Consider the following 144179-nt stretch of genomic DNA (forward strand, 5'->3'; position numbering starts at 1 on the left):
CTCGCCAGCACAGAAAAGACTGGAAGGTGTGGATAGGTGCAGTGGGCAGCATGGATGTGGGGTGGGCCGAGTCACTTGCTTGACTTTACCCCTAGGACGTGCAACATTGGTGACCTGCTGAATTTTTCCAACACACTTGTCTTGCTTTGTGTGACTTTCTGTTAGGGAGGAAGAGTGGCAAGAGAATCTATGGTGTGTTGTGGCGGGTGGGTGGGGGACCTTTCAAAGCATCTAGGGAACACTCCAAATGGCCTTAACCTTTGGTAAATTGAGTTCATCTGGGAAGAGATACATTAGTCTGCAGAAAGACAGGTTCCATGGACAATTGAGCCTCAAGGGCCTGATTACAGAAGAGCTATAATTAATGACAAAAACAGTGGGCAAGAGATTTGAGCTCAATCGGGTTTGTGACCACTCTCCAAAGCGTTCCAAGGGCATGGTGTATGAGATATATTTTACAGACCAGATTTGAGTTCTCATCAAAACCAAAGGAGGAGTTATCAAGTGCAGCAAGAATTACTCTATGGCTGCACAATGTCCCGAGGCAGAATCACAGGAAAGTAATTGGACAAAAGTAAGCACCAAATCACAGGAAGAGAGATTGGCTTAAGGAGCATCCTAAAGAATACCATGTAAACTTGTGTAATCGTCAATTCTGTGTAATAGCCAACCCCCACTTCTTTGGTCCAAAAATCGTGTTTTTTTTTAATGATCTGTTTAAAAGTTGAAACCCACTTTTTTGTCCCAGACTGCCTGCCCATTCAAGCTCTCGACGCCTGACCATGGACCCCATCTGAGCTCTTGACCACCGTCTCTCACCTAGTCCCTGGCTGCCTGCCCACCAGAGCTCCCGAGATCCCGACAGCGGACTCTCTCTCTGGCCACCTGCCCACCCGAGCTCCTGTTGCTTCAGCCACCTGCCCATCCCATCTCCCCACATTGTGATTGCCTGCCCACCAGAGCACCCAATGCCCTGGTTGTGGATCCTTGCCATGGCCACCTGCCCATCCAAGCTCCCAACTGCCTGATTGCCAGCCCACCGGAGCTCCTGAATTCCTGACCGCGGATCCTCACCCTGGCCGACTGCCCATCTGAACTCCTGATGCCCCGAACGCGGACTTAGCACCCGGTACCACCCTTCTGAGCTCCCAAAGCCTTATCATGACACAGGTACTTACTGCGGTCAGTACCTGTGTAAAAGTTGACCCCCAAATTTGACCCAAAAAATTGTCCAAAATGCTCAACGATTACATGATATACGGTAATTACAGGCCTGTCCCGCATCGGACTTGTTAGCCACAAACGAGCCTGCAGCTGACGTGGACATTATCCCTCCATAAATCTTCACCCGCAAAGCCAAGCCAAAGGAAAAAAAGACCATTGCTGGAGGAGGAGCTTCGCCAGCTTTAGTGGATGTATTTAAAAAGGGAGCGGAGGGCTAAAGATTGAATAGAATGGTGATTTTGTGGGAGGGAGTACTGCAGATAAGGGGCAGAGACAAATAAAAAGTGGGGAAGCTTAAACAGGGCAGCCAGTGTAAAATAGCCAGTGTGTGAGTAGCTCAGGTTAGGAGTGGGACTTTGGGGCTTTGGCTCAATGAGGCTTCAGCAGGCAGAGGCTGATGACGAGTTTGTTTCCAGTAAGGCAAGGCCAGGTAAGACCTTTATATTTAAACTAGAATCAGATAATGGAGACAGTGGCTAAGGCAGTGGAATGCTCCGAATGCAGGATATGGGAAATCTGGGACAGCACAATTGTCCTGGATGACTACACCTGCAAGAGGTACATGCAGCTCCTGGAAGACTCCAAGGAACTGGAGCTGGATCTGGATGAACTCTGGATCATTCAGGAGGTAGAGGTAGTGATAGAGAAGAGCTTCAGGGAGACAGTCACCCCCAAAATGCAGGAGGCAGGTGACCTTTAGGAGAGGGAAATGGCATGGGCAGACAATGAAGAGTATGCCTGTGGCCATTCCCCTCAACATTAAGTATACTGTTTTGGATACAATCTACCAGGGACAAGTTGTGATGATCACATCTCTGGTGCAGAGGCTGGCCCCTCAACTCAGAAGGGGAGGAGAAGAGGAGAGCTATGGTGATTAGGGATAGTTAGGCAAACACACAGGAGGTTCTGTGAAAAAGATCAAGGCTCTCAGATGGTATGTTTCCTCCCAAGTACCAGGGTCAGGAATGTCTCAGATCGAGTTCACAGCATTCCAGAGGAGGAGGGTGAGCGACCAGATGTCTTGGTCCACGTTGGTACCAATGACCTAGATAGGAGTAGGGATGACTTCCTGAAGAAGGAGTGTGGGAGTTTGGTAAGAAGTTACAAAGCAGGACCTCAAGGGTGGTAATCTTGGGATTGCTGCCTGTGCCACGTACTACAGAGAGTTTGAATAGGAAGTTCTAGCAGATGAATGGTGCAGGGGGCAAGGGTTCAGATTTGTGGATCATTGGTATCTCTTCTGGGGAAGGTCTGATCTGTACAAAAAGGACTGTTGGGGATGGTTAAAACTAATTTAGCGGGGAGGGGGAGTGTACAGAGAACAGGGCAGAAGGTCAAAAGTATGATGCTATGTGTTCTGGGTTTTTGAGGAAGGACTGGCAGGGGACGAACCATAAATGTAGCCAGTTAGAGGGTTTGAAATGTGTCTATTTCAACGATAGGCGTATTAGGAATAAAGGGGATGAACTTATAACATGGATCAGTACGTGGAACTACAACATTGTGGCCATTACAGAGACTTGGCTGGAGGAAGGGTAAGATGGCTGATTCAAGAACCAGGGTTTAGGTGTTTTAAAAGGAATAGGATGAGAGGTAAGTGAAGAGAGAGGGGAGTAGCATTACTGGACAGGGATACTATCACAGCTATAGAAAGGGAGGACGCTGCTGAGGGAATGTTTACTGAGTCGGTGTGGGTGGGAGTCAGAAATAGGAAGGGAGCTATCACTGTACTGGGAATAATCTATAGCCTTTGGGACACCGAGGTGCAGATAAAACAGGCAGATTTTGGAATGGTGCAGGAAATACAGGGTTGTAGTTATGGGAGACTTCAACTTCCCTAATATTGATTGGCACTTCCTGACTTCAAGAGGGCTAGATGGGGCTGAATTTATTGGGTGTGTTCCAGAAGGATTCCTGACACAGTATTTGGACCAGCTGACGAGAGGAGAGGCCATACTGGATCCAATTCTGGGAAATGAACCTGGTCATGAGGCGGACATCTTGGTGGATGAGAGTAGAGAGAAACACAAAAGTCTGCAGATACTGTGATTGCAGTAGAAACACCAAAATTCTGGAGGAACACACCCGGTCTTTTCAGCATCTATGAAAAAACAAAAGATTTATTACTGATGTCTCAGCCCTGAGCCCTTCTTCAAGGAATAAGCATAATATGCCAGAAACAGGAAATCTCAGTCTTAAAATTCAGACAATGCTGGCTGGGGAAGGAATCCAGAGAAACAAAATTCCCAGGTATGTCTGTCTTTTTGTTGGCTACGTGGAACAATCCATGCTACTAGAGGCAGGGTTCCTCAACTCTTCCTCTGCAACATCGATGATTACTTTGGTGCTGCCTCATGTACCCATTATGAGCTTGTTGATTTCATCCACTTTGCTGCCAACTTCGACCCTGACCTTAAATTCTCTTGGTCCATCTCTAGCGACACTCTGCCTTTCCTTGATCTCTCTGCCTCCATCTCTTGAGACAAACTATCAACGGACATTACAAAACCTCCAACTCCCACAGCTACGTTGGCTACACTTCTTCCCATCCTGTCCCCTGTAAGGATTCCATTCCATTCTCTCAACTCTTCTATCTTCGTTGCAGGACAAGGTTTTCCATGTCAGATCTTCAGAGATGGCCTCCTTCTTCAAACAATGTGGTTTTCTCTCTACCACCATCAACTCAGTGCTCACCCACATATCTTCCATTACCTGCACACCTGTCTAAGCCCCATTTGCTCTGACGCACAGGTCAAGATTCCTCTCGTCCTCACCTACCACCCCATCAGCCTTCGCATCCTACACATCCTCATCCATCATTTCTGCCACCTAATAAGTGATCCTGTCACTAGACACCCATTCCCCTCTCCTTCCATCTCTGTCTGCTGCAGGGACTGCTCCCTCCATGACTCCCTTGTCCACTCCTCCCTCCCCAGCAATCGCCCCTTGGGACCTACCCTGTGTCCGCAGGAGATGGTCCACACACCCACATCACCTCCCTCACCACCATTTGGGGCTCCAAACAAGCCTTCCAAGTGAAGCAACATTTCACTTGTGAATTTGCAGGGGTCATCTACTGTATCTGGTGCTCCTGTTGTGGTCTCCTCTACAATCGCAGAGACTGGATGCAGACTGGGAGACCAATTTGTGGAGCACCTCAGCTCTGCCACAAAAGTGTGGCTCATCCAAAGGCCATCCATTCCAATTCCCCATCCCATTCCCTTGCTGATAGGTCTGTCCATGGTCTCATACACTGCTAGACTGAGACCACCTGCAAATTGGTAAGAACTTCTCATCTTCTCTCTGGGCTCCTTCCAACTAAATGGCATTAACATCGACTTCTCTGGATATTGTTATACCTTTCCTCCCACCCACACTTCTACCCCCATCACCTTCCCCAACCTCTGTCTCTCCTTTCCCCGTCTCCTTTCGCATAAACATGATCAATTCTTACCTTGTCCCTTAACATTTTTGTTGGTCTGGATTTCTCCCCCAGCTGGAGAATCTTAAAATTCTGAGACTTCTGGAATTTTCTGCTTCTGACTTCATTCTCCTTGAAGAGGGGCTCAGGCCTGAAACGCCACCAATATATTTTTGCTTTTTATTGATGCTGAAAAGACCGGCTAAGAATCTCCAGGGTTTTGTTAATGATTTTACTATTTTGGTGAGAGTGACCACAATTCCCTGAGCTTGAGCATAGCTCAGAGTAAGGATAAAAACAGACAAAATGTGGAAGTGGTTAATTGGGGAAGGGTTAATTATGATGGATGAGGCAGGAATTAGCGAGAATAAATTGGAAACAAATGTTCGAAAGTGCAGAACTAGAGCCATGGAACCACAGAACACTACAGCACAGAAAAGGACCCTTCGGCCCTTCTACTCTGTGCTGAACCATTTTTTTTCTTTTTCCTATTCCCACTGACCTGCACCCAATCCATAGCCCTCCATACCTCCCCACACATGTACCTGCCCAAATTCTTCTTAAATGTTAAAACTGAGCCCACATTCATCGCCTCAGCTGGAAGCTCGTTCCACACTCCCACCACTTTCTGTGTGAAGAAGTTCCCCCTCACTCTTAACCCATTTCCTCTGGTTTGTATCTCACCTACCCTCAGTGAAAAAACATTTACTCTGTCCATATCCTTCATAATTTTAAATACCTCTATCAAATCTCCTCTCATTCTTCTATGCTCCAGGGAATAGTCCTAACCTGTTTAACCTTTCCTTGTAACTCAGCTCCTAAAGTCCAGGCAACATCCTAGTAAATCTTCTCCACGCTATTTCTATCTTATTGATATCTTTCCTGCAGTTAAGTGACCAAAACTGCACACAATACTCCAACTTTTGCCTCACCAATGTCTTATACAACTTTACCATAACATCCCATCTCCTATACTCAATACTTTGATTTATGAAGGCCAATGTGCCAAAAGCTCTCTTTACAACCCTATCCACCTGTGACACCACTTTCAGGGAAATATATATCTGTATTCCTAGGTCCCTCTGCTCTACCACACTTCTCAGTGCCCTACCATTTACCATGCATGTTCTTTCTTGGTTTGTCCTTCCAAAATGCAACACCTCACACTTGTCTGCATTAAATCCATCTGCCATTTTTCAGCCCATTTTTTCAGCTGGTCCAGATCCCTATATAAGCTTTGAAAATATTCTTCGCTGTCCACAATGTCTCCAATCTTGGTTTTATCTGCAACTTGCTGATCCAATTTACTACATTATCATCCAGATCACTGTAGATGACAAACAACAATGGTCCCAGCACTGATCCCTGAGGCACACCACTAGTCATAGGCCTCCAGTCTGAGAAGCAATCATCCACCATTACTCTCTGACTTTTCGTGTCCAGCCATTGTCAAATTCATTTCATTTCTTCACCATGAATACCTAGCATCTGAACCTTCCTGACTAATGTCCCATGTGGGACCTTGTCAAAGGCCTTACTAAAATCCACATAGACAACATTCACAGCCTTTCCTTCATCAATGCTCCTGGTAACCTCCTTGAAAAACTATATGACGGTGTGGATAAAAAATTGTCTTGCATGTAGAAAGGAGAGAGTAGTAGTATTCTGCCTGGAACTCAATGACTAGTGGAGCGTTGCAAGGATGTGTTCTGGAATGTGTTATGATGTGTTATGATCTTTATAAATGACCTGGTTGAAGAGGCAGAAGGATGGGTCATTAAGTTTGCCGATGATACGAAGGTTGGAGGAGTTGGGGATAGTATTATAGGTTGTCGAAGTTTACAAAAGGATATAGACAGGATGCAGAATTGGGCAGAAAAGTGGTAGATGGAGTTCAATCTGGATAAGTGTAAGGGGAAACATTTTGGAAGGACAAACCAGAAGACTGAGTTAATGGCCGGTTACTTAGAGGAACCTTGGGGTCCAAATCCATACATCCCTCAAGGTCACTGCACCAGTTGATAGAATCGTTAAGAAGGCCTATGGGATGCTGGGATTCATTAATGGGGGATTGTTCAGGAGAGGTCATGCTGCAACTCTACAAATCTATGGTGAGACCACACTTGGAGTATTTTGTTCAGTTTTGGTCATCTCATTATAGGAAGGATGTGGAAGCTATGGAAAGATTGCAGAGGAAATTTATCAGGATGTTGCCTGGATTGGAAAATAAGTCTTATGAGGCAAGGTTAGCAGAACTGGGAATTTTCTCTTTGGAGTGTAGAAGGATGAGAAGAGACTCAGTGGAGGTCTACACAATTATGAGAGGCAACAATAGGGTAGACAGCCAGCACCTTTTTCCATGGGCAGGAATAGAAAACACTAGAGGACACACGTACAAGGCAAAGGGAGGAAAGTTTAGGGGAGGCATCAGGGTTAAATCTTTTTACACAGTTGTGGGCGCCTGGAATGCCTTGCCAGGGCGGTGGTACAGGCTTGAACAATAGGGGCATTTAAGAAACTCTTGGATTGGCACACAGATGAAAGAAAAATAGAGGGTTATGGGGTATTGAGTGTTTGAATTTTTTTTAAGTATATGGGTTGGCGGGGGGGCGTGGCAAGATGGCGTAGAGTGGCCGGACTTTTAAGTACCCGTTTTTTAACCCTTTGTTTTCAAGTTTAAACTTCTTAAATTTTAGTTTAAAGTATTAAGGAATTATTATGGCCATTAATGGTAAAAAGATTAAACCTCAAGTGCAGAAGAAGTTACAATTTCGAAGTACTGAAGATTTGGGGCCTAAACAACTTGCTACAGCCTCAGGTTTAATTTATTCAGTGCCTAAACTACAAAGCCTGCCTGTGGGAGCTGAAAAAAAAATGTCTACTACTCAGCAAATGAAGGATAGCGCTGGAATTACCCGTTCTCTGGAAGAAGGTGCGTGTTCCCATGTAGTGGATCCCGATTCTGGCAGCCTGCTGATTTTAACAGAGGGAGCACACAGGAAGACAATTCCATTGTCTGAAACGTTTCTGGCAATGCTCCAACCTGAAGATTTCGACCTCTTCCCGTGATTTTTTGAAAAAAACGAGCTGCGGGGGGAGGCCAGCATTGACCCCCTGAGGAAGTCGGGGTGCCGTCGCTGGGAGTCCAGACCCGCAGTAAGACCGTTAAAATGCCTTTTGCTGAGTTACAGCAGAGCTGCCACTACGTTAGAGAAAGCAGGGCTGAGCTTTTCTGAATTCCAATGTAACCAGTTAAATGCTGTAATTCAGCCTATAATGAATGAGTTGGCTCAAAGGATAAGCTCAGAATTGAATAGTTAAAACACATGTAGAGAAGATTTTTAAAAATTTCAGTCTGCTTTTTTGGAATGTCAACAACAAGTGGCTTCTAATACAGAAAAAGTGTTGAAGGTTGAAAAATCTGTTATAGAATTGCGAGAACATGAGAAGGAGTTAGAGAGGAAAATAGACTATTTGGAGAATCAAAGTAGAAGGAATAATGTGAAAATTGTCAGTTTGCCAGAAGGTATGGAAGGACAAGATCCTCGTTTTTTTATGGATTGGATTCCACAAGTATTAAGGCAAGAATTTTTTTTTGAAGGCTTGCTATTGGAAAGAGCTCACAGAACTTTAAGAAGATCACCTTTACCTGGTCAGCCACCGAGACCTGTAATAATTCGATGTTTGAATTATTTGGATAGAGAAGCAATACTTCGACTGGCGGTGCAAAATGCGAGAAAACGACAAACTCCGTTATTGATTCAGAATAGCAGAGCTTTTTTCTATCCTGATTTGAGTCAAGAGGTCATTCAACTTCGACGTTGATTTAATCCAGTTAAAGAAGTTTTGTGGCGTAAAGGTTATAAATCTACTTTTCGCTATCCGGCAGTGTTGAAGGTGTTTCATGGAGACTATCAATCTTGTTTTTTTGAGGATGATCATGAAGCAATGATTTTCGCTGATTCATTGCCTGATATAAGAGAACAAAGACATAGTCCACCATTGTCTCCTAAAGAAAAATCTGGTTGTTCTGGAAATGGAAGAAATGGTAGAAATGGGAAAAACAGGAATGGAAAGAGTCCAACTTCTTTTGAAATAGGATCTTCGAGTTTGGAACCTCTTGGATGAATAGCAGAATCTTCTTATTCTTATTTTACTTTTTATGTTATTATGATATTTTGAGATTTTTTTTGTTCGGCTGGGGAGGAAGAGATTTATTCTAGGTTCTATTAGTCATCAGCCACTGGTGGGTGATCCACACCCAAATTTTGTTTAGGGATTACTACCTTTTGGTAGTTTTTTTGGGGGGGTGTTTTTGTTGATTATTTTTTTTCTTTTTATTTTATCTAGCTTTTACTTTATGATTTTTTTTCTCCTATTGGAGGGCCTATATATGATGATTTGAGTTTTTATATACAGATATTATTGGTGTTTAGTAATATTAGTAGATATGTTAAAGTTGAGGTTTGCTACTTTTAATGTTCGAGGTTTAAACAGTTCGATTAAGCGTAATGATGAGGGACAGCTATGGTATTGATAAGAATTCTTTATTTCTTTATTTTTAAATTGGATCTTTGGTAAAATGTGTGTTTGGTAGCGATATGATTTTATCTGAAATGATTAAATTTGAGACTTTACTTATGAAGGTACCAGAGAATGTATTATGTATTAAATATTATAGGATGGTATGGATAAAAAGGGTTGGGATATATCCAAATCTGTATAAGATTAAAATACCTTTAGATCTGATAGTATCTTTATTGGGCAGTTTGCAACCTTTGAAAGGTTTGGGATTAGATAAATTTCAACTTGCTTTTGTATATTTAGCATTATTTGTAGAGAAAAAATGTATTGTTAGTATGTGGAAAGATACAAATATGATTGATATTAATAGATGGCATAATGAGAGGACATACTGTTTAATAATGGAAAAAATTACATATGTTTCGCGTGATAACTATAGCTTTTTTATTAGTAAGTGGTTGTTATATTCAGAATATTTACATTTCGATTTATCTTGATTAGATTTTAATATGTATGTTTAATTTTTCCTTAGGTTTTTTTCCCTTTCTTTATGACTCTCCTTAGGAGACCTGGCTGAAGAGGGGGGGGGGGGGGGGGGTTCTTTTTTTTTCTTTCTTTTTTCATTTTTTTTCTATAAAATATAACGTTCATGTTTTTGGTTTATTGTTGTATGTTATTTACTATCTGTATTTTGAATGAATAAATAAAGTTTATAAAAAGTATATGGGTTGGCACCAGGTCGAGGGCCTTTACTGTGCTGTAGTGTTCTATGTTTTAAGAACATAAAGAGGAGAGGAAAGTGTTGGCAAAGAGATTCCGGAGCTTTACAACTGCCAAAACCAATGGACAAAACAATTTCAAATGGTCAGTTTGATGGAACTTTGGAGGGTTATCGGGCTTGCCTATCTTCCAGAACAAGCGGCTTCACTGGCTTTAATGATTCACGTTGGCTGTGGGGCTGGGGAGAAATCAAACACAATTCATCCAAGACTGGAAATGCGAATGGCTCAGCTCTCCCAGTCCACACCACCCAGCACATGCTCTGTTCTTGCTGCTGCCAGCAGAAAATAGGTCTAGGTGTAGGTGCCACAAGACCAGCACCACCCGGTTCAGGATCAGCTACTCCCCCTCCTCCACCATCAGACTCCTCAACAACAAACTCAATCAGGGACTCATCGAAGGGTTCCTACTTGTGCACTGTATTGATTTTTTAAATTCCCTCTGTATTTCGGTTTGTTTAGATTTCTTTGTTTGTTTACGTCGAGTACAGTTTTTTTTGCACTACCAAGGTAGAAATTCTGCCTGGCCACAGAAAAAAAGAATCTCAGGGATGTACTCTGGCAATAAGTCTGAACACACAGTGCATCACAGAGGGAACCAGTTAAAATTAAAAGGAGACCTATGGCAGAGGTCAGAAATGGATTCAGCCAATTATGGAAATTACAGAGAGAGTAACGACAAGAGCGAAAGAAGCAGTGAGAAAAGATGTGAGGAAATGTCATGTTAGCTCCAGTAGGACTGCTATGGTTGAAGGGGCTGAGTCCAAACTTCTCATGGCAATGAGGACATCCAATAAACACAGGTCTTGTCAGTGATTACAAGCCCAAATTGGTATGTTCTAAGCAGCCTGCAAAGTCTGGAATTGTCAGTGTGAACTCTGAAAGCAGGTTGTGTCCTGTGAGTGCTGACTGAGAGAGATGACTGAGAGAGTGCAGACCCATCAATTTCAGATGACAATTAACATTGATTCTTTCAGCTAGAGCACCTGGTCTACAGTGATAAACTGGAAACTTGCCCACTTCCCAGCACTTTGTGACAATGCAGTTGAAATAACTGTTTTTCCATTAAGGAGCTGTATAAACTTTATTTCCTCTCATAGCTGAGGAAATAAAGTCACTTTTTCTTGGCTTATTGCATCGACTCATTGGGCATAGGTCCAAAATCATCTCACACTGTGACCTTACAAATCATGTGTGCGAGAGCCCTGAGTGTCAGTGGGCAATTCCTCATAGCGTAAATCGTGACCACAGCCAATTCTACAAGCACGGTTGGCCACTTAATGCTAGCATTGAAGAGATGCCGAGATCGGGAAAACTCATAATAAACCAGCATATTGCGACTGAGCTACTCATAAACCAGCGTTCAAGCCAAATTAATTTTGGTTTATGAAATCCCAAGAATAATTTCGCCCCCCCCCCCCCCCCCCCCCCATGAAGTGGTATAACTAAGAACTTGCTTGTTAATTTTATTGAGGTATTTTTGGAATCAATAACATTAGTAACAATTTTCCAGATTTGAAAACATCATTATTGCTACGAAGACAGGGGGAGAATTCAACAATTTTAGAGCTGAGTGGGTGAATTATTCCAAGGGGACACACAGAGACTGCAGACACTGGAGCAAAGCACAATTTGCTCTTGGAACTTAGTGGGTTGAGCAGCTCCTATGGGAGAAAGAACAGCTGATGTTTTGAATTGGAACCCAAGGCTGGGAGTGCAGAGGGGAGATAGCTAATGGAATGAGGACCGGGGCCCTGGAAGCAATTGTTGGAAATAGGGAGGGTTGAAGGATGACAGACAATCAAGGTTGATTGGGAGGTGCCATACTTATCCCAAGTTCTGTTGTCTGACACAAATTTAAATCTCAAGTCATTTGTGTTTTGCTTTAAAATTGTAAAATGCACCAACACTCTCCACGTTATGGACATGGGCAGCTTGAGATTACACAGGTGATAAATGTTGGATTTCTGTTGCAAACTTCATGTCTATGATGCCATTTTCCTTTCTCTCCCTCTCTCTAGGCAACATCCATTTAACAAAAGTAGTCAAAGGAGTTTGCAAAGGCAGTCTACATATTAGTGTGGGGCAAGAAGCCACTGGTTTGAAATATTATTTCATTAGTGACAAAGGAATTAGTCCCAGGAGTTATTTCATATTTTAGAGAGGGAAATGTTACTTTTTTTTAAGTGGAATGATATAGATTTTTTTAAAATTCACGTTGAATTAATCTTAAGAAAAATTACAATTTTTCTGCTGTCGTTTGCTCAGTATCTACTTCTCTGGAAGGAAAAGTTCTGGTCTTTCTCCCTTCACTGAAGCAACCTCTCCTAGCACTTTTTAACCTGCCTGCATCCTTCACATAAGCTTCAACAGCAACAGCGAGTTTAGAAAGATGTTTCACTGAATTCAGTGCAATGCTACATTCCTTAAACACTGTTGTGCAATTCTACGACCTGGTCGCGACGATGCTTCGGTGAATGATCTGGTGTTCACTATAGATTATTACACCGTGCATCTTGGCGCCTCACAGTTCGGCGGGCAGAAACCTCCTTGGAAGACCGCAGACCCCACCTCACTGACAAAAGACAAAGGAGGAAAAACCCAACACCCAACCTCAACCCACCAATTTTCCTCTGCAACCGTGTCTGCCTGTCCCGCATTGGACTTGTCAGCCACCAACGAGCCTGCAGCTGACGTGGACATTACCCCTCCATAAATCTTCAACCGCGAAGCCAAGCCAAAGAAAGAAAGAAAGAATTACACTGAAGCCTTTACAGCGCTGAACTGCACCACTAGGCATGGAACAAACAAAAATGTCACCTTCACCAGGGGAAGCAGCCAATATGTTACTTCAAGTGAAGGATCAGTGTTCTAAATTAACCATAAACCACTGCCTAATGGTTCAATCAGAAAACCCCAAACAATGTTATACCCAGAACCTACACCCACTTCCCCATGTGAGACAAGGTCCTGGCGAAGGATCTCTGCCAGTTCCACATGTTGAAAGTGAACTGATGTTGAAAGAACATTTATCATTTTAATTAAGCTAATTATTTGGCATTCTCTTCCCAAAAATACATTTGTTTTCTCCTTGAGAGTCTTCTATTGCTTTATTCCACAACCTCTTCATCACATGATGCACTGGACTTGATTTTAACATCTCCCTCAAAGACCATGGGTGCTGCACAGATCATTAAGTCTGAGCTGGAGTCAAACAGGTGTTGCCACATTCATTTTGCAGGGAATGACTTCAGTCTCCTTTGGAGAAAATTGTGTGAAGAAGGCAGAATATTAATCTATTCATATTTCAGGTTCTGGAGCCAGCATTTACTGACCCTAAGTAACTGCTCTGATGGTGATGGCAAGCCACCACCGAGAACAGATTTCCCTTCTCATGAAGGTTTTCCTCGGTGCCATATGGGAAGAAGGGAGTGCCAGCATTTACACCCAATGACAATGAAGGACTGGCTAAAGGCTTCGGGGACGAGGTGGAGTTCCAATACTCTTGGTTGGAGATGGTTTGAAAGGCTCTGAATGAGTAGCCCAGGCGTCATACTTGTCTTAATTTCTCTCATTGTAGCTTATGGCTGGCCAATGAGCTTTGAAAATAGTAACGCTTGATAAAATTTTTTGTCGAGATTTGAATAAAATGGTTAGGGAGTTTTTATGGAGGGGTAAATTTTCAAGAGTAGCTTTGAATAAATTAACTTGGAAATATGAGTTAGGGGGACTACGTTTACCACATTTTCAAAATTATTATGAGGCAGCCCAACTTAAATGTATTAGTTCATTGATAGATTTGGTACGGCCTCCTAGTTGGGCTAAAATTGAGATGGCAAGTATTTTTGAATTTGAAATACATCAATTTTTGTTTGGATGGAATATAAATTTGTTACAACAATATAATGTGCCTATACTAAAATATTTAATGAAGTCATGAATAAAGAAAAATAAAATGATAGGCTCTAGGGGTAAATTATCGGCTTTGACTCCGTTGTATAATAATCAACTTATTTCTTTTTCAATTCATAATCAAAGTTTATTGTATTGGAGATTTAAAGGTGTGAAAAATTTGGGAGATTGTTTTAAAGGGGGTAAGTTTTTATCTTTTAATCAGATGAGGGAAGGTTTTGGTATTGAAAAGAATTCTTTATTTCTTTATTATCAAATTCGATCTTTGGTAAAATGTATGTTTGGTAGAGATATGATTTTACCTAAAATGACTAAATTTGAGACTTTTCTTATGAAGGTACCAGAGAAGGGTTAAATTTCATCTATGTATCAAATATTACAGGATGGTATGGATTAAAAGGGTTGGGATAGATCTAAAAGTAAATGGGAAGTGGATATTGGTTTTATTTTTTCCAAAGAGGATTTGTTAGATATCTGTTATGATAGTGTAACCAGATTGATAAATGTACATTATGCAATGATTAATTACAACCTTTTATATCTATTATATTTGACACCTGAAAAATTAAAAAGTATGGTTTTCATGAATCAGATTTGTGTTTTAGATGTGGTGATACGGTTGGAACTTTTTTTCATGCTGTTTGGCTATCTGAGGCGCCTGCAAGCTCACACCAAGACACAAGAGAAACTTGTCCGTGAACTACTCTTTGCAGATGATGCCGCTTTAGTTGCCCATTCAGAGCCAGCTCTTCAGCGCTTGACGTCCTGCTTTGCGGAAACTGCCAAAATGTTTGGCCTGGAAGTCAGCCTGAAGAAAACTGAGGTCCTCCATCAGCCAGCTCCCCACCATGACTACCAGCCCCCCCACATCTCCATCGGGCACACAAAACTCAAAACGGTCAACCAGTTTACCTATCTCGGCTGCACCATTTCATCAGATGCAAGGATCGACAATGAGATAGACAACAGACTCGCCAAGGCAAATAGCGCCTTTGGAAGACTACACAAAAGAGTCTGGAAAAACAACCAACTGAAAAACCTCACAAAGATAAGCGTATACAGAGCCGTTGTCATACCCACACTCCTGTTCGGCTCCGAATCATGGGTCCTCTACCGGCACCACCTACGGCTCCTAGAACGCTTCCACCAGCGTTGTCTCCGCTCCATCCTCAACATCCATTGGAGCGCTCACACCCCTAACGTCGAGGTACTCGAGATGGCAGAGGTCGACAGCATCGAGTCCACGCTGCTGAAGATCCAGCTGCGCTGGATGGGTCACGTCTCCAGAATGGAGGACCATCGCCTTCCCAAGATCGTATTATATGGCGAGCTCTCCACTGGCCACCGTGACAGAGGTGCACCAAAGAAAAGGTACAAGGACTGCCTAAAGAAATCTCTTGGTGCCTGCCACATTGACCACCGCCAGTGGGCTGATAACGCCTCAAACCGTGCATCTTGGCGCCTCACAGTTTGGCGGGCAGCAGCCTCCTTTGAAGAAGACCGCAGAGCCCACCTCACTGACAAAAGGCAAAGGAGGAAAAACCCAACACCCAACCCCAACCAACCAATTTTCCCTTGCAACCGCTGCAATCGTGTCTGCCTGTCCCGCATCGGACTGGTCAGCCACAAACGAGCCTGCAGCTGACGTGGACTTTTTACCCCCTCCATAAATCTTCGTCCGCGAAGCCAAGCCAAAGAAAAGAAGACATATACAATCTCTTTGGAAGAAAATTCAATCTTTTTTAGAATACCTGTATAAGATTAAAATAGTTTTAGATCCAACAGTATTTTTATTGGGTAGTTTGCAACCTCTGAAAGGTTTGGGATTAGATAAGTTTCAGCTTGCTTTTGAATATTTGCTTTATCCGTAGCGAAAAAATGTATTGCTAGTACGTGGAAAGATACAAATATGATTGATATAATACATGGCATAATGAGATGAAATATTGTTTAATAATGGAACAAATTACATGTTTTGAGTGATAATTATAATTTTTTTATTAATAAGTGGTTGTTATACTCAGAATATTTACATTTCAATTTATATTGATTAGATTTTAATATGTATATTTTTCTTTAATATTCTTTCTTTTTTCTTTCTTTATGGCTCTCCTTAGGAGAGTTGGCTGAAGGGGGGGTATTTTCTTTTCTTCTATATATAAAAAAGTGTTCATGTTTAATTGCTGCATATGTCATATATTATTTGTTTTTTGAATGAATAAATAAAGTTTAAAAAAAATAGCAACGCGTGCAGAGACCAGGGGGGTGGAGGCATGTTCCAACACATTTGCTGAAAGGACAGCAATGATGCACGAGTCAGGATTACGTAGAACATGACCCTTTTTCCATATGTGGCCCTCAGAACATTGAATTTAATCTTAAAGCCCCTCAGTAAAATGTAACAATAAACAGCCAATAATTTGTTGCTGTAGTGAATTCAGCAGTAACTATAAACAGGATCCAAGTTAAACAGCTAATTAACAAAGATGGTGAAAGGGCCTGGTGCGGTCTAAGTAATTCAATGAAAACATGGCTGATCTGAAGCATTTCCAGCTACCTCTGGTAACATTCACTACCTGCATTACATTACAAATCTGTCTACCTCTGCATTCAAAACATTCAGACTTTGCTTACATCACTCAAGGCAATCACTCAGCTTTCAGAAAACATGTTGCCACATCTTTCTCAATTCGACAACTCATTTTCTGCCACAAAGGAAACTTTTACCAACCTATCAAAACTCCAAGATCTTCCAAGTCAGTCTCCCCTTACTTTTCTGGCTGTGCCAGGTATCAATCTCGTAGCATTTCTGATATGCTTCCAACACATTTACTTCTTTCCACTATCCAATAGACAATTTTCTGGAGCCTGATTGGTTTTGGGATTTTGATGGTACTAACCTATTTTTCTTACCAGTCATTAATATTTTATTAGAAATGGACAATTTGGTCCAACTCTGCAGCATTTGTGATCTTAGCACTGACCATCAGACAAATTTCACTGCAAGTTCACCAAAGATTGCAGAACCAAATACAAATGTTGTCAAGATAATTTTGGTCTGACCCTAAAAATGTATTTATTATTATTTTTTTCATGAAACCTTATGACCATATATTGGTCAGGCAAGGGGATTTCAACATACTGTAATCAGTTGCCAGAGTAATAATTAAAGCAAAATACAGCACGCCTGATTTAAAATAATTATATCAAGAGCAACCAATTTCGGAGCTCAAATGACCAAATCTTTATTTCATGACACTGAAACAATCAGTTGGTTAATATGGAACACAATTTATAAAGTAACCCAAATAAATACACATTCCAATTCCATCAAGAAACAACAACAGCATTGATGCTTTTGGTAAATTGGTCTGAAATACAACGCTTCAAAATGATAGCAGACTGAATCTTTGTGCGAAGGTGCAGTTAAAAGGTGTCTTTTTTTGTAACAAAGACCAATTAGAGGAAGTGAATAAATGAAAAAGAATAGGTGCTGTTAACATTCCTCTATTTATTTAACAAAATAAACACTCCAATTAAATTTGGAAAAGACATTCTCCTTCACACCTTAAAATTCCATCTCAAATTCAAAGTACTGTGGGTCAAAGTGATGTATTCTCACGTAACCATCCTCGCCTCCGCTGCTGTAGCTGTAAACATGAGAAAGTACCATTAATCTCAACCTGGAATGTCCCTGACTACCCCAAAGTATGACCGGAGAAACAGGGCAAGTTAGGTTTTGTTCTCTTTCTCCCATTCTTTTTTTTTTAATATTTAATTTTAATAGACTCAAACAAACCTCTTTTTTAAGCATTCATGTAACAGAGTCTGTATTTATTCCCCCACCTTCCCTTTCTACAACTGAAAGTACAGTCAATTAAATTACATTGAAACAATTAAATTAAAAAGTAAAAAAAAACCACTCAAAACAAAATATTTCAAAGTGGAGGGGGGAGGGGGGCTTCTAATCAATCTGTGCACCAATACAGTTCAAGTAAGGTTGCCACACTCTAACGAATATGTTATGTTTCTTCCTTAAATTACATGATTTTCTCCAGGGGAGTGCAAGTCTTCTGGATCCTGTAGAAAACCACTTTTGTAATTTTTTTTTAAGAATATCCCTCAGTTCATCCCAGAAAGAACTTGCCTTTGTACATAGCCAGGTGGAGTGGACAAAAGTTCCAACCTCCACACCACACATAGAGCAAATTTTTGACTTTGTGTAATTTTTGTGGTGTGAGGTACAACTGGTGCAAGAAATTGACAACTCCAGTCACACTGTACAGGCACAGCTCTTGCCACCACTCTTCATTGATTGCTGTGCCCAAGTCCAACTCCCATTTCTCCCTCGACCTGTGTAAGCCCTGCTTTGGGCCCCTCACTTTGGAATATGTAATACATCTTAGAATCTCCAGATTACTACATCTAGGTAGAGTCATAGACAGACCCAATTTTTACCTTAAGATCTTATTTGCAGATAGCAGAATGTTCTATTAGATAAATCGTATTTGTTCCTCAACTGCTCAAATGACATGAGCTGCCTTTGCTTGTAACAATTTTCGATACACCTGATCTCCCTTCTGGCATCAGGTGTCCAGGATTTTATTACCCAGAGGCAAGGGTATTGTTTTTCTGGGTCAAAGGCATTTTGGGAGATATCCCCACCTTCAATCCAATACATTGATTCATTCTTTGCCATATCTGAAGTACATGCTTTAATTTCTTTGAAATTAATTTAGTGTCCCATTTGTATATAAACTCTCCGGCTATCTTTTCATCTACTGCATGTAGTCCAATTATTACCCAGGAAGGGGGCGGGGGGGGGGTGGGCGGCCTTCACTCAAAGAACGAAGCGATAAACCTTGCCTGGGGTGTCCAGTAATATTTTTTAAAATCTGGTTATTTTAACCCCCCCTCCCCCAAATTATAGTTTCACGTCAACTTTTCCATGGAGATTCTAGCCACTTTACCATTCCACAGGAACCTCCTGGCACATTTGTTGAGCAACTTTTAAAAGCCATGTGGCAACAAAATGGGTAATGATTGAAAAAGATACTGGAGCCTTAGCATCACCTTCATTCTGACACAGTTAACTCTGCCCACCAGTGTTATGGGCAGAGTCCTCCATCTAGCAAGTCCTCCTCAATCTTCTGGAGCAAAGGGAAATAATTAAGTTTGTATAAATTGCACAAATTTTTGTCCACTTTATCCCCAGATATTTAATGCGTTTTTGTGGCCATTTGAATAGATTTCTCTGTTGATATTGTCTATAATCCCCATTCGTCAAAGTCATAATTTCACTTTTGTCCAGATTTTCTTTATACCTAGAAACCTTGCTATAATCCTCCAGGGTGGTCTTCAGCCTGGCCAATGACCCCCCCCATCAGTGTCTAATGTCAAATATACTAACACATTATCAATGAAAAGATTGATTTTGTGTTCCACCTGGCCCTCCTTGAACCCCTTTATGTGTGGATCCCACCAAATTTCTTCCGCCAGCAGCTCCATTGTCAGTATGAACAGTGCTGGGACATTAGACAACCCTGCCTACTGGACCTGCTCCAAGGAAACACTGGAAATATACCCCGATTTGTAATAATTTTTGCTTGGGGTTTACAATAAAGTGTCCTCACCCAGTTACAGTACAACTCAGATTATCCAAAATTTAAAAATATTTTTGGATAAACAAGGATATCTGAAATCCTCATTTATCCAAAATATTTTCAGAGCCGAACTGACCAGGAATGTCGGGCTCCCAGTGGTGGCAGCAGCAGTGGACCCTGGGCTCCTGGCAGCAGCAGCGGGACCCTCAGCCTCCCGACACGAGCGGGCCTCATTGGGGAGATATCGGTGATCAGCGGTGGCCAGCATTTTATTTTGGTGAGAATTAAAATTTATTTTAATGCTTAAAAAGCCTTCCCTTGTTGTTCAACACTGTTAAAAGTGATTTGCTGTTGCTATTGGGCTGTTTTTAAAAATGACCGGTTCACCGCAAAAAAACGTTTATCCGAAATGGGCCCAGTCCCAACCATTTCTGATAATCGGAGTTGTACTGTAATAAATGTTTGACCCAATCCAAATTTCTCCTGTACCTTGAACAAAAAGTCCAATTCCAATCCGTCAAAGGCCGCTACGGCCACTCCTGGATCCACCCTCGACTGTGCCAGATGTACTATATTAAGCAATCTAGCTATGCTGTTTGCTGATCATCTCCTTTCTACAAATTCAGCTTGGTCTGGATTAGTTTCAACAGATATTCTGCCAATCTATTGGCCAATTCTTTTACAATAATTTCATAATTGGTGCTTAATAACAAGATGGGTCAGTACGAGGCTGGATTCAATGGGTCTTTCCTTTTATTTGGAATCACCATGATGACTACTGTGGAGAAAGACTCCAGAAGGGTATGCGCCTCCTCCGCCTGATCCACACCTTCACAAGAAGGGGTATTAAAAGATGTTTGAACTTTTTATAAAATTCGGTGGAGAAACCATCCTCCCCTGGTGACTTACCAGCCTGCACAGAGCTCAGGATCCATGCAATCTCCTTTTTAGAGAAAGGGGAACTCAGCCCCTCTCACTCTTCCTGATCCAAATTTGGTAGTTTCAATGAAACCAAGAAATCATCTATTTTGGTAGGATTACCCCCTGACTCAGATTTATACAATTCCTTATAAAACCTTCCAAATGTTTTGTTTATTTATTTTAGTTTATATGAGATCTTGCTTTCCCCTGTTTGATTGTCGCATTGATTGTTGTTGAGGCCTATTTTGCCCTCACCTGCCAGGACAAGACTTTGTGGGCCCTCTCCCCCAGCTCATAATACTTCTGTCTAGATCTTAAAATCAACTTTTCTGTCTTATATGTTTGTAACTTATATTTGAGCTTTTTATTCACCAAATTCTTGTATTTTTCTACTGTGCCCATTTTTTAATACCTTTTCCAGTTGTGCTATCTCCTGTTCTAAAGAGTTAACCTCCTTTTTGTACCCCCTTTTTAATGCTCTTAGTACAAGCAATTATCTGGCCCCTTAAATAAGCCTTCACTGTATTCCATATTAGGAAGTTATGCTCAGTAGAGGGGCAGTTCTTCTCACTGAACAATTCTATCTGAGTTCTTCTGGCCTTCCCAACAGCAATGCATTCAGGCACCCTCTATACACCAAGGCCTGCTTATCTGATGAATGGTCAGACAGCAGTTGAGCCATGTACTCAGTTGCCACTATTCTACCCTCCTAATTTGGCTGATGCCAAAAATAAATCAATTCTGGTGTAGGAATCACATTGCCTTGAGTAAAAGGAGTAATCCCTTTCTCTCAGATTCAGCTTTCTCCAGACATCTATGAGATTTAGCTCGTTCATAAAGGCCAGAGTAGATCTAGCCGCCATGGTCCTTGCTATCTTCTTTGTAGATTTGCCCATGACTGGATCCGGACAAAAATTAAAGTCTCCTCCAATTGAAACATTCTCTTATCCTTTAGATACTTTCAAGAATATGTCCTGTATAAATTTTTCATTGTCAAAGTTTGGGGCATATATATTCATAAGTGTCCAGGGTTCAGAGTATATTTGACAAAGCATCATCACAATTCTTCCTGCTGAGTCAGTGGTCACTTCCCTGACCATCCCTGGAACATTCTTCCCTATCAAGATAGCATCTCTCCTAGCTCTAGAATTGAAGGATATCGCCACCTGGCCCACTCATACGCTCTTTAACTTTAAATGCTCTTGCTTTGTAAAGTTGGGTCTCCTATAAAAACACTATATCTGCCTGCATCTTTTTAAAGTGTGCTAAGACTTTCTTTTAATTGTTCCATTTACATTAAAACTCACAAATTTGATTGACATCCATTATCCCCAGACCACTCCATTATATCCTTCCCCTTCCTTCTTATCATGATACCTAATTTTCATCATTGTTCTCCTCCATAAATCCTTGCATAGGCAACCGTGTTCCACACAAGAACTAAACAAATTAACAAAACTAATTCACAACAAAATGAGAAACATCCCAGAAACCCCCCACTCTCTTTCTCCCACTTTTCTGCCCACAGTTTTTGCACTTCAACAACTTTAATTCTTCAATTCCACCCCACCAGCTGTGAAATCTGTTGCAAGAGGGACTCAGCAGGCCAGGCAGCACCCACGGAGAGAAATAGATGGTCAACATTTCAGGTCAGGATCCTTTTTTGAAACACATGCTCTCAGTTGTCTCTGCCATGTTTTTGTTTTGTACAGGGATGATCAGAAGACAATCCAAAACATTTCTGAACTCAGAAGTCATGCACACAGTGTGTGGTTTTCCAGCAATAGTTGTGGGAAATCAGCCCATGGAACACACAACAGTTATACCTGCCACATATTCAGCAACTCCATCCATTTCTACAGTGAAGAACTACACCAAGGGAAGCAAACTTCAATTTGCATCTTTTGAAAGTCATCGAGTCAACAATACATTTAAATATCACGTTCTAATCTTATAATAATATAAATTAATATTTAAATATTTCTTCAATGTCAGACACATCTGGACACTTGAAATTTCCAGTATTTTTGGAAGTGGAGATCTGGTCCACCAGGCTGTCAAACCATTCCCTAAATGTCAACTGCCAAAAACACCAGCAAGCCCTTGGGCTAATTCGCAGATCATGCTATATAACTGCACTCATATTTGGGTAGAGAGGGGTGATATGGATGCCACATTGCTTGGACATCTCAAGGCCAGGCAAATCCAAGGACATGACTCAATTGTCTGCATTAAACACAGGACTGGTTAAAGAACATTAAAAGGTTCTAAATGAGAGAATTTAAACATTTCTGGTAGCTCAATTTAACACTATGATTTTTATTGAAATCTATTTCAGATACAGCAACGTACCTTTTCCCATCTGGATGGAAAGCCACACTATTGATTGGGCCAAAGTGACCCTTTACACGACCAAACTCTTCTTCAAAAGACAAATGGAAAAATCTACAAAGGAAACAAACTGTTATTCAATCACAGGAAATAATACAGTAGGCAAGAGTTCTTCTTCCATTACCGTGAGGTACCATTTTGGAAACCAGGATAGAGTCATTATTGCCCCCTTTATTACTCTTCCAATATCCAAGACAAGCTTTGTGCTGATCATAGCTTATAGCCACGGCTTTTTCTCTGTCCAGGGCAGAATGTTCAAAAATCTGAAAAAATTAGATATACCATCTCATCTCCGGAAAACAAAGCGACGTTGACCAATGCTGATCTAGTTTGTCGGGAGGAATGATCATGGCTATCAGATCTCAGTCAATGACACTTTAAGAATAGGGGCTTGGCCACCTGGCTCCTCAAGCCTGCTCTGCCATTCAACTAGAATGGCTGATCTTATTGTGGACTCGGATCCACCTACCCTCCTTTTCCCAAGCTCCTGAAGGTGAACCCTACAAATACTCAGAGCTTAAAAGCTGCCTTCTATGAAAGGCAGTCTAAAAAAAATAACACACAAAATCTGTGGAAGAAGGATGGTCAGTAATTCAATTACATATTTACACAAAACAACTTCAGACTAAACTTTAGAAATTGTATTTTAATTCCCACATCGTTGTTTGTTACATACCGAGCCTCAAACTTCCCAATTCTGGTAGATGTGGTTGTTACATCCATCGCTTCCTGACCACCACCAAGGACAACCTAACAAAACAAATCTGGGGTTAAGCGGATGAATCGCATGAAATATGATGTTATCTGTTCAGAGAAAATTAAGCAGCGAAACCCACTGCCCAAATCTTGGAAAGTCTGCAATGTCTACATACAGGCTATAGATTTTGACCCCCTCCACCAGCTTTCAAATTAAATCCTTAGACAAGTTGTATGAATTAAGGCATTTTTATGAGCAGTGAAATGCAAACCAAATTTTTTAACGTCATTGTTCGCCATTAAATGTGCGAGCTGCATCGATGAATCTACTCTTGAACCTACCGGTTCAGTATTGGACAGAGTAAAATAAACAGAGAAATAGGCATTTTTTAGGACATCCTCACATATGTTTCTTTCTGTGAAGCTCTTACTAAAGATAACTCACACTTTATATGTTTAAATTTGCCCAGTATGTTGTTATAAAAATTACACCAACATTTTAAACATGACTAATTAAAATATGACCAATGTGTTCATAATCAACTACTTGTCAATTCCAACCCAATGACAGACTCACTCTATACTATAGAAAAACACCAAAGTCTGCAAACACCATGATATCTACCCTGAAGAAATTCTCCTAATCACTGTGCCAGAAGACCTTTGTGTTTTACTCCTTTCTACTGCAAAACTCTGCAAAATCTCTTTGCCTCTCCCCATTACATTTTTCCATACCTTGATGGAGCTCAAGCTCGAAAGATTAGTTATCCATCTTTATCTTTGCAATATAAAGTACAGTTTGACCTGCTGAGTTTCTCCAGCATTGTTTTTACTCGCTCTATACCAATGGTTTTCAAACTTTTTCTTTCCACTCATATACCACCTTAAGCAATCCCTATGCCATAGGGCTCTGTGATTAGTAAGGGATTGCTTAAGGTATGTGAGTGGAAAGAAAAAGTTTGAAAACCACTGCTCTATACTATGATTGTTTCTGATCATTTCTAAAATAATTGTTCCCTGAAAGCACTAATCTGGTCAAGAGATCAGCAGGTAATCTGGATCGGGAATTTTCAATCTTTGCCATGAACAACAGTGCACCATGGTCACAACTAACAAATAAAATCAATGATCTGATCAACTTACACAAACTGCATAGGGACATTCTGAAAATAAGTTGACATTTCATTTTAAGAACACAAGTTATGCAACTGTGCCACAAATAAAGCGCACTAAATCACCACGGTGCAAATCACTGGGCAAACTTGGTCAGAGCCCGGGCCCAAACTAGAACCAAATCTGCTTGGATTCTGTCTCTTTCAACTCTCCATGGACGTCATTCCAGAAAATTCTGTCCTAGATAAAAGTTTTTGTGATAAATGCATCCCTTAAGGAGCAAAATAAATGCCATTTAAACTATTTATCATTTAACTATAACTGGAGAAACATGATGCATTCTCCTCATAATATGGTATTCACCGTGGAAGTATTTTCGCACTCTGAGGAATCAAACCTTGGAGATACCACATGACCACAGAATTTATCTGATGATCTATTCCTTACATCAATTACAAGCAAACCCTGGGTTATGAACAACTCGTACATATAAATGAGCTGTTCCCCAATTCATGCATGTGCATAATTATGCCCCAATTCACAAGTAATAAACCCACCCTACTCTGTAACCCCCCCCCTATTTTTCCTTCATTCATGAGTCTCTTAAATGCCCTTAATGTTTTAGCCTCCACCACCATCCCAGGCACGGCATTCCAGGCACCCACGACACTCTGTTTAAAAAAAAACTTACCCCTGATGTCTCCTCTAAACTTACCTCCCCTTTGTGCATATGTCCTCTGGTGTTTGCTATTCCTGCCCTGGGAAACCGGTGCTGGCTGTCCACCCTATCTATGCCTCTCATAATCTTGTAGACCTCTATTGTCTCCTCTCATCCTTCTACGCTCCAAAGAGAAAAGTCCCAGCTCTGCTAACCTTGCCTCATTAAACTTGCTTTCCATCCATCAGAACCAGGTTCAACTGAGCATTGAGCTAAATTGTTTATTACAAAGTATGCATGTAGTCCCTGCAACAAATCAAGCAACTTACATGTTCCACAGAAGGAGAAATAGCAGCTGAATTCACTGGTCGTTCAGTCCTGAATGTCTTCAAGTGCTCTAAACTTGCAGAATCAAATAACTGTAATAGAGAAGATCCAAGTGTAAGAAAAGCAGACAGGCAGCAACACTAACTTCAATCAAACTTATGTGCAAGATCTAAATTATTTGGTTTTGCCCTCATGACTGATGTCAAGGCCCAACCATTATGGTTCCCTTCACCTGAAAAAGCAGCTGTGTATACCGTCTACAGCAAGAGCTAGCACATCCAAACTATGGAGGGAAAGCCCCAAGCAGCAGAATCCCAGCTCTATCTCAGCAAGACATGAAAAGTAGAACAACCGTCAGCAAAATAATAGATGACACTTTGATATAGTGAAGAGAAATCTCATTTTCCAGATCATCTGAGATATCCTCATCCTTAAAAAAAAAAGTGGCTTCGCCTTTACCATCAGCCCTTACCCACATCTCCATTTCCAGCACATCTACCCTGGCCCTTTCTGCCCTTGGAAGCAAAAAGAACAAGATTCCCCATGGCCTCACCTACCACCCCACCAATCTCTACATCCAATGTATATTCCTCAATCTCCATCACTTACATGATCCCACCCTCATATTCTCCTCACCTCTCCACATTCTGCAGGAACTGCTCCCTATGTGACACCCTCGTACACTCATCCCTTCTCACTAATCGCCCCCTTGGCACCTTCCCATGTGATTGCAGGAGGTGCCACACATGCCCACACCCTCCTCCTTCACCACCATTTGGGGCCCCAAATAGTTCTTTCAAGTGAAGCAACACTTCACTTGTGAATCAGCAGGAGTTATGTACTGCATCCTGTGCTCCCGTTGTGGACTTCTCAACATTGAAGAGACTGAAATAAGACTGGGAGATCTCCTCTGTCTGAATCAGTGGCAGGGATCGCCCAGTGGCCAATCGTTTCAGTTCTGCATTTTTCCACGCCGACATATCTGTTTGTGGGCTCGTACATTGCCAACTAAGGCCACCAATAATTGGAGGAGCATCAACTAACTTTCTGTTTTAACACTGACTTCTCTGGTTTCTGCTGACCACTTCCCGTTTTCTCTCTCTTCCCCATTCCTCTGACTCCTTTCTTCCAGCTCTCCACTCGCTTCCCCCATTCACAGAGCCACCCCCCCCCCACCTTTTCTCTTGCGGCCTCCCTTCCTTATCCACCCATTACCTCTTGCCTTTGGTCCTGTGCTCCTCCCTCGTTCCCCCCCCCCCATTTTATTCAGACGCCTGCCTACTTAGGCTTATACCTTGATTAAGGGCTCAAGCCTGAAACATTGGTTATGTATCTATATAAAGTACACTGTTTGACCTGCTGAGTTTCTCCAGCATTGTGTTTTTAATTCAATCATTGCATCTACAGACTTTTGTGTTTCACTCCAAAATTGCCTTAGATTTAACTAAAATATCACAACTTCTGTCAACATGTAAACAAGATCAGAGCTTTTAATTAAGTCACAGCTTTTAACTGGGTAAAGGATTCAAAACTCCACAACTAGTACATAACAAAATGATCTCTATCACCTTTATTGACTTGTACACGTCTCTGCACACTTCATTTGGAACTCAGTGCTTTATGCCTCGAAACTGCAGTATAGTTTGATACAACAAAATGTTCCAGTAGTAATGCTTAAATTAAGAATGTTAACCGGCTTACCTTAGCAGTATTGTCCTTTGAAGCAGTGATAAACATGGTAAGGTCCAAGGATGTCTGGATGTCATTAATTTGCTTGGTGTGCTCCTTTGCTTTAGAAATTACTTCCCCAGACTGTTGCAAGTTTTAAAATGAGCAAATCAATATAAAGTATCAATTATGGCATAAAATATAAATGTTGTAGTGGGCGCACAGCGTGGTATTGCGAACCGCCACCTTCAGTTCACAGACTTACCCGACACTGCTAGCAGTGCTGGGCGCCAAAGTACAGTGAGTGGATCAGATGAAGCCCCTGCCTAAAGGCGCGGGGCGCGAATGGCTCATAGCTTTAACCTGCTGGTCCACAGGACCAGCATCTGTTCACTAACGAGTTCATTAACAGACAGGGAATAAAAGGTCTGTGTATGTCTGCAATAAACCAGTCTTGAGTTGACTCCCTTTGTGTGTGTTTGCCTTTATTTAGTAGCATCTACCGTAGTAGCTGCTACACGTTGGTGACCTCGACGTTAAGATTCAACGAATTTGAGTCATTATGGAAAAGGAGGACATTTCAACAGGCAGCAACAACTGTCGTTGCCGCCACGACAGTTAATGCAGTTGGGCTTCATTTGCCTCCTTTCTGGATACATCAGCTTCGAATTTGGATTCTTCAAGCTGAAACCCAGTTTCGTCTTCGGGGTATAATGGCAGAAGACACAAAATTTTGGCATGTCATGAGTACATTGGACGCGGCCACTGCCTCGCGAGTAAGTAAATTTATTGCTCATCCTCCGGCAGAACACCAGTACACCAGGTTCTGCCAGTTTTTTCTTGACACATTGGAACTTACTAGGCATGAGCGTGGCATGTGTATTTTGAACGTGGAAGGCCTAGGTGACAAGAATCCATCAGACCTAATTTAATTTCTACTTTAAAAATGGGTTTTAATAAGATATTAAAAATAGTGATCTCTCTCTCAAATAACTCATGTAGAACACTCCTTTCATATACTTCTCAACTATTGAGAAAAAGGTGAGCTAATGTTAACTAGAGTTTCAAACATAACTTTCAGAATGTATTCCAAGTGAAAATAACATTAAAAACTCTTCATTAATATTTAGGAAAGATCATTGGAAACTCACCATGAAAATTATGATTTTGCATATTGCTGGCTTTAAATAAGAAAAGCCTACAGCAATCTTTTAATTTAGACAACAGGCCATTTTGGCCAACGAGTCTGTGCTGCCCAGTTAACCTACAGTATGGCATCTGCTCCCACCACCTCACCTGGCAATGTAGGCACCTCCACTCTTCGTGTTTTAAAAAAGCCTGCCTTGCAAGTCTCCTTCAAACTTTCCCCTTTCACCTCAAATATATGCCTCATAGTATTTGACATTTCCGTAATGAGAAAAAGACCCCATCTATGCATCTCATAATCATATGTAATTCTGTGATGCTATCCTCAACCTCTAATGCTCCGAGAAGCAGAACCAGACGCTATCCTCCCAATGTGGCCTAACCAAGGTTTTAAGTGCTAATCTTTTCAGAAAGGAAAACAACCATCTTTTTTGCCAGATGTAATATATTGTATAGGTAGCAAAAGAAAGGTTCAGACAAAAGACAAAATATAGAACATTACAGCATAGTACAGGCACCTTGGCCTATGTTGTGCTGACCTGTGCATACCAAACAACCCCCCCCCCCAAAAAAAAAAGAAAACCTCCCTACCCCCGTAATCCTCTATTTTTCTTTCATTCATGTGTCTGTCTAAGAGTCTCTTCAATGCCCCTATTGTTCCAGCCTCCACTAGATAATTAATTAAAAACCCGGATGCCACTTTATCATGGATTAACAACTTTGGCCAACCAACATTACCCAACTAACTTTTTACATTTCCACTGACAAGAATAAATTGAGGCAGCTATCCTCACACAACTCCATATTTTTGTTTTACCAAGTTATCCATTTAAAATTAACATATGTCAATAGTTTGTAATACATTGTCAACTGACCCCACTTAATAACACACATAAGTTAAATCTCAACATAGCAATTGTATTTCTAATGGCAACATGCTATTTCCAGGTGTTATCTAGTAAATAGTCTCTGAACTGCCTTCAATGCATTTATATCATTCCTTAAATATGGGAAGCAACATCATACAACATTATTCCAGATATGGTCTCACCAATGCCTCATCAGTGAAGCACGATATGCCAACCTTTTTTAAATGTAATTCTACAAGTAACAATCAGTGACATTGCTTCCCAATTTCCTGCAACTTACTGTACCTACACACTAAGCTTGTACAAATTAGGCACTAATCTACCTAGATCTCTCAAACATACCTGGGCACACAATACCTAGACATCTCCATCATATCTCTGCACAAGAAAGCTATGCAATCTCTCATCATTTAGAAAGTTTGCTTTGTTTAGTTTTTGTGTCAAAACAATTTCACACAATTCTGCCAGATACATAGCCACTCACACACACACAATCTAAAACACAGATTGTTAATACACTTTTACTGCATCTTTGCGACAAACAATTCAAGATCCATCATTCTGACAGTCTATCTGATTGTAGAAGCTCTTTTCAGTGCAGCAATGCTAAAGTTAGTGACACTAGTACCAATGAGTTACCTTGCATTGTTTCACATCTCTCTTCTCTCAAGGGGGAATGACTCTCTGGATTTCTCAGGCCGTGAGCGTGGAGGCCAGATCATTAGACACAGTTAAAATGCACAAGTATTTACATGGTGGGGAAAGTGGCCAGAACAAAGCACCCATGATCATATTGAAAGGTGGGCCAGGCCATCCACTGCTGCTGCCATTTTCTTGTGTTATTCACTCTGTAGTGATGATCTCTACCTCAGGAGGCAGGCACACCAATTCAATGTCATTAGGATGCTGTCATCAGATGCCAACAATTAATGCATAGTTTCGCCTTACCTTAGCACTAATCTGGACCAATTCACCATTTTCATGTCCTGCAATGACAAATTCTCCAAGAGGTCCCCAAACAGCACTTGTTATTTTGGATTCATTGGCTGGCACCTTCATGTGCGGTTCATTATTACCTAAGGATCAACAGGGCATTAAAGGTAAATAGAAATTCTGAATCAATTTACTACACCGCATCTTGAATGTGCAGAGAAATTTTGGTTGAACACTTAATTTGATAAGTAATCAAATTTCAGACACCCATGTAGAAAACAATGGAACTAATTTATGCATAGGAAACTCGTACAAACAGGATTATTATTTTTTAAACAAATTATTTGATTTATAATTAACCATTGACCAAAAAACCAGGGTAATCTCACTTCAGACAAATACCAAGGCTGCAGATACTGGAACCTTCAATAAATGAGATACTGGAGGAACTCAGCAGGTCATGCATCATCCAGAGATAGAAATGGTCTTAATCAATAAAGAGCCTCAACTCAAAACATTGATTGACCATTTCCAGCCTTCTGGACTCGATGCTGAATTCTCCAACTTCTGATTCCTTACATTCCGTCTGCCTGTATAAGAAACATTCAGCATTGGCTCAATTTCTCTTACTTTATTTGCATTGTCTTGCCATTTACAACATCCATTGATTCAGAGGTTTAACATACTGAAAATAGCCCTTATTAACCCATTTGGACTCAACCAATCAAAGATTTTCCCCACTGTTCAGACCACCCCTCTCTCTTATTCCTCTTCCCCATTCTGAGGAATGCTCCCAGACCCGAAACGCTAACTGCCTCTGTGTCCACAAATACTAGCCGACCAGCTAAATGTTCGATATTTTGCACTCTTTTGTGAAAAATGATTCCCTGGCTTTCTGCACTGCAACTACCATCATATAATGGCGATAACCACGAAAGTTGTTGCCCACTTTCAAATCCATCACCCTCAATATTTAAAAGTTTGACATTTCAAGAGTCCACTGTAAAACTGATAATGGTAACAGTCATTGAATTATTGAATAAGTCCACGCTGCTGAAGATCCAGCTGCGCTGGGTGGGTCACGTCTCCAGAATGGAGGACCATCACCTTCCCAAGATCGCGTTATATGGCGAGCTCTCCACTGGCCACTGTGACAGAGGTGTACCAAAGAAGAGGTAGAAGGACTGCCAAAAGAAATCTCTTGGTGCCTGCCCCATTGACCACCGCCAGTGGGCTGATATCGCCTCAAACCGTGCATCTTGGCGCCTCACAGTTCGGCGGGCAGCAGCCTCCTTCGAAGAAGACCGCAGAGCACGCCTCACTGAAAAAAGACAAAGGAGGAAAAACCCAACACCCAACCCACCAATTTTCCCCTGCAACCGTGTCTGCCTGTCCCGCATCGGACTTGTCAGCCACAATCGAGCCTGCAGCTGACGTGGACATTTACCCCCTCCATAAATCTTCGTCCGCGAAGCCAAGCCAAAGAAAAATTGAATAAATAACCTTGTGATCCAAGTTCCACCGTGGCAGATGTCAAGTTAAAGTTCAGCATTTAAAAAAAACCCACCATTACGAGAACGAAATTAGAAGCTTGTTGCAAAGTCTATTATCTCACTAAAGCTCATCAGGGAACCAAAATATATAAGCTTTACTTGGCCTGGTCAGATCCAATGTAAAGTGGCTGAGTTTATACTGTCCTCCAGGAAACTCAGCAGATCAAACAACGTTCTTTATATAACATAGATAAAGATACATAACCAATATTACGAGCTTGAGCCCTTCATCAATGTACGTGCAAAATGGAGGAAGCAGTCCGAAATGTTGGTTATGTATCTTTATCTTTGCTATATAAAGTACACTATTTGACCTGCTGAGTTTTCACCAGTGTTGCACTTTTACTTCAAGCATGCTGTCTGGACTTTTGTGTTTTACTCCTGTCCTGGATGTCAGTTAGTAATTAGGTGCAACTATCTGTTGGAAACCAGTAAATACAGGAGATGTCACAACAAACTAAACTAAATGTAGGCCGATTGAAAGTTGTCCCTCTCCATCGTTATTTTCCTTGGATTTGTTTTTCTAATAAATAAAATTAGTTTATGTATCTGAGAGCAGGTGGCTTCTTTTAAATACTTTAAGGGAAGAACATCCAATCTCAGAAGGGAAGACCTTTTTTGGAATTCTTATCAGTATACCTTATCCTTACTTATTTGAGCAGGATCTCGGATGTCAAAGAAGCTGACGTAACAATTGTAGCCCATCTGCTTGTCTGTGGTGAACATGATGATGTTGCCACTGAAGTCAAATCCTCCTGTTCGGACTGCAGAGCTTGTTTTAAACAAAGCAAGTTGCTTCCCTAATAATGAAAATCATCTCATATGAATAAGGATCAGAACACTACAAATAATAAAAACAGACAAGAGACAAAAAAAATAAATGAGCCAACATTACCACACCCTGGAACATTCTGGAATCTTACTACATTCACACAGGGACTGCCAAGACTACATCTGGTGTACACTGGGTGTAGTTCTGCTTGCCTTACCCAAGGAAGGAAAACTTTACCATTGAAGGCTTACCAGAATGACTTCGACTTCCAGAAAGGCAGGACCGTCACATAGGGACAGAACAAGTCAATGAGGCCAGTGTTTGAGGGTTTAGAAAATTAAACGGTGATTTTATTGAAATGTTCAGAACTCCAATAGAGGAGATGATGGTGGGGGGGGGGGGGGGGGGGGGGAGAAGATGAGGTGAGGTAGAATCTTTCCCCTGGCTGGAAATGCATAGAACCAGATGTCACATTCTCAAGAGCATGGAATATCACGACCCCTCTAGCCTGCCCTTTCACTCAACATGCCTGATCTATGTTGGCCTCAATTCCTCTTCTGTGCCATGTCCCCATAACATTCAATTCTATCTCCACCTTTAATACATCTAATGATCTGGCTTCCAATCTCAGAGGCAGAGAATTACACGTATTAACTACAAGAAATGCCTGCACCAGAATCCATGGACACTTTGAGAGACACTGAAGGGACTCACTCTTGCTTCTATTTCTTTCGTGCTGTAAAGGACACCAGGTGACACTGATAGTGTCTCTTCGTCTGCCTTATGGCAGGAAGAAGGCAATTTCACGTAATATTACATTTTGTCATATTACATGACAATAAAGGTATCTTGAAAATAATGCCCTTTATTTTGTACCTCTCCCCCATGGTTTGCAATTTCCCCACAAGTAGAAGCATCTCAACATTTATCGTGTCAAGTCGTTTTAGGAGCTCGTGTTTGAAAAAGGTCGCCCTTCAGCTTCTGAACTGAAAGTTTAAGTCCTTGGGAGTCACTATCACAGAGGACCTTTCCTGGAGCCAACACACTACTGGCATAGTGAAGAAAGCACGTCAGCGCCTCTCCATCCTTAGGAGTTTGTGGACGTTTGGTATGACATCAGAAACCCTGGCAAATTTCAACAGATATGTAGTGGAAAATGTGCTGACTGGCCAGATCACAGTCTGGTATGGTGACAGCAACAATCCCAAGTGTAGAGCCTAGCCCAGGGAATCACAGGCAAAATCCTCACCTCCACTGAGAACATTTACAGGGAACAGTGCCATAGGAGAGCAGTAGAGGTCATCAAAGATCCACACCACCTAGCACATGCTCGGTTCTTGCTGCTACCATCAGGGTTCAGGGCCCACCATCAGACTCCTCAACAACAAATTCAATCAGTGATTCATTTAAGGACTTATTTTGCATTTAAAAAAATTGTTCTGTATTGCAGTCGGTTTGTTTACATTTCCATTTGTTTACATGTGTTCATTGTGTACAGTTTTATTTGTACTACCAATTAGTGGTAATTCTCCTTCGTCCACAAGAGAAACGGTTATGTAATGTCATGTATGTTCTTCGACAATAAATCTGAAATCTGAAGAAACACAAGCTCAAAGTACCTTCACCTTCTTGATGGGCAACCCTCTCATCCCAGGAAACAGCCTTGGTGAATCTCCTTGGACTGGTTCTAATGCTACTATACATGTTTAAATAAGGGACAAAATCTATGCACAGGAATCCTGTTGTGGCATCAATTGCATTACTGCAATAAAACCTCCTTAATCTTAAACTCCAATCCCTTTGCAGTGAAGGCCAAAATGTCATTTGTTTTCATAACTACTTGTTGGAGCTGCCTGCTAAATCTGTGATTCATGCACTCGAAGACATAAATCCCCCTGAACTTAATACATTTGCAGTCTCTCCACTTAAATAATAATCAACCTTTTGATTCCAGAATGCCCAAGAATTATGATCGTGCAAAACAGTGTATTCCACAAGGTAGCAGAGGCTAAATTTAAGAAATAGAAACATTTTCAGACACCCAATAGATCGAACGATATGGGAAGGGATAAAGAGTTGGATGTGACTACTTTGTTACAGAGAAGGCTAGAAGGGCTAAATGGCACACTATTGCACTCTTTCTTATACTTCAACCTTTTTCTTTCCACTCACATACCACTTTAAATATTCCCTTTGCCATCAGTGCTGTGATTAGTAATGAATTGCTTAAGGTGGTATACGAGTGGGAAAGGAAGGTTGAGAATCATTGCTCCAGACGCAATTGTTACTGAAATATTTGCTTGAGAAAAATTATCATTGGGCCATTTCCTTTGGAGTTATGAATCCGTGCACATAACGACTTAATTAGGGATGGTTGAAACAGTGGTCTTCAAACTTTTTCTTTCTACTCACATACTACCTTAAGCAATCCCTTATTAATCACAGAGCACCTATGGCATAGGGATTACTTAAAGTGGTATGTGAGTGGAAAGAACAAGGTTGAGAATCACTGCTCTAAATCTCTTCAACTGTGTTAACTCTTAGGTTTGCAAGAGCATTTTAATCTCAAGAAACTTTTCAATGGAGTGCTGACCCATTCAGAGCAGGAATTTTCTGAATCAAACTGTTCTGTGTTGATTTCAGCCAGTGTGTTGCTGGGGTAGTCACTTGGATTCAATAAACTCCAAGAACCAGAAAAACAAAGATTGGACAATCATTCCATTCTTTGTTACTGTCCAGATGGAGGTGCACATGGTGAATGTTGGGGGGTCACAAAATTGGGTATTTCCATCCTCACCACTACACGTCAAAGAAGTCCATTGGGCAAAATCTCAGCCGATGCAATTTCTTGCCAGAGAGTAATGTCATTAGACACTGGAGAAATTAAGAAACCTGGTATAACAGAATCAGCTGAAAACAAATGTAACTGCTGCTTTACAACACAAGGAGATGACAACAATGCAATTTCTCACCTGTTTCACAGTCCCAAAGTCTGCAAGAGTTATCTGCAGAACCGGTCAACACTTGCTTTGTATCCCCTAATTATTACATTAAGGACAAGAATCACCTAGCAGTAAATTGAAAGATAATAAACTTGAACTATACTCGTTGTCAAAACAACCATCAACATATGCTCTAAGAGCATTTATTATAGTTGACCTTTTTTCCAAATCATGTCATTTCATTGCAATTAAAAAAGGCCTATGCAAATCAGTAAGTGTCAAAAAGATGATCGACTTTTCAGTAATCAACCATTGCTGGATAGTTGGATTCCCCAGAGGCACAAGTAGCTTCTGGACAGCACAGATGGCAGAGCGGTTAGCGTAATCCTGTTACAGTGCCAACGATCGGGACTTGGGTTTGAATTCCACTCTGTAAAGAGTTTGTACATTCTCCTTGTTTCAGCATGGGTTTTCCTGGGGGGCACTGGTTTCCACAGCCTTCAAAACGTATGGGGGTTGTAGGTCAATTGGGTGGAAAGGGATCATGGGCTAAAAGGGCCCATTACCGTGCTATAAGCTTAAAATTAAAAAAAAAATAAAACCCACCTTCTATGCAATAACCATTCTGCGACAATGAAAAAACATTTCAAAAATTCAGGCCATTCCAAAATATCCCACAGATCATGAAGTATCGTATGCACTGAATTTGTCCCTGCATTATGCTGGTGACCATCGGAACAAATTATAAAGATAAAGGATACAGTCCACATCCACGCACCACACTGCTCCTGTGTGTCCATTGTAAGTGCCAAGCCTCTCTCCATTCAAAGAATACCAGACATTAACGACCTGTGCAATTAAAAAAGCACACAAAGAATTCACAACATTCTGACAAAAGGACATGCTGATATTAACCTTCAAAACTGATATTCATTTTCACTTTGACCTAGTATTGCTGCACATTCTCCAAAAAAACTATATAAACATTTGCAGAGATCAAGATATTGAGCATAGGAGCAGGAACACTGGGTTTCAACTGCACAAAACATTAGTGAGACCACACTTGCTGAACGACCAAAGGAACTGCTCACATTAACCATTCGAGACTCATATTCATGAAACAATATTTATTTACATGGATGAAATACTTGACGTGCATATGTATTGTCTGTATGTATTACATCAGTTGCATGTCTGTGTGTTTTGTTTACACCAAGGACCAGTGAACGCTGTTTAGTCAGGTGGTACTTGTGCATTCAGATGACAATAAACTCGACTTGGAGCGTTGTGCATTGTTCTGGTTATCCAGCTGTATGAAAGATGTCATTAAGCTGGAAAGGGTGCAGAAAAGACTCTGATAATATGATTGGGAGGGGAATCAATATGTTGCAATGGCTACAACATTGCAGTTCCATGTCCACCAAGGCTCCAAGTTCATCTATGCTAATCCCATTGGCCTGCACTGGATCTGTATCCTATCACTACTTTCCTGAACAAGTAGCTATCAAAAACTATTTTAGACATTCAAAATGCACGAGTCTCCACCTCTGGCATTTCATCCCAAATATTCATCACTCTCTGTGTGGAAAAACCTCAATTTCTTTCCTTAAATCAGTGATCGCTGGTTCTAGACGCCCGTGTTAAAAATATTTTATCTATTCTATTGATGTGCCACATAATTCTGTAAACCTCAATAAAGTCACTCCTCAGCCTTCTACATTGCTGTGAGAATGAGCCCAAACGACCCACTTTTCTCTTGTATCAGCACCCTCTATTGCTACTACATTGTTCCAGGAGTGTAATGCCAGAACCACATGATATTGTGAAAGTTTTCTGTCCAATCTTTAGTACCACTGTGAAATCCCATTCTAATTCTTGTACTTCTATGCCATGGCTTTCAAAACCAAGCATTCAAAATACTCACATACAACTCTTCTCAAATCTGATGATTAACCTCCACTGATGCTCCCCAACAAGGTTTGTCTTTCCAGTATTTTCTTTCAATAATATATTTCCAGCCCGTTTCTCATGTCACATTATGTGTGACATCATCTCCGTCTTTGAGCTCATGAGGTTTTCAGACATGAGTGTGTTAAAAGCATTTAAGTCCACTTATGTCTCTAAGAAGTCTGCTTTCCTCAAAACTAAAATGGCCATGTGTTTATGCAGGTGCTTCTGATCTAACACTTATTGTTTCCAATATCTCAAGAACCATCATAAATCCTTTTCATCTTCTTGACTCTAACTTCATTCAGCATCCATTTTTGTCTCAAACTGGCTTCTGTCTTCTATCTCAAAAAAGAACATGTGTTTAAAATGCTAATGTGTTGTCTTTATGCTCCTGTAACCAACCAAACTAACTTATTAAATCATATCTTAAAATATAGTTTTAACATTGAACTAAGGATTCATATTAACACAGATCCATTACACTTGCAGAGGTCATGATATTGATCGTCGAGGTTCAACTGCACAAAACATTAGTGAGACCACACTTGCTGACTGACCAAAGGAACTTCAAATTTGTAGCATTTGCAATGTTTTGCATTTGGAGACTGCATTTGATTATTGTCCAGGATATTGAACTAGGATTGTGATGTCTTCTTTGGCTTGGCTTCGCGGACGAAGATTTATGGAGGGGGTAAAAAGTCCACGTCAGCTGCAGGCGCGTTTGTGGCTGACAAGTCCGATGCGGGACAGGCAGACACGATTGCAGCGGTTGCAAGGGAAAATTGGTTGGTTGGGGTTGGGTGTTGGGTTTTTCCTCCTTTGCCTTTTGTCAGTGAGGTGGGCTCTGCGGTCTTCTTCAAAGGAGGTTGCTGCCCGCCAAACTGTGAGGTGCCAAGATGCACGGTTTGAGGCGTTATCAGCCCACTGGCGGTGGTCAATGTGGCAGGCACCAAGAGATTTCTTTAGGCAGTCCTTGTACCTTTTCTTTGGTGCACCTCTGTCACGGTGGCCAGTGGAGAGCTCGCCATATAACAGGATCTTGGGAAGGCGATGGTCCTCCATTCTGAAGACGTGACCCATCCAGCGCAGCTGGATCTTCAGCAGCGTGGACTCGATGCTGTCGACCTCTGCCATCTCGAGTACTTCGACGTTAGGGGTGTAAGCGCTCCAATGGATGTTGAGGATGGAGCGGAGACAACGCTGGTGGAAGCGTTCTAGGAGCCGTAGGTGGTGCCGGTAGAGGACCCATGATTCGGAGCCGAACAGGAGTGTGGGTATGACAACGGCTCTGTATACGCTTATCTTTGTGAGGTTTTTCAGTTGGTTGTTTTTCCAGACTCTTTTGTGTAGTCTTCCAAAGGCGCTATTTGCCTTGGCGAGTCTGTTGTCTATCTCATTGTCGATCCTTGCATCTGATGAAATGGTGCAGCCGAGATAGGTAAACTGGTTGACCGTTTTGAGTTTTGTGTGCCCGATTGTGATGTAGGCTGAGAGATAACTACAAGATCAGCAACCATGAGGCCAAGTTTATCACCCAACACACAGCTGATTGAGTAGAGTGCCTATTGAACCAATGTGCTACATAATGACAAATTAATTGCACTGTGATTTTGTCTTAAATTGATTTCCAACTGCTTATGGAGGACAGAAAGGGATAGGAACTAGAGTAGGTCAGCAAGTAGAGGGATTTAAGGAAAAAGGATGTGAGGTCAAGTATGGAATCCAGGTCCACGTCAATAAGCAAGGTGGAGTGGATGGACATTACGCTTGGCATGGACGAGGTGGGGCATAAGGGTCTGTTTCTGTTCTTTACGTTTCCATAATCCATTAAGAGAAGGAGGAAATAAAAGGAAAAGCCTGTCATCTGATAGATTTTATTATAATTACAACCCACTTCATCATAAAAATGACTGCAGTGAAGGGCCAAACCCTTAAAATCACATATCAAAAGAAGGACATACCTGGGGGAAACTGCATGATGTCAAAGCAGACAGAAAAGCTTGGAGTACATCAATTTCCAATCTGGGAACAAGTACTTACATCATCAGATGAAGGAGTTGAAATGGCGTGTTCTAATCATGTTAACAAATGTGGCAGAATTAGCATTATAATTGATTTTGTGTTGATTTGACTTATGGTTGTTGGTCAATAAACTGACAGCCTTGACTTGAAAGGCTGAACTATGTTGGCAGCAAGAAGTAAAACACAAAAATCTGCAGACACCATGATTGAAGTAAAAACAATGTTAGAGAAACTCAGCAAGTTAAAAAGTGTACTTTATATAGCAAAGGTAGAAATGCATAACCAATCATCAGGGTATGAGCAAAATAGCCTGGGGAGGGGAGGGGAGGGAAGGGGGGGGCAGGTGTGGAAAGAAGGGAGAGGAGCACAGGTAGGAGGTGTAGGTGGAAAAGGGAGGAAGGATACGAGAGAAAACTGGGGGTGGGGGAAGATAGTTCTGTGAATGGAGAAGGAAAGAAGTGGAGGGCTGGAGGAAAGAAGACAGGAGATAAGAAAGAGGAAGAACGAGGAGTGAAAAATAGGTAGCAACAGATATTTGTTGCTGTTGTAGCTACAAGGAGCGAAATTGAAGGAAACAACAAGCTGAGGTGAGTTTCAGTTTCAATCGTTTATTTGAAAGCCTGCACGCTGCCCTTCAAGAGGCGAGTGCGAGACTCGTCACCGTGTTGGCTGTGAGGTCATTAAGCAGCCGAAAAGCGTGCACGATGACCGAAGCAACGAGGAATCCCCGAACCCAACAGCGCCATCTTAACGTGGCTGCTCCGCTACCACAGCCATCACATGTGGAGCCGGTTCACCTGCGTCGTGATGTGTGCCACCACTCAATCCCCCAGAAATGGCTTTAGTGTCCTGATGCTGGTACCGTTGGCTGCCCGTAGGACGGGGTCTCACAGCTGAGTGCGAGTCTCCAGTGCGGTTGGTGGGATTACGCTGAGTTCAGCGCCCGTGTCAACCAGGAACCATCGGCCACTTGTCTGTCATGTGGAGGAGGTTGTTGATGGGGCCAGCCATTAGCGGCGGCTGGCCTGGTTGTTTTCCTGAAACGAGCAGGGTTGTCTGCATTTGTGTGCCTGGGCTCCCCAACGCTGATGATAGAAGCACCAGGTATGTTCGGAGCCTCTGTCTTTTTGCTGGGGCGCGGTTGTGGCCGGCTGGGGTGTCACCTGACTCATGGCTGGTTCGTCTTCGTGCACCACAGGACATCCGCTCGAGCTGCGACTTTGCATGGGTCCGAGAAGTCCTCATCTGCCAACAATAGTTGGATGTCGTCCAGCATTTGTTCCAGGAAGGCATGCTCAAACATGAAGCACTGTTTGTGACCTTCTGCCAAGGCGAGCATCTCGTCCATGAAGGCAGATGGTGCCGTCTCCTAGGCCGTCCAGGTGCATGAGCCTGGCCGCATGCTGGCGTCTGGACAGGCTGAACGTGCTGAGGAGGAGCTGTTTGAGTGCTGGGTATTTACCCTCCTCCGGGGGATTGTGGATTAGGTTGTCCACTCTGGCAGCAGTCTCCTTGTCGACGTGGTAGAACATCGTTGAGTCAAGAGTTGATTTGTCGGAAATGAAACTGTGCTTCCACGTCCCTGAACCATGTGCGTGGGTGAAGCGTCCAGAAGGGCAGTAGTTTCACGGCGACTGTGTTTACTGCTGCAGCATCCATGATGTAGAGGCCAGAATCGTCTGGGCTTGTCGGGGTCACCAATTGTAGCGGTAGCTACAAGGAGCGAAATTGAAAGAAACCACAAGCGGAGGTGAGTTTCAGTTTCAACTGTTTATTTGAAAGCCCGCATGCTGCCCTTGAAGAGGAGAGCGCGGGACTTGTCACCACGTCGGCTGTGATGTCATGACACAGCCAAAAGGCGCGCATGATGGCCGAGGCCATGAGGAATCGCCGAACCCAATGGCACCAAGTTAACGTGGCTGCTCCACTACCGCGGCCGTCACGTGCGGAGCTGGTTCACCTGCGTCGCGATGTGCACTGCCTCACTGACCAATATATACTCACACATACATCATCATACACTAAATTATATTTAACAACTACTGATTTCACAGTGTAGCAATGAATTTCATAGAAGAGACTTTTCCCCAAAAATAATACAGGATATGAACTTACAGTATCTTTGGCACAGGAGAACACCAAATCTCCTTCCCTGTTGTACTTAATCTGTGTGATCGATCTTTCATGACCCTGTAACAGGATGGGTTTCTGATACAGGACAGAAATAAAATTGGATAAATTCAACAGCTGATACATTAATCTTACAGTATAACCCACAAAAACTTGCTTTGAGATAGCACAGCTCTCTAAGCTCCACTGCATTTCTATCACTAATTTCCTCTTTGAAACAATTTCCACAAAAGCTCCCAATAATTTAGTTGCTACTGATTCAGTCTCATGTTGCCACAAGTTTGACATTGATTTTGGAAATATGATGGGGGTAAGAGATATTCAACACCCTTAAAGTGCCTATCCCAGTCATCAACGTTTATGTTGCAACTTTTATTCATCAGACTAGTCTCAAGAGGTGGAGGTCAATATTTCCAGTTAAAGTTGCAAAGCTCTGTGCACTGCCAGATGGATCTTTTAAGCCAAGCATTAAATATGACCACATCATGAGACTCCAGATGTTGGAACTTGAAGCACAAAAAAATGTTCCAGCAGTGGATATTTTGCTCCAGTAAACTTTTGCGACAGAAGCAGAGATGCCACGAATCTAGTTCTGGGGGAATGAATTGTTGGAGGAACTCTGCAGGTCAAACAGCATCTATGGGGTGAAAAGGTCAAACAACTGTTCAGGTTGGCTCTCTACATAAAAACTAAAGGGAAAAGGATAACACAGTAAAACCCCTGTAATCTGGAATTCAAGCAGTTGACAAAAAAAATGCAGAAAATGTATAGGTAAAAAATACGGAAGTTTAAAATTGGCGCACCTTGCTGTTAGTTTGCCAATCATGCCACACACAATCTCAAGCAACCAGAAAATTCACTTATCTGGCATCTATCAATCCCTATACTGGGAGTTTTAATGCATTACATATATAAAGTAGGTGAAAAAAATGGGGGAGTGTCGAGAGGTTATCAGACATAAGGTGCAAGAGGCAAAGAGACAGAACCTGAGAAAGGAAGTGGGGGTGGGGAAAAGAGAGAAGTTACATGGAAGAAAAAAACATAGAGTAAGAAATTAGCCGGAAACAGAATAACCAGACATCAGTGAGGATATCCATCCAGAAGGAATACATCTTGGTAAATATAACCAGATTACCACTTATAGCACAGAACAGGCCAGTTCGGCCCTACTAGTCCATGCCGTAACAAATCCCCACCCTCCTAGTCCCACTGACCTGCACCCGGTCCATACCCCTCCAGTCCTCTCCTCTCCATGTAACTATCCAGTCTATCCTTAAATGTAACCAATGATCCCGCCTCAACCACGTCTGTCGGAAGCTCATTCCACGTCCCTACCACCCTTTTGCGTAAATAAATTTCCCCTCTTGTTCCCCTTATAATTCTCCCCCTTCAATCTTAAACCATGCCCTCTAGTTTGAATCTCCCCCACTCTTAATTGAAAAAGCCTATCCACATTTACTCTGTCTGTCCCTTTTAAAATCTTAAACACCTTTATCAAGTCCCCCCTCAATCTTCTACGCTCCAGAGAAAAAAGCCCCAGTCTGCACAACCTTTCCCTGTAACTCAAACCTTGAAATCCTGTCAACATTCTTGTGAACCTTCTCTGCACTCTCTCTATTTTGTTTATATCATTCCTATAATTTGGTGACCAAAACTGTACACAGTACTCCAAATTTGGCCTCACCAATGCCTTGTACAATTTCATCATAACCTCCCTACTCTTGAATTCAATACTCCGATTTATGAAGGCCAACATTCCAAATGCCTTCTTCACCACACCATCTACCTGAGTATCAGCCTTGAGGGTACTATTTACCACAACTCCTAAATCCCTTTGTTGCTCTGCACATCTCAATAGCCTACCATTTAATGCATATGACCTATTTAGATTTGCCTTTCCAAAATGTAACACCTCACACTTATCTGTATTAAATTCCATCAGCTATTTCTCAGCCCACATCTCCAGCCTTCCTAAATCACCTTTTAATCTACGGTAATCTTCCTCACTGTCCACAACACCACCAATCTTTGTATCATCCGCAAACTTGCTTATCCAATTCTCCACCCCTACTTCCAGATTAACCAATTCTCCACCCCTACTTCCAGATCGTTAATATATATAACAAACAATAGTGGACCCAGGACCAATCCCTGAGGAACTCCATTAGTCACTGGCCTCCAATTGGACAAACAATTTTCTACCACTACTCTTTGACACCTCGCATCCAACCATTGCTGAATCCATTTCACTACCTCCTTATTTATACCTAATGCCTCCATTTTTTTTCCTAACCTCCTGTGGGGAACTTTGTCAAAAGCTTTACTAAAGTCTAAATAGACAACATCCACAGCTTTCCCTTCATCAACCTTTTTGTAACCCCCTCGAAAAACTCAATCAGGTTTGTCAAGCATGATCTACCCCTGACAAAACCATGCTGATTACTCTCTATCAATCCCTGTACCTCCAAATATTTGTAAATACCATCCCTCAGAACACTTTCCATCAACTTACCCACCACAGACGTCAGACTCACAGGCCTATAATTCCCAGGTTTACAGTTGGACCCTTTCTTAAACAGCGGAACAACATGCGCCACCCTCCAATCCTTTGGCACTACCCCCGTGACCAATGACATCCTAAATATCTCTGTTAATGGCACCACTATCTGTCCACAAGCCTCCCTGAGTGTCCTTGGGAATATTTTGTTCGGTCCTGGAGATTAATCCATCTTTATCTTTTTCAACATAGCCATCACTACCTCCTCGGTTATCCTTATATGCTTCATGACCTCCCCACTATTTTTCTTTACTTCAACTGGTTCAATATTTTTTTTCCCTAGTGAATACTGAGGCAAAGAAATCATTCAAAATTTCCCCCATTTCCTCTGACTTCTCACTCAGCCTACCCTCGCTGTCTACAAGGGGTCCAATTTTATCCCTCACTAATCTTTTACTTTTAATGTACCTATAGAAACCCTTTGGATTTATTTTTACTGTCTGCCAAAGCCTCTTCGTGCCTTTTTTTGGCCTTTCTAATTTCTTTCTTAAGATTCCTTCTACACTCCTTGTAGTCCTCCTTCAAACTCTCAGCTCCCTGCTCCTTATACCTCTTGTACACCTCCCTTTTTCTCCTAACCAAATTTTCAATATTCTTCGAAAACCAAGCCTCCCTATGACTTCCAGCCTTTCCTTTGATCCTCACTGGGACATATCTACTCTGTACCCTCAAAATTTCTTTTTTGAATATCCTCCATTTTTCATTTACATCCTTACCTGAAAATATCCTGTCCCACTCAATACTCCCCAAATCCCTTCTTATTCCTTCGAAATTTGCTCTTCTCAACTTTAGGCCCCTCCTTGATCTCCCTTAAAACTACCCGAAAACTAACAGAGTTATGATCACTAGACCCAATTTGTTCTCCAACATTAATGTCCGATACCTGACCTAGGTCGTTCCCTAACAGGAGATCTAGTATTACACCGTCCTGAGTCGGTTCTTCTACTAATCGATTTAGAAAACAATCTTAAACACATTTAACGAACTCTAGCCCAGCCAGCCCTCTAACTGTATGGGTATCCCAATCAATGTGAGGGAACTTAAAAGTGTAAAATATGATTTACACACATATACGTTATCTCCCTACAAATTTGTTCCTCTAATTTTCTTGGCCTGTAATACACTCCTATTAGGATCCTCATGCCTCTTTCACCCAAACAGCCTCACTGGACGATCCCTCCAGACCATCCTGGCATCTCACGGCAGTAATGTCCTCCTTAACAAGCAGAGCATCTCCTCCCCCTTTTTTTTTAACCCCCTGATCTATCACATCTAAAACAAATGTATCCTGGAATATTGAGGAACACATCATATTCCTGCTGGATAGCTTTAAATCTAACTACATGAACTAATTTTAGTTCAAACCCACCTCCATTTGGTTCCACTGTTTCCAGCTCTTTATCCACTCCTGTACTTATTTTCCTCTCTCCTACCCCCAGTGGTCTTTCAATCTACCCGACCCGACCCCACTTTCTCCTATACCTGTTCACCCCTGGACCCCTCCTCCCATTTCTACCCCCTTTAGGTATGTGAATGTGATAATGTGAACCCCCTTTAGTCTTGTAAATGGACTTGACCCAAAACATTTCCACCTGTGGATGCTGCCTGATCTGCTGAGTTCCTTCAGCAACTCTTTCTGGAGTTCTGGACATTAGTCCTGCCTCAACTCTCAATGGGGGTGTTTCTAGTGAGCCAGGAAAAGTGCGGTGATGCAAGGTAATGCGAGGTGAAGCGCGGTGACACCTCGAATTTGGCCGCACTGGAAACACATCTGGGTTGTGGCCGATGTGTGGCGATTCGAGGTGCTCCGGCGTCCTACTTTTGAGGTGGTCGATGCGGGGTGATGCGAGGGACGACCTCGCAGTGGAAACACCGTGGGTGACTCACCGGAAGTCTCGATTTTTCACCCGCGGTTTTCAATTGCTCATCGGACTTCCTGGTCACCTCGCATTCCTCGCATCACCCCGCATCACTGCGTATTCATCGCTTGGTAGAAACAGTTCAGGTAGTCCAAAAATGTGCAGTGATGCGAGCGACAAAAAAGCGCGGTGATTCGAGGTGTCCTTAGTATAAACACAGCTAATGACAGACAAGTCCTCCACTTGTCCAAGAACAATCGGGACTTTGATCAAACATTCACAAAGAAACAAAGTCCCACCAGTTCTCTGGCCATTAACTCTAGTCTGACAGTGCCTCACAGGTTGGCCAGGCAAGTAGAAGATGGTCAGGCCTCAACCCACATTAGGCCTCAGGTGGGATTGTGGAGTCTGCCCCTTCCTCTATTTCCTCCACCCCTTTCCTCCTTCCACCCCTCCACCTTATCCTGTCCCAGTTTTACCCCCTGGCCCCCTCTGCTGCCCCATCCTCACCCATCCCACCATGCCCCCTCACCCCACCATGCTGCCCTGTTCTCACCCCACCACATCCACCCCATCATGTCATCTTGCCCCCTTGCCCCTCACCCCACCATGCCACCCTGTCTCTGATCCTCACCCAACAATGCCACCCCTTCCCACTCCACCATGCTGCCCCATCCACGCCCCCTTCTCATCCCCACCATGCTGCCCCAACCACGACCCCTTCTCATCCCCACCATATGGCCTTGTCCACACCCGTCACCCCATCCTCTCTCCCTCCTACCATGTCACCTTCCAGCCCAACAAGCCGCCTTGTCCATGCTGCCCCATCCCATCCCACCCTGACCCCCAACCCCCACCATGCCCACACCCCCCACCATGTCGCCCTCCAGCCCAAGATGCTGCCTTGTCCCCGCTGCCCCATCCCATCCTGACCCCAACCCCCCCACCATGGCACCCTGACCCCCAACCCCCATCATGCCACCTTGCCCACACCCCCCACCACGTCGTCCTCCAGCCCAGCATGCTGCCTTGTCCCCGCTGCCCCATTCCACCATGGTGCCCTGTCCCCACCCTCAAATGCCGTCCCAACCCGCCCACCCGCCCTCGCCCTCGCCATCGCCATCATACCGCCCCATCACATCCCCACCCCCACTCCGCCGCCCTCAATTCCCTATACACCGTCTTCCCCCCACAACCCCCACCTCGCAATCCCCCACGCACCGCCTCTCCCCCACATGCCTCCTCCACCCGACCCCATGCCGCCCCGTGTTCGCCTTCCACCCCACCATGACGCCCAGTCGCCACCACCCCATGCCGTCCCCTCCCCACCATGCTGCCGGTGCCACTGAACTGTTTCTTCTCCCTCTCTCCACCACAACGCCGCCACCGGAAAGACCGAGTCCTCTGGCGGAAGTGGTGCCGGGTGAGAGGTCGAGGCGCCGATCCCATGGCGACTGCGTGTGAGTTGGTGTCCGTGGCTTTTCCCCGACGGATGGCGTCCGGTAACCCGGGGTGGGAGGTGACCCGGACCCCCGGACCCCCGGACCCCCGGATCCCCGGACCCCCGGATCCCCGGACCCCCGGATCCCCGGACCCCCGGACCCCCGGATCCCCGGACCCCCGGATCCCCGGACCCCCGGACCCCCGGACCCCCGGATCCCCGGACCCCCGGACCCCCGGATCCCCGGACCCCCGGATCCCCGGACCCCCGGACCCCCGGACCCCCGGATCCCCGGATCCCCGGACCCCCGGATCCCCGGACCCCCGGACCCCCGGATCCCCGGACCCCCGGATCCCCGGACCCCCGGATCCCCGGACCCCCGGATCGTTGACTGGCCATTTTGCCCCGGGCGCTGCCTGCTCACTGTCCTTGCGCACCTGCATTTTATCCTCTCCGGCCACATCCCCACGCTCACACAGTGAGGGCACCTGGCAGCAATGAATCCACCCATCCGTTCGGCTTGAGGATGAGGGAGGAATTTGGAGCACATCGTCACGGGGAGAGCGTGCAAACTCCACACAGACAGCACTTGAGGTCAGGATCCACTCCCGGTCTCTGGAGCTGGGAGGCAGCAATTCTCTCTACTGTGCCACTGTATTACCCACTGATGGGGGCAGAATTCTGCTGAGTATCTCCTTTTACAGGAATTTTTAAACAAATGAACACCTATTTTGAATTTGTGGGCTGAAATTTCCTCTTGCAGAGAAAGTTCTCAGTATCCATCCTGCCTTCCTCAAAATCCTATGTTACAGTAATATATGCTCCAGATCTTCAAAACTCCACATTTTTTTTATTGCAGGGAATCAACTGAGTGAACCTCCTCTGAATTACATCCAGAGGAGTCTATCCCTCTTTAAATAGGACCAAAACTGCGCAGTATTCTAGGCGTGAGCTCACCAACATTGTAATAGAATTTTCTTCTTTTCCTCCATAGCTTTTGAATAAAGGCCAAGTAAGAGTTGACTTACCAGTGATATTCATATCCCACAAAGGAATAAAGTTTATTTATGGAGCTTCGGTTACTTGGGAAAGCAGGAAATTGGCATGGAATACAAACTTATTCAAGTTCATGGAGCTGTATTTTTGGAGAATTTATTTTTTAACTGTTTATTCCTTTTTGTTATTTTATAATTCCATGAGAATTATTTGATATTTACCGAAAAAATTGTACGTAATTTGGTGATAACTGCAGTAAAATCACGTGAGAGCAATGTGGAGGATACAAATATGTACATGAAGACTGTGTGATGAGGAATGTTGCACTTGTGACAGCAAAACAGGGCAAGAGGTAGAGACCCCAGCTGTAGCATGTTACAGAGGCAGCATGTTGGGGTGGACAGCATTTTAGAAATACTGTACTATACTAGCATTTGGATAAATATAGGTTAATAACTTAAGGTCACCTTGAATTTCTTAAAGTTAAGTTTGACAAATTCAATAAATCTACTTGATATCCTTGAAGTAGAGGAGAGAGTGGATGGTTCTTGTGTACATGGATTTTCAAAAAAGGTGCTGGATAAATCATCACCTGGACATAATTTCAAGGTTGAACTCCATAGAAGTAAAAGGAGAGCATCAACAATAACATCAGATTGTCTTGGTGTTAGAAAACAGGTAGTTGTGCTGAGTTATTTTTACATCATTATTTGGATCTGTCCACTTTAACAGTAATCTTAGACTGGGTCTACAAGACATCTTGCCAATATTATAGGTGAAATGAAACTGGAAAAAGATGGGCAATTTAGAAAACAGAAACAAAACTGGCCTACGTGGTGAAAGGGGCAGACACCTTGATATTGAAATGTAACCAAAGAAATGAAATAGTGTTGTTTTGAAAGGAAGGGTGAATTGTTGCAATTTTAAAGAGAGTGAGGGTCAGAGAATTAGACACAAATCCTTGGCAAGATAGATAGGAAAACAGTTTTAAAAGACATGGGTCACTGACTTTACTGTATAAACAGGTAGAAAATGAAAATAATACTGTTTTTTAACATCTTTATATGATGCTGGCCAGGCACCAGTTAAAATGTTATGCTCATCTTTGGATGCTGCTTATTATGAAGGATGGCAGACTTCATAGAAGATGCAGAAGAGTTAAAGAAAATGGGATACCTAGGGAGATAGAGAAATTATGATTGTTTTTCTTGGAGCAGAGTTTAATATGAGATCAGACAGTAATATCAATAGAAAATGATGTTTCCAATGGAAGAAAGTCAGTAACCAAAGTACAAGATAAGGTGGTTGGCAAAAGAACTCTCCAAGTGGAGCAAACACTTTTAATGTGGCACATTATGATTTTGAACTACATTTCTTGAAAGGGCAATGAAATGAGAATAATTTGTAACTTTCAGAAGGTACCTAATTAGCTGAAAAAAGTAAGTTCACATTTATAAGGAAGAACTAGTGTCCTGTTTCTAATTAGAAAACTCTTTCATATCTGCAGCACAGGCCATAATGGGCTGATATCTTTTTTTAATGATGTGTTATTGTATCATCTTAAGCACGAATGCCTATAGTAAGGATGTTCTCATCTCTGTATTTTTTTTAATTACTCACTGATTATGAGACTAGAATAATATGTCTCGTCAGACTTTATTTCCCTCTACAATTCCTCAAGCTATCTACCTCTGAGGTGATAAGGTTATTCTTCAGTGAATTTAATAGCTTATCCATCTTCAGTGAATTTGATAGCTTATCCATTGGATGACTTAAATTTTATTTTATTGCATCCTATTCCTAAAACCCTATGAGTTCTTGAATTTGTGAATGTTGGGCATTTTCCCTCATTGAGATCAAGGTGGAAACCAGGTGGAAGTTCATATAATAACTTACAGGGAAACGAGTAGGGAAAATCGATTGGTGGGATTACTCTGAGCTAGTTTATTCTCAATAGCCATATGGATCCTATGATGTGATATGAATGATATTTGAAAATAATGAAATATGTTCAAAAACATTTTTTGACCAGAATTTAAGCTAGGGTTGAAGGCAAATACTTCATATATGCCTTTAAAAGAGTAATTTTTGAAAATCTTTAGTAGGTCAGGCTGTATCTGAGGAGGGACAGACAGACTTGTGTTTCAGGTTGACGATCTCTCAGATTTTGAATGGTGATTACTATTTTGGATAAAGTCAGTGTTAGAGCCCCAGCGACCCAGGTTTGAATCCGGTTTTACATTCTTTCCGTGTCTGCGTGGGTTTCTCTGGGTGCTACAGTTTCCTCCCACCGTTCCAAACATACTGGGGTTGTAGGTTGATTGGAGTATTTGGGTGGCTTAGGCCCATGGGCTGGAAGGGCCTGTTACTGCACAGTATATCTAAATTTAAAGATTTAATATATTTTTTTAATTAAAAAGTAAGCAATGACTTGTTTTGTATCCTTAAGTGGAAGTTTTGAAAATTGTTATATTTGATCTGAAGATGCATTTCTTGTAACTTTAACTTGTTTGTGTCTTGCACCAGTTTGTAGCATTGATACAGGTTACATAGTTTGAAATCATTATACAGTATTCCTTATCTTTGTGCCTTTTTCAAAGCAGACGTATTCAGAGGACATTGGTCAGATGGTACTGAGAACCTCTTGTGCTTTCTATTTCAGTTGAAGCCTGTTGCCTTCTCCTCGTGTCATTGCTGTGGGGTGTAACCAACCCTTTCCTGAAAAAAGGCACGGAGGGGATAGAGAGGGTCAAGGCTGGAAACGTTGTTACTCAGCTGTTTGCGGAGATGAAATTTTTAATATTTAATTATAAGGTAATGAAATAACTTTAAAATTCAACATTGTGGGCTATCTTTAAAAGATGAGCAATTCTATGTGGAAAAACTAACCTTTTTTTTATAATTTATGCTATCTATCTAAGTTAGAAAAAAAAAATTATATGCTGCACATTGGGGAAATTTTAAAATATACTCTCTGATCCCCCAAATCTCCAGCTCTGGCAGGTTTTACTATCAAAAGAAAAATGTCAAAATAGCACAATTATAATTGATATACTAGAAATGAGAATGTTAAGTACTCTTCCAACAGTAAGAAATAAAGTCCTGAATTGGAACACATCCTATTCTAACTCTCAAATGTATCTTAATTTACAATTAATTACTAATGAAATGGGATAATTTTGCTTTCTGCACATAGCCATTTTCCACCGAGCCACAATTATTCAAATAACCCCAGTTAATCTGTTCTTGGTGATTCTGAATGAAAGACCTTTTTTGGGGACAGTTAAAAGTGACCCCACAGATTTTATAACAGATTTCCTGCAATGCCCTCACTCCTTACAGCCTTCATCTCCACTACTTGCTGCTCAGAAAGCCACTGTTTGCTGATCTTCCCAAGCCCTTTCCCTGTTTTCATAACTCATTTCTCTTCTCAGTATTCCCATGTTCCACAACCTTCTGCCTCACTATGAGCCTTCCTTTCTATCCCAAGGCTTGGCTTCCCAACAGTACACATTGTGCAGCCATTCCAGACTTTAGAACTGCTGCACAATGACCATTGATCTACTGTTTGGCATCTTAAACTCCACTCTAGTCCTTCTTAAGACTTTTTCTGTGAAGTATTTAATCATAATGAGGGTTTTGCATGTAAAAATTCAGAGCCTGGAAAGAGAATTAACTTCAAAAATCCCTCATAATTAAAAAAAACCTTGCATTGCTATAACTCTGTGGCCCTGTTGGTGCTTTGGAGCATTATATAGCATACAATAATATAAACTTTGTCTCTTCATCAGCAACATTCATGGACACCCTCTGTAAAAATAAATACCTTTATGGAGCACAGAGCTTGACCTGTATTCCCACTTGCTCTACAAACATATAAATGTCAGTGTCAATTATCTGCATTAGTCTTTTTCGATAGGAGGGAAATGTTATTTGTGTTGGAAGGAAAGCTGAGGAACAACATACAATTTGCTAACTCTTATCCACCTGTTTTCCAGTATTTGATACCTTTTCTTCTAAACCAAACCGGGTCACTCCTCTACTATTTCACCTTGGCATCTACAGGTAGATATGTTTATTTATCCACACACGTTATATGTCAGTTATGATTATTTGAGGGCATTATTTTCTTAGCATGAGTAAAGTTGTCATATCAAACATATGACTTAATTCTTCTATTGGAAGTTATATTGCTTATTCCTTATTTAATTTATTGGAAAATAAATTGCATACGTTCCACCAAATTTCCAAACAAATTCATTTGGCAATGGTGCTCTGCTCCTCTGTTAGATCTGAGGGAAGAATCAATAGAGATGCAAACCGGAGACAGATTAAGGTGAAACAAGATTCAAGCAATTAGTGGTAGTGTGCAGCTGTGTGTTCAAAACAAAACTGGAAGGCTATCAGCATACTTCAGAATGGAGTAAAGCAGCATCTGTGAGGGGAGTGGAGGAGGTTTCAGGGATCGTTGGTGTTTCGGGTCAAAACCCCACACCAGGACTCACCTCGAATTGTTGACAATTATTTCCCACCCCATGGGTGCTGGTGAGTTCCTCCAGTCGATTAGTTTTTGCTCCAGATTCCCACATCTGCAGTCTTTGTCTCCTCCCGAGATCAGTTGACCTTGTGGTTTACCACAGATCTGGTGGTGGCAACTTCTGTATTGTCCATGGAAATATATTCTCCCAGTCTTACCTACTCCCACATCCACATTTGCTTGTCTCTATTTTGCTTTCTATGTACGATCCTTTTCCCACATTCCCATATTTATGTGTTGATGGTCAGCTGGACATTGTGCCAACATGAAGAACTGGATTACAGAATTAGTGAAGATAGAATTAGCAACCTGAATTTGGCACATGTAGATCTCAATGACTATTAAATTAGGCGACAGCTCACACCTCCAGATAGGTAATGCTAAAACTGTTCTGACGAGCATTGTGTGACGAGAATGCAAAATTGCGGTTACGGTCCCCACCATTTTTAATAAAGTTAGCCAGGTGAACGATACTTAACTGCTGTTTGAACCCAGAGTACTTACTTGGTTAATTACCTGCTGTTTGAACCTGGAGAACCCAGAGTTCTGAGTTAAGGTTGTTTATTCAAGTATTGTCAGGAAGGCAAGATGAGCCTATCATCAGATCAGCCATGATCATTTTGAATGGCAGAGCAGGCTTGACAGGTCGGATGGCCGACTCCTGCATCTATTTCTTATGTTCTGGGTAAATGGACAGTAACAAGGAAATGTAACATTTAATTTCTTTCTTTTAAAATCTTTTTATTAGTTTTTGAGAAAATAATATCAAATACATAGATGTATAAGATATAAAGTTCAGGTAAAAGTAAATTGAAATTACAGATAGTAAACAATATACATATGATCCATGTTGTCGATAAAAAAAAATCCTGTAACTAAAGTAATTCCTAACCCGATTTCAATCAAAGCCAGGCATCAACTACTAATTTCAAAAAAATGAAGAAAAAGAAAAAAAAATATTTTTTATAAAAATCAATAATAATTTATCTATACATTTTGAAAATAACTGAAAAAAAAAGAACCCCAAATAGAAAAAAAAAGCTCATTTTAGTAGTTGAGCACCTAATTTTCACAAGACAAAAGGATGCCATCAAATCTGGTAACCAGTGTGTATGTGTGGGAGGGACATTATCTTTCCTCTGCAGCAAATGAGCCTCTTAGCAACCAGGGAAGCAAAAGCAACTACGTGAGATTGAGATGGAGTCAAAATTAAGTCCATTGGTCCACTCATTCCAAAAATAGCAATAAAAGGGCTCAGAGAGAGATTTATATCAAGAATTAAAGATGGTAAACTAAATAGCTCTTTCCAGTAGTTATAAAGGGAGGGACATAGCCAGAACATATGATATAAAGTACCTTCCTGAGTTGTACACTTATTACATTTAGAGGATATATTGGGGTAAAATTTAGTTAATTGAACTTTGGAGTAGTGGCCCCTATGGACTACTTTAAATTGTAATAAGGAATGTCTAGTACAGAGAAAGGATGAATGTACATATTTAACATTTAATTTAAAATAATTTCATTTCAATTCACTTTTGTACAGTGCTATCGAGTGATGATGGTGGAAATGTGAGATGTAATTCATAAATAAAAATCCCTTTCTGCAGATTTGTCCTTGGCTGTGCTATTGTCAAATTCTCTTACATTTTTGTTCACTCTACTAACTGGAAAGTTGCTGGGGGAGGATATTGGTGGGAAACGTAAGTAGAATGCACAGTACACACTATTACATAGTACACTATTACCCAACACTAAAGTCATATGGTTTTGCTCAGGAGGCTCACATTAGGCAATGTTTATGCTCAACAAGGATCTCTTCACCTTCATTTATTTAATTCCATAAATGTATTCCTCATTTCCCGTTGTTTTTTTTAAATTTGGAGATATAGCACGATAACAGGCCTTTCCGGCCTACAAGCCCATGCCGCCTAAATATACCAATTAAACTACAAATGCTGTATGTTTCTGTCGTGTTAATTTTGTTTCTGAACTGTTGTGTTAATATGATTCATATTTCATCTTTGAGTAAAGAGGGTTTTCTGAATTCTATATTGAATTTATTTATGATCCCCAGTTCTGCTATCTTGCCAATTGAAAAAACCCTTTCATAATATTAATAAATTCTTTCAGTGTACCTCTCACATCTCTTGTTGAAAGAAAAGATCTCCAGTCTGAATAATCTTTCCTGACAGTTCTGACATCTTCCGAATAAATAGACTTTGCCCTCTCTATATCTCATTCACAGCATTAAGAGAGAAACTTCCAATATTCTTTCTCACTGTGGTCCAGCTAAGGTTCAAAATAACTTCTATGCCATGCATTATTTCCTTCCTGCTACATTTGCTTCCTTTTTATGGCCTAACTAATAGGCAGCAATATTTTTACTTGTAAAAACACAATGTTAGAGAAATTCAGCAGGTCAAACAGTGTCTTTTATGTAGCAAAGATACCTAACTAATGTTTCGTACCTGAGCCTTTCATCAAGTTATGAGTAAAATGTAGGCCTGCGCCTGCCTACACAGTCCTCATACCTTTGATGAAAGGCTCAAGCCCAAAATATTAGTTTATGCACCTTTATCTTTGCGACATAAAGCATGCTGCTTGATCTGCTGAGTGTTTCCGGCATTGTGTTTTTACTTCAACTATGGTGTCTGCAGACTCTCATATTTTACTACCATTTTTACCTCTTTCCTCAGAGGCGATGGCAGGAATACTGCTGACTCTTCTGGGCATTACTTTGTGTGCTGCGAGCAACATCAGCATGGAACCTTGATGGCATGGAGCTTGATCTGTCACAATCAGGAACTGATGGTCTTCAATCTTTTGGTGAATTTGATCATCTCAGGAAATGAGGAAGAGAGTGCAGACTGGCAAACCAGCAAATGAACATCAAGAAGTAGATTCCAAAGAACTGACATGGGAGGAGTTATCCACAGGAACCATGAGGAATACAATAAATATTCGGTTTTGTATGATACGATACAACTGGCCACATAGACCTCAGAAGTTAAAAGAGTGGAATCCAACAATATCGGACAGCTGCTTCTGCTGTAAACAAGAGACTGGAACAACATTACACGCAGTTTGGACATTAATATTAAATAGAATCACAAAAAATAACACACCAAAAGATCCAGAAATCTTTCTGTTAAATAACAAAAGACAAAAAAATTAGGCCTAAAATTAGACAGGGCTCAAAAAAGATTCATTTTGATTGTGCTGGCAGCAGTGAAATGTATAATGACGAGTTGGAAAATGGAGGCAAGCTTAAAAATACAGCAATGGTATATAGAAATTCAAAAATGTGTTCCATTAGAAAAAAAATTACCATCTAAAAGACAAATATACTTTATTTGAACAAATTTGGGAACCATACATCGAATATGTTAGAAACTGCCAATTTTGGATCTCCATCTCTCAAAGTGATATGATACAAGTACGATAAGACTTAAATATGGATGACACGACATTTTAATTTCTTTTATGTGTGCTTTTATTGTTTGTTTATGTTTTTGATTCTTATTTTAAGTTAAAGGAGTGGGGAGGGTGGGAGGAAGGAAAAGAAAATGCCACTATGTATATTTTAATGATGAAAACTTGTATATATTGTTATTGATATGGTTCACGGTGCAATAAACAAAAAAATTACAAAAAAACGATTCCAACATGTAGCTGATTGTAAAGGTGCAGCTGTTGTGAAAGGATAAAGATGTCTGACAAAATCTGTGCTGATTGTATTCAGTAAAATTATAATGCTGGAGAAATTCAGCAGGTAAAACAATGTACTTCAGATAGGAAAGATAAAGACACAATCAATTTTTTGGGCTTGAGCCCTTCATCAAGGAATGAACAAAATGAAGCCAGGTGCCCAAACAAATTGGTGGAGGGGTGGAGGAGCATAGGCCCCAGGAAGGAGGTAATAGGTGGATAAGGGAGGGAGTGCACACCACAAACGGGGACAGGGGGTAGCTCTGTGAATAGAGAGGGAACGGGGTGGAGAGCTGGAGGAAAGGAGACCGATAGGGAAGAGAAGGAGAACGGGGAGTGGTCTAGCAAAAACTGGAGAAGTCGATGTTCATGTCATCCCATTGAAGAGTTCCCAGACGGAAAATTAGGTGTTGCTTCTCCAATTTACGGGTGGCCTTGGTTTGATAGTACATGAGGCCATGGGCAGACATGTTGGTGTGGGAGTGGGGCGGGAATTGAAAAGTAGGCCACAAGAAGTAAAGTGACCTCCCAGTCTGCGTTTAGTTTCTCCAATGTAGAGAACCCAAATGTCTTCTCCCAGCAAAGCTATCCCATCAGTCCCATACTCCTCTCCTGTGGACTTCCAACGGATTCTCTCTCACACAGACCCAACAAATCTCTTGATCATTTGTCTCTCACCTACACATTTTGTTCATACCTTGATGAAGGGCTCAAGCCTGAAATGATGGTTATGTATCTTTATCTTTGCTACATAAAGTACACTGCTTGACCTGCTGAATTTCTCCAGTATTGGGTTCTTTACTTCAGCCACAGTGTCTACAGATTTTCGTGTTTTACTTCTAATTGAATTCAGTATAACTAGAATAATCAGTCTGTAATAAGGTGCTCGTGCCACTAGGTGGTATTAATGCCTTTGTAAAGCACAGCAAAAATGTTTGGACTCCATAAATCAATTAACACTATATAATTTTTGAGAGATTTCTAAAATGTCCCCAAATTGCATTTTGATTGAGATCACTGTGGCTGTTATTGCAGAAAATCATGCACAAAATTCTCTACTGAGCATTCTGATATATGGGACACAATTATGAAACACGGAAGACTGTAGCTATTATAATTGTGATTAAAACACACAGAAATGCTCGAGGAATTTAGCCCTTCTTTGGATCAGGCCGAGACCGCCTGAGTTCCTCCAGCATTTCTGGGTGTTTTTATTTTGTGAACTAATTTCCTGCTCTATTAATGTAAAGAACTTGTGGGTCTGTCTAGGTGTAAATAATGGAACCCTCATGACAATGGGGAATGAGCATTATACTCTCGTCATGTTGAATAATATTTATCATCGTACCACGTACAATGTTTGACAAGGAAGGGTGTTACTTTGGAATTTTTTAATTAAAGGCCATTTTTATTTATTTCAATATATTTTGTGACTTGATTTTCCTAATCTATGCAAATGCAGAGTTTACATGTGAACAGTTTCTTTTTGCAAATAGAACGATGACTGAAAATTGATAAGCAGTAGATTGAGTTGGATATTGGGTTGTTATTTTTCAAGATCAAGCTGATTAGGAAGGGAATCAAGGGTAACAAAGAAGGCAGGAGAATGGGATAGAAAATCAGCCATGATGCAATGGCAGGGAGGACTTGATGGGCTGAATGGCTCAATTCCTTCTTCTGGTATGAGCAGACAGTGCGGATTACAGGAACACATGGCAAGACTATAAGAAATAGATTCATTTGCAAAGTTGTTGCAGACCTTTACCAATTAAATTGTGACATACACATATAAATAAGGAAGTGGTTCAATTCATTATTAATTGTTCTGGTGTAGTATCTAAATCTCTTGGTCATTTAGTGATTGCTCCTTTTATTGAAGATTGGAAGTTTAGCCACAGTCTAATCTGGCAAATTTGGCTGGTATTGGAAAACTAAAGGAAAGAAATGCATTGCAACAAGAGGATTAGAAGGCAGTGGTAATATGGTCTGTTCACAGCACTTGGATCTAAGTAGATGGGGAACAGGAAAGGCTACTGAATGAATTTATTTCCAATCTCATCTGATAATGTGTTTTCTTAACCATCAGGTCCATGATATTGGAGTAGGTGATTTGAAATGTTTGCCAAAAATACTCAGGTAAAAGTCAAATTTTGTAGACCATTTTTTAAATAGGGACTGAAATTCACACTATAATCCAAATGATCTCTAAATGAATAAAGAGTAAAAACAATGAATTAAAGTAATAATAGAGTCTGAGCATCAAAACACACATCTACCACAGGGGAGAACAGGCCCACGGTAAGTATCGGTATCTGCATAGTTAGACGTGTCGGGCATTCTGATGGGCAAATGGCTGAGGCGAGGGTCCACATTGATCCCTCAGGCATTCCAATGGGCGAGTTGCTGGGGACAAGGCGTGAGTTCATGACTGAGACTTTGGGATCTTTGGCCTGAGGGTGGCCAGACTGAGGTGAGAGGCTAGGACTGACTTTTACACAAGATGTAGGGAAAAATCATTGGGCCAAAAATGGGGGATTGACATTTTCATTGGATTGACTTTTACAAAAGTATATGCGGTTCTTCTAAGAAACTAGCTACTCTTTCGACTTTGGACTTGATGTGGATGGACAGGGGTGTGATCTATGCTCCCTTTTCTGAAGTCTATGATCATCTTTGTCTTATTGACATCGAGAGGCATTGTCATCTTGGCACCATGCCACTCTCCTTTCAATCTCCTTCCTGCTTTTGGAACAAGTCCCACGACTCCATCTGGGCCAGTTGCATTCTGCATGTCTACTCAGTAACCAAGAAGGGCGAGCAAATGAATGGAAAATGGGCCAACTAGTATAGAACTAACTCTTAGGTTTAAATCTATTGTTATAGATTTTGTGGATCAATGAAACACAATATCAATAAGTCTGGTCTCAGTAAATAATAATGATTAAAGGTCAAAGTACTTGCTGTCTGTGACATCACAGACATCCAGTTAAGAATCTCTGTTACTAAGGTGATCACTGGGAATCAATTGGACTGGTCAATTTAGAATCTTTAATGCTCGTCAGAACATTTCTCATTGGTGCCCTGACTGTTTTCAAGTCTCTTAGGGTTTATCCAGCTCTGAGAACTTGTCATTTTTTTCACTTAATAATCCAGCATTTACATTGTGCACCAGGTAAGTTTATAAAGAAAGGTTAAATAGTAATATCAGAAAAACTTCTTTCTCCAGACTGTTTGGAGTGGAAACTTGCTGCCACAAGTAGGGTTGAGGAAATGAGGATTAATGCATGCAGGATGAAGCTGGATAAACCTGAGGGCAAAGAAATTGAGGAATATGGTGTGAGTGACAGAATGGAAGTGAGGAAGTCAGTGAGAAGTAAAACACAGAGGCAGGCGTGTGGAGCTGCATGTATTGTTTTGTACCAAATTCTTCATGTGGTGTCACACCCACTGTGGGAATGTACTGGCTGAAATGTGACCCAATTCCACACGGGACATCAAACAGCTCACCTCAGGCAGGCTCAATCGCATCCTCAGACACTTTATTGAGCAATATTTGACCCCAATCCACATATAAAATTTAACCTAGCCAAATGTGAAATTATTAATTTTGGTTGGAAGTAATAAACAACAACTCTAATAAAGGGGTGCTGGAATGGGAGGAGTGGAGCAGACTGACCCAAATTATAGAATGAGGAGAAGCAGTGAAATCTGCAACATGGATAAATGGTGTCCTTGGCTTAATTAGGATATATAAAAAGTACAAATTATGCTAATTTTATATAAAACATTGTTCAGGCCTTTAATGGAACATTATGGTAATTTTCTGTTTGATTTTATATGGTATCAAGGTCTTAGCTGAATTAGAAGCAGAAGTAGGCCATCTAACCCTACAGACTTTCACAGTTGTTCAGTTTACTCTTGTCTTGAATGCATCATCCATTGGAGTGAAACACGGAATTCCATAGTTGCTGTGATTGTAGTCAAAACCCAGAAATGCTGAGCCGATCTCGCAGTGTCCATAGGAGGTAAAGATATGTAATTGCCAATTTGGGCCTGTCAAGATATCAGGCCCAAAACATCAGTTCTTTACCTTCTATGGATGCTGCGAGACCAGCTGAGTTCCTCCAGCATTTTTTTCTTTTAACTGCGTGATCCATTTTCCTGCTCAGTCCCAAATCCCTTAATCCAAAATTTTGTTGATTTCAGCTTTGAATAAGCAGGACTGAAGTTCGTCAGTCCAGGGGTAGGGAATACCAAAAGGTAACAATTTCTCTTCACCTCAGCAATCAAAGTCTGGCTGCTTATTCTGATGTCATGTCCTCTAATTCTGGACAGCATTTGATCAACCAGTCCTCATCTTCATTGAACTGAAGACAGGGTTGAAAGAGTTTTTGTAAAAAAAAAATTGGTGTGGGGATGTTGAAGGGGAGATTAAGGAGACGAACATCTCTCTAGGGTCTAGATTTAAGTTTAATTGACAAATGATTCAAAGGTGTTAAGCAGAAACTTTATTCAACTAGTGATCTGGAATGTACTGTTCGAAGGAGTAGAATAAATTTCAAAAGCAAATGGGTAAATGCACAGTAACATTTACAAAAGTGTAGGGAAGGAAGTGAAGGTAGTGGGATTAATTGGATATTTTGTTCAATAAAATACCTCCCAAGCTATAAAGTGCTAACCCTATCAAACAAATGGCCAAAGAGCTAAGTTTTAAGGAGTGACTGAAAGGGTGGGTTTGAGGGGAGGGTGGGGGGTGAAGAATTTGGAAGAGATTTCCAGAACTTTCAGATGCAAGTATAGCCTCCAATTCAGGGATGATTTATAAGTCGGAATTCGAGAAATGAAAAAAAAAAACACTGGAAGGATTGTAGTGTTGGGAGATGACAGGAATAATGCAAGGCTGCAGGAATTTGAAAACACGGTTGGCACAGCAGCTAGCACAACACTATTACACTGCCAGTGATCCAGGTTTGAGTCTGGCGCTGTCTATAAGGAGTTTGTACAGTCTCCCTGCATCCGCATAAGTTTCCTCCGGGTGCTCCGATTTCCTCCCACCCTTATGTTAATTGGGGTTTTTGGGTGGCCCAGGTTTTTGGGTGGAAGGGCCTGTTACCATGCTGTATGACTAAATTTTTATTTTTAACATTAAGCTGGAGCCTGCAAATGCAACAAAGGCATGGGTGATGAGGGAAGGGAACGTGTTATGAGTTGGGAGATGTGGGCAGATAATTTAGAATAAGATGATGCTTATGGACTGAAGTAAAAGAAATGATGTGTGAAATAGGTCTGTAGAGAAGAAGAGTTAACCTTTTATGACTGTGACCTGGAAGCAGAACATTGTTAATTCTCTTTTGTTGCTGATGTTTCACAATATTTTCTGCTTCTATTTCAGGTTTACAGATAGAGGGAGCCAGGAGAGCACTACAGTAATCATGTGTAGAGGTATGCATGAGGATAAGGTGGGGGCAGCAATGGGTAAAGTAGCGCAGGGGGAAGGAACTATGTGTCGTTGTGGTGGACATAATGGTCTGGAAGCTGATCTGAGGGCTAATACCAAGGCTATAGTTTAGATCAGTGTCAGGCAGGTATTGGAAGTATCATCAAATGGAAATGGCCAACTAGTTGAACTGCACATTCTTGTGTGTGAGAATATTGCATTGGCTTTTTTTTAATATAAAACTCAAATTTTCTGGCAAAATAGTAAATATTTTTTTCCTATGAGAATGGGTGCAAATTGAGATAATTAGTAGTCTCATCTTGTAAATTGCATCACACTAGTTTTGTTGAAAATTTTTAAAAATTAATTTGCATCTGCTGAATTTATTAAGCATATGGATGCAGTGGTGTTGCACTTAAGCCTTCTGATGTCTCATCAGTTGGTCAGTGAGTATTGGCAGATTTCTAAATTACTCCAAATATCATAGCCACACTGCATGCCCTCTCTCAGTATCCTCTACATTCACAGTTCTGACCACTAAATAATGGCAAGGACACAATATTGACAGATTCTTCCCTACCATAAACCATTATTACCCCAATTATTACTGTTTAATTTGTGGAAAGGTTTTATTATGTATTTGATCTAACCTCCATTTCCCTCCTCTAGTGATACATAACCAAGAAGATATTAATGGGCCATCAGTTGTGTGTAGGCAATGGCATCCTGATAGAAGGGCCATTGATGTAGTGATGTGATATTAAATTAATTACTGGGAAATAAAATAAACCTATATTTTTAAATAAAGCTTGCATAATGCAGATGTATCTTTGATGTGACTTAGTAAATTAAAAAAGTATTAAATTATATAAAGTGTAATTGTTAACTGGTGAGGAAACACTTTCAAATTCCATTACATTTAAAGGGAACAAAAGTAACATTTCTAATGTGAATATAGAGTTGTTTACAGCCTGAGAATGTTATTGAACAAAATTTATTTCCTCTCGACAGACTTTTGAAAAGCATGTCTGATGTTTCTGTGGGCTCTGAGCCCCTACGTGAGCCAGTGGGATTAAGTGCAGGGACTGAAGTACTTCCCAAACATGGTGAAATCCCTTCAGTTCGTACAAAAGTGTGGAAAACGCAGGAGCAGAGTAAAACGTACACTCGTGAGGCAAGTGATGTAAATGCAGATTGGTGTAGTAAGATTGCAAGAAGTATTGTTGGACCTCTGTCTGATTTCTAGCTAATAAAACAAATTGCCAGCACAGCTTGAATCAATCAATTAATGTAAATAATTCACTGTTCCATCCAACTTCTGTTTTGAATCCCTGACATCACTTCCTTGCTATTTTTATTTCCATTTCTTATATCAGGATGCCTAATATAGAATAATTCTGGATATTCCTCATGGATGCAGGTAATAATATTTATAGAAATAGTCTTAGTGCAATGTCTCAGAATTTTCATGTCTCTTTCCGAAACTTATGGTCAGTGACTCCACTCAATTTGCACACAGGAGTGAAAATGCTGAGTGACCAAAGGAAATGCTCACACTAACCATATTCATGAAGCAAAATTAATTTATTTGTATAGATTAAATATTCATCCTGTAGATGTATTGATTGTGTGTTATGTCTGGTTGTGTGTCTGCATGTTTTGCATCAAGGACCAGAGAACACTGATTTGTTGGGTTGTACTTGTACAGTCACATGGCAATAAACTTGACTTAATGTGACTTGACAATTTTTGCCTAGTTTGACATGTTTTTAGTTTTGAGTTTGATCTTGAACTTATTGAGACAATTCTGGATTTGCATTCAACCAATATAATTGGGCAATGTTTTAAATTGTAACCTTTCTTTAAAAAAAAAGCTTTAGTAAGTATTTCAGCCACTCAGGTGCCATAGCAACCCTGTGGAAGGTGATGGTGGGATAGAATTGAGCGGGATTGCAGGCTCGAGCTCACGGAATGAAATCAGTGCCCCTCAATGCAACTGGCCCACCCTTGGTGGAGGCTTTGCAACTATTTCTAGTTCATCTTTATGACTGTTCTACCAATAATTCCCAATGCAGAGCAAGGATTGTTAGTGTGGAAATCTGCAGTTACTGCTGCTCACAACCAATGAGTCTGAGCCCAGACATAGGAGGTTCTATCCAGTTTCAATAATGATTCATTCTTTCCTGCTTGAACAGCATAATGGCAGTCAAGGCCAAGGTGCTGGTTATAGACTTCTGGAAGAGGAGTGGGGCTCACCCTTCTGTCCACACCATCAAATGGAGATTGTATGGCAGCTGTAAGAGTTTAGGGGTAAATGCCTCTAATTACCTGCCCTGACACAATTACTTGGGTATTGGCACAGTGGTCAGGAAAATGCATCAGCATCTCTACTTCCTCGGAAGCCTGATGAAATTTGCACGTCACCTGCACCCCTCAACAATTTCTGTAATACACCAAGAAAGTATTTTGTCTGAGAGCATCAATGCATGGGATGGGAACTGCTCCACCCAAGATCACAAGGAATAGCAGAGAGTTGGGAATGCTGCTCTGACCATCACACAAATCCCCTCCCCTCCATCAACTCCATCTACACATCGCTTTCTCAGAAAAGCATCCAACATATTAAAAGTTTCACCCACCTTGGTCACCCTCCTCCCTCCTCACATCAAGAGGTATATTTCTGATTACAAGATCACATACCATCTGATTTGAGAAGATGCTTTCATTCTCAGACTGTTGAAAGACCCTTACATACTCAAAATGATGTCGCCTTTGCTCTGTTCTGACCTGTCTCTGTAACTTTGCACTCTGTATTGCTGAACTATGTATCAGTTGACTTGCTGGGCTGTTGGCAAAACAAGCTCTTCCATAACACCTTGATACACGTGACAATAAACGTGAATTTAAACTTGGTGGTGAATAGGCAACTCCTAAATAGAATAGATCCACTTTCACAGATAGATCTGAATAAGAGGGAACAAAAGACAATTAATCCAGTTTTTAATTGATGGAGAAACTATGATATTTTTCAATAGGAAATTAATGTATGATCTATCCTAGGGCCTCCATGTTGATGCAGTCATGATAAAGGTTTGCCAGTGGCTATACTTCATTAGAAGTTTGAGGAGATTTGGTATGTCACCGAAGAATCCTGTATTTTTCTACATGTATACCATGGAGAGCACTCTGACTGGTTGCATCATGGTCTCGTATGGAGGTGCCAATGCACAGGACAGGAAAAAAACATCAGGGAGATGTTCATTCGGCTGGCAGCATCACGGGCACCAGTCTTCATTCCATCAAATACAAAAGGGGAGTGTCTTAAGAAAGCAGCCTCTATCCTCAAGGATCCTCACCACCCAAATCATGCCCTCTTTACACTGCTTCCATGAGGAAGGAGGTACAGGAGCCTGAACACAATCATCCAGCAGTACAAAAACACCATCAATTGGCAGAGATCTGTTTCTTTGAGCCAGAAAATTCCAGGTTCAAGTCCCCTATAGAGACTGAGCACCAAAATCTAGGCTAACGCTTCATTACACTACTGAGGGAGTACTGCACTGTTAAAGGTACTGTCTTTCAGATGAGATGATAAACCATGTTATCATTTTACATCTCAAGCAAATGATGGGTGTTTCAAAGAAGAATTCAGAATCAGAATTTATTGTCGTGAACATGTCACGAATATCGCTGTTTTGTGGTAGCATCTCAGTGCAAACGTATGTAAACCACCTTACGAAATAAAATTTAAAGAAAATAGTGCAAGGGGAAGTCTAAGATTTTCATGGTGTTCTTAGGAACAACACCTCATCTTCCATCGGGGCATCCTCCAATCAGATGGCATTAACATCGACTTCTCCAGTTTTCATTAGCCCCACCCATCTCACCCCTACCCCTACCCCTTTTCTCTCCTTTCCTCTCGCTCTGCATTCACAGAGTCATCCTCTCCCCAGATCATTTCTCACCCTTCCTTTCCTGTCCTCTGTCCAATTATCATCTTTTGTCTGTGGTCTGTTTTCATCCTCCTTCCCTTTCTTTCTTTCTCCCTAGCCTTTTAATTCACACCCCTTCCTGCTTTTTACTCATACCTCGAAGAAAGGCTGAAACCCAAAACATCGATTATATATCTTTAACTTCTATGGGCAACGCAAGACCTGCTGAGTTCCTCCAGCATTTTTGTATTTTTACTTCATGATATTCTGGTCAGCATACATTCACCAAGAAAAAAAAATCACTGAAACAGATAACCAATTTCCTTTCAGGTGATTGTTTCTGGGATCTTGCTCTGTACAAGGTGGCTGCTGTGTTTCCACTCCCTGTGTCACTGACCAGTTCCAAATAACATAATTGCTTCCAAAACTCATACAACTTCCTGAAAAGAATGACTAAGGCACTTGATGAATCCTTTTCCAGGAACTGATCTTGCTCCCAACCTGGACAACAAGATCCTGGCATGTGATAACTGATACCTATGACTGATCCTGACCTTCTCTGTCCACAGAAATGCGTCGAATGCAGCAGCTGCAAGGGGAGCAATCAATATTTGAAGAGAAATTATCAGGGAAGCAGTGAACAAACTCCAGCAATTAAATCTTGCAGGTACTTCATTAGCATGGTTGATTTGTCAAACGTGAGCTACATCTGCCAAACGTAGTAAATGTCAAGATCATTACTGCAGGTGGTCACAAATGTTTATAGAAACTCCTAACATTTGCCTCTGTTCTCTTAGTCATTGCCTTAATCATTCTTTCCACACAAAAAATGATTTTCAGCAGATGAGTGAGGTAGAGGAATGTTTTTTTTAACAACAACCTGTCTCATACAAGACCTTAAACCTAGGTGTAAAACTGGGCCTACATTTTGCTCAAGACCAAAACATTGGTTATGTATCTTTATCTTTGTCATATAAAGTACACAGTTTGATCTGCTGAGTTTCTCCAGCATTGTGTTTTTAAATGAACCTTGAACAAGGACTCAGACCCAAAACTTCAGTTATTTATCTTTACCTCCTATGGACTCTGCGAGATGGCTGAGTTTCTCCAGCATTTCTGCGTTTCTAGAAGAAATTATAACTCCACTTGTGCCGCCTGACCTGCTATTTACAGCTTTTACTGCTTTCATTTCAGATTTCCAATATCTGGAGTCCATTGCTTTTTGACATTCTGGCCCCCACGGGCCCTGGGGTCAATGCTTTCGTTTTTTTCACTGGTTTGCCAGTGATCCATTCTGACCTCTTGTTGGGACATTGTAATCCCCATGCAGAGAGTTACAGAGAGAGAAAAGTCCATACAAGTTGGGTTCTGCCAGGTTTGGACATCAACCTGCCTCTCCTTGTGACTTTATTAGTCACACCAGAACATTTTACACTGGCTTGGCAAATCCACTGAAAAGGCCCTCTGGGAAACAGCAGTCAATATCCTACCCTGGGCACACCTCATTATCCTGGTAGAGAGAATCACAGGATGTGTCCAGGGCATGGAAGGAGTCATCAAACTTCTACTCTGTGTTCATACAATTATACTAAAAATAGGCAGAGCAAACACTCAACTTTTTGAAAGAAAAACTCTTTGTTTCTCTTCTGAAATGCAGATCAATGCACTTACAATCAACAACTCACAGTGGAGAAATTAAATTGACTTATTTCTGTGACAAGTGCAGGCCAGTGTGAACTTCTGGCATCCGGTCATATTCCTTTGTTTTTAAGCTTTCTACCACAACTTAAGTACCATTACCAGCGTGTGGTGGCAGGGATCACCTAACTAATGTGCAGTTTTGTTCAGCGTTTTTCTATTTGCAGTTGAGTTGTGGCAAAGCTGATGACCTAGTTTGCATTTAAAACTGTGTAGGTGTCATCTGAAAATTGGTAGTTAGCATAGCTACCCATGATGCTCTGCATTTGGGAATGGTCCCTAAAATATCTCGTCACTGAGACCTTGGTCCTCCCATTAAATTTTCGATGTCCTGATCAAATCTGCGGTGACTGTACATCTTGGAGCTCATCATATCAAGCTGCCCAGTCTGTTCTGGTGCAGGGGCACCTCATTTCTCCAAAAGTGAAATAATGCTGATTTTCGAAATGTGAAATAGGAACTGAAAGTACAAGAGACAGTCAACAGATCAGGCAGCGGCTGTGGAGAGAGAATCAGCAATGCTTTGATCAATGAGGTAAGGGGTGTGATTTTGTGACCTGCTAAGTTTCTCCAGCACTTTTGTGTACTGCACTAGATCCCAACATCTGCAGACTTTCTAGTTTATTTCCAATGAAAGGCTCAGGCCCAAAACATTGACTGCCCTTTACTTCCTATGGATGCTGCATGACCTGCTGAGTTTCTACTGCACTTTGGTGTACTGCACTTTTTGTGTCATTGGGGCTTTATTGCTCCCACTTCAGCTGTTGTGTGACCTACTGTCTTTTTCCAGTAGTTTCTCCTCTTAGCAGCTCAGGAGAAATTGGGTTGATTGTCAAAGTGGACATCCAAATGTGAGGTTTTTCATGTCATACAAAAGACTAAAATGTTATTATAACAAAGAAAACACACAACTATAGTAAAACACGAAGTCTGCAGACACCATGATTAAAGTAAAAACTTAATGCTGGAAAAATTCAGCAGATCAAACAGTATCCTTTATAGAGCAAATATAAAGATGCATAACCAACATTTCAGGCTTGAGCCCTTCATCAAGGTATGAGCAAAATGTCAGCAGGCACCAAAACAAAATGGTGCAGGGGGCAGGAGGAGCTTAGGGAGGAACACAGGCCCACAGGCAGGAGGTAATAGATGGATAAGGGGAGGAGGGCACACCAGCAAACAGGAGATGAGGGAATGGCTCTGTGAATGGAGAGGAAAGGGGTGGATATAACCTGCTACAAAACAAAATCCAGTGCAGTAGGAGACGGCAAAGCTTCACTCCCTTACAAACTTAAAGCCTTCTATGCCTGATTCAACCTCAAGAACAAGAAAGGACCACCACTGTGCACCCCCATGACCGCTGATGATCCTCTTCTGTTCGTATCTGAGAATGACATGTAGGCTGCCTTCAGGAGAGTGAATCCAAGGAAGGCATCAGGCCTGGATGGAGCACCTGGCCAAGTATTTAAAAAATAAACTGTGCTGACTAACTTATCAACGTATTCACTGATATCTTTAACATTTCACTCTGTTAGGGTGTGGTACCCACCTATTTGAAACAGGCATCATTTGTACTGGTGCCCAGGAAAGGTGTAGTAACCTGCCTTAAAATGATTATCAACCAGTGGCACTTGCATCCACAGTGATGAAGTAATTTGAAAGTCTGGCGTTGAAGCATATCAGCTCCAGTCTGAGCGACAATATTGATCTGTTCCATCTCACTGGCTCTACACAAAGCTCTGGAGCACCTGGACAGCAAAGGTGCATACATCAGGATGCTCTTTATTGACTACAGTCCGGCATTTAACACCATCATCCCCTCAAAACTGATCAGCAAAATCCAAAACATGGGACTCAACACCCGACTGTGTAATTAGATCATGAATTTCCTCACCTCCAGACCACAATCAGTGAGGATTGGTAAGAACATCTCCACAATCTCCATTGGTAGTGGAGCACCACAGATTTGCACTCTTAGCCTCCTGCTCTACTCTACACCTATGACTATGTAGCTCAGTACGACAATAACTCCATCTACAAAGTTGCTGATGATGCCACATGTATTGGGAAGGGTTGTGGCTGTCATGTGACAACCCTCCCCTCTACTTAGTCGGAGAACACACCAGCTGCCAATCAAGGTTTGGTTCCAACCCACTCATTAGTACACACTTTGCTTTTGTGCCATGTAAATTACCTGGACTGGACTCTCCAGCCTGCCTGTACTTGGCCTTGGGCCATTGGCTGTTGTAATTGGATTAACCCTCCTGGCACCGAGCCATTGGTTCCTGCTAAAGACCTGGGCTTGACCCTCCAGCACTATAAAGGTGCCCTATGTGCTTTGTTCTCTCTCTTTGCCAGCTTGGGACCACCCTGCTTCACTCCAGGCTTAGAAATGTGGAAGGGGGCTGGAGAAACTGTTGGTAAGATGTGCTCTGTTAAAAGGGCTGGGAGCACTTCATTAGTGTCCATTGTAGCATAGAGCCGTGCCTGCACTGAGTCAAGGGGTGGTGGGGCATTGTAGTGATCTTTTTCCTTGATCATTGTATGTACTAGTTCATTGTATTTGTATATTTGGTTCCTTGCTATTTTCCCCATGTTTGTTAATTAATTGACTGCTCTTTCTTTCCCATGGCTGCTGTAAACTGTGTCTGTGCGCGTGCGTGCATGCGTGCTGCATCAGTTACCATTTCCCACACTAAATAAAATCCTTCCCTACCAGTGTCCTTGCCTTTAAGACCTACCAAACCTGTTACCTCACTCACAACCACAGTATAAAAGGAGGTAACGAGTCAGCATATAGGAGGGAGATTGAAAACTTGGGCAAATGGTGAACCAACAATAATGATGTCAAAATCAAGGAGCTGATTGTTGACTTCAGGAAGGGAAAACCAGATGTGTACGATCGGAGAGGGTGAGCACATTTAGGTTCTTGGGAATCACTATCTCAGAGGATCTTTCCTGGAGCCAACACATTAATGGCATTGTGAAGAAAACATGTCAGTGCCTCTACTTCCTCAGGAATTTGCAGAGGATTGGTATGACATTGCAAACCCTGACAAATTACTAGAGATGAATGGTGGAAAGTGTGCTGACTGGCTGAATCACGGTCTGGTATGGGGACACCAATACCCCCAAGCATAAAGCCCTGTCAAAGGTAATGAACACAGCCCAGGGAATCACAGGCAAAACCCTCCCACCATTGACCACATCTATGGGGAATTCTGCCATCGGAGAGCAGCAGAAATCATCAAGGATCCACATCACCCAGCATACCCTCTGTTCTCACTGATACCATCGGGAAAGAGGTATAGGTGCCAAAAGACTCACACCACCATGATCAGGAACAGCTATCAGACTCCTTAATAAAAAAACTCAATCAGCGACTCATTTAAGGGACTCTTACTTTTTCACTTCATTGTTTTTGTTAAAATTCTCTCTGTATTGCACAGTCAGTTTGTTTACCCTTCAGGAAGGGTTTTCCCTTCCTGAAGTCAACAATCATTTACATGTGTATGTTGTGTACAGTTTTCTTGCACTACCAATTAGTGGTAATTCTGCCTCGCCCGCAGGAAAAAGAATATCAGGGTTGTATGTGATGTCATGTACGTATTCCGACAAAATAAATCTGAGAGCTAGGGGAAATAAGACAGAGGGATAGGGAAGAGAGGGAGAATGGGGATGAGGCTAGTAGAAACCAGAGAAGTTGATGTCGATGCCATCCGGTTGGAGAGTGCTCAGATGGAAAATTATGTTTTGCTCCGATTTAGGTGAGGCCATGGACAGACAAGCTGGTGCGGGAGTGGGCACAGAATTGAAATGGTTGGCCACTGGGAGATCCCTGTGACTGACAGAACGAAGGCTCTCATCGAAGTGATCTCTCAATCTGCGTCCATTCTCTCTGATGTGGGGAAGGCCACAATGGGAGTGCCAGATGCATAGAACATAGAGGAGTGGATTTCTTTCTCAGTCACATATGTTAAATAAAACAAAAAAATTTACCAGCAACCTTCTGGAGAACCTTTTTTTTCATGGTAAAAATAATAGGGCACCACAGACTAGAAGGGTTGAAGGGGCCTCTTTCTGTTTTATGGTACAAGAAAGCATAGGTCTGAAGTGAGAAGAAGAAACTTCATGGGGGAGGTTTTTTTAAAACAGAGAGTGGTTGATATTTGGAACTCAATGTCAGAGGATGTGGTGAAATCAAATGCAATCCCCAGGTACAGTCAAGGTGCAAAAGGATGCAATGACAATTCAGTAAATGCGATCAGTGTAAATGTGCAAAGAGATCGGCTTAGATGTACTGAGCCAAAGGGCCTAGTTCTGAGCTATACCATTGACTTATTCATTCAACCAGAAGCAACTAGGAGTGAAAGCTATTGATCATGACGTTCAATAAACAATGAATTAAAAGTGGATAATTAGCAAGACCTACAGTAAACATCAAGGATCTCCACCATCCAAGACATGCTCTGTTCTTGCTGCTACCATCAGGAAAGAAATAGAGGTCCCACAGACTCACCCCATCAGGTTCAGGAACAGCTGCTACCCCTCTACCATCAGACTCCTCAACCACAAATTCAATCACAGACTCATTTAAGGACTGTTTGCATATTATATATGATTGAATATTTATTATTCATATTGTACAGTTTGTTTGCACCTCCTTGTTTACATTTCTCTATTTTGTATACATATCTTCTTGAGTACAGTTTTTTTGCACTGCTGTTAAGTAGACAGGAAAAAGAATCTTAGGGTTGTATATGATGTCATGTATACTCTGACAATAAATCAACTTTGAAATGCAGGTGCACCACTAAACTAGCTCAAGACATATGTTTGTGTCTGCTCTTTGAAAAGCTACAGATTTTTCAGATGGCTGAAAATGTCCTTTTTTATATAATGACTTTTAAAAGTTTTAACATTTACAATACTTGTTGTGACAGTTCAGCACATTTATGACAATGACGGCACAGTTGGGTTAGGGCAATGCCGTTACAGCGCCAGTGATCGGGACCAGGTTTCAAATCTGGGACTGTCTGTAAAGAGTTTGTATATTCTCCCCATGTCTGCATGGGTTTTCCCGTGGGCTCCGGTTTCCTCCCACTGTTCGAAGTATACTGGGGGTGTAGGTTAATTAGATGTAAATTGGACAGCATGAGCTCGTGGTCCGACAGGGCTTGTTACCATGCTGTATGTCTAAATTTAATTATAAATTTAAATATTTAAAAAGTTAGTGAGGTCATGAATTTTCCAGGGTTTAAGACAACTAGATGAAAACCAGGGCCATGGTGTGTCCACGATTTTGTGATAGTGTAGAGAAAGGTCCTGGAATGGAGCAGTCAAATTATCTGCAGAAATTCTAAACTTTGGAAAGATATGCTTAGTTTATTTTCCTAAAGAATTTGAAGTAGACAAATCCATTAACTTTATTACACCTTTTAAATTTTAACAGGAAATTTATTTTTAGAACATTTTGTTTTTAGAGAGACAATAGGTGAATATTGGAGGTTGTTGCTCGAAAGTTCCCAAGTGCTGGTTAATTAAAAGCAGGATTTGACCATCCACTACTCTGATCATTGTAACCTGTATGACATAATATATTTTACTTGTCATTTCAAAGCTATTCTCCCTTTCAATACTATTTATTATAAAACTACTAGAATGCTATTTTTTTTCCCTGTGTCTATTTGCTGCACAATAAACCTGCATTTATTAGCTAAGTACGAGTGAAAGTTGCACTCTACATTTTAACAGTGAGGACCGACTGATAGAAAAGAGACGTAGTCCCAGCAATGGAAGGAAATATCTGATGAAGCCCATGGATGATGACGACGGTAAGTCCAAGACTAGAATTATAATTGGAAAGACCATGAATTCCGATGATGGTAAGGCCATACCTAATGCTATGAACTATGATTGGTGACCCAATGGATAAGGTCATGAACTCTGATTGTTCATGCTCAAGATCAAGATCATGAATTGTGATGATGGCAGTCCATGCAAACAAGATAACCTGTGACTGGTGGGCTCATTGAGAAGGCCATGAAGTCATGCTGGTGTGTGTGGAAAAACAAGATGGACGGGTCCCAAGCGCAGCGAGTCTGAACACAGGCTGGTTAAACAGTGATTTTCAACACAATAGGGGCAAAACATACACCTCCCCCCCCCCCACCTCAAGAAGATAAATTTACAATCAAGCAAAAATGAGTGCAGGCATGGCTCTTAACTAACCTACAGACAGGGATTTCTAGACACAACCCTTTGTCTGCGCACACCTCATCAACGACTCTCCAGCGTTGCCCACATTTCCCAACTTGAAGTGGTGCTGGGGTTTGTCCCAGAAGAGAAAAAGGAAGATGGCCCACATGTGGTGGGCTTTATACTGCCATCAGCTGGAGAGTCCAGCCCAGGTATCGATTAAGTGATTTAAGGGACCATTGGATAGGTATGTGCTGACCTATGGGTGGAGCTTTACCTTGATTGGCAGATGAGGTGTCCTCTGACTAGGTACCTGCTGGCAGGGTCACATGACACATATGATCCTCCATATTTCATGCTCCTCTGTTACAACAACCACAATATTTATAAAGAACCTTCAATGTGCTAAAACATGCCGATGGACCAACAAGTGTGCTATCAAATGAAAAGTGATGCTGATCCACATAAGGGGAAACCAGGTCAGATTACCAACTGCTTGCTCAGAGTAAGAACATTTTAAAAAAGGTAAAGTGGGTTGGAGTGAGAATTCCAGAGCGCAGCCAGATGAAGGCATGACCACCAGTGTTGGAGCAATTCATTTCATTTTTTATTTTGTTTGATAGCAGATCCTCTGGGCTACAAACCCATACCAACCCAATATTTAGAGCAGTGACTTGGTAAGGTTTATTTGGTGCAATATCTTATTTTGAGGAAAGATTAAAAATGGGGAGTGATGGACTCAGCACTGACTTGGCCATTTGGTTTCTTGTATGTTTGTGGATGATATGAAGGTTGGAGGACTTGTGGAGTTGAAGGTTGTCATAGGTTATAAGAAGATAAGAAGATATAATAAGAAGATATAGACAGGATGCAGAGTTGGGCAGAAAAATGACAGATGGTGTTCAATCAGGCTAAGTACGAAGCAATGCATTTTGGAAGGTCAAACTAGAAGGCTGAGTACATGGTTAATAGCTGGTGGTTTAACAGTGTGGAAGATCAGAGGGACAATGGGGTCCAAATCCATGCATCCCTCAAGGTTTCCACACAGGTTGATAGGGTAGTTAAGAAGGCCTATGCGATGATGGGTTTCATTAGTCAGGGGATTGAGTTCAGATCATGTTGCAACAGTGTATTGTGTTCAGATTTGGTCACCTTATTATAGGAAGGATGTGGACACTATAGAGAGGGTGCAGAGAAAATTTACCAGGATGATGCCTGAATTGGAAAATAACTCATGAGGTTAGCAGAGCTGAAACTTTTCTCTTTGGAGCATAGAAGGATGATTGGAGACTTAATAGAGGTCTACAAGATTATGAGAGGCATAGATCAGGTGGAGAGCCAGCACCTTTTTCCCAGGGCAGGAAGAGCAGACACCAGAGGACATGTGTACAAAATTAATGGAGGGGAGACATCAGAGGTAAGTATTTTTTTAACACAAAGAGTTGTGGATGCCTGGAATACCTTGCCAGGGGAGTCTGAAATATTAGGGACATTTAAGAGACTCTTAGACAAGCACACAGATGAAAAAAAATATAGAGGGTTATGAAATAGGAAGGATTTAGTACTTTTTTTTGGAAGAAATACAGTATACGGGTTGGCACAACATTGAGGACTGTAGGACCTGTACTGTGCAATATTTTTCTATGTTCACGGAGGGTCCAGTCCATGCAATCCAAAGGCCAGTGAGAGCTATCTCCATGCCTTCACTGTTGCGTTACCCTCATGGGCACTTTCCCAGGACTGATGCAGACTGCACAAATATACAGGATCTTACTCGGCTGCTAGGAAAATTAATGGGCAGCAAGAACCTGGTCAAACTCAATAAACATTAGATACTGACCCAGACATCTTCTAGTCAGTGTAGTTTAGTTCCACACCATAAATATATTTGCTACTAAACCATCAAGTCATAGTGTGTCAGCTGACACTGACCTTTTGCATCTCTTCACAGATAGTGAGTTTCAGTCTCACCACGGGCAGTGTAAAACCCATCAGATCAGATGTTACAGCTGTGGTTTTAGAAAGAGCAAACAAGATGATGAATGCTGTGCGGATATGGGCAGTAAAAATAATTGTTCTAGCAAAGAGATATCAGAGGAGCACTATTTTGAGACTAGGATATGTGACCAGGAAAAAAGGTTAGTCATCTAATTATATTTTTAAAAAATAACATTTCAAAAATTCATTATTATCTCTATGGCAATAACATGATTAATTTTTTTAAAATTTAGGCATTCAGCAGGTCCTTCTGGCCCATGAGCCTTTGCTGCCCAATTTACACCGACAACCCCCAGTACATTTTGAAGGGTGGGACTGTTATGAGCCCAGAGGAACCATAAACCCAGCAGCAATAGATATTCACCAAGACAAATGGTTACTTAAACAAAAGTTGCTTTTAATTATCTTTTAACATGAAAACAGAATCAAACTTTGACTTATTACTATTAACTTACTTAACCTAACTTAACCCCCTTTTAATTCTAAGTGCACGTGTATGTAATGTGTGTGTAAGTTCAGAAAAGTTCTTTGATTCACAGTCCAATCTCACTTCTTATTCCTCCAAGTTCACTGGTTGAAGGCAATTCTTATACTGTGCACAGAATTTAACATTTATGAAGTTCACCAGACTTTGGTGCTTGAAAGGTAAATGGTTACCATTCAGGGAGGTTCTTGTCGGTTTTCAGAAAGATTTGTTGTTTGCTGGACACAAACTGATCCCTTTTAATCAGCCATGTCAGTGTCTTGGCAAAGAAACTTGCCCAATCAGGGTTTACCAGATGATAACCTCTTTCTTTCAGATCACCACAGAGTTCCTTTTTGTTTCTCTCATTTCAAGTGAAACATTAGACAGCCAGTCCTCTCCTCTTGTATAAACCATAAGGGCTTTGACCAGGCTGAACTAAGCACTCACAACTCATCTTCCAAATGAGGTTTTTCCACCAGTTTGCCAGCTTATCCTGTTCCAGTTCCAGCTGCTGCTGTATTGTAAAACTGCAAACTGAATTCTCTCTATCTCTCAAAGAAAAAGCCTGTTTGACTCTCTCTGCTTGCAAAACCACATGACCCTCTTACAACAAGTTCCACTCCAGACATTCTGCAGCTCCGACAAGTTCTTTCATCTGTTGCCTTTTTGTAAACAACAATCCATTAGTGAAGTCTCTTGGGCAGTCTCCAAAGCTTTTGGAAAGGCTCTTAGAGCCGGCCTATCTAGCATGAGCAGAGCTCCAGTATTTTAAATAAGATCTGTTTTAAAGTGTTTGTATGTAACCTACACTAAAAAACCTGCCCCAATTTATCTCCCAAAAACACAGGAGGAAACCAAAGCCCCCAGGGAAAACCCACACTGACATGGGGAGAACATACAAGCTCTTTACAGACAGCTTAGGATTTGAATCCTGGTCTTGATCACTGATGCTATAACAGCATTGCTAACCATGCTGCCTTGACGTGACCCATGTGTGATAATGTCACTGTGAAGTTTCATTGATGTCATCAATACAGCATCATTGCCCAGCCAGTTCTAATTTGTTCATCCATGGGCATCTTTCAGTTTGTTGGAATTCTTTAGGCCAGAAATATGTTGGCTTTACTGGAGATGTTGGAATGTAGTGTAGTGGCTTGATGTGAGTCAAGCTTTGCCACTGCCCTGTTGGAACAGGCAGAAAAACAGAGATCCAGACCATGTGAACTGATCAGCCAAGCCTGACAACAACAGTAGATCTTGCCAGATAGGCAATTGTTTCAGAAATTTCTCTCATTATTCTCCACTTGCCAGTAACCTTTCCATCATGACCACTGCTTCAGCTCCCACATCTCAATCTCCCCAAACCCTGACCTCATCCTCACTGCCCCTTTTCCCCAATCCCAAATTGATTTTAATGTTTTCATTTTTTTTTCCTAATGGTATGTAGCAAACCACTGAAACCAGACTAGTTTTAGTTTGTGTCAAATTGCCTGCCATGTTAACCATATAACCAGTAGGTGCCTGGAAAATCAGTCCGTCTGTTACAAACTACTTTGGAATTTTGGAAGAATATGTTTGATGTGCCTTCTGTGGGATTTTCTCAAAGCTGCATGTACATATGTTAGTAATCTCTTTCTAAATAATTAGATCTGCACAGTAAGATATTGTACACTATGACTACTGAACCCTTTAATCTGTGATTAATTGCACAGTGCAACAATTGGCTGCTTTCTTTTTGCAGTACTCACGATACAGGGCATTCCCAAACTACAATACAGTAAGCACACTCATTCTTCATTGAATCTAATTTACTAACAGCAGAACAAAGACCTTGGGGAATGATCTACCTGGCTCCACCATGCCCCTTTTCCAAGATCATGTGGTTATATCAAGGGCACCGAAGCACACAAGTGAGACTAGTGAAGCGTAGAGTTTAATCGCATAGGTGCATGAAGCAAAGGGAATATCTTGTTATGCAAGACTAATTGAAAAGATTCAGAACCCCTCCTCTCCCCGCTGAGTCTATGATTCATCCGCTCTTCCACTAAATGAATGAAAATATTTAAAGGTTCCTTGACTCCATCCCGCTGATTGTCAATGATTAGTTGTCATTTTTAGATTTCTGGTGTGGATTGTTCTTCGAGCACTTTTCCAATCACTTCAATTTGTGCATGAAGATTTTCCGATGTGTTTATTGACTATGTTTCAATTCCCTTTGACAGCATCTTTACCTGGAATAATGGGATTCCTGGGAACCAGAGTGGAAGAGTTTGGATCCGACAGAGCTCGCTGCTTCTTCCCTATGAGTGGGAGGATGACAGTGAAATGATTGACTGGTTGATTGACCAATATGTGCAAGAGGAGAACAACATTTCCGCCTACTACAAGGGCAAGATCATTCTCACGTTAAAGGATGCTCTAGGAATCACAACAGTGACTGCAGATTCAGAAAACATACCTAAAAGGTTCCAGAGTCACATGTTTGAAACAAGCATCCCAGTGATCCCAGAGATGGTTTGTAAATCAAATATTTGTTTTTAATTTGTAATCCAAATGCTTTCTGCTGAGTTTATTTAGCATGTTTGTGTATTATCTTTCATTTATCTTGCTTGGGCGACTCCTGTCATAGAGTTGGAAAGAGTTCCACATGAGGCAGCTTTATCCATCTATCCTTCCTGGATGTGTGAGCTGAGGTAATGAGCAAGGACCGGTGATTTAAATGCTTTGTCTTAACCATTCCCAGTCTGACTTGTTCATATTCCAATGGCAGTCACATGGTAATGAGCAGCAGCATCTTCCTGCAGATTTCATCCTCCTGTTCTCACCCGTTGAAGCTAAATTTATCGACCACACCCCAACTAGCACAAGACTTGTCAAGCCATGATGGAGATCTTTCCAGTCTGCAGCCACAAAATCACTGGGGAAAATTAAAACTGTGCTCACAGTACTTGAGATAATATATCCTGAATCTAAAGGATTTAAAAAATCATTTTAAATCAAAAAGAATTTATGAAGAAATAAAAAACAATGAGACATTGAAAGGCATCATGTACTTGAACGTTAGTGGCTCACCTTAAGTTTCAGCTTGGAACACCTCTTTAGAGTATATTATGCTTTTCATCTCTTGTCACAGGCTGAGGTAGAGGAGGAACATTCAAGATTCTTTTATTGTCATGTAATAAGACAGATATAATGTAACATGAAACTGTATTTAGCCTGCCATAAGGCAAAGATTCGCCATCAGCAGAAATTACCCAGCACCCCTTAAAGTAAGAGAAGGAGAAGCAAAAGATAGTCTCTTCAGTCACCGAGTGTCTGTGGATTCGCTTCCAGTGCTCCTGAAGCCTCTGCAACTGCACAGACTTCAGTCCAAACCATTGTCAACCTGAGCTCCAGATCCAAACCACCGACACAATCAGAAAGCCTTCAGAGCTCGAGGCCCCTCGGACCCCCTCCCTTTCATCCTGACTCGAGGGAAGAATGATGTGAGGAACTGGTGCCTCAAATAAAGGTAAAGGCCACTACAAAAAAAAACCCCACAACTGAGCAAGTGTGGATAAAAGAAGCAGATTGGTGTGCACCCAGTGAAATTACAGGTGCTGAAGAAAAATTCAGTAGTCATCCATTGCTCATACAAAGACCTTTTGAAAGGCAGCAGCTAGAAGAAGTGTTTCCATACTGTTGATGATTACTAGTGCAACAGTACAGGTCGCCAGTGCTGTGGGTGGACGAATTTGCAAGTTGATGAGCGAACACATGCGTGCTGCACAGAGCAACTAGGCCACTCATCACAGTGTGGATTCACACACATTCTGTAGTTCAAAAACATTTTGTCATACAGCCTTTAGGAAGCAAAATTATTTTTCCTATGCTGTATTAAACATTCTTGATAGTCAGCCACTCAGAAATATGAAATTCTGTCCCTATAGATCTTGACCCCTTATCTTTAGGGTGACAATTTCTGTCGAGCCTTGACTTGAAGGGAGTGCTGGATGGAGTTTAATGAAGACTAAAGAGCACAGATGGTATGTCAGACAGCATAAAAGATATTCCACTAAAACTAAAGGCTTCAACAGCCTAAAATCAGCTTGTTTCCATAGTGACTGTGTGAGCAGATTTCAGGCACCATGCCCATGGAAATCAAGTGCAAACCAGTCTTTTCATGATGTTGTTTTTGAGGACATTGAAAATACAGCATTTCATACAGCACTTGAATTCTTGGGATTGGCTCCATTGTGTGACTGACATTTGTAAGAACACCGCTGCACCAGCTTGCATTTCTGTCGAGTTGCATGGAGCAGGGACTGGTGTGGCTATTCATATTCACAGGGCTAGATAGCAATGTTCATGAACCTTGCATTACACAATCACCCGATGCCTGTCTACTGTAGCCATTCTCACCTGGGGGTCACAGCACATTTAAGTAAAAGCCTTCTTTTTACAATTTTTTTAATGGAATTGGTAGGAGAGAACATTTAAGTAAAAGCCTTTCTTTTTACAATTTTTTTAATGGAATTGGTAGGAGAGAAGTGCAGAAGAAACCAAAACTTGACTGCTTTACAGGGAAAGGGGCCCATAAAGTTTGAGCAGAGTCCTCAGGATGGGCCATAGTTGAAAAACGTTGAGAATGGCTGTCGTACTGTACAGTTTCAGGAACAATCAGAGCAACGTATTTGAACAACAATATCGATTTTGCCACAATGTTGTCAGTTCACAGAATAGCACTCTAGTGAGAATTCTATTAACCAGATGGAAAAACAAATCTTAGCATAAACAATCTTTACTGTGGAGCTAAAAGCCATTTTGTTCAGTTAAAGGCTTGGATTAATGCAAGGGAAGTGATGGAAGTTTTGAGGATGTAACCAGTAGAATAGATCAGGGAGACTCAGTGATGGTGGAGTATTTGGATATCAACACTGAAGATTATTTTATTGTCATGCAATAAACCAGAAAAGGTGATGATACACAAAATTTCTCTTTGTCTACAATAAGGCAGACACTGGCTATCAGCAGAAATTGCCAGTGTCCATGGATTCGCCTCCAGCACTCCCGCAGCCACACAGAGTCCAGTCCAAACCATCAGCAGCCCGAGCTCCAGATTCAAACTTCTGAATTTGAATTTCAAGATGGCTTTTCAGAATCAAATTTATTGTCATGAACAAGTTACAAAACTCATTATTGCGTCACAGTGAACATTCATATAAACTACCGTACAACAATAAATAAAAATAGTGCACGAAAAGTCAAAGTAAGGCAATGTCTTTGGTTCAATGATCATTCAGGAATCTGATGGCAGAGGGGAAGAAGCTCTTCTTGTGCTTGTCTTCAGGCTCCTGTAGCTTTTTCCTGATGGTAGCAGAGTGAAGAGGGCATGGCCTGGGTGGTGGGGGTCCATGATGATGGAAGCTGCTTTCTTGAGGCACCACCTCTTGTAGGTGTCCTCGATGGAGTGAAGTCTGGTGCCCCTGATGTTGCAGGCCAAGTTTTAATAAGATCCACAACATAGGTTCATGTTAAAAATCAATTTCATAAGTTTGCTGATGACATGAATCCAGGCAAAATTATGATAAGTGAGGAAAATTAATATGTAATTTTAATCATTTGAGTGAGTGGAAAAATAATGGGAGATATCCTACTCTCTTTTTTTCCAAATTAGAGCAGAAAGACAGAATATTATTTATGGGGAAGAATCCTGGGAAATGTGGGTGGCAGAGGATAGAACCTGAAAGGGAGGGGAATGAGATGCTGGGTGAGGGTGGGTGGGAAATGGGACAAAAATCAGTGGCAAATGGGGAAGCAGGAAGTAGTTCAGAAGAGAGAGGATCTTTGTACCTCAAAATTGGAAAAGGAGGGTCAAGTCAGTGTGGGGTGGGGGGCTGGTATTAAATCAGTGTCACACACACAGCATATGGGTAAGTTGTTTCGGACTGAATTGAGAAATTTCTTCACCTGGACATTGGTGAACCTGTGGAACTCTCTGCCATACAAAGCAGGGAAGGCCAAGATGTTGAATCAATTTAAGAAGGCTGAGAGATTTCTAGACACTAAAATCATCAGGGATCTGGCGAGCAGATCAGAGATTAATGTTAATGAATGGTGAGCAGGCACATAAGGTTGACTCCTGCTCGTTGGCAATGTTCCAATGTGTAGTTATAGTAGGAATGCAAACAAATGGTTCATTATACAAATTTTCAGCAAAGTCCTGAGTGGTAAAAATTAGCAGATTGATTGAACTCGGAGCACTGTCTCACTGAGCACTGGCACACTTCAGGGCAGTATGCTCATCGGCTGTTCACGCTACTGACCAACGACTGCTCCGAGTGTCATCAGGTTTGCAGATGGCACAACAGTAGCAATAACGATGAGTAACACTGCAGAGGAAAGGAGGAAAATCTCAAGAAATGGTGTGTGAGTAACAGTGTGAGTCACAACGTGGACAAGACAAAGGAAATGATCGTGAAGTTCAGGAGGACCAGGTACCCTCCACTACACATCAATATATATGCAGTAGAGAGAGTGGAGAGCACCAAGTTTCTTGGAAATCACTCAACTAGTGATCTATCGTGGACACTCAGCATCTCACTTGTCAGGAAGGCACAACATCAACTGCACTTCAACTGAGACGACTGAAGGAGGCATGGCTACCGGCCACCATTATGTCAACCTTCTACAGGAGCTTTATCAAGAGCGTCCTGCTGGCTGCAACACAGTGTGGTATGGTTGCTGCAGAGAAACGGATCAGAGGTCAATCTACGGGACCATAAGCATGGCAGAGAGGATCACTGGAATCTCCCTCCTCCTCATTGATATGATCTTCCAGGATTGTTGTCTGAAGAGGATGCACCAAAGCATTAAGGACTCTTTCTACCCTGCACACAGCATCTTTTAGCTGTTCCTGTTGGGGAAGAAGTATAGGAGTATCGGAGGCGGCAATACCAGGCTGCCTCTTCCCATGGGCAATGATAATGCTGAAAGGAACTGCTCACACTGACCATCCGAGATTCTTATATTCATGAAGCAAAATCTATTTATTTATTTGTATATATGAATACTTGTCCTGCATATGTGTGTTATGTCTGGTTGTGTGTCTGCGTGTTTTGCACTGAGGACCAGAGAACTCTGTTTCATCGGATTTTATGTGTGCAATCAGATGTAAATATACCTGATTTGACCTGAAGATCAATTTAAACATTAACATTTTACATTGAATTGCCTCATTGAGCACTGCTTGTTTTATTTCTTATCCAAAGGTCTCAACCTGGAGTTTAATTGGTCAGTGCTCCCCAACCTTGCTGCTTTATTACTCATTGTTAACTCTACTACATTGTCTTTTTCCAGCTTTGCTGCAAGTTAGCTACAGCAGATGTCCAGCCTGAGGAAGAAAACTGCAATGGAGCATTTCCAAAGCCTCAACACGCAAGCTCTCCAACACCGTGTGAAATGCCTGGAGAAATAATTAATATTCCTTGTGAAACGGGGCACTGTGACGTATCCCAACCAGGTATGGGAAAAAATAAAAGTCACTTAATCAGACACTTGAAAATTGTTTCATTACACTCAGCCTTTACTGTCTATAATGACATCTACTTTTGTGTCATTGGAAACGATGGCTTTCTAACCATTTCCCATCATTGAACTCATTTGTACCCACATTGCAACTCCTTCGAGCCACCTCGCTGCCAGTTCACTGGCTCCAGTCTGCCCCCTGCTGCTAAGTCACAAGATGACATGTGGTGAAACATGAAAGTCTGCAGATGCTGAGATTGTAGTAAAAACACAGAAATGCTAGAGGAACTCAGCCGATCTCACAGCGTCCTGGAAGAGCTCTGGCCCAAAACGTCGGTAACATATCTTTACCTCCTATTGTTGTTGCGAGACCAGCTGAGTTCCTTTAGCACTCCTGTGTGTTTTTACAAGATGAAACAAGACAGACCACTTTGTAGACATACAGCGCAATAACAGGCCCTTCCAGCCCACGAGCCCAATTGCTCTACAACCCACGGTACGCTTTGGAGGGTGGTAGGAAACCGGAGCAGCCAGAGGAAACCCATGATAATGCAAACATACAAACTCCTTAGAGACCGCGCGGGATTTGAACCCAAGTCACTGGCAGTGTTACAGTGTTGTGCTAACTGTGCTGTCCAAGCCTTTTTGCCCTGCTTGGAGTTGTGATAAGCAGAGGAGAGGAGGCATTGACTGCCATGATTACAGAACCTGTATGTCCTTACCCATAACAACCTTGCCATGCATATTGCTCATAAGCAGAGTGCACACACACACACTGCAGGGCAGCACATCATGGCCATGGCAGCGTGTGGAGAACATGGGAGAACTAAAACAAGCAGAAACATGGGAGGCCAAAAGAAGAATGTCAAGAGGAGGTTGTGCAGTTGATTTACAACTTGAACCCTTTCACAAATGTTGTGTTTTGTGTTTCTCCAGCCAGTGTAAAGCAGGATTACCCAGATAATGAGGCCAATCAATGCCAGGACAAGGTGGCCAAAGAATACCAGGAAAACGACACTAAACAGTACCAGGGGAATGAGACCAAGCAGCACCAGGGGAATGAGACCAAACAGTGTCAGGACAGTGAGACCAAACAGTGCCAGGAGAATGAGACCAAACAGTGGCAGGAGAATGAGACCAAACAGTGTCAGGACAGTGAGACCAAACAATGTCAGGACAGTGAGACCAAACAGTACCAGGGGAATGAGACCAAGCAGCGCCAGGGGAATGAGACTAAACAGTGTCAGGATGGTGAGACCGAACAGTGCCAGGACAGTGAGACCAAACAGTGGCAGGAGAATGAGACCAAACAGTGCCAGGGGAATGAGACCAAACAATGTCAGGACAGTGAGACCAAACATTGGCAAGAGAATGAGACCAAACAGTGCCAGCGGAATGAGACCAAACAGTGCCAGGACAGTGAGACCAAACAATGTCAGGACAGTGAGACCAAACAGTACCAGGGGAATGAGACCAAGCAGCGCCAGGGGAATGAGACCAAGCAGCGCCAGGGGAATGAGACCAAACAGCACCAGGGGAATGAGACTAAACAGTGTCAGGATGGTGAGACCGAACAGTGCCAGGACAGTGAGACCAAACAGTGCCAGGGGAATGAGACCAAACAGTGCCAGGAGAATGAGACCAAACAGTGCCAGTGGAATGAGACCAAACAGTGCCAGGACAGAGAGACCAAACAGTGCCAGGACAGTGAAACCAAACAGTGCCAGGACAGTGAAATCAAACAGTGCCAGTGGAATGAGACCAAACAGTGCCAGGATAGTGAGACCAAACAGTGCCAACGGAATGAGACCAAACAGTGCCATGGTGGTGAGACTAAACAGTGCCAGGAGAATGAGACTAATCAGTGCCAGGGCATTGACACCAAACAGTGCCAGGAGAATGTGGCCGAAGATCTGACAACCTCAGCATTCTCCAAAAAGTCGATCAGGTAAAGAAATAGTCTGAGAATACTCTGACTGGTTTGGCAACTAATATTTGATGATGCTCCATGTGAATAGTGTACAGTTTACCCAATTACCACAGTTTCTGGTCAAAATTCTGAGCAGGATTTATTTATAAAAATAATTTAAATTCTGAATATAACTGCAGGATTTAATGACTAATTTTAATTTCATAATCACATAAATAAATGATCGTAATCTATCTTTCTCGATAATTTTGTTCTTTCCTTTTAATATCTATTTATTGTATAATAACAATTCTGCATTTCGAACACTAATCACTATAAAACACTATGGTTCTAAGGATAATCAAATGCAAAATGGTATTTCTGATTGATGCAGATTACAATTGACTGGCCTTTAAAGCAGAGCACACAGATCATTTCCAACTGGTTCAGTAGGGTTTTCACCCAAAGGAAAGGATGAAGAGCTGTCAATCTAGACCAAATTCCTTCATCAGCAACGTTTGCAATAATTTCAATAAACTCCATAGGAGAAGTAAAACATTGAGCCCCTTCACAGGTGTTTTCATGTTGGAATGGAAGATTATAGCCACTTTAGACCAAAAAAAACCCATAAGATGTAGCGGCAGAACTAGGCCATTTGACCCATCAAATCTGCTCCACCATACAAATCAACGCTGATCTATCTTTCACTTTAACCCAATTTTCTTGCCTTCATAACCTTTGTCACCTTCACTAATCAAAATATCAAGGTACTGAGCTGTAATAGCATTACACTAACCATGCCACCCAACTTTGACACTAATCAAGAACCTATCAACCTCTGAAAAAAGTCTACCCAACATCTTGGCCTCCACAGCAACAATTCCACAAGTTCACCACCCTGAGGCTGTGCCCTGAGGTCCATGACTCTCTCACTACTAGACACATCCTCTCCTCATCCACTCTACACAGCTCTTTCACTATCCAGTAGGTTTTAATGAGATCCCTCCTCATCGTTCTAAACTCCATCAAGTACAAGCCCAGAGCTATCAAATACTCCTCATGCGTTGTGTATGGATGCGAGGAGTATTCCCCATTAATTATCTTCCCACCTTATCTACACTCTTTACCTATATCTGTAACACCCAGGAATCACTCAGGTAGGTGGCCAATTATAACTTCCACCTGCCAGTAAAGCACACAGTGCAAACCTTTTGAAAACTAGACATTTTTTAAATAAAATAATCAATCTTGAAAATACCTGAACGAAATGACCACAAACTGTAATATCTTTGGATGCAGGTCAGTGGGACTAGACAGAATAATAGATTGGCACAGACTAGATGGGCCGAAAGGCCTGTTTCTGTGTTGTAATGCTCCTTAGTTCTAATAAACAAGCTTGGAGATGGTTGCATCAAACTGTGGGGTTGGATCTGCATGGATTTATAGGCTTGTCTGGCACTGTTAGAGGCCAGCGACAAGAGTGTGGCAGATACTGCCTCCTTATATGGTGGACTCCTCAGTCTTTGGCAAGGCCTTTGTATTCCCCAAAGCAACCACAGAAAATTATATCTGGGTCACTAATGGACCAGAGATATCATTGAGCCCAGATTAATCCAAAACCCAGCAGCAATAGAAATGCACCAAGACAATGGTTACTTAAACAAAAGTTGCTTTTAATTTTCTTTAAACATAATAACAAAATCAATCTTAAACTTATTACTATTAACTTAATTTAACCTAACTTAACCCCCTTCTAATTCTAAGCGCACGTGTATGTAATGTGTACATGTTCAGGAAAGTTCTCTGTTTCGCTGTCCAATCATTCACTTTTCACTTCTCTAAGTTCACTGGTATCAGGCAATTCTCATACTGTGCCAAGAATTCAACATTTATGAATCTTCATCAGGCTTTGGTACTTAAAGTTAGATTGTTACCACTCAGGAAGGTTCTTGTTGGTTTCAGAGTGATATTTATTGCTTGTTGGATATGCATAAACTGATTTCCTCCAATCAATCACTTTAGTGTCTTGCTGAAGAAACTTGCTCCATCAAGGGTTTTCCAAATGATAACTTCTTCTTCCAGGTCACCACAGAGTTCCTCTTGTTTCCTTTATTTCAGGAGAAACGCTCTAGCCAGCAATGTCCTCTTGTAAGGACTACAAGGGGTTTGAACAGGCTGAACTCAGAGCTCACAACCCATCTTCAAAATGGGATTTTTCAACTAGCCAGGTTGCAGCTTCAACTGCTACTCTGGAGTGACCCCCCCCCCCCTCTCTCTGTCTCTCTCTCCCAAAAGAGAAACCACCTGTTTATTTTTTTTCCTCTCTCTGCTTGTAAAAACCAAATGACTTCTTACAGGGCTCCAAACCCAATCTTTGAAAGATCTTATCAGAATCTCTGAGCCTGGACTTTATTGTCCATACACAATAGATCAGCATTCATCATTGCTTCTGCAAAGTCAACCAGAGCCTCAACTTCGAGCTTCAGCAAAACCCTTGCATTTTAAATGAGATGTATTTTGTGGTGTTCCTCTGTTTGTGAACTATAACCTATACTAAACCTCCCCCAATCTATCTCTTTTAAAGACATATTTTACCCATAACTATTCAAACATACCCTGTAACAATATAAAATTGTTCCCAGTGCCCTACCTGCACAAGTTACACCAAAATCAACTGGAAAATCCTCCTGAGCAGAAAAGAGATTGCTTTTAAAAATAAACAGAGATGCCAGAGGAACTTAGCCAGTTATGCAGTGTCCAAAGGAGGTAAAGATATATTACCAACATTTTCAGGCCTGAGCCCTTCTTTAAGGTGTAAGCAAAGAATGGGAAGGTGTCAGAATAAAAGGTGTTAATTGGATATGATAAGAGGAGTGGTGAGAATTGATTTTGGCCCTGTGAAGGGAGATGGAAGGAAGAGAGAGAGAGAGAGAAAGCTGGAGAAAGGCGACAGGGGGAAGAAGAATTGGGGGTGGGGCTTTAAGAGAAACTGGACAAGTCAATATTAATGCCCTCCGGTCGGAGGGTGCCCAGTCAGAAGATGAGGTGTTGTTCCTTCAACTTGCATGTGGTCTCAGTCTGGCAGTGCATGGTTTTAATCTGGTCCCATGAACAGTGAACAGATGATATGAGCTTTCCCCTTTCCTCTCTGGCATATGTGAACAAAAGAGATTCAACCATATGGGCCATCATATAATGTGGAAATAATCCACAGTTGTAGTGATCCTCATGTACTCAGCCAGCATAGAAGCAGGCGCTTTGACCCATCCTGTAATGTGTACCATTCTACCCCAGTCGTATTCACCTACTTGAGACAATACTCTTCTACACCTTGGGCATTCAACATGAAGCACTGCACTTTGCACTATTGGGTAACGAGGTCCACAAGAGAGGTCAACATCCATTGGATCTGTCATAGTGATGAATATATGATGAAAAACCATGTATGATGTCACTGGCCTAGGTGGTAAAGTTTGAATGGCTAACATCAGCATGGTCATGTTCACTAATCTGTAACTCACCGTGACAAAACACTGTTTAGGCCACTCTTGAAGTATTGGGAGTCGTTCTGGTTACTACACTGCAGTAAGGATGTGATTGTGGTGTTGCGAGTCCAGATTCACCCAAATGTTGTCCAATTTGGAGGACTGTAGATGAGAAGAGATTGGATAGGCTGGGATGTCAAAGGCTGACGAGTGACTGAGGGAGTTATATAAAAACGGCATAGATAGGATAGATGGTTAAGAGTTTTTCTCCGTGGAAGGGGGATCAGAACAAGAGGGTGTAGGTGTTAGGTGAGTGGGTGGAGTCAGCAGGGAGACATGAGGGTATGTTTATTGTACAGAGGGAAGTTGCCATCTGGAACATACTGCCATAGGATTTACATACAATCACTACATATTAGAGTAAATAAGGCAAGCACCTAAATAGTTGAGGCCTAGGAAGGTAATAGACCTGATGTTTTGATAGGTGAGAGTCTGTGTGGACAAGTGAGCTGAAGGGCCCATTTGTGTATTCTACAGCCTATAACCTTGCAATTCCAGGAGCCTTCATTCCAATCTCCCACTGGATTCTCCTCACTGTTCATACCAGATTAGTGAATATCCTGACTCTCACCTTCATACACTTGGCTATCAGAGCAGTGACTACCAGGGAATGATGATGTCACCAGTGTTGCCAGGTGACGGGAATGGTGCATGAATCTGTTTGGACCGGTCTTCCAAAGACTGCGGAGCAACCTGCAAATAATCACCATCTCTCAGGGAAAACTATCCTTTATGCACAATCTGCTCATAAAAAAATTATATGAAAGAAGGTCCATTTTCTTGACAATAATATTTTATAAGTGTGCTGCGATTAACCTTGTCGTTATTGCACAATAATCTCTGGAAAAAGTTGCAGTAAAATTGTAGCAATTTAATATTTTTGAACAAAATTGCAATTTATTGCAGAAGTTCATTTGATAAATGTCATTTTCAAAGCAGAATATAATTCAGAGATCAATCTTTTTGATGCAATAAAACTGTCTTGAAGATGACAGCAAATAAATATAGAGATAGAGGGGTGCAGGAGTCTGCAGTTTCGTTATTGGTCTCTATTATCCAGAGACCTAGACTAATGATCCAGGGACCCGAGTTCAAATCCCACCATGGAAGCTGGGGAATTTAAATGCAGTTAATTCAATAAATTTTGTTAAATGAACAAATTAAATAAATCTGGAATAAAGCTGTTTCAAGTAATGGTGCATGGGATAGTATAGCTCTGTTGTAAAAATAATTTGGTTAGGCTCCATTCATTCAGTATGAAATCTGCCGTTCTTACCTAATGTGCAGTCTAATGGGTAACTGCCCTCTGAAATGCCCAACATCCTCTTCAACCTCAGATGCAACTAGGTATATGCTGGAAATATTAGCTCGTCAGTGTGGTTGAAGATTAAGAAGTTGTATATGCCACTATTTTACACATTTCTGTTCCTTTTCACAGGGAGAAAGGAACCCTGAAATCTTTTAAATACCAAGAGTTGGCCGACAGTAACACCACCCACATGCCGCAGTTCGAGATTGGGAATCTCTCATAAGTGGCCTGCTCCATCTGTTGAGCTTTATTTGCAGGAAATACAATCTGAATGAGCAACTGGTGAAAATTAAAATAACTTCAGAACCTCTGGTTATTTGTAGAAGGAATGCATCTGAAATTTCATTTCCTGGGAGAATCACTTGTTAAATTTTTGACCATTAAGACCACAAGATGTAAGAGCAGAATTAGGCCATTCAGCCCATCGATTATCCATAGTCTCACAGCCCCTATTCATTGCTGTCACATCCAGATTGTGACCAGCTCTGATGCACACACTGTTGCCCCATGGAATGGTGTACAGCAGCCGGTCAGTTTCCTGTAAGGATGTCTGCGTGTCACTTGCGATGATCCTGCCTTCTGGGACATGCAAAGACAATCACAGGTGGGTGAATGAATGAAACCGATTGATAAGGTTGTGTGGGAGATGGAAATGTGAACCATGTTATGGTGGAAGATTAAGCAGCAAGGATGAGTGCAGCAGAGCATGAACACATGGGATCTTCCCCAAGCTGTACCCACCTGAGGGATGTGCTTCCTAGGGAACTCTGGCTGAGCCTTTCTTTCCAAGCCCACATTCTTTGGACTCTGGACCCATTTGCACCATATGTGCTGTGGTTATAGAGCCTCTCAAATTCCTATCAGTAACATCAGGTGCATGGTATAAAGGGATAGCACTCTGCCTGCCAAGGGGAACTTTAGTTCTTTTGTTTTGAATATTTTGTTTTAATTTTCCAAGACTCAAATTGAACATTATTACATACATCATATACACACTATTTTTAAATTACAGTCTCATATAATTGCCCAAATCTCACCCCCCCCCCCACAACTGCTAATAGTAAAAAGAAGGGGTGTTTGACCATGCCTTCATTAATTAGTCTATATCTCAATCTTCAGGAATTCAATGCTATTAACCTAATTATATTAGTTAAACCTTTACAAAGAAGTTAATATCCTTAAGCCAGTATGATTCAAATATGATTGCCATATTTTAACAAACACGTTATATTTCTTTCTAAGCTTATGTTATCTTTTCCAAGGGGGCACAACTTTGCATTTCCATATTCCAGCGAGTAATAAGTAGGGAGTAGGACTTCCATGTAACAGCAATACATCTCCTGGCTCTCGCTAGTGCAATCCTCACGAACTGTATTTGATATGTTGATAGTTTGGTGCCAATGACCATAAGATGCTCAACAAATACAGTTCTGGTTCCAATGGAAAATCCACTTCTAAAATTTTTGTCAAAATTTCTGCCAAGTTATACCAAAAGGATCTTACTTTCACACACAGCGAGAATGAACATATAAATGTTCCAACCTCTGTACCACATCTAAAACGCAAGTCCGGAATTTCAGATTTTAAGCTGTTTTATTTTTGTGGTGTAATGTATAATTGGTGGGAAACTTTTGTTCATGATGTTTGGTTGTGGCTGGCAATGTCCATCATGTTCCTTCTCAGCTTAAATGTTTAAGTCTACCACCTCGTCTTAATGCTCAAGCCTTCATGCACATGTTGTCAGCCTCATTCCCTGTGCTCAGTCTGTGTACTGGAATCACTGGCCCCCTTACGGAAGAGTCTCTCTTTGATTCCCCCTGCCTAGATCCTCATCTCTGCCTGCTCCTGCTGTACAACCTTGAACAAGGGCAGTGTTTGGGGTGCAGTGAGGTCTGGTGATGGAGTAGGTGCTGACCACATGAGGCGCAGCCCAGACAATGGCCACAGAGCAATAAGTGGCCACAAAACTTCACAGCCACGTACAACCATTGGATAGCATATATACTGTACTCCAAAATGGAGTGGGCACGAGAGGGAATTGGCTCTATTTCTGGGTGTGCTGAGCTCATTTTACCACTGCAAGCTTTTATAAAGAGGGAGACAGTTGCTAATCTCAAACCAAAAGGAGTGACCACAAGGGACTTTATATCGTGTAATAGAGAGACAAGGCTTAGAAATGAGCCCCTGCTGCCCATTCAGCACACATTTTTATACTATTACTGTCCTAACCCATTTTATTCTCCTTATATTCCACCCACTCCCCCAGAACCTACCACTTACCACACACCAGATGTAAATTATAGTGGCCAACCTGCACATCTCCAGGATGCAGGAGTAAGGTGGAACATCTGGGGGAAGCCCATTTTTGTATTTGAAAGGGTATCAGGTTTAGTGGATTGACAGAGAGATGAGTCTGGACACAAGTGTTAAATGTAATTTTAATGAATACACAGGAGACAAATGGGAGAATGTCAAACAATACTCAATTACTATATTACTAAACAACAATATAGTCATTCACATCAGACCCAGGTTGGATTCCGCCTATCCTCAGCAAACTCCACACTCACAGATGGGGACTTCAGCAGAGACTCCTGATCCCTGTACCTCAGGGTGTGGCTCATTGTTAAGTAATATACAGTTAGTAACACACTCTAACATGACAGGGACTTAACGCACACTTCTGGTGCCCTGTACCAATGTTGGGGGTGGGAGGAGGGGGGTGGGGCAGCACTTTGCAAGCAGTGATCTATCACAATACTACAGCTCAGCTTAAGTGTAGTGCACACCTTACCCATGACACTTCAAGCGATGTCCACTGTAGCAACCTGTCCTGGAGCGATGTCTGGAGCTTGGACCATGAGGCAGAGAGAGAAAAATATGCAATGCACTGATACTATATACAGTTCTGAGCTGGGCAACTAGCCAATAAATAATTTAAATGAGCCAATGGAAAGGTGTGCACTAATGTGTTGCTGAAGTCGAACCTTGATTGGCATGTGATGCGACTTCCAAATAAGTTTCCGACAGGGAGGACCCTTGACTACCTGCAATCCACAATATTCCAGACAGACAGGGAGGCCACATGTTTCTCCACAATCTACATACACACTTACAGGGAGAATCTGGAGACTCCACAGTACCAGAGGTTAGGATTGGACACAGGCCTGTGGAGCCTGTAGAGGCAGATGCTCTACTACTATCTGCATCACATATCTCCATGGAAACTATCATCTTGGAACTTGCAGCAAGAAGGCTTTGTCTGATGAATTACTAGGTGCTGTCTACCTACCTTGTTGGTGAATGCCTTGTAGTATGTACCCTCACAGAAATTACTGCTGTGAATTTCCTTGCATGCTTCTGTACATGAAGTGAACAGTGAGGGAGCAGACTCAGGATTGTAGTCGGGCAGAACTACAGGCAATGAAGTGGCTCAATTATAGGTTCAAACCCAGCCCTCAACAATATCCCCATTTTGAAATTGGATGACTCAGAACAGAGGCATGCTTTGATTTTAATGCCAGTACACAAACAATAGGTGTAAGTTTATCTTATTTGTCACAAGCTGCCATTTCACTGGCAGCTTCACCACAATACAACCATTGATGAAAGCAGCACCATGGAAACTACAGTACTTCTACACCCAACAGTCACTCTCAGCATTCAGTAACTTTAGCAGCAGTTGAGTCTGGTTTAAGGGAAGGACGCTGGATCTGTGTAAGAAAATGGCCTCAACAAGTGTTCCCCTTGCCCCTCCGGCAAAAAATATTGTGGTCTTTAAAAATGGAGATCCTTACTTTACTGGAAGAAAGCTTGTGATCAACCAAAGACAGATCCTAACTTTTGAGACTTTTTTAAATGAAGTTACAAACAACATCAATGCTCCCGTGGCTGTGAGGAATATCTATACTCCGAGTGGGACCCACCGGATCCTTGAGTTAAACCAACTCCAGAATGGAAACCATTATGTGGCTGCAGGATTTGAGAAGTTTAAAAAGATAGAGTAAGTGGACACTTTCAATTTGTATACATGATGGATCTATTTGAGAAGGTTGATGTGACTTTTTTAGGGATTAAAAAACATTTTAATTTACAGGAGCCCATACAAGCAGTTTAATGAGCCAGTTATATTGACTTGCATACATTGAGCTTTGACAAGGAAATCCTCATTCAATGAGAGTCTCTAGACTGTTTGCTAATGTAGAGTTTATCCTGCTTTAATATCATCCAAGCAGAGTGATTGTTGAGGTGTAAGCCACTCCCACCAAACTTTGGGGTGAGACACAGAAAAACGAATATAAACTCATCACATTGATCAAATAAAAATAAATTAAAGTGCACTTGCTCAGCACTGTACAATGATAACAGGGAATTTGAGAGCCATGTGGAGCAGTTTTCACTTGAATGATTCCACCCAAAATCTGGATTTAATCTTGAACTTTGAAAACAATAATTGAGGCTATGTCCCAGCAAAAGGGCATAGTCTCACCAGGGAAGTTCCATTCTCGAGGAACGTCACTTGTGAGCTGAGATTGAAACAGGGAGGAAGAAGATTATAATTAAATGGGAATTATAAATGTGTGGAAGGTGATGAACAATGAGGCCATGATGAGCTATTTCCACTTCCAAACGTGGTGGACCATCTTTCCGAAATGTTTGTTGTTACTGCAGGTCCAAGCAGCAGCAGCTTCTGTCAATAAATACAAAGATTCAGAACCAATGTAGTGGGTTGTGCTGATTCCTCCCATGTCTAGGAATCCCTGTTCAATCTTGACCTCAGGCACTGACTGTGTGGAGTTTGCATGTTCCCTCTGTGATGGCGTGAGTTTTCCCTCAGTACTCTGGTTTCCTTTGTGGATGGACGGGTTAGTCCCTCGTGTGGGTAGGTGGCAGGAGAATTGGCAAGAAGGGTCGATGGACATGGATGGGGATTGATGGTTGGTGTGGATGGCAGGACCCAATGGCCTGTTCCTGTGCTATCTGGCTCCAACTCTAGTGCCTCAGTTCTGGCAGTGGCCTCAGCACTGAAATTAGCAGAGTGACCACAGGATGCCAACAGATGGGTGGGTTTGCAGGTAATTCGGCAGTTTGTGGAATAGAGTTTGCTCGTTCTGTTGGCCAACCTCTTTCGCTTTGACAGACTAATCTTACATGTGCAGAGTTTCAGTCCATTTGAATTTAAAACAAGATAATTTTGCCGCCTTTGTTTCAATTATCTCTCTGGTAGGTATTTCAATTCTCTACCACACTGACTCCTTCTGGCAATCCCTGATGGTTCGGCATGTTGTCCCCAGGGATACTGTGAGTTTGGAATGGCTGCTGGGGCCATTGGATTGGTAGATTGGAACCTGCAGTCAATCTTCTGAGTAACAGCTTGCCTCACTGTGGTGCTGGCAGAACATTTTGTCATAAATCATCGTTAGACGCCCCCTCCGCCGTATTACTTACGGAAGAACGTGGAGCAGACCTGCCGAGCTTCGTCATTAACTTTTGTCCTTCACAAACCCATACATATTTAAATTTTAAATTTAGACATGCAGCCACAAGCCCGGGCATCAATTAACCTACAACCCCGCACGTTTTGAATGGTGAGAGTAAACCAGAGCCCCCAGGGAAACTCCATGCTTACACAGGAAGAACATACACACTCCTTACAGGCAGTGCCAGATTTGAACCCCGGTCCTGACCACTGGTGCTTTAGCAGCATTCCGTTAACCACTATGCTAACTGTTCCATTTTTTAATTATTAAATTTGTGTTTGGAAACACTTCCTTCGTTTATATGTGTAAGCATTTTCTTTAAAAGTCTCACATGTGGAACTGTTGGCAATTGCATCAGTTTCATTTAATAAAAGCAGAAAGTGTTGGAACTATTCAAAACATCAGGCAGCATCTTCAGAGAGAAGGAAGAATTGGAATTTATTGTTATGAATATGTCATGAAATTTGTTGTTTTGCAGCAGCATTTTTAAAAATAAATAAATTAGTGCAAAAGAAGAGAACAAGTGAGGTAGTGTCAGTGGTTCATTGTCCATTCAGAAATCTGATGGTGGTGGGAAAGAAGCTTCGTCTGTAACATTGGGTGCTCGTCTTCAGGCTACTGTTCATCCTTCCTGATGGTAGCAGTGTGGTCTGGGTGGTGAAGGTCCTTGATGATAGAAGCTGCTTTCTTGAGATCCACTTCTTGTAGATGTCCTTAATAGTCAGAAAACTGATGCTGTGATGGTGCTGGCTGAGTGCACATCTCTTTGCAGCCTTTGCCTGGGAGGATGTAATGATTCCAGTGAAGATCCCAAAGGATCTTTTTGACTCTTGATTCTCAATGTATTACAAGCTTTATGATGGATGTGTAAAAGCGATTTATAATAAACGGAGCGCTTCTTAAACAATTACTTTTTGATTATTATAGTAAACCAATCAATATCTAAAAGGAACTTGGTCTCATCTGTTCTACTTGTGCCCATTTTACATAAATTTGAAATGTGATGGGGTTAGTTAATGAACAGTGAAGTCTTTGAGTAGTTCCATGTTGTGTAACTATTAATCAGAGAGAGCTGGGTAATCAACGATAAATCAAATTTTCACAGCACATTTCGGTGTCACTGTAGGGTAACAAAGCTGATTAATTCTAACAGTTTCTGGAGAAAGGAATTCAGAACATTTAATTTGTGTGACAGGTTATATGAAATTATGGTTTAGCTCAAGGGTCAACTCATGAAAGGAGTTACCAACTGTAGTTTTGGGTCATAATTAAAAACAGGAGAGCAACATTGAGATATCAACAGGTAAACAAAATGAGCCACATTTAATATGAGTACTTCTCTACTGACATTAATTGTCCTCACATTAAGTACAGAAGTACTGGTAGCTCTTTTAATGTGTGTTCATTGATGGGACATGGGCTGTCTGCCAAGGCCAACATTCACCACCATCCCACTTCATACTTCAAGCTGTGAATTGCTTTCTTTGAATCTCAAAGATTTAGGTTTGCAAAGCAGGTTAATACAGTGTATTATTTGAAAGATTCCCGACAGTATTTTCTGCAAACTAAAGGTGGAATTCAAGACTTAGGGGTAAGAAGAGGGGAAACTGACTCTACTCAGTCAGTGTGGGTGAAAGCCAGGAACAGAAAGGGATTCCAATAAAGTGCAAAAATATTAACATTCCCAAGATTGATTGCCGCCAACTTAGAGTGAAGGGTTTGAATGAGTGCAATATGTTAGGTGTGTTCAGGAAGGATTCCTGATACAATATGTAGATAGGTGTGGTGGCGCACCACCAGCCTACTGCAGGGGGCAACCTCTGTACCTGCAGAAGAGCACAGGAGGACAAGGCAACACCTGGCCGGCCGTCGATCAGCTGACCTGAATGGACCAAGCCCCATCCTGTTGGGCTGTCAATCACCCTCCGAGATATAAGCTGGATGCAGCCCTTCGAAGACATGTCTCAGAGCTTGTAATAGCATTCTCACAGCCAGCTCTGTGGAAGTTTATGTTGAATAAAGCCTGTAGAACAGACTTTGCATTGTATCACAAATACTGATAATACTATTTTTCCTCTGTTCTTTTTATATTTTCTACCTCAAATTTGTCTAGGTTGGATCTGGATCCTCCAGCCTTTCTGCTCATTGGCAAAAAGCCCAATTACAATATTTTATTGGCTGTAAAATATTTTGGAATAGCCAAGGTCATCCAAAGACCACCACCACCAAGAATTTGCTCTTCTTCATGTGGTACCCTTTCATAATTTTGATCCCAACTTACCATCACTATGAGTTTGATGTGAGGTGACATCAACAGTTGTTGATGCTTGCTTTGTATCTGTGTTTACTCCCGGGACATCTGATGTCAAAGGAATTTACTTCTACAAATAAGCCCAAGCTATTAAACAAGCCCTGGCTTGTAGTGAGATACAATGGGCAATTAACCTGCAGTCACCAAGCCAACAGTGACCTACAGATGGATGGCAGAATTGACTCTTACTGGAAAATTCACTCGGGATTAAGCAGCTTTATTGCTTCTCCCTGATTTCTAGAAGGAAGTGTTGGGGGGGATGGGGGCATGGGAGAGAGAGAGAAATGATCATCTCCTTGATGCACCACAGTCCAGCTAGGGAAGCAAGTCCAGAGGGTATGACTGTTTTTTTTTTAAATTTTATTTTTCACACCATAAACCACATTAACCATGATACATACTTTTTCCTTTTCAAATATATACAGTGCCATTTTCTGCACCACCTCCTCCCTCCTCCCATCCCACCCTCCCTACCTCCCCCCCCCCATCCATTTAAAGTACAAAATCTAGGATACATTAAACCAGTCAAACAATGTTGTCATTCAATAAAAATAAACAAGAAATTCCACTGAGTCAATTCTTTTAATTTCCTTCTCCTTTCGTTAATTTAGGTAGTGAATGTCCCCGGTAGATTTTCTCTATTGTGTTTCATGTAAGGCTCCCATATTTGTTCAAATATTTCAATAGTATTTCTTAAACTATATGTTATTTTTTTCTAATGGAATACATTTATTCATTTCTATATACCATTGTTGTATTTTCAAATTATCTTCCGATTTCCAGGTTGACATAATACATTTTTTTTCTACGGCTAGGGCTATCTTAACAAATCTTTTTTGTGCATCATCCAAATCAATTCCAAATTCTTTGTTTTTTATGTTACTTAGGAGGAAGATCTCTGGATTCTTTGGTATATTGTTTTCTGTAATTTTATTTAATATTTGGTTTAGATCTTCCCAAAATTTTTCTACTTTCTCACATGTCCAGATTGCATGAATTGTTGTTCCCATTTCTTTTTTACATCGAAAACATCTGTCAGATACTGTTGGGTCCCATTTATTTAACTTTTGAGGTGTAATGTATAGCCTGTGTATCCAGTTATATTGTATCATACGTAACCTCTTATTTATTGTATTTCTCATCGTTCCAGAACATAACTTCTCCCATGTTTCCTTTTTTATCTTTATATTTAAATCTTGTTCCCATTTTTGTTTAGTTTTACCATTTGTTTCCTCGTTCTCCTTTTCTTGCAGTTTAATATACATATTTGTTATAAATCTTTTGATTATCATTGTATCTGTAATCACATATTCAAAGTTACTTCCCTCTGGTAAACTCAGACTGCTTCCTAATTTGTCCTTCAAGTAGGATCTCAATTGGTAATATGCCAGCACTGTATCTTGAGTTATATTGTATTTATCTTTCATTTGTTCAAAGGATAATAATCTATTTCCTGAAAAACAATTTTCTATTCTTTTGATCCTTTTTTCTCCCATTCTCTAAAGGAAAGGTTATCTATTGTAAAAGGGAGTAACTTATTTTGTGTCAATATTAGTTTTGGTAATTGATCATTTGTTTTATTCCTTTCTACATGAATCTTCTTCCAAATATTGAGTAGATGATGTAATACTGGAGAACTTCTATGTTGTACCAATTTTTCATCCCATTTATATAATATGTGTTCAGGTATCTTTTCCCCTATTTTATCTAATTCTAATCTAGTCCAATCTGGCTTTTCCCTTGTTTGATAAAAATCTGATAGGTATCTTAATTGTGCGGCTCTATAATAATTTTTAAGGTTTGGCAATTGTAAGCCTCCTTGTTTATACCATTCTGTTAATTTATCTAGTGCTATCCTCGGTTTCCCCCCCTTTCCATAAAAATTTCCTTATTATTTTCTTTAACTCCTTGAAGAATTTCTCTGTCAAGTGTATTGGCAATGCCTGAAATAGGTATAATATCCTTGGGAAAATGTTCATTTTAATACAGTTTATCCTTCCTATTAGTGTTAGTGGTAAATCTTTCCAATGCTCTAAATCGTCCTGTAATTTTTTCATTAGTGGATAATAATTGAGTTTATATAGTTAGCCAAGATTTTTATTTATTTGTATACCTAGGTATCTTATTGCTTGCATTTGCCATCTGAATGGTGATTCCTTCTTAAATTTTGAGAAATCCGCATTATTCATAGGTATTGCTTCACTTTTATTTACGTTAATCTTGTAACCCGACACTTCTCCATATTCCTTCAATTTTTTATATAATTCTTTTATTGATAGTTCTGGTTCTGTTAAGTATACTATAACATTATCCGCAAATAAACTGATTTTACATTCCTTGTCTTTTATTTTTATCCCTTTTATATTATTTTCTGTTCTTATCAATTCTGCTAGTGGTTCTATAGCTAATGCGAACAATAAAGGTGATAATGGGCATCCCTGCCGTGTTGACCTGCTTAAGTTAAATTGCTTTGATATATATCCATTTACTGTCACGGGTATGACTGGTTTGACACAACTAGGTCCACCATGTTCTTCTGTGGTCTGAGTTGAAGTTACTTCCCTGAAGGATGTCAATTTTTACTGTGTAACATGGTTGCCAACACTTCTAATTTAAGAGAACTTAATTCCACAACCATGGTAGGAAGACAAATGCATACCTCTGGACCATGAATCCGGAACCATGATGCACCACAGAGTACACATTAAATAGAGTAAATATAGGCGCTCAGCTTCTACCTATATTTTGCTCATACTTTAATGAAGGGCTCAAGCCCGAGATGTTGGTTATGTATCTTTATCTTTGCTACATAACGTACACTGTTTGACCTGCTGAGTTTCTCCAGCGTGGTGTTTTTACTTCAATCACGGCATCTGCAGACTTTTATGTTTTACTTCTGAATTTAAGGGCATCTCTCTGTATTTTATTGGCTGTGATTTAATAGAGCAATGATGAAGAAATTCAATTTTATTTCAAGCACAGGTCTGGAACAGAAATTGTTGGTGCTGAGATTTTTTCTTAACGATGGGTTCCTTTTGATGAAATGAAGTTCTTCAGTTGCCTCCCAAAGAATTGCCTAATATTTCTTTACTTTCATCAGTTATTTGCAAAGAAGGGATAAAAAACCGAATGGGAAGAGAAGAGCGAAAGGGATGATGGTGAGTCTCTTGGAATCATATGCCAGAGATGAGTTGTAATTATGCCTTTTCTACACATCCCAGGATAACACTTTGCTTAGTAATGGAGAACACTCATGCCACACTGAGAAAGAAGAAGCTGCTGTCCTGAGTTCCTCCAGCTGTCTGCATTGTTTCATATTAGAAGTTCATGAAAATAGACAAGATCATGTGAGGGGACAGAGTCAAGGTGTTTGTACATTACTAATATTGATATCAATGTTGAAACATCGTGTGATCCTTGGATGGCGCTCCTGGGAGGAGTTATTGGAGTAGAAGGTGCTGATGCTATTCAATGCGAGAGACTGAGCAGTTTCAACTGGTGCTCCTAATTTATATTTTCTTCTTCTCATTATTCCAGAGAGGTACAGCATTGTATCTGGGATTCAGAGAGGGCAGAACCAATGGCCTGTCCTGACGAGCAGATTCTGAGAAGCAGAGCTGGCTCTGTTCTGAACAGAAGAGGCGTTGGCAGTGGGATTGAATGTTGCTGGCAATCTGACATTTCTTCTTCACTGTTAAATTTAGCAGTTGATACATTAGACACTGAAATACAAATAAGTATCAGCTCTTGATTATTTAATCATTTATAATCATTTTGTTTCAGCTGAAGTTTTACATAAATTCATTTTTTTTGCAACAAACTAGCATCTGAGTTAAGATAATGACCTTAGATTGGATGTTATCCCTTCCCTCTGACAGAATAGGTTAGGGTGCTGGGTTTTCTGAGGGAGCTAAGGCTGAGCTTGGACCTCCCTCCCTTTCACAACATTCTACGTATTCCCTTGGCATTCACCCAACCACAACTGCATCTGACCACGTCTGAGTTGTCTGTACAATGGCTGGCCATCGGCTCTGGCATTTTACCTGTCCAAGCCCTTCGGATAATGTTTTTGGTTCTTGAAGAAACAGGGATTGGGGAGGGGGAAGGTGAAGGGGAGGGGAAATTCATTCTCTTGCCCCTGCACTAGCACTCAGTAACATCATGGCTGATCCAATCTTGGCCTCAATACAGTTGTTTGTCCAGACCAGGCTTACAACCCTAATTCCCTTCCATCCTTGGTCCAACTTCTTGGCCATGAAGCAATTAAGTGACTCCACTTTACAGACATCTGGTTGAGAATTACGTCAATGCCAGGAGCTGTGTCTCCTTTTCAGAATGAAGGGTTAGAGTGAAGGGCCAGAGCGAGGGATCAGAGTGAGAGGTTAAAGCGAGGGGTCGAAGAGATGCGTCATAGTAAGGGATCAGAGTGAGAGGTCAGAGAGAGGGTTCATAGTGAGGGGTTGGAGTGAGAGGTCAGAGAGATGAGTCAGAGCGACTGGTGGGAGAGGGTTCAGAGAGGAGTCAGAAAAAAGGGGTCGGAGAGAGGGAATGGAGAGGGGTCAGAGTTAGGGGCTGGGGGCCTGAGCTGCCCTGGATGCTTGTATTGATGAGACCTCGTCCATTGTCTGGAGCAGGCAGAGTGGAAAAAGGAGGAATGCATGGATAAAGTCAATCGTTTGAACACAACCGCTCTTTGCAAATTGCAGTGAGTCCAGACATACCCCTCGGAAGGTGCAGGAGCACCCTGGAAGAGAAATAATCTGTTTCACTCATTCAACAATGACCATGAATTTTTGCCAATTGTCCTGTTTGGGGAAGTGATTCTGTCAACATTTGGTTCCTGGATTGGACTCCATGTCAAGGTCCCTCCTTGAGGGAGGTTGATAACTCCTCACTGCCTTCTGCCTCCTCTAACTCATTCTCCAGCCCATTGTCTCAGATGAAACAGTCCAGTCTGCACACAAGACGCGTCACCACCTTCTCCTCTGATGTCTGAAGCATCCCTCTGTCTGGTGGGCAGTCACATACATCTGTCCTGTAGACTAAACTAGATGATTTGGCCACAGGAAGGAATCATTTAGCCACTGATTCCTCAACTAATTTCGAGCCATGGAAACATTCAGCCCAGAAACAGGCTCGTTGGTCGTTGCCTTCCATCAACTGGAGCTTAGATAGGTGGACAGTCTGTTCCTTGGTTCCAGGGTGGCAGTGGCCAATACCAGAGGTTTAAGGAAAGTTTAGGGGAGACATCAGGGTTTACACAGAGAATAGTGGGTGCCTGGAATGTATTGACGAGGATTATGGTGGAGGCTGGAACAAAGGGGACATTTAAAGGTCTCTTAGATAGGTACATGGATGTAACAAAATAGGTTATGGGTGTGAGGGAGGGAAGGGTGAGATTGTTGTGGAGTAGGGTTATCATAGATTGCCACAACATTGTGGGCCAAATGGCCTGTACTGTTTGAACCCCCTCATTCCCATTGCTCCTGAAATAATTCAGTTTCATTTCCCCCACATTCTTGCTCACTCCCCTCAGATTCCAACCCCAGCCAGCGGGACAATTCGTAGGGGCCCACTAACCCATCCATCCGCAAGTCTTTGGAATGAGGGGGAAACTGGAGCCCCTGGGGGGCAGCCCACGCGGTCACAGATAGAACGTTCAAGCTCTACATAGACAGCGCTGGCGGTCGGAATTGAACTTGTCGGAATAGCACTACTCACTGTGCCACGCTAAAAAATAATCCGTATAGAATGCATTCTTGTATGTAAAAAAAGACATCACTGCAGTGAGTAGACTGGGAATGTGGTTGGGAAATGCCAGAATGTTCCCTTTCACTTTGTCCATTGCCACAGGATCAGTTAATCAAGTGGTAGCAGGAGAGTTCTCCTCCTCCCTGCCAGCGGAGAGAGTGTTCACGAACATTCAGAACTACGTCAACATTTAGGAATGCTCTGAGTTAGAAAAAAATAACTGGATTTATTTCCTTAAAAGTAGAGGTTGAGGAGAAATATGTGAGTTTCAAAATAGTGGTTTCAAAACAGTGATGCGATGGTTTTGCTTTAAACTTGTTCTGACAGTGCAGAGCTAAGATGTCTACAGATCATGTTATCAAGGCTTGGGCAAGATCAAAAATGAGAGGAAGTTCATACTCTCCAAAGGCACTCGGGCAAAGAATTAGCAGCAATAGAACCATCGAACATTAGAGCACAGGAACAGATCCCTTCATTTTTTTGCCCAGTCCCACTGACCTGCATCTAGTCCATGGACTGCCATACCTCTCCCATCCATGTACCTATCCAAATTCTTTTTAAATGTTAACATTGAGCATCTCAGCTGGCAGATCGTTCCACACTCCCGCCACTCTCTGTACCTATCCAAATTCTTTTTAAATGTTAACATTGAGCATCTCAGCTGGCAGATCGTTCCACACTCCCGCCACTCTCTGTTAAGAAGTTCTCCCTAATGTTCCCCCAAACTTTTCCCCTTTCACCTTTAACCCATGTCTTCGCCTACACTCAGTGGAAAAAGCCTATCTACATTTACTTTGTCTATACCTCTCATAATTTTAAATACCTCTATCAAATCTCTCCTTGTTCTTCTACGCTCCAGGGAATAAAATCCTAACCTATTTAACCTTTCCCTGTAACTCAGTTCCTGAAGTCTGGGCAAAATCTTAGTAAATCTTCTCTGCATTCTTTCTATCTAATTAATATCTTTCCTATAGTTAGGTAACCAAAACTGCACAGAATACTCCAAATTTGGCCCCACTAATGTCTTATACAATTTTATCATAACATCGCAACTCCATATTCAATACTTTGATTTATGAAGGCCAATATGCCAAAAGCTCTCTTTACAACCCTATCCACCTGGACACCACTTTCAGGGAATTATGTCTCAGTATTCCCAGGTCCTTCTGTTCTACTGCACTCCTCAGTGCCCTACTATTCACCGTGTATGTCCTTTCTTGGTTTGTCCTTCCAAAATGCAACACTTCACACTTGTCTGCATTAAATTCTATCTGTCATTTTTTATCCCATTTTTCCAGTTGGTCCAAACCTTGAAAACGTTTTTTTACTGTCCACAATGCCTCCAATCTTAGTGACATCTGCAGACCTGCTGATCCAATTTACTACATTATCATTCAGATTATTGATATAGATGACAAGCAACAATGGTCTCAGCACTGATCCCTGAGGCACCCCACTAGTCACAGGTCTCCAGTCTGAGAATCCATCACCCACTACTACTTTCTGGCTTCTCCTTTCCAGCCATTGTTAAATTCAATTAACTACTTCATCAAAATACCTAGCATGTGAACCTTCCTGACTAACTTCCCATGTGGGAACTTGTCAAAGGCCTTCTAAATTCCATGTAGACAACATCCACAGCCTTTCCTTCATCAACTTTCCTGGTAATCTCTTCAAAAAATTCTATAAGATTGGTTAAAAACACTATCTAATATGCATAAAGCCATGTTGACTGTCCCTAATCAGTTTCTGCTATCCGGATAATTGTATATCCAGTATCTTAGGACACTTTCCAATAATTTACCTACTACTGACGTCAGGCTCACCAACCTGGGTTACTTCTGGAGTCTTTTTTAAACAACGGAACTGCCCTCCAATCCTCCGACACCACACTCTGGCAAAGGACATTTTAAATATTTCTGCCAGAGCCCCTGTAATTTCTGCACAAGGCCCAAGGGAATATCTTATTAGACCCTAGGGATTTATCCACCTTTATTTGCTTTAAGACAGCACATACTTTCTCCTCTTTAATCTGTATAGGTTCCATGACCTTATGATCCTTTTGCTCTTAATATTCTATCTTAATATTTAGCATCTTAAAAAAAGAATCAAACACACACTAAAGAATTCAGTAATAACATTAAGAGATTAATTCTGAATCAAAATGCTTGTAATCCTGAGCCATTCCAAGTGGGTTTTGGCTGAGCATCACCATTTTCCTTGGTCAAACCAGGTTGAGACCAGAATTCCATGTCTCTATGATCAGGCCTTGGGAACAACATTCAAATGCAAGTCTTTCATTCAATGTGTGCTGATCTCTTGAAGTAGTAAGTAGTGAAGTCAAGTAAACAGTGTGTCAGGGAGAGGAAGGGAAGGTGGATTAAATTGCTTCTGCATCCAAGCTAGCTTTAAAATTAGATGGTCTGCACAAAATGGCAGGCTGAGTGAGACAGGAATTGAGGTGGATCCTATTTTGTGTAATTGAGCACTGGTGATATGGTATGATCCTGTGTTCAGGAACAAGAAAGGGAGTGTCTAAAATGAGCACTGTCCCAAGAATGTTCTTTTTCTCCACAAGTTCCATTTGTATTTTCACAATTTAAATTGAGACTGCTCAGTACAGGTCCCTCAAGCCACAAGTACGTGTCACCCAATTACGCCCAATTAACTTCCACCCCATACGTTTTGAAGGGTGGGAGGAAACGGAGCCCCCAGAGAAAACCCACACAAACACAGGGAGAATGTACAAACTCTTTACAAACAGCAGCAGATTCGAACCTGGGTAGCTGGTGCTGTACTGCTACACTAACCATACTGCCCCACAAGAGAGTATCTTGATCTTTTCATAGATTTGACAAGAGTTATTTACGTTGCCCACCACATTACAGCGTGCGACCCACAGGCTGGGTCACACGGGCATCTCAGTAGGGCTGATGTCTGCAGCACATTCACGCTCCATTGGCTGCTCGCCTTTGGGTACTTCAGTAACCAGAGTAACCCATCCTCTGTCTTGCCGCCATTTCGAGCGGCAGCAAAATTCAGCATAATTTAATCACCAACCGCCAGTGCTATGTTGTTCCACCCGTACCTCCTCAGCATTCAGTTAGGTTGGGGCTCATTGTGTATTCCCCCCACCCTTTCCCCACCCCCCCACCACCCATTCCCATGGACTTGATTCCACTGGAAGTTTCTGTTTGCTCCCAACCAGCTCACAGGGCTCAGTGTGGCTAGAACGGGAATGTTCCGGAACTGCTTCATCAGAGGAAATGTGTGGTTGAAGCCTAAATAAATGCTCCACCTTCATGTGGTGCCCTGCCATCCCAGCTCCCTTGAACTGAAGTTAAGGTCCTGGGTAACTGATTTGAGTCCTTCTCCACCCACCACATTTGCAAGCTGATGTGCTCATCCCCCTCCTTCCTCCTTCAAGTGATCCCATCATCCACTCACTGACCCCGAACTCCACTCCTCTTCATTCTCCCTTCTGCTCTGATTCCTCGAGTGCACCCAGTAATGTACACCTCACTCCTGGCCTTCGCACCACAGCTAATTAACTAGCAACAATCCACCTGAGGCAAATGTTTCACCAGAACCTACTTTAAAATGTGCTTTCAGACGAGGGATGCTATCTCCAACCGAAAGATTATTTCTGCCCGCTGGAGGAGATACATTCAGATGCCCTGCATTGTTAAGTGAGTATTGGGACTTATCACTAGTCTGAAATTTGCAAATGTTTACACCCTCTTCTTAGCAGCTTCAATGTGCGTGTAAAGATTTCCTTTTCCTTAGTCCCTAAAGTCTCCAGAAAATTCCACAGGTAGTCCTGCAGCCTTTGGATAATCTAAAATGAGTTAAGTCACATGCCTCGTTAACATTCAATTGTTCAGAATCAGATCAGAATTTTTTGTCATGAACAAGTTGTTTTGTGGTAGCATCACAATGCAAACATTCATATAAACCACGTTACAACAATAAATAAAAGTCGCGCACGAAAAGTTAAAATAACGCAGTGTTATTGGTTCATTGATCATTCAGGAATCTGATGGCAGTGGGGAAGAAGCTGTCCTTATGCCACTGAGTGCTCTTTTTTAGTCTCCTGTACCTTTTTCCCAATGGTGGCAGAGTGAAGAGGGCATGGCCTGGGTGGTGAGGGTCCTTGAAGATAGAGGCTGCTTTCTTAAGACACCCCCTCTTGTAGATGTCCTCGAGGGTTTATTGAAGTACAATGGACATATGCCCTGAAATTCCACAGAGTGTGCCTGACCTGTTGAGTTCTTCTAGCATTTTCAGTTTTAATTTCTGATTCCCAGCCCCTGCAGTTTTTGATTTACAATTTGCTAATAATCACCACATCCAATGTGGTTCACACCATCCTCCCAAATCTCCTCCCCAGTTGAAGCAGCTGTGGGCCAACGATTTCCCCACCAGACCCCTCATCCAAAGTGGCTGGCAACCACAAGCTGTCCATAGTCCACCCACCACCCCCACTCACCCCCCTTCCCCAGCACAAATGCTTTGCTTATTTTGTGTTTCTTTCTAGTATTTTCAGGAATGGGGATCTGCTGAGGCCACCTTTCCGATTAATTCTTCCCAAGCATGTGATGTCAGACTGGGAACAAATTCTTGCCATGGTAACTGAGAAAGCAAATATCCGTTCTGGAGCAGTTCGCCGGTGGGTGTAACTCATTATCACCCATGCTCTTCCCTGTGGTTCTCCAAATTAAATAATTACTGGTAACAAACTAATCAAATGTCATACTCTCTACATGTAACACAATTACCTTTATTTTCCCACCCAAGTAAGGCTTCTTGTTGCAGCAGTTAATTCAAACAAACAGATAGGAGATAAGAGTCAAATTTGAAAAGGGACATGACAGAATTCTCAAACTCGCAGGGCGCCCAATTTAAAGTGTTAGATATGTGCTCATGTTCTCTACATTAACAGCAGCACGTGGATGGAATTGTACATGGCAGGTTTGCTTGGTTACTGCTCAAACTAACAGACTTCTCTGTCTCCCAGGAGCAAGGTGACACAAGTTCTAATCAACAATGAAAGACATCCTGTCTCTCACACAGTTCTGTACTGCTACATGATTTCTATAGAATATTTCAGCATTGCAGCTCCATTATTAACATTTAAGCTGATTGATGAGGAGTTGACCGCTTGAGCCGGGTTTACTCCAGTCAGATAGTCATTCAAGTAAGTTCACAAAGGCCACTGACCCAATGCAGCCACAAGTTCAGCTGCAGATTGTAAACTAGGGAGGAACTATGTCCCACCCGCCCCCCACCACCCAGAGACTGCCGCCTTTCCAACCTGCAACATGGGTTTTAACCTCAGCCCCGGGCGCCCACAAGCTGGAACCCCTGAGTTGCACTCGACTGCAGCATCTGCAGATTTTCTTGTTTAACTAGGGCAGGTGAATGTGGAATGCATTCACTGTTCTAGGATTGATACCCAGTTCCAACTGCACAACGTTGCTTGATTCTTGGCCATCCTCAGCACCCTTACTGCTGAAATGCAGCAGGTTTTGTTGACTCCAGCCTTAACTCTTGCACCACCTTCTTATTGACCTGGAATCAACTTGGAGTCATAGTCATGCAGACCAGAAACAGGTCCACACACACTCTGCCACTGTAACTGGGTGGTTCGAGCAGCATCGGTGGGGTAGGGGGATTGGTGAACATTTCAGGTCAGAACTCTTCATCAGGACTTTCACATTCCAGCATCTGCAGTCCATTCCAGATGACTACCACCTTACTCCTCAGATCTCCCCCTTCTCCTTTCTCAACTTAAACCAAGTTCTAGACTCCCTTATTCATGGCCCTCATCATTTTATATGCCTTTCTAAGGCCACCCCTCAGCTTCTGACTTTCAGTGAGGATAATCCTAGTTTATCCAATCTCTCCTTATAGTCAGTCCTCCATTGCAGGCAGCACCCCTATGACCCTCTCCTGCACTCACTCTCTTGTTATTAAACCCTCCCTCTGCTCCGGTGACCAGAATTGTGTGCAACCCTCCAAGTGTGACCTGAACAATGTTCTGTATGGCTGCCACACAACATCCCATCTCTTCCACTCTCCTCGTAAAACATGAAAGCCTGCAGCCTCTGTGGTTGAAGTAAAAACACAATGGTGGAGAAAATCAGCAGGTCATACAGCCTGGCGCCTGCCTATATTTTGCTCATGCTTTGACAAAGGGCTCAAGCCCAAGATGTTGGTTATGTACCTTTTTCTGTGTTACGTTGTTTGACCTGCTGAGTTTCTCCAGCGTTGCGCTCCATTCCCTTGCTGAATGCCTTCTTCACCTCCTATCTACCATTGTTACCATTTTCCAGGAGCTATCATTGTGCACCCCAAGTCGCTCTGTACCTCCTGAGGTCCCTGCCACTTTGTGTCTATGCCCTGTTAGTGGTGGACATTTCAAAATGCTTCTGCTCATATTTGTTTGCATTAAATTCCATCAGCCCCTATTCTGTCCATGCTTCCAACTGATCCATATCACTCTGCATCCTTTCACAACCAGCTACAACTCCACCAGTTCTTGTGTTGTCAGCAAGCTCACTAATCAGTCCACCTACAGTCTCATCCAAGTCTTTATATATATGACAAACAGCACTGATCCAAATGGTCTTATGTAAACGCACAAAACTGCTGGAGAAACTCAGCAGATCCTGCAATATCCAGATGAGGCAAAGCCAAAGGTGCGCGCGCGCCGTGTGTGCGTGTGTGTGTGTGTGTGTGTGTGTGTGAGTGTGTGCATGCGTGCGTGTGTGTGTGTGTGCGTCTGTGTATGTGTGAGTGTGTGTGTGTGTGTGTGTGCGTGCGTGCGTGTGTGTGAGCGCGTGTGTGTGAGAGTGTGTGCATGCGTGCGTGTGTGTGTGTGAGTGTGCGAGCGTACGTGTGTGTGTGTGTGTGTGTGTGTGTGTGAGAGTGTGTGTGTAACTTGCATGTTTCATGTCCTGTTGCCTATCCCTACTTAGACGTCCAGTCACCCACTGCCCTCTGCTTCCATCAGCAAGCTTTTGGCTCTCCATTGGTCCAGGTTCAAACTCCATTTTATAATGTTCCTATGAAGCTCCTGGGGCTAATTTGCATCATAAAGAAGGTTTTATAATTGGGTTTAATGTATTGTATATGTTGAACGTTTAGTGGGTGGGGAGGGGGGTGGGAAGGAGGGAGGGAAGGGAGGGGGGTAAAGGGGAGAAAATGACACTGTTTATTCAAGAGGGAAATGTTTCTGTGTATTTTGGTCAATATGGTTTATAGTGTGAAAAATAAAAAAAATAAAGAAGGTTTAATAAATGCCAATGTATAGTTTCACCCCAATTAATCCTCTTGGTGCCCCTCTGATCAAAGGTGAGGGTAGAATGAATAATAACTAATAATAAATAATAGAATGTTTTTAGAGTAAACGATATTCATCCTGGTTCTGGTGAAAGTTTATCCAGCTGAACTGTTACCCCCCCCCCCACCCCCCCACACCCCCGCCCAAACGATGCTGCCTGATGTAATGAGTATTTCCAGCATGGTTCTGTTTTATTTCATGGGCAGTATTACCCGTCAATAAACCTGGTTTAAACCTTTTTTCGAGGTAAGCAGTCAGCTATAGTTCAGTCTCAGTATTTTATTTTCCCCAGACTTTGTACCATGGAAGGACAGGTATTGGAGAGCGGGGCTCAGTTGGAGAGTGGACGTTATTATGTGGCTGTTGGTTCTGAAAAGTTCAAAGACCTCCCTTACCTTGAACTTTTGGTTTCCAAAATGTCATCCCAAAATACTCTCAGGTGAGATCCACACCCATAAAGTGATTTTTTTCTGTCCTGACCTGTGACTTCATTTTTCTGCTCTCCCACTGTGATCAAAGGACACTGGGGACTAATTGGGGGTGAAATTCCATTTATGTTGATAAACTGACCTGTAAACCCAATTGCATTCTCATTAATCACGCACAGTTCTGCTTGCCCAGAGCCCAGCACTGTGCTGAGAGTTAGCTATTCCTCTTTGATTCAGATTCTAGGCAGGAACTCTCGGAACACAGCTGTAATCTGACCAAAACTGGCAGCTGACTCTGCGAACAATGTGGATGGATGATTTTGCTCTGGACCTTCCTGTGGATCTGCGAATGATCCTGGTGCCATTAGAAGTAACTTTGATATCACTCACACCCATTGTTTGAGAAGCGTTGAACACTTTGATGTTTTACAAACTCAGCCAGGATCACAAGTTTCTCAACTCTTCTTGCCTGTCGGATGAATAAGGAGCAGGTCAACCAGCTGAAGAGCCTGAATGAGATAAACATGAGTGCTGGGAGGTACAGGCTGGGTTTAGCATTCTCAAGTCACGAAGGAGCTGGACCCCATCCCTGCCGTTATGTCCTGGACTTCTGGTGCCCACAATTCTACTGCAGGAATGATGTTTTCATCTTTATCTCAGCCATCTCAGAACAGTGATAAGATTAATCTATCTTCCTCCTTCCTGCCCAGTGAAATCATGGTTAGAGTTTGTGCAAGATTGAAATTTCAGGGCATGGCCTAGAATATCAGGAACTTTGCAGCTAATTTACAGCCTTCAGTAATTAATGCAAATTATTGGAGATTGAGGGAATCTAGAGCTAAATTTGGGTCAGTGCAGGGTGAAGTGCATCCCCTGCCCTTCCCATTCTTCATTTGAGAAGGCCGAGGGGTCTTCTGTAAACCTGGAAGGTTACTTCAGTGCAGTAACAAGGGAGTACACACTGTCAGTGGGCAGCGCTGAGGCAGCTGCCAGTGGGCAGTGCTGAGGGAGTGCACACCGTGCGAAGGGCTGAGGGAGTGCCACACTTTCCATGGGCACCGCTGAGGGAGTGTCACACTGTCTGTGGGCAGTGCTGAGGTTTGATCTGATTGTCCATCTGCCCAGGATTCCCATCATGTCACTTCCCCTTTGGAAACACACAGTGACCAATCCATCACAATACACTTGGGAGAAAATCTGAATGATTCACTGCATTCCGAGTGTTGAGATCTCTTCTTGTCCTGAATCTCTGTCATTTACCGTGGAGGAAGGACATTATTGAAGAACAATCTCAGGGGTAAGATTTAATCACACTGGAAAGCCATGGTCATATCAGGAATGATTAGCAGGGTTGTGTGTGTGTGAGGTTACAAACAGAATTGAGTTTGGTGAGATGGTGACGGAGGTGGTTGATGAGGGTAGGGCAGTGAATATTGCCCACATGATCTTTGGTAAAGCTTTCAACAAGGTTACTTGTGATAGGCTGATCCACTTGGTAACCCTGGGGACTTTTAAGATTGGATCCAAAATTAGCTTGGCCACAGAAGGCAGAGTTGGAGGCATGTTATTTTGACTGAGGCCCGTGCCACCCATTTACACTCATGTGACCAATTAATCTTCTAACCCCATAAATCTTTGGAATGTGGAAGGAAACCGGAGCACCCAGAGGAAACCCGCACAAACACGGGGAAGGCATTCAATCTCCTTACAGACAGTGCCGGATTCAAACCTGGGTTGCTGGTTCTGTGATAGTGTTGCCCTAACCGCTATACTAACCGTACCACCCTAACAACAGCCTCTGTCACATCTCCTCGATGCTTCAGATCTGAACTTCTTTCCCATCTCTGCAATGATCAACATGAAAGTAATTTTAAGAAGCAAACAGACCTCAATTTGTCTTTACAATGAATGCAGCATTAAATTAAGCAATTTTTTAATGGGGAAATTAAATGTATTTGTTGAATTCATATTTTTTCAGACTTCAGCAAATGATGAGGTTCAAGAATTACAGTAGAAGTAAATGTGTTCAATGGATCTCTGGTTCACTGAAGCTCCAGGTAACCTGAGCTCCTCTTGTGCCTATTTCCCATGCCTGAGCTACCAATCATCTGTCTGCTCCCCTCTGTCTCTTCACTGAACAGGGTTTCGCTGAACCAGACTTCCAATACTTCTCATAATTTGAATAGACCTTTCCTGTGTAACATCCCCATCAGTGTTAGTGTGGCTTGAGAAGAACCTGTGTTAGTTTGTCCAGAAACACACAAACATCCTTTGGAAATTTTAGTCACTGGAATATTGTAGAATGAGAAACATGAGATAGGCTCAATAATTAACTACGTTTATAAATTATCCCTGGAACAATTCTGGATATTTGAGATTTGCAAAATAAAAACCAAATGGATAAAGTGATAATGATAAGGACATAAATTAGTGTTTTCCTGGCCAGGTTTCAGAATTAACTTGCCTGCAGAAAACAAAGGGTAGTACTCGACATAAAGTATTCTGACTGGAGGTCAGTTATTAGTGGGGTTCTGCAAGGATCTGTTCTGGGACCCCTCCTCTTTGTGATTTTTATAAATGACCTAGATGAAGAGGCAGAAGGATGGGTCACTAAATTTGTAGATGATACAAATGTTGGAGATTTTGTAGATGGAGCTGAAGGTTGTGAAAGGTTACAAGAGGATATAGAGAGGATGCAGAGTTGGACGGAAAAATGGTAGATGGAGTTCTATCCTGATAAATGTGAAGTGATGCATTTTGGAAGGACAAACCAGAAGACTGTGTACAGGGTTAATGGTCAGTTACTTCTAGATGAGCTTGGGGTCCAAATTCATACATCTCTCATGGTTGCCACACAGGTTGATAGGATAGTTAAGAAGGCCTATGGGATGCTTGGCTTCATAAGTCAGTAGATTGAATTCAGGAGTGAAGAGGACATGTTACAACTCTACAAATCTCTGGTGAGACCACACTTGGAATATTGTGTTCAGTTCTGATCACCTCATTATAGGAAGGATATGGAAACTATGGAGATGGTGCAGAGGAGATTTACCAGGAAGTTGCCTCGATTGGAAAATAAGTTTTATGAGGCAAGGTTAGCAGAGCTGGGACATTTTTCCTTTGGAGCATAGAGTGATGAGAGGAGAATTTATAGAGATCTACAAGATTCTGAAAAGCTTAGATGAGGTGGACTGCCAGCACCATTTTCTCAGGGTGGGAATAGCAACATGGATAAATGAAAAATAAAGGTTTATGGGGTAGGAAAGGTTTAGTGTTTCTTTTGTCGGAATATATGGGTTGGCACAACAACGAGGGCTGAAGGGCCTGTATTGCGATGTAGCTTTCTATGTTCTACATGTCTGCAGTTCTATATCTTCAGCCTTTACTCCCCCATCCATTCTGAATGGCCTCCACTGAATGGCCTGTTGTAGACACTTTGATGTGAATCATCTTGGACCAAATTCATCACCTCCATGCATTATTTTTAATAAACTGATCCTAGATTTGGTTGAATCTGTCAGACTGCACTAAAACCCATAAACCTGTTGAATGTTTCGAAGTCAGTCATTGATCACGTTCAAGGTTATTCATGTCATTTCCTGTCCAGTGTACATTCTCCTTCAAGGTTCAAACCCCAGGAACAGAGTTAGATTCACATGAAGATGAAGCCATCACTGAGAATTAATTTAATCGTTGCCAAACCCCTTCCTTCCTGTTTCATCTGCCAGCTTCCTTTTGATGGAAACTGTTTATTTCTGCATGATGCATAACAAAAACATTGTTTCAGGGCAACGCAATGCTACAACGGTTAGTGCTGCTGCCTCCCAGCTCCAGAGACCTGTGTTCGATCCCGATTCTGATGCTGTCTCAGTGTGAAGTTTGCACATTCTCCCTGTGACCCCATGTGTTTCTCGGGTTCTTCCCGCATCCTAAAGAAATGCAGGTTTGTGGGTTACCTGGTGCTCTAAACTGCCCCCAGTGTAGGCAGGTGAAAGCAGAAGAGGGGGTGGCAGGGAAGGAATTGATGGGGCAAGTGGAGGTGAATGGAATTCATGGAGATAGGTAAATATAGAACATAGAACACTACAGCACTGTACAGGCCCTTTGGCCCTTGATGTTGTGTCAACTCAAATATTCCTTAAAAAAATACTAAACATTCCCTGTCCAGTGTACATTCTCCCTCAGGGTTCAAAACCCAGGCACAGAGTCCCTTCTGAGGTGACGCCAAATTTATTGCGACCACACCTCCCCCTCCACTACTCTCGCTGCTGTCCCCTCCCTCCCATCTCCGCCTAACAGCTCCTGCCTTTGTAACCACTCCTCCCCTTACTCTTTTTTTTAAATCGCTTCGCTGTTCCGTGTACATCAGTGTCAGAGACCTCGCACCATTTCAGTTCCATGTCATACTCCCATACTCACATGTCTGTCCATGGCCTTATGTAGTATCTCACCAAAAACACCCACAAATTGGAGGAACAACACCCAATTTTCCGTCTGGGCACTCTCCAGCCAGATGGCATTAATGTCAACTTTTCCAGGTTCCTCCCACCCCCTTCCTTTCCCCTTTCCTGTTCTCCTCCCCCTTCCATCTCTATTCACCTAGACATTCTTCTTCTCCTTAATCACTGCTGTCCCCTCTCTCCCTTCTCTGCTGTTTACCTCCTGCCTTTGCAACCACATCTCCTCCTACAACTCCTTTTGTTTTGATGCCTGTTGACATTTTTCTATACCTTGATGAAAGGCTCAAGCCCAAAACGTCTGTTATGTATTTTTACCTTTGCTATATAAAGAACACTGTTTGACCTGCTGTGTTTTTCTAGTATTACATTTTTACTACCCTGTAACCCTCTATTTTTCTTTCATCCATGTGCTTTTCTGAGTGTCTTAAATGCCCATAATGTTTCAGCCTCCACATTGCAAGGCATTCCAGGCACCCACATCACTCTGTATAAAAAATCTTGCTCCTGATGTCTCCCCTAAACTTCCACCCCTTCACTTTGAATATATATGTCCTCTGATGTTTGCTACTCCCACCTTATAAAACAGGTGCTGGCTGTCCACTCTATCTATGCCTCTCATAATCTTGTAGACTTCCATCAAGACCCTCATCCTTCTACACTCCAAAGAGAAAATTCCTAGCTCTGCTAACTAACCTTGCTTCATAAAACTTATTTTCCAATCCAAGTAACATCATGGTAAATCTCATCTGCACCCTCTTCATAGCTTTGTAGCTTCCACATCCTTCCTATAATGAGTGACCTGAACTGAACACAATGTGTGGGCTCACCAGAGATTTGTAGAATTCCAAGATGACCTCTCAACTCCTGAACTCAGTCCCACCATTAATGAAGCCCAGCATCCCATAAGCCTTTTTAACTATCCTATCAACCAATGCAGTGACCTTGAGGGATATATGGATTTGAACCCCAAGATCCCTCTGTTGATCCACACTCTTAAGTAACTGACCATTAACCTTGTGCTCAGCCTTCTGGCTTGTCCTTCCAAAATGCATCACCTCACACTTATCCGGATTGAACTCCATCTGCCACTTCTTTGCCCAACTCTGCTTCCTGTCTATATCCTCTTGTAACCTTCGCCAACCTTCAGCTTCATCCATAACTCCTCCAACCTTCATGTCATATGCAAACTTACTGACCCGTCCTTCCACCTCTTCATCCAGGTCATTCATAAAGATCACAAAGAGCAGGGGTCCCAGAACAGATCTTTGCAGCTCTCCACTAATCACTGACCTCCATGTAGAATACTTTCTTTCCACTACTAATCTCTACTTTCTGCATGCAAGCCAACTTTTTATCCACACAGCCAAGGTTTCATGGATCCCATGCCCCTTTACTTTCTGAATGAGTCTTCCATGGGGAACCTTGTCAAATGCCTCGCTAAAATCCATGTAGACCACATCTACTGAACTACCCTCTTCAATTTCTTTTGTTACCTCCTCAAAAAACTCAATTAGGCTCATGAGGCATGATCTTCCCTTCACAAAGCCATGCTGATTACCCTTGAGTAGACAGTACTTCTCCAAATGTTCATAGATCATATCCTTACGAATCCTCTCCAATAGTTTGCCCATCACTAATGTAAGACTCACAGGTCTATAATTCCCAGAATTATCCCTATTACCTTTTTTAAACACGGGGACCTCATTTGTCATTCTCCCATCCTCCAGCACCTCCCCTGTGGCCAAAGATCGTCGCTACTGTCCCAGCTATCTCTTCCCTCACTTCCCACGGCAAACTGGGGTATATTGCGTCTGGCCCCGGGGACATCAATCTTGATGTCTTTAAGAAGACAGAATACATGGTCTTCAGCATGGACAGGATTCAGCTAAGTGCCTGTCTCCAGCTCCCTCTCCCTAGCTCACCCAGAACAAAACCCAACAACTAACAACAGACTTTCAGTGCGGGAAGCTCTTCAGAATTCATCTCAGTCATTGTGATGTTTTGGTTCAGAAGATTTCCAGATATTTCCATATAACCCTCTTCCATTAAGTATTATCTGGGCAGTGATTCTGCAGCAATAGCTTTGACCTTGGATATTGAAACACACCACAAACTCTGCAGATTTTTAAAAATTTCCATCAATGTCAAAACCTTGAGTTTTTATTTTATAATTTTCTAATCATCGTCCACACACAGCAGCATTGTTTATTATTGTTCTACTCCTGCATGTCATGATATTGTTCATGACTCATACATGAAGACACAATACAACAATCTATGTCCTTGCTCCCATAAACTCTCAGCTCATCTTGGTATCTTGCACTGGGGAATGTGTTTCTTTCTGTTGGCGACAATATCTATGGTCATAAAAAGTGTTCTAACAGAACTGAATCATCAGCTGGGGTTGGATAGTTGAAAGGCAAATGATTTAATCCTGAAATCCATCATCAATAACTAATTCTGAAGCTGCCTGTTTTCCCATTCTTTCCTTCTGCAATATCAACAGTGCATCGTTTCCCAAGATGGAGTCAGTGATTCTGCGCTCTTGCCTACGCCGAGTCAGGTATTTATCACATGTTAGGGGCAATCAGATTCCTCACCACCTGGCAACACTTGCCCTCCAGTAATTTATGCAAATTATTGGGGCTCAAGGGAATTTGGAATCAGATTTGGGTCAGTGCAGGGTGAAGTGAATCCACTCTCCTTTACCCTTACTTAGCAGTCCGTTCTTCATTTGTAAGGGCTGAGGGGGTCTTCTGTAACATGGGAAGATTACTTCAGTGCAGGAACAAGGGAGCACACACTGTTAGTGGGCATCGCTTAGTGAGTGCCACACTGCCACAGGGCATCGTTTAGTGAGTGCCACACTGTCTGTGGGCAGCTCTGAAGAAGTGCCATACTGTCACAGGGCAGCGCTGAGGGTGTGCCACATTGTTCAAAGCCATTGTTGAGGGAGAACCAAAATGCTGTTTACTAGACGACCTGCTTGCCCAGTCAATGGGGGTGCAGGACCCCCTCAGCATTATTTTGATAAAGTGCAGGGATTCTACCCACAGATCTCTCCAGTATTTTTCTGCCAGTAATGTTGAAAAATGCCCCTTTGTGTGTTCTGGTTTGTGGGATCGTGCTGTGCACAAATGGAGTTTGCCGTTTTCGGACATGACACCCGAGGACTGCAGTTCCATTGTCCTTCCTGTCCCTCCATGCCCCATCCCATGACCACATGCACGAGAGAAAGGCAAGGATCTCTCTCTCTTCCAGTCGGACAAGCAGAGGGTCCAATCTTCAGGAGATGAGACAGAGAATGGTGTCCTTGTGTCTCCACAGACTGTGCGAAGGAAAGGAAAGAGTGCCAACCAGGAGGAGAGCGCTCTCTTCTTTGCAAAGCCAGTCAAAGTGAAGCTGAATCAGAGTGGGAGGCAGGATTCCCAGGCTGGGACCCCCATTACAGGTAATGGAAGCCTAGCTCAGCATTGAGGTGGCATGGCAATTTCCTGGCCCATGCTATCACTGGACCCAGGGCCCAGCAATCAGGTCAGCCTGACCTGTGATTACGGTATATAACAGTCTCCAGATTGGGCCCAGGATCCTGGCCCCATTCACTAGTCCCATTCACTAGGGAGACTCAACTACTGCTGTGGGAATACAAGCCGTGAGTGTTACCCTGCACAAAGCATGCTCCCTCTGTCAGACCCAGGCACACACACCATGTCTCACACACCCTTACACACCCAGGCACAAATAACACACCCCACACACCCAGCCACACACACCTTTACACACCTAGCCACACACACCCTTACACACCCAGCCACACACACCTTTACACACCTAGCCACACACACCCTTACACACCGAGGCATACACACCACATCCCACACACTCAGGCACACACCACAATTCCTTACACACCCACACAGCTCACACACACAAACACAGGTCTCACACACCTGGACACCTTTGCATACATACAGACATGTATGAACACACACACACACACACACACACACACACACACACACACACACACACACACACACACACACACACACACACACTGCCCATCTAAGCTCTCCCCATCTCCCTGTATATGGTCCTTTCCCTCTACCTGCCTGTTTACGTGCTCATTTAAATACATCATAATTGGATCTGCTTCCACCACCTCCCCTGGAGCTGTGTTCCAGGCACCAATCACTCATGTGATAAAAACCTGCCTTGCACCTCTCCTTTAAATATTCCCCTCCTTCACCTTCAACCCATGTCTCTAGCATTTGACATTACCACCCTGGAATAAATGTTCAGACTCTTTTGCTCTATCTACTCTTATCATTTTATGAACTTCTATCAATTCTCTCCTCAGCCTTTGGCACTCCAGAGAAAACAACCCAAGGTTCTCCACCCTCATACTCTCCAATCCAGGCAACATCATGATATCTGCAGACATTTGTGTTTTATTAACGTCCCAGTCAACCACTTCTGTACCATCTCCAGAGCCACCCCATCCTTCCTGTAATGCAGCAACCAGATCTGCACCCCATACTCCAAAGGTAACTTCGCCAAAGTCTTATACAGCTGCAATAATTTCCCGACTTTTGAACTCCATGCCCCAACTGATGAAGATATGATAGAGCCTTTTCCCAGAGTAGGAAAGTTTAAAGCAGCAGGCACAGATTTAAAGTGGGAGGGGAAAGAATTGATGGGCAAGATTTTCACTCAGAGGCTGGTGAACATCTGGAATGAGCTGCCAGAGGAGGTGGTGGAGGCAGATACTATGGAATTGTTGGAAAGGCATCTGCATTCTACAACAACATCAGAATCACTCGCCATCCCACTGAACAAACTCAGGGGACTGAATGGCCCATCCTGCTCCAATTATTTGTGACCTCAATCCTTTCAGGGGTGAGATAAACATCGCTAACACTTTGATGCAATCTGGTGGCCCAAACCAGCTGAGCTAATGCGGATAGCACTGTTTATTACACAAGCTTTGTTTGAGTGCTCTTCAAATGTCGTTTCATTGACTTCTAGTCTGTTTCATAAACTTTGCATTCTGCAGAGGACAGAAATGTTTTCAAAGTGAATGAGAAACGAGCTGAGTTGCAAGGAGCCCCAGAAATTCCAGATGATGAAAACACTAAAGTGGAGCTACCAATCGATAAGGTGGGAAATTATTTTAGCCCAAGTGCATTTCTTCAGAGCTGAAGCTCATCAGTTATCTCCATGTCCATGATCACAGTTCCTGGTTCTCAGGTAGGAAAGAGAGGAGAGAGAACCAGAGGTGCCAACAGCCATGGCAAACATCACAGAGGGGCTCATGACTATTTGACAACAGGCACGTTTCCTGAGGTTCCTCCCCCTGGCCCCCAGCAGCTCGAGGAAATCACAGTATACTAGGAGGGGTGGACGTCAAAGGCACATTTAGACCCTAAATCCACACTGGTGGATCAGACCGAGTTTCAATGTTTAAAAAAAACACTAAAGTTGCAGAGGTAGATGCAGAACTGGTGGAAGGACTCAGCAGATCAGGCAGCACCCATGGGTAGAGCCTCTTTGTCAGGACAAGAAGGGAGGGCCACGGAACTCCCTTTGGAAAGCGGAAGAAAACTTCTTCAAAGTCGGCACATAGGCACACCCTGAGTAGATTCTTTCCCTCTCGTCGTGATAGAGTCCCCACCTGAAACATTGACTGACCCATGGATGCTGCTGGGCCTGCTGAGTTCCTCCAGCAATTCTGACAAGTCTCCATAGATTTAATGTTCACTGTATGTACTCAGGAGTCTCAGAGTCTCAACGTTCAGATTTATTGTCAAAGTGCATACATGATGTTACATATAATCTGAGATTCTTTTTCCCTGTGGGCCAGGCAGAAGCTCTAAATACCAGTAACTGTAAACTGTAATCAAGAAGAAATATAATCAAATTGACTGTGCAAATGCAGAAAATAAATAATGTGCAAAGTCAGAGGGTTCTTAAATGAGTCTCTTAGTGAATCTGTTGTTCAGGAGTCTGATGGTTAAGGGGAACCCGATGGTACAAGCCTTCTGGCACCTATGCCTCTTTCCCGACGGAAACAGTGAGAACAGAGCATATGCTGGGTGGTGTGGGTTCCGACAGCAGTGTTCCATGCAGATTTTCTCGATAGTAGGGAGGGATTTGTGATCACTATCTTTTGCAGGGCTCAGTGATATTTGGTGTCCCCATACCAGACCGTGATGTAGCCAGTCAGCACATTTTCCACCACACATCTGTCGAAATTTGCCAAATTTTTGGTGTCATACCAAACCTCCACAAACTCCTAATGAAGTAGCTCTTTTTCTTGATGATATTTGTGTGTTGAGTCCAAGATAGTGACTCCCAGGAATTTAAATTTGCTCACCTTCTCCACCTCTGATCTCCCAATGATCACTGGATCATACACCACTTGTTTTCCCTCTAATCCCCCAGTGATCACTGGATCATGCACCACTGGTTTTTCCCTTAACTTAAACAAACAATAATCATTAGAAAGTGTGTTCTTGGGAGAATCACTCAATCATAAAATGGCTACGGATTAGAAGAAATCCATTCGCCATGGATCTGTACCGAAAGCAAATAGAACCAATCCAGTTAGTCCCACTCTCAACTCTGCCGCATTGCTGAAGCTTTGCCGATTGTGGTATCTGCCCAGCTGTTTTGAATGGTAATGTTGAAGCTGCCTCTACACACTCAGTGCAGGGCATTCCATATCCCCAACATTTGCTCTGTCATTTTTCCAGCCACCCTCTTTTACATCACATCAGTTCTGTCTCCATCATCAACCCTTCCGTTTCCTCTGTCTACATCCTTCATGATGTTAAATGCTCTGTTGCAGCCCTCCATATCTCCTCTGTTCCAAGGAAAGTATTTCCAGCATCTCCACTCTATCAGCATAACTAAAGGCTCTTCTGTGGAAATTTGTGGAACCTCCAAACTCCATAACCCACCAGCATGGGCTACCAGCATTTATAAAGCTTCACAGGGATATCCTGGTCAAATTCTCTTCGGCCTAACATACCGACCAAGGTGTGTTTCCTAAGCTCGACCCATTTGCCTGCATTTGACCCATCTCCCTCTAAACCTTTCCTGTACAGGTACCTGTCCAAATGTCTTTGGACTATAACAATTGTCTCCGCTTCTACCGCTTCCTCTGGCAGCTCGTTCCACACACCCACCGCCCTCTGTGTGAAGAAGGTTCCCCTCGGGGTCCTTTCAAACCTTAAACCAATGCCTCTAGTTTTAGATCCCCCTCCTTGGAACAAAGGTCGTGACGATTTATATTTTGCAGAGGGTGGCTGAAGTTATTGAAGATGAACTCATTGCTGAAGACGGCACCTATCATGTTGAGGAGGTAAGATCAGCTCTGAAGATGATTTCTTTCTTCTGGTCTCAAGTGGGTGAATCAGGCTGCCAGCCTTTAGGGCCACATACTGGTTCTCTTCACTGTCTTGCCTCTTCATCACATCATGTTTCCTTAGTACCAAACAAGGCATGTAAATAAAAAGGGGGAACTTCTGCAATGGTCCTTGAATTTTATTGAAAATGTCACCTCAAGGAGCACTGAGCCACGGTCAGTGGAGGATTAACTATTAGGCTGAGTAAGCTGAAGCTTAGGGCCACGAAGGGTAAAGGAACACAAGCCCCGAGGCTTCAGCCCCTTTACTCAGTAAAAGGTAGTCTGGTCCCAGTTTATTGTTTCACACTTACTGCAGGTTGGTGTGGGTGAAGCCGATGACTGTGGGCTAGAGTCGGCATCAAGCCGTTGCCAGGGTGACGCGCGCAGTGGTTTCTGGGAGCTGTTAGCGGCAGCATGAAGATTTGTCGCTGTGGCATGTGTGATCCTCCACCTTCCCGCCAAACTATTAGATTTTTAACGTCTAATTCGGTCGGAGAAACGTTAAAAATCTAATAGTTTGATGGGAAGGTGGAGCATGATTCGGGGATGAGGGTAGAATTAATGCAGCTCATCCAGAGCACCTGGAGGCAGTTAAGTTAGTGGCACTCTGGTGGGCACTGCTGGGTAATTGACTGAGTGGCTACCTCACTGAGTGGCACTCCCTCAGCCAATCACCCAGTGGCACCCACCAGCCCCACCAGATTGACCAAAGTGCCACTAATTGCCTCTAGGCGAGTTGCTTTAATTCAACCCCTACTCCCCAATCCTCCACCTTCCCACCACCAAATTATTACATTTTAATGTACAATTTAATCAGAGAAATGTTAAAGATCTAAGCGTTTGGAGGGAAGGTTGAATCCTGCCCGTAATCTCTGGTATGCTGGATAATAAGGAAGAGTTTAGGAGGCCCCCCCCCCCCCCACCCACCGCCACAACAAGCAAGATGCAACCCAGCACTGCTGACAGCAGGCCCTAAAACTACCTATCTCCCAACTTGGGGGATTGGTGGTTCGGTGCCTGTCGTGTCGTGCTCATCATGACTCGTGGAACGGAAGGGGTTGGGGATGGGGGGCTCCTAAGTTCTTCCTTGTTATTCCAGCATTCTGGGCCCCAAGTCATTCACTTTCCATATGAAGGGAGCACCATCTATTAAATAATGTGGGCCAACATGATGTGATGGATAAATCACTAACAAAATAACTGTGTCCCCCTATCGTGATCCACACAGGTGCTAATGTGCTAACCAGCAGGCAGCAGTTATTTGTTATGCGAGTATGGAATAAAAGGTCTGTAATTGATTCATATCATTTGTCTTTATGATATTTAATTATGCATGTGGTACTAATACAACATTATACATAGTAGTGTAGTCATACTAGTTGCTCAATCAAAGCTTATGCCTCATGGTCGAGGAAGTACCGCGTTCACACAATCAGCAGCAGGGTCTCAGTCCCATCTATCAGTTCGAGCTCGGCCAGTCCCAGTGCTACCTGTCAATCCAAGCTCACATTTGTAAAAGCACGCACGAGTCTGAGGTCTGCCTACTGCAGCAGAGCTCGGCTCATGCAACGCTAGCGTCGTTCACGGAAAAGTTGGGGACAACTGATTCAATTAACTCTGGATTCTCTGCCATGGGAACAGAGTAAGTGATCACTTTAATTTTTCATGCTGTTTAAATTATGAACGACAGAACAGTTTCTGGAAATTGTACCCAGAGTTTGCAAGTTACAGTGGTCGCTGTAAATGGTTAAAAGGTGGGGCGGCTGGCTGTGGCTGGTACAAGCCAACGGGTTGTTGTGCAGCAGAGAGCTGAACGTGGACCAGACAAACTTCCCCAAACGCAGCCCTGTGTCAGAGCCCAGCGATAAGGTCCCTATCAGCGGCCGGCACCAAGGCATCCCACTACCGGCCCAACCCCTCTCCTCCTCATGTGCCCCACTCCACTAGGCTATTGCTGCCCTGGCCATCAATTCTCCCCTGTCATCGTCGATTACAGCGTACACATGCACATCCCGAGTACATACCCGGCAGATAAATTTAGAGTATGTGAGATGATGGGGGTGGGGGAGGAGTGGGGAAGATCAGAGGGGCCTTATTAAAGCTCAACCGAGGGGTCCAGGTGGTAGTTAATCCACCACTGGCCACAATGGCCATTTGTAACAAGTGACAACATTATTGTTTTGAATTATAGGAACCACGAAAGAATAAATAAAATATTCATTTATCTGATTGGTTCTATTTGGTGTTTGTTGGTTACTGGGTTCACCTCATGGGGAACTGATCTCATTTCTCATTCTGTTCCCTGTAGGGGTTTATAACTAAACCTCAGTGAAGTCTTCAGAAAGACGAGAGATTGAGGACAAGGCAAATATCCACTGACAGAGTTTTAGACAGAGGGAAAGCTCGTTCTTTGCTCTGAGATGGACAAGGAATGATTATCCAGCAAACTGTTTGATCTTCCTGCTGCAGAGTATCCTTGGAATCTCGGCTGTGAGCAAGGTGCGTAATCCACCTACTGACAGTGGGAACACCAGCGGGCTCTCTGAATTTGCAATGTTGTGTGCAGGAACTAATTATGTAGCTTTCAGAACATAAATGTAAGAAAAATAAAGCAGTTAAAATCAAGCTAAAATGAATGTAACAATCTCATCGTTATTTTATGTGTCTGTAAGTCATTGGGTCGCATGATGGGACAGCACAGAGAGAGGCCCTTCAGCCACATGAGTCCATGCTAACCTTCTGCATCTGCATTAAAACTATTTGCCTATATTGGGTACTTCTATCCCTTGCTTATTGAAGTGCCCCTCTCAGTGACCTTTAAATGTAGTGATTGTATGTGATATCACCACCCCCTCTGATAGCGAGTTGCTGATGTAAGCCCCTCTATAAAATGTTTCCCCAAATCCACTGTAAAATCTTCCCCTCACTTTAAACTGATGCCCTGTTGTTTTCGATGCCCCTGCCATTGGAGATTCTTAGTATCTACTCTCTCATTGGAGATACCACTACTAGGCCACTGCTCACCATCCTTTACTCTGGGGAAAACAGGCCTGTCCAATTTCTCACCACAGTGAAGATCCTCCAGTCTTGGTGAGTCTTTTCTGCACTCTCCAACACAACTTCATCCTTCCCACCAAGTGGCAATCAGATACTACAAGTTGCAGCATAACACAACTGGAGGTGAGTGCAGCTTAAAAGGGAGCAGAGGGCCAGTTAAGGGTTGAACAGAACGGTGATTGATGGGAGGAGTAATAAAGACAAGGGGAAGATAAATAAAAAGAGGAACTCAAGCAGAGTGGCAAGTGTGTGAGTGGCCCAGTGTAGGAGTGGGACTTCGAGGCTTTGGCTGATGAGGCTTTGGCGAACAGAGGCTGAGGATGTGCTTGATTCCAGTGCATTAAGGCCAGATAAGATCTTTGGATTTAAATTAGGAAGAATTAATGGAGACAGCTAGGGCAGTGGAATAGTCCCAGTGCAGTATTTGAGAAATCTGGGACAGCTCAATTGTCTCTGATGACTACACCTGCAAGAGATGCTTCCAGCTGCAGCTTCTGGGAGACCGAATTAGGGAACTGGAGCAAGATCAATCATGAGGCACAGGCAGTAATAGGGAGGAGCTTCATGGAGACAGTCAGTCCAAAATGTCAGGAGGCAGGGAGCTGGGTGTCTGTAAGGAGAGCGAAGGGGAAGAAGCAGACAGTGCAGAGTACCCCTGTGGCCGTTCCTCTCAACAATAAGTATACTGTATTGGATACTGTTATGGGGGACAATCTATCAGGGACAAGTTGTGGTGGTCACATTTCTAGCACAAAGGCTTGCAACTCAACTCAGAAGGGAAGGGGATAGAAGATGAGAGCTATGGTGATTGGCAATTCGTTGGTTAGACCAATGAATAGGAGGTCATGTGAATGAGATCGAGGCTCTCCGATGTTATGTTGTCTCCCAAGTGCCAGGATCATAGCATTCTAGAGGGGGAAAGGGAGGGGGAGCTGCAGATGCTGTGGTCCACATGGTGTTCAATAGCATGGATAGGAGTAATGATGAAGAGTAAATGAGAGCGGGAGCTAGGAAAGAAGTTAAAAAGCAGGACCTCAAGGGTGGTATCTTGGGATTGCTGCCTGTTTCATGTGCCAGAGAAGGTAGGAATAGGAAGTTGTGGCAGATGAATGTGTGGCTGATGAGATAGAGCAGGGGCAGGGGTTCAGAATTGTGGATCTGGGGAAGGTCTGACCTGTACAAATAGGACAGGCTGCACCTGAACTGGAAAGGGACCAATATCCTGGCAGGCAGGTTAGCTAGAGCTGTTGGGGAGGGTTTAAATTAGTTTGGCAGGGGTGGGGGTTGGGGGGTGGGAACCATAATGTGAGTGCAGAGAATAGGTCAGAAGGTCAAAAGCATGATGCTAGTTGTTCTGAGTTTGTGAGGAAGGGCAGGCAGGGTTCAAACCATAAATGTAACCAGTTAGAGGATTTGAAATGTGTCTATTTCAATGCTAGGCATATTAGGAATAAAGAGGATGAACTTAGAACATGATCAATATGTCGAACCACGATGTTGTGGCCATTAGACACTTGGCTGGAGGAAGGGCAAGAGTAGCTGATGCAGGTACCTGGGTTTAGGTGTTTTAAAGGAATAGAAAGGGAGGTAAGAAATGGAGAGGTGGGGTGGTGGTGGAGGGAGTAGCATTACTGGACAGGGATAGTATCACAACTATAGAAAGGGAAAATGCTGTTGTCCACTGAGTCGGTGTGGGTGGAAGTCAGAAATTGGAAGGAGCTATTACTATGCTGGGAGTAGTCTATAGGCCCCTAAATAGCCCTTGGGATAGATTTTGGAATTTTGGAATGGTGCAGGAAATACAGGGCTGTAGTTATGGATGAATTCAACTTCCTTAATATTGACTGGTACCTACTGACTGCAAGAAGGATAGCTGGGGCTGAATTTGTTAGGTATGTCCAAGAAGGTTCCCTGACACAATATGTAGACCAGCCAATGAGAGGAGAGGCCACACTGGATCTAATTCTTGGAAATGAACCTGGTCAGGTGGCAGACTTCTTGGTGGGGGAGCATTTTGGTGAGAGTGACCATAACTCCCTGAGCTTTAGTGTAGCCAAGGAAAAGGATAAAAGCAGGCAAAATGGGAAAGTGCTTAACTGGGGAAGGGCTAAGCATGAATGGATGAGGCAGGAACTAACGAGAGTAAATTGGAAACAGATGTTCAAGGGTGAAAGCACAGAACTCGTGTGGAGGAAGTATAGGGACCACTTGTGCTGGGTTCAGGATAGGCTTGTCCCACTGGGACAAGGAAAAGATGGTAGGAAAAGGGAACCGTGGCTGATAAAATGGGTGAAGCAACTAGACAAGAGGAAGAAGGAAGCATATATTAGATGTAGGAAGCAGGAAACAGGAAGGGCTCAGGAGAAGTATATGGTAGCCAGGAAGGAACTTAAGAAAGGACTTAGAAGAGATCGAAGGGGGCATGAGGAGGCCTTGGCATGTAGGATTAAGGAGAATCCCAAGGCATTTTATGCGTACGTGAAGAACAGAAGGATGATGAGAATGAAGGTAGGGCTGCTAAAGGATAAAGGAGGCAACATGTGCCTGGAGGTGGAGGAGGTTGGGAGGTCCTAAATTAATTCGTCAGTATTCACAAGCGAAAAGGACCTTGATCAGGGTGAGGTTGGAATAGAACAGGTATATGTGCTGGACAGTGTTGAGAGTAAGGAAGAGGAAGCATTGGATCTTCTTAAAAACATTAAGATTGATAAGTCCCTGGGGCCAGATACAATATACCCCAGGTTGCTGTGGAAAGTGAGGGAAGAGATAGCTGGGGCAGTAGCTATGATCTTTGAGTCCTCTTTGTTCACAGGCGAGGTGCTGGAGGATTGGAGAATGGCAAATGTAGTCGTGGGAATTATAGACCTGTGAGTCTTACGTCAGTGGTGTGCAAATTATTGGAGAGGATTCTTAACGATAGGATCTATGAGCCTTTAGAGAAGTACAGTCTACTCAAGGATAGTCAGCATGGCTTTGTGAAGGGAAGATCATGCCTCATGAGCCTAAATGAGTTTTTTGAGCAGGTAACAAAAGTCATTGATGAGGGTAGGTCGGTATTTTATATGGATTTTAGTAAGACATTTGACAAGGTCCCCCATGAGAGACTCATTCAGGAAGTCTTGAAGCATGGGATCCAGGGAACCTTGGCTGTGTGGATTAAAAAAAATTGGCTTGCTGGTAAAAAGAAGAAAGTAGTAGTGGAAGGAAAAAATTCTTCCTGGAGGTCAGTGATTAATGGAGTGCTGCAAGGAACTGTTCTGGGTGGAAAAGTGGCAGATGGACTTCAATCCAGATAAGTGTGAGGTGATACATTTTTGAAGGACAAACCAGAAAGCTGGGTATGGGGTAAATTGTCAATTTCTTAAGAATGTAGATGAACAGAGGGACCTTGGGGTCCAAATCCATACTTCCCTCAAGGTCACCACACAGGTTGATAGGATAGTTAAGAAGGCCTATGGGATGATGGACTTTATTAATAGAGGGATTGAGTTCAGCAGAGACTATGTTGCAACTCTACAAATCTCTTGTGTGACCATCCTTGAGTATTGTGTTCAGTTCTGGTCACCTTATTACAGGAAGGATGTGGAAGCTATGAAGAGGGTGCAGAGGAGATTCACCAGGATATTACCCGAATTGGAAAATAAGTTTTATGAGGCAAGGTTAGCAGATCTGGGAATTTTCTCTTGGGAGCATAGAAGAATGAGACAAGACTTAATAGCAGTCTGCAAGATTATGAGAGGCATAGATAGGGTAGACAGCAAGTGCCTGCTTCCCAGGGTGGGAATAGCAAATACCAGAAGACATGAGTACAAAGTGAAGGGAGGGAAGTTTAGGGGAGACTTCAGGGGTAAGATTTTTTTATGGAGAGAGTTGTGGGTGCCTGGAATGCCTTGCCAGGGATGGTGGTGGAGGCTGAAACATTAGACTCCTAGACAGGCACATGGATGGAAGAAAAATAGAGGGTTATAGGGTAGGGAGGCCAAATGGCCTGTACTGTGCTGTAGTGTTCCATGTTCTAACTTCTCAACTTGTATATTCCATTCCCCAACCTATGCCTTGTTCACCTCTCTATGCATCTGTGTTACCTCTTTTAGAGAACTATGCATTTGGACCCCAATATCCCTCTGTGTATCAATATCCCTTAGTGCTCTACCCTTTACTGTAAATATCCTACCCCTATTTAACTTCTCAAAATGCATCACCTTGTGCTTATTGGGAATAAATTCCATCTCTCAATGCTCCTCCCAACTTTCCATCTGATCTATTTTCTGCTCTAGCATTAGACTATCTTCCTTGCTCTCCACAATACTATCAAATGTGGTGTCATCTATAAACTAATTATATCTCCTATATTCACCTCTAAGTCACTAATATATACCATAAACAATTAGGATGGTGGCACAAATCCCTGCATACACCCTAATAATGGTATTTCAATCAGAAAGCCATCTTTCCACCACTGCCTGCTGCCTGCTATTCCCAAGCTAATTTTAGATCCAATCAGACAGTTCACCCTGGATTGCATGCGCTTTGACCTTCTGGATCAGACTACCATATGGGACCTTGTCAAATGCCTTCCCAAAATTCATATAGATGTCTCCCACTTTGCCACTTCAATATTCTTTGCTATTTTCTCAATAAACTCAAAGCAGATTTCCTCCCCACAAAGACATGGTGAATCTCCACCAGCTGCAGGTTATCCCATCTGCACCATGCTTTGCTCATGCCAGGATCTTGTGAACTGGTGGATGAGGCTCGGCATGGTCCATGTCACCTTCTCCCACTCCCCATGGCCAAACACCAGCTCTCCCCCAGTTCAGAAAAGACAGCAAAGAATAATTGAGTGTTTTGAAGAATGGGAGCTGACCTCATTGAGGCAGTCAGTACTGGGAGGGCCCAGGCTGATGAAGAGAGGATGTTTCCTCCGACCAAATGTCACCGTCTCAGAGTAAGGGGATAAACAATTCATGACCAAGATGTGGATAAATTCTTTCAGGAAGGTTGTGAATCCAAGGAATTCTCTTTCCTGGAAGACTGTGTACATTCCAAAGAGAAATCAATAGGTCTCTAGGTATTATGGGTATTGAGGTATTTGGGGATCATAGGCTGAGGTAGACCATTGTTGAATGGAGGGCCAGACTGGAATGTCTGAATGGCCTCCTTCTGCTTCTTTCTCTAATGTTGAATTTAGCTTTCTTATGTTGAAAATGCTACAAAGCTACAACATGTGCACACTGAACCAAAATCTCATTGTTTAAACATTGCAGGTTCTTGAATTAAACCGAATCAAGGAATATTCGCTGATTCAGCCTCACAAATTACTGTGCTAAAGAAAAGTGCTTTCTAAATAATTGAGGTTCAGGGATTGAACAGAAGACAAAGTAAAATAACTTCCAATTTTCCAGCGTGTTATCTATTTTTTATCAATCACAAGTGGCGTTTTAGCATTTTGATTCAATTACTATAGATGTTACTGTCCAGTACGTACGTTGCTGACTGAGTTGTTGGTACAGACACACACAGGACATCCATCACAGCTTATAAGGCACAAGGAGCATAAACATGGTCAAAAACACTACCATAATACCAAGGTAAGTGATGTCCAGCAGGGATAGATCACAGTCTTCTTTATTACACTGCACTTTATTATCCTCTTCACTGATGAAATAACCACTTGTGTCAGTCTTTTACAGGAAATGCACTGCATGGGAGGGGAGCTTCCTTCTGGGGCCTGACTCAAAACTATTAATGGATAGATATGGGGCTTGTGACAAAGTGGATGAAGCACAGATTGATATGATGCAATATTTGACAAGTCTAGTTGCTCCATTCAATGCTGATGTGATTTTATGTTAAATATTATTTAAAATGCATGAGTGTGGGTGAGATTCAACATGATGATTGGATCCAATTGCGCAAGGAGCATTACAAGAAGAGCACTTCTATTTTGCCAGCGGTGTGTCTGAGTAACGCCACCAGTGACAGTGAAATGAGATGTGTAACATGGTTACAGATGAGTCTTGCATCCTCTTGTCAGTCACCTATAATCAAAAACACCATACTTGCTGGAAATCTGAAATAGCAACACATGATTTCAACAGGTCAGTCAGCACCTGTGGAGAATTTGTCATCAACTATAATGCTTTGGACTCTATATCACAGTTTTCCAGGACTGGTTTTCTACCCAACCATGTACTGTACTTTATTACTGTGAAGATTTGCCCATGGACCCAGTCCAATGTATATATGATGGCCAGAGTCCATTAAACATTGATTTCTTCCCAGACTTGCTCTTCTGACCACAATAGGTCAGAAAAAAGGTGTGAACAGCCAACACCTATATCCATAGACAGTAGAAAATACCAGAGGGCATCTGTTTAAGGTGAGGGGAGAAATGTTTGGGGAGATGTCAGGGAGTGGTGGATGCCTGAAATACATTGCCAGAGCTGGTGGTGGAGGCTGGTACAATAGGGGCATTTAGAGGTAAGGAAGGTTTAGATAGTTGATCAGGTTTACATAGGTCAGCACAATATTGTGGGACAAAAGGCCTGTACTATGTTTTTCTAAGCTTCAACTGTGTGCAGTTTTGGTCACCCTGCCATAGAAAGGATATCAACAAGAAGCGGTATAGGAGAGATTCACCAGGATGCTGGTGGGACCAGGGGTCTTTGTTCCTAAGGTGTAGGAGGCTGAGGGTGACCCTGTAAAATCATGAGAGCCATGGACAAAGTGAATGCTCACTGTCTGTTTCCCAAGGTAGATGATTCTAGAACGAGAGCACATTGGTTTAATGTGAGAGCGGGAGATTTAAGGGGAATCTGAGGGGTAACCTTTCCAGTCAGAGGGCCCAGAACGAGCTGCCAGAGAAAGCTAAAGAAAAAGCCACAATTAGAATGCTCAAAAGATATTTGGACAGATTAATGGATAGGAAGTGTTTGGAATGATATGGAACAAATAAACCCATGTGACCAACTAGCCCCCATATCTCATACATCTTTGAAAATTGGGAGTAAATTGGAGCTGGAAGAAACCAACACAGACACGGAGAGAATATACAAACTCCTTACAGATCTGGGTCGCTGGTGTTGTAACAAAATTGTGCTAACTGCTACACTATCTGCGAAGCTGAGGAACTCCCTTCAAAGTGATCAATGTAAGATTCAAGATTCTGTTATTTTCATGTAATAAAAGAGATGTAATATTACACAAAATTGCATTTAGTCTGCTGCAAGACAAACAAAGTTACAGTATCAGCAGAAATTGCCCAAGGCCCCTTACACTCAGAGAAAGAAACGCAAAAGAGAGTCCCCCAGAGATAATGAGTGTCCATGGATTCACCTCCAGCACTCCTACAACCTCTGAGGCCACACGGACTTCACTCCAAACCATCAGAAGCCTGAGCTCTGGATCCAAACCTCTGCCACAATCATGAAGCCTTCAGTGCCCGAAGCCCCTTGGGAGCCCCTCCCACCCTTGGCACTCTCTCGCATCCCAGTTCTGGTACCTGACACCCCTTCAGTCAGTCTCTAGCAGTCCACAGCCTGGTGCAAGTCCCTTGACTGCAGTCGCCAGCAGCCCACAGCCTGCGTGGGTTCCTTGCCTCGAGTTACCAACTGTGTGTACTTCAGCTGCAGAGCCCCTCACTGGTCCACCACCATAGTCACCGCCCTGTGGGACATTTCCTCCGCTTCTCCTTCTCAAATGGGGGAGGGGGTGTTCTCCCCATTTTCTGGTGCCTTGCACCACTCCACTGCTCCCCTGGAGTCTGCAATCCCTTGAGGTTGCTGCTGAGTGTCGGCACCACCATTTTGTTACCAGACCCTGCAGTCGTGGGATTTTAAAATGAAACATTAGTGGTCCAGGTCAAGGACCGAGCCTCATATAACTCCACCCAGTCATATAGTTCATGGCTGACTGCTGGTGTCAGCTTTAATTCCCCCTAACTCAGCACGCCACTCAATTCCCCATCCCATTCGCTTCCTGATATGTCTGTCCATGGTCTCATGCATTGCCAGACTGAGGCCACCCACAAATTGGAGGAACAACACCTCATCTTCCAACTGGGCACCCTCCAACTGGATGGCATTAACATTGACTTCTCTGGTTTCCGTTGTTAGCCACACACCCATCTTCTTCCCCCGTCACCTTTCCTCTAGTTCTTTCTCTTTCTCTCTCTCTCTCCCTCTCTCTCTTTCTTCCCTTTCCCTCTGTCTCTTTTCACAGAGCCAAAATCAGTTCTCACCTTTCCTCCTCCTATCCAATTAACACCTTTTGTCTGTTGGTCTGGACTCCTCCCCCTCCTATTCTTTCACCTTTGAAGAAGGGGCCTTGAAGAAGGGCTCAGGCCTGAAATGTCTGTAATATATATTTACCCCCTATGGACGCTGTGTGACCGGCTGAGTTCCTCCAGCACTTCTGTGTTTTTACGTCACTGTCTGTACTGCGCCCACTGATATTCCCACCTGCAGCACATTTTAAAACCATGCAACATCGGAGATCTTGGCTCCTATCCTCCTCCTCACCATGGGGATGTTGGGACAGAGTGTGGCGAAGATAAATAATGAGGCGGTGTTGGAGCTTGGATTAGTTCTGAGCATGTGATTCAGCACTGTGCCTTGGGCTGTGTTCACTTGTTCTCACACTAGGGGGAGTGCTTGCTGCCTCTGGAAAATCAGCTGTGAAAACACAAGTGACATTGGAGAGGAGTGGTGGCTGGGGAAGATCAGACCATCAGGTTATATTCCTTTAAATGCCTAAGACGTAAAATGGGATCTGAAGTGAAAGCAATTTATTCGGAGGGTGAATCAATCTAGGCTGGACCACTCCAAAATCAGATAGTCAATTTCCACAAATTCCACATTTTGCACACTTCTGCACGTTTTTTAGATTGAGGTGGAATCATCTTTTAAAAATACATATCCCAGCATTGGAACAGAGAATGTCCCTCTCCAGAAGCAGTGTACTAGCCCCAACTCATTATCCTTTTCCAAGTGGCCACCCATTTCAATTCCCTTGCTGACATGTTCTTATGCATTGTCTGACTGAGGCCACCACAAATTGGAGGAACAACACCTCATCTTCCGACTGGGCACCCTCCAACCGAATGGCATTAGTATTGACTTCTCTGGCTTTTGTTAAACACCACCCACCTCCCCCTGTCTCCTTTCCTCTAGTTCTGTCTCTACCCCTTTGCCCTCTTGTCTCCTTTCACACAGACAAAATCAATTCTCACCTCTCCCCTTATCATATCCAATTAACAGTTTTTGTTGGTCTGGCAGCACTGTCTATATTCTGAGATTTCCTGTTTTTTGCTTATTTTTAAATGTTTAAATTTTTTAATGTTTTTAAATTTAGACATACAGTCCATGAGTCTTTGCTGCCCAATTTACACACAATTAATCTATATCCCTAGTACATTTCGAATTGTGGGATGAAACTGGAGCCCCTGGGGATAATCCAAGCAAATATGGGGAGAACATACAAACTCCTTACAGACAGTGCAGGATTTGAACCTCAGTCCCGATCACTGGCACTGTAAAAGCATTGCGCTAACTTCTATGCCAACTGTGCCACCCTGTGTTGTCCCTTGAAGAAGGACTCAGGCCCGAAACATCAGCAATATATCTTTTTCTCCAATGGACACTGTGAGACCGGCTGAGTTCCTCCTGCATTTTGGTGTGTTTTTATTATGATCATAGCAACTGCAGACTTTCATGTTTCACTCATTATAATGACAATTCAGCAACTAACTCCTGTGACTGAATCTACAGCCATAATTTCCACCGAAAGTGCTTGAGGGTTTCAATTGAGTTGGTGTTCCTGGCCCTGCCAACACCCTGGAAGTGCAGCATCTGCCACGGTTAGAATGTCAGGGGCATTGGTGAGGGCCTCGTGGTCAGCTGAATGACCTCAGGTCATTGACGGAGTAACTCCACGCGTCTACATTCCTCAGGCAATGTCTCCTTACCCCGAACGCAGCTTAGATCTGCCCTCTTATTGGTTGGCCTGTATGTAACACCTCCCCCCTTCAGTCTGGTTACCTTGGATAAATGGCCCAGCTAACCTTCCAAAAGCAGCTTTGACATCACCCAGAGGCCTGTTAGAGCATCCTGTCTCCACCCCCACCATGCATCCACTCCCACTCCCACCCACACCCACCCCCACTCCATCCCCACCCATGCCCCCATCCTCACCCATTCCCCACCCTTTCCCTCCTCTTCCTCCACCCCACACCCACACATTTCCACCCCCACTCCATCACTACCCCTTCCCTCACCCTCACCCCATCCCCACTCCTACCCCCCCCATACCCCCACCCCTACCCCACCCTCTCAGGGGTAATAGGGCGGAAATGAATGTCAGCGTCAATGAGCGAATTGTAATTCAAAAAGTTTATCAATAAAATTTGGATTCAGAAGAATTGGAAATGCTGAAAGGTTGTAACGAACAAAATGTCAAATTTGATAATACCTAAAAAAAAATTATTTGATAGATTAAATTTGATCATCAATTGTTGTTGAGATATGAAATTTTGTTGTATAAATTATATGGTTATATGGTTAAAAAAGATCCTTAAATTTTTAATTCCTGAAAGATTCCATTCTTGAAAACCCACGTCTAAAATAGCAGGTTGAAATAAGTGATTAGATAAGATAGGACTTGTGCTTCTAAATCCCATAATTCCAAAAAAAAGTTCTAACTTGACTCCAAATCTTCAGCCTACGTATCATTATTAAATTCTTTGTCAGTTTTCGAATAGAGAGAGATATAGGTGTACCCAAAACTGTCCAGAAAGAAGTGCTTTTAAGGGATTTCAATTCCATCTCAATCCAGTTAGGGCAGTCATCTGTCTTTTCACATGGCAGCAACAATAACATATTCCTTATGTTCACAGCCTAAAATTTGGTAGTGTCAGCTCCCCATTATTTCTTGTATTCTGGAGATATCTTTTTTTAGGTTTAGGTTTCTTTTTTTGTCATATATATGACATGATTGAGTCTAACATGTCAAAAAATGGCTTAGTGGTGATTGGAATAAATATTAAAATTTTGGTAAAATATTAATTTTAACCAAATTAATATGTCCAATCATAGTCAAGAAAGTGGTGACCATCCAGTAAGAATTAATTTAGTTTCATTAACTAAGACGATAAAACTTTCTTTGAAAAGATTTTTTAAATTCTTGGTTATCATAATACCTAAATATTTAAATTGTTCATTCACTATTTTGAATGGATAGTTAGAATAGAAACCCAGTGGGCCCTTCAGTGGGAATAGTTCACTCTTATGTAGGTTAAGTTTATAACCTGTGAACCTGCTAAAATGTGAAAGTAACACAATATGCTTGGTACAGATATCTCGGGGGTAAAAATAAAAAGTAGAAGGTCTTCCACATATAGGGATAGCCTATGTTCAATAGGTCCTCTAAACAAACCCATTAAAGCTTGATTTGCTCGCAAGCAATAGCTGGTGGTTCCAGCACTGAGTCGAAAAGCAATGGGCTAAGAAGACCACCCTATCTTGTGCCTCGTGGTAATTTTTAAAATTTGGTTTGTTGGAGACTTAATGTGATTTGAGGACATTGGAGATGCAGATAAAAATTTTATCCAATGTACAAAACCTGAACCAAAATTAAATTTTACTAAGGTGGCAAATAAGCATTTCCATTCCACTCTGTCAATTCTTCCAGATCCAATTTTTATTGATGAACTTTTTGAATTACAATTCACTCATAAATGTATAATATCTGGCCTATATTGTAAATGATTGAATATGAAAACAATTCCACTAATTAGGATTAAAACTGAATGGGAGAATGATCTTAATATTTCTTTTTCAGACGAAAATGGGGCGTTAATTTTGGGCTTGATTTATGAATCATCATTGAGCGCTAGTCACAGTCTGTTTCAGTTCAAAGAGGTGCATCAAATCCATTTTTCCAAGGTTAAACTTGGTCAAATTTATCCAGATATCAACTCACTCTGTGATAACTGTAAAATTGACAATGCCTCTTTGATACATATGTTTTGGTCAGGCCCTAAATTGCAAAAATATTGGACTGATATTTTTAGAACCTTTTCGACCATTTTTGGGATTAATTTGGATCCATGTCCGATAATTGCAATGTTTGGCTTTTCCATAAAACTATCCACTAATCATTCTCCACTTTGCTGGCAAGAAAAACACTGTTGTTAAAATAGAAGGAGGAGTTTCTACCCACTCACAGGCAATGGCTATTGGACTATGTCCTTTCAAATTTGGAGAAAAGTAGACATAATGTCATGAAAATCAAGATTTCCTCCGATAGGACCTGACTTACTTTCACAATTGGACCAATCAGGTGCGATGATGGTTGTTACTCGTTGAGCTTTGTTTGGATCTCCTAAAGCCATTGCTTGATGTTTTCTCTACTTACAATATGAATCACAACCTTGGTTGGCGTTGGGTTCGATTTTTTCTGTATAACACTATAACATATTCTATTACTTTAAATGTGTAATAGTCTCAATGCAATGGATTTATTATATATTTTTCTTTTCTGACAAAACTTGATAAAAATAACTTTAAAAGAAAGCATTGTCAATGAGGCCCAGAACCCAAGCTGTAAGCCAATGGGGATCAAAATGGACCATAAATCAGGAAGAATGATATGGAACCTTTCACTTCCATTTTTCCAATGTTCCCAGACCTTACTGTGAGGCTGGTGTTCTTTTGCCACAAGTTATGATAATGTGCAATTAAAATATTCAAATTAAACTCTAAATCCAGGCACACACTGGAGCCGGGGTGAAGGTTATCAAGCGCTGAGATTTAATTGCCACTTACTGAACCCTTTCACAGCAATGGAGCTAAAAGCAATTAAATTCTGGAACGTTCTGCCACTTCCTCTCTCCAGCCATGCATCTTGCTGGAGATGCAGAGCGATAAGCTGCTGAAACCATTACTTACATCACGCTCCGGCATCGGATGCGTGGACTAGCTATCGCATCCATTAGGGAAGCAGCAGGCCAATTAATGCTGCCTTGTTCAAAAGGGTATAACACATGCAAAGTTCAATGTAGACCCAGATAGCGATATTTCCCAGAAACTGTAAAGCACTGGCAATTGGGTTCCTGCTTCCTAGTCAGTTAAATATAAATAAATTAACCCCAACAATAAAACTTTTCATGTTGCACTGTGATTGGAATTTCTCTACACTAGATGTTAAAGAATGATGGACAAGTGTGTAATCCCTCCTGATTAGAGATGTATCCTCGGGCTGCAATATAGCTTGCATGCCACTAGTCTTGGTCTGAAAGGCAAATCAAAGCTTGAACCCAAGACAAACATTTCCAGGCACATCCTTTCCGGGTTTTGCAGAGCTCAGCACATTCCCAAAGGGGAATAATGCACATCACGTGTACAGAAGCCCATGTAACGATGTTTCCAATATCTTCTCCTGAAGCCCCTACTCTTTGATTGAGCACCTTCCCAGAGCTCATCTTGTGCCCCAGCCAGTAGCCACTTTGCCTTTGCGAGTTTCCACAGGGAACGTTTTAACTCTGGACTAATTCCCGGGATATGCCCCATACATACAAATGTCATTTACTCTTGGGGGAGGGTGAAGGTTGAAGGTGGTGAACAGCAAGTCATGGAGGTGTTTCGGGGAAATGGCTCGAACTGTTGAACAAGGGGTTACCTCTCTCAACTCATTTGGGGCAATCAATTATTTCTCGTATAAGCAGAATCCAATTTTATTTCTGTTTCATTTAAAACATTTTCAATTATAGGGCAGGGAAAGTCTCTGTGAGCCCCAAGGGAACAGTCATTGAAATGGAAAATAAAAATACATTTGCTTCTAAGATAAATAATAATTATCAAGGGTTTTACTTTCCCTCGGATTTTTGTTGTCTCTGTTCAGGGAAGGAATGCTGTTTTTGATTGGAACATAACAAGTTCATCCGCATGAAATTATAGTGAAAGATGTTTAATTTTAAGAAATCAATAAGCAGGTTCAAAAGATTCAGGAAATGTTCAGCATCAGGCTCTTCAACAGGGTATATGCTATCAGCATAAATAACACAGTTTGTTTCACATTTCCTCCCATAAATCTGCTTTGACATTTAAGTCAGTGCAGCTTTTACGGCAGTGTTCATGCATGGAATTAGGGGGATTCTAATGTGCTGGTATAATGCTGGTGTAACTGTCAGATCATGACAGATCACCAGGAAGCCTGAGTGAAGCGGCTGATAGAAATACACTTGTGGCCTTGGACATCTTGGGTGTAAATGTGTGGGGCATCAGAGTTGCAATTTTAATGACAGAACCCAATGTTATTGTTTAAGTCAGGGATGTGAACTCCTCTCTGCAGAATCGCTGTTCCATGTAGACAAAACTCTTGTTTCTGGGTGCCTGCCTCATCAAAGGCCACCTATGTTTTGCCAAGATTTTCAGGACCTTTTATTATGACTACAAGAAAATTGGAAGGTCATTCATCGCCATGGACTTGTTATTCAGAAGCAGTATAGGCTATTCAAGCCTTGTTTGTTGTCCAAGTTCAGATGGAGGCCATTTATCTTGGTGCTGTTAATCCATTCAGTAATTGAGCTGTACCTCATCTTTGTTAACCCACTTTAGATCAGTGAGCAATTAAAATCTACCAACAAATAAAGGTTCACCCTCATTTTCCTCCCACAGATGCAGCCTAATCTGCTGAGTATTTCCAGCATTTTCTGTTTTTATTGCATCCAATAGAAAATCCATCAACCTTGGTCCTAATACTTTCAATTCAACTCTCGTTCTGAAGGGGAGGGTATGAGACAGAGCAGATGAGGAGATAGGGTCAAATATAAAAGTGTTAACTCTAATTTCTCGATGGGCCAGCAGATGGAGCCACTCTTTCACAGCACCAGAGACCTGGGTTCAATTCCGACCTCTGGTGCTGCGGGTGTGGAGTTTGCATGCTCTCTCTGTGACAGCGTGGCTTTCCTCCAAGAACTCAGTTTCCTCCCACCATCCCAAAAGGTTAGTCAGTTAAATGGTGCTGCTGGCAATGTGGAATGGGAGAATAATGCAGATAGATGGATATTACTGGTTGTCACTCAGATTTTTCTTTCATGGCAGAATTGTTAGTGGTGGGCGGCAGGAGCGGGGGAGGGGGGGGCTTCTAGGTCTCCAGCACCTGCAGCCTCTTGTCTTCAGGCACAGGAGTGTTGATGTACAGAGGGGCCTTGAATGCAAAGCTAGAAATTCCTGTAAGCCTCAACACAGCTAGATGAGATGGAGAAGAAAGTACTTGGGATGCTTGCCTTAGTTAGTCAGGACCCAGAATACAAGAGCAAGAATGCTAAGGTACAACACTGGTTTGGTCACACCCAGGGCACTTCTGGTTATCACACTGATGCAGCAAAGGGCAGGAAAGAGAGGGAAACAGACCATATGAAGGCAGATGGGATGGGTTAGATTGATGTTCAGCAAGATATGCTCTATAGGAATGATGTGGTTGCACTGGAGAGGTGGCAGAGGAGGTTCATCTGGATTCAGGCAATTCTGTTTTGAATGCCACCTGTAAAACTGAAACCGAGAGGTCTACTGGCCCATTATTCTCTCACAAAGCAAGATTCTTTAACTTTAGTTAATGATTGTAGTTGAATTGAAATAAAATTCCAAATCCAAGACACAAGTGAAACTAAACATTTTTTTCTGTTAAGCCTCCTCTACAACTTTAGGGTCAAATAATGCTGATTTTGTCTTTCGAGGACTGATAACCAAGCCTCGGGCACATGAAAGATAATTAAGTGACCACATTGACTGTGAAATTCTGTTCATGAATAAAATAGCAGTTTATACTAATTTTCTGCAGCTGAAACCACATCCTGAGAAAAACCCCTCTCAGGTTGTGTCCATGACATGTGGCGGCAAGAGGAGGAAACCTCTCCAGTGTCTGAGGAGTCCCCAGCACTCCAGCTCATAGAAGCAGCTGTTCGAGCCATAGCATGGAAATTGACCATTCAACTGATTACCCATGGTAACCATGACCATGGATCCAGGCTACATTGAAGATCATTTGTCACAGTAGACTTAGGGCAGTGAGAATGTTCTTCTGCAAGCAGTCTAACAGGTTAGCTCTGATATTCATATAGCATAATTTTCAGAGTATAGAGTTCATAGGTTTAAAAGTTCATATATCAAATTTATTGTCGGACTGCAGGTGCAGCAGAATTTCTACTTATTAGTAGTGCCGAATACTGTACACAACTTACACATGTAAATAAAATGACTGTGAAATGAAGAGAGAAAAATATAATAAAGTGCAAACATAAGACTCCTTAAATGAGTCCCTGATTGATTTTGTTGTTGAAGAGTCTGATGGTGGAGGGGTAGCAGCTCTACATGGTGGTACAAGTCGTGTGGCACCCATACCTCTTTCCTGATGGCAACAGTGAGAACAGAGCATCTGCTAGGTAGGGTGGATCTTTGATGATTGCTGCTGCTCTCTGAAGCCAGTGTTCCCTGTGGGGGTGGGGGGGGTGGGGGGGTGGGTGGGGAATAGCTTTGCCAGTGATTTCCTGGGCTATGTCCACTACTTTTTGCAAGCCTTTACCCTTGGGAATATTGGTGTCCCCCGAGTTGTAACAAAAATTATGGAAAGTGCAAGAGTGCAGGGAAAGCAGTGGAATGGTTATATTTTATAACAGAGGATCTTCTGGGAGTTCGCAGGATTGTAGTGGCATAAGTTCACATAGGTTGGCCCAAAATCATGGGCTAAAGGGCCTGCACTGTGGTGTATATTCTATGTTCTATTTCCATCTCATTCAGCAACACCCAAATGAGTCAAGAACTCTTCTCAACACTTCTTAAATCCCATCAGGGACTCTTCCACGGCCCACACAGACACTCCTGTCCAAGTACTCTGCATTCTCGGGGTGAAGAGTTCCTCATGGATCCTATATGAACCTTTTCCTGCTTACCTTAAACTCAGGTCCACCTTTAATATAGGGAAATGTTTCCTGCAGTCGACCCTGTCTGTACCCATCATCATTTTATATATCTGTCATGCCCCTCCCCACCCTTCTCTGTACCAGGGAGAACGGACCCAGCCCCTCCAGTATCTCTTCAAATAGGAAACACTCCCTCCTGGCCAGCCTCCTGTGTGCCTCTTGACCCTAGGGACCATGTCGCTCATGACGTATCAGCTCACCTCATTAATGCTCCTGTTTGTCTGGATAATACTTGTTTGCCATTCATTCGCAGTATCTTTGACTTCTCCTTCCCAGTGTTGAGTTGGGGTTTCCTCCCTTTCTCT

General features: G+C 42.3%; 4 protein-coding genes across 6 annotated transcripts; 3 read left to right on the top strand and 1 right to left on the bottom strand.

Annotated features, from left to right (window-relative positions):
- Window positions 1-17080: 17080 nt before the first annotated feature.
- On the bottom strand, window positions 17081-47516 carry eif3i (eukaryotic translation initiation factor 3, subunit I). Its single transcript, XM_069895076.1, has 11 exons — window positions 47300-47516; window positions 41540-41632; window positions 36214-36301; window positions 35483-35548; window positions 32389-32538; window positions 30201-30328; window positions 27271-27381; window positions 25572-25661; window positions 23452-23525; window positions 22737-22829; window positions 17081-17510 (listed from the first exon to the last, which is right to left on the bottom strand). The coding sequence occupies exons 1-11, from the start codon at window positions 47417-47419 to the stop codon at window positions 17429-17431; spliced, it is 1095 nt and encodes a 364-aa protein (XP_069751177.1). The 5' UTR covers window positions 47420-47516; the 3' UTR covers window positions 17081-17428.
- Window positions 47389-58076, top strand: tmem234 (transmembrane protein 234). Its single transcript, XM_069895077.1, has 5 exons — window positions 47389-47430; window positions 51070-51221; window positions 52406-52472; window positions 54555-54647; window positions 55644-58076. The coding sequence occupies exons 1-5, from the start codon at window positions 47418-47420 to the stop codon at window positions 55718-55720; spliced, it is 402 nt and encodes a 133-aa protein (XP_069751178.1). The 5' UTR covers window positions 47389-47417; the 3' UTR covers window positions 55721-58076.
- Window positions 58077-59674: 1598 nt separating this feature from the next.
- On the top strand, window positions 59675-90978 carry LOC138741273 (axoneme-associated protein mst101(2)-like). 3 transcript variants are annotated; one of them, XM_069895078.1, is made up of 10 exons: window positions 59676-59827; window positions 62048-62097; window positions 63104-63266; window positions 66594-66691; window positions 73477-73556; window positions 75872-76058; window positions 78607-78898; window positions 83723-83885; window positions 84827-85838; window positions 90783-90978. In XM_069895078.1, the coding sequence occupies exons 3-10, from the start codon at window positions 63117-63119 to the stop codon at window positions 90874-90876; spliced, it is 2076 nt and encodes a 691-aa protein (XP_069751179.1). In that variant the 5' UTR covers window positions 59676-59827; window positions 62048-62097; window positions 63104-63116; the 3' UTR covers window positions 90877-90978. The 3 variants fall into 3 exon arrangements, with proteins under 3 accessions (XP_069751181.1, XP_069751179.1, XP_069751180.1); XM_069895079.1 differs by lacking the exon at window positions 62048-62097; XM_069895080.1 differs by lacking the exons at window positions 73477-73556; window positions 75872-76058 and having other exon boundaries at window positions 59675-59827.
- Window positions 90979-94378: 3400 nt separating this feature from the next.
- On the top strand, window positions 94379-124257 carry dcdc2b (doublecortin domain containing 2B). Its single transcript, XM_069896307.1, is given in 14 exon segments — window positions 94379-94656; window positions 99543-99549; window positions 102779-102838; window positions 107835-107884; window positions 108733-108864; window positions 111833-111979; window positions 113947-114025; window positions 115490-115550; window positions 115904-116030; window positions 118895-118991; window positions 119756-119879; window positions 121485-121588; window positions 123732-123794; window positions 124156-124257. Coding segments are annotated over 14 exon segments (1431 nt in total).
- Window positions 124258-144179: the final 19922 nt, after the last annotated feature.

This window comes from Narcine bancroftii, chromosome 8, assembly GCF_036971445.1.
Source record: "Narcine bancroftii isolate sNarBan1 chromosome 8, sNarBan1.hap1, whole genome shotgun sequence".
NCBI lineage: Eukaryota > Metazoa > Chordata > Chondrichthyes > Torpediniformes > Narcinidae > Narcine > Narcine bancroftii.

What these genes read in the sequence shown, in the direction of transcription:
- tmem234 (XM_069895077.1), top strand. An exon ending in TTTCACCTTGGCATCTACAG is followed by an intron (nt 52,473 to 54,554) that starts GTAGATATGTTT and finishes CCCTTTCTGCAG; the next exon opens with ATTTGTCCTTGGCTGTGCTA. An exon ending in GGAGGATATTGGTGGGAAAC is followed by an intron (nt 54,648 to 55,643) that starts GTAAGTAGAATG and finishes CTCTTTCCTCAG; the next exon opens with AGGCGATGGCAGGAATACTG.
- eif3i (XM_069895076.1), bottom strand. Translation starts at nt 47,419, where the DNA reads ATGGGATCGGCGCCTCGACCTCTCACCCGGCACCACTTCCGCCAGAGG. An exon ending in TCAGTGGCACCGGCAGCATG is followed by an intron (nt 41,633 to 47,299) that starts GTGGGGAGGGGA and finishes GTCCTGTATCAG; the next exon opens with AAACCCATCCTGTTACAGGG. An exon ending in TGGTCCAGATTAGTGCTAAG is followed by an intron (nt 27,382 to 30,200) that starts GTAAGGCGAAAC and finishes AACTTGCAACAG; the next exon opens with TCTGGGGAAGTAATTTCTAA.
- LOC138741273 (XM_069895078.1), top strand. Translation starts at nt 63,117, where the DNA reads ATGTCTGATGTTTCTGTGGGCTCTGAGCCCCTACGTGAGCCAGTGGGA. An exon ending in GTAAAACGTACACTCGTGAG is followed by an intron (nt 63,267 to 66,593) that starts GCAAGTGATGTA and finishes CTCTGTCCACAG; the next exon opens with AAATGCGTCGAATGCAGCAG. An exon ending in TTCTCCAAAAAGTCGATCAG is followed by an intron (nt 85,839 to 90,782) that starts GTAAAGAAATAG and finishes TCCTTTTCACAG; the next exon opens with GGAGAAAGGAACCCTGAAAT.